Raw genomic sequence first — 139,908 nt, forward strand, 5'->3', positions numbered from 1 at the left:
AATTAATAAATCCAGGGCTATAACAAGGATCTCCATGCTTCAGATTGTTTCATGAAACCTTTTGCAAGAGACTCATTTTTAAATGCTGCAGAGAAAAAAAAGGTCAAAGAAATTTTATACCAATTCCAATGTACCAACACAATTTGCGACGTTATCCCGTTTCTATGTATGGCATATACCATAAGTCCGCATAAAATGATGACAAGAATTGGGTGGGTTGCAAGTACTTGAAAATTGGTTCAAGAAATACCTTGGGATGCAGTAGACCCATCCTTGAAGAGGTACTAACGACTTCCACATGAATTCTGTCATTTGTTGGTGGTTCCTCCAGCATGAACTGAAATTCTTCTTCCCATCTTGGATCTCTGTTCTTCTTTACAGGCTATATAAAATCGAGGAGAAATAATCAGTCCAGATACACTACGAATTGAAATCATGTAAAAAACCAGTGACTTAAGCCCAGCCAGAACCACACGGGCAAGTTTCCCTCCCTAAAAGCTTTATGGCATTTCGACAGAAGCAGCAGTGAAGCATCTCCGTAAGCTAGTGACTAGTTAACAAAAAAAGGTCCCATAACTCCACAAAAACAAATTTCTATTCAAAGAAACAAGGAGGCAGGAAAACAGCTGTACATTTCTGTAACTGCTGACCTATCAACTGTAGGGAAGTTAGGGAACAATTATCACTAACTTGTATCAAGTTTAATTAAGGTTATGAAAACTTTAATGAGTTGTATCAATCCGAACTTTGTACACCTTTTCAACTCCTATTTTTCCTATATAAAATTAACTCCTATGTTTCCCGTCTAGAACTAATAAATGATAATTGATGAGAGCCATATCGTTATACTAATGGGCTGCAACATACCTTGGTTCTTCTCTCCTCTCCTCTGAAAAGTAAGCGCACTTGAGGATTTGTGTGGTGCTTCCCCTCCACATCTTGAGCTTCATGGACAATTACTACAAGCAAACCTCCACCATCAGGAGTTCCATCAGGAGCCTTTTGTACCTCATTCAATTCTTCAGATTGGTTCGGCATCTCATCATCCGTGAAAGGTTTGTACATCAATTCAAGAACAATCTGTCCACGCGACTTTTCATTTTGAACATCATTTGGGTCCATGTTTTTCAGCAGATCAAGAGTCACAACTTTTGGCTCCTCAGGTGCAAGTTCTTTTAATGGTAGTACATTTAAGCCCATCTTGTCATGTTTGCCAACCTAAATGAGAAAAAAGGAGTATACCGTTGAATATGATTAACAAGGATGAATGAAGCTTTTTTATACTGAGTTCTAAGTCCTATGTTACCTTGTTATTTTAGCCAAAGTCCTATGTTACCTAGAATGTAGATAATTAGAGTATGAGAAGACGGAATGGGAATGTGCAAAGCCACATGCCCTCTATTGCAGAGATTACCATAGTAGAATAAAATTCTTTCACCTCCACGCTTCATAGCTCGTATGACTAGCTAGCTTACTGACTTGACTTAAGACTTCCGGTTTAGTTCCCGAAGCTAGACAAATGTGTTTACCAAGCTAGGAAAAACTGATGGTTTTATTAGCAAGCTTGGGATGATTGGTATCTACCCAGCTTTAGGTTCTATTTCCTATCCATCCGATATTTCCAGGAGCGCAACAACCAATGTTTCACATTTTGTCTTGCAAAACCCTAGACTCTCTGAGTTTATAGTACTTAAAGTTCGATTATTGGGAAAAGGCTATGGGGGTTTGCTGTGGACCTCTAAATGTACCGCTTTGGAAAGAGGCTGTACCATGTTTATAGAACGTGCATTCCAAACCAGAGTATGTAATGGTAACAAAGTTTCAACAAGTTGAACCAGAAAGCACACAGAGTCAGATTGATTTGGGATTTCAGAACAAACCTGAAGAAAAAACAAACAGCAGAATATACCTGTTCCCAGTCGTATACATTGATCTCTAAAGCCTGAGATTGCGGGTCTTTCACAACTATGTTAAATTCTTCATTCCATTCAGGGTTCAAGTTTTTGTGCTTCACGGTAGTTTTCTTCGATGGAAGTTTGTCCTCAGTAAGTTTTAACTTGACATAAGGGTCCGATGCCCCCAAAAGGTCTTTCTTTTTAAGCTTCATTGCTTTCAAAACCTTGACATTAAGGATCCCAACTGGTCTCTTCATGGCTCTGCAAATCATTTGAGTTAATCGAAGCAGAGATGTATAAGGAGGATGAATATAGTGTTTCCAAGTGAAAACAAGACAAAATGTGTACTTACTTGGCAGGATCCATGATTGGTACCTCAAGGGTTTTGGGCCAGAGATACATATTAGCAACTTGGTCTTTGATAAGCTCCTAAAGGAAAAAAAGGAAAATTGAGTAGCCAAACCGAAGTCCAACATATCAAATTAACAACAAAATTGAACTTGGGTTCTTAGTAAATGGCCAAGGCTATTGGGGCAATTGGATGTAGAAATACAGTTAGTGATTTGAATTTCCATCCTTGAACGAAACCTTTTCCAAGTATGAAATACAAAGAAGACCCATGAGAAGGGAATAGAGTTAGTCAAACAAAAATCTCGACTTCTTCCACATGGAACATAACTAAGATCCCACTAATTTTATATTTCCAGTAGACCCATGAGAAGGGATAAGTGTTCAAAATATGGGTATAACTGCCCTGAAGGCTGAAGGAATAATGCTGCTCCAACAATCATTTGAGTTAGAAACCATGATTAGTCCAATCTTCTCCCTCCTACAAAGTCTACAACCATTATTGTGCCTTTTACAATCTTAGCTGATATGAATTCAAGTACTTGCAGCCCATGTTTTGCATCCATGCAGAGACAACATCAGAGTTGTCCACGGCGCTTCTTGTTCACTTCAATTAACATTAGCTAAACCACAAATACAATCTATGTTGTGGTTGTTGCCTTCATACAATGAAGACAGGCCTGAGCGGGGTGACCTAGAGGGCAGAATCAAATGAAAGCACAAAGATAATTAGAGGCAGTCGCAAAGGCAACCAATTTTACATACCTGGACAACCCTATACAAGCCAGGAATGGACATAGCGTCTGCTCCGAGCACTTTCAAACCAAAGTCAACATGAGGCTGTGAACTCGGACCAAACAAGAAGAGTGAGCTGAACTTTGGACAATAAAAAAGAAACCGATTCCATAGCTTTTGCTCTCAATATAGATCAAATGCAAATTTCACTGTGGTCTAAAAGGCTGCATATATACTTATATGTGTGTGTGTCATTTGAGACTGACTGTGTATCAGTCCGTCTCCCGTAAGGACCACCTCATTTTAATAAAATGCGGACCTCCCTTTCCCGATTGAATTTCGATGATCCGAGCCACTCAATGTGTTCAGAACGTGATTTTAAGGGTACCCGCGAGAAATCAGCAAAAAAAATGACCGGAAAGGGCTTCATCCGAGCAGTTTTTGTTTGTTTTTTTATCGAACGGTTCAAATAAAAACTGCTCGGATGAAGCCCTTCCTGGTCATTTTTTTTGCCGAGAAACCCTTAAAATCACGTTCTGAACACATTGAGCGGCTCGGATCATCGAAATTCGATCGGAAAATGGGAGAAATGAGGAGGTCCGCATTTTAACTAAAATAAGGGCTCCCTCATTTGAGACTGACTGTGTATATGTATATATGTGTATATATATATATATGTATGTATGTACATGTGTGTATATATACATATGAAGCACTTCTACGAAAGCCCTGATGATAAAGCAAAATATTCTGAATTGAGAAGCTCATCAACCAAAGTTAGCACTGGTTAGTTCCACGTACCTTCTCCATGAGAGACACTAATATTTTGGCAAAACAAGGGAAGCTCGGAACCAACGGCTTCAAGGTAATACGCGGACAAGCAAAAACTTGCAAATCAACCACCTGAAATACTCCAAAGGTATATACAAGTCAACTAATGCATCCAAACAACAGACACTTCCTAATGAACACAAGCAACAAAATGTCCCTCTTCGTACACTAGGCAACTGTATGCGTGCGTGTGTTATACATCTTTCATGTTCCAACACCAAAAAGTTTGGACAGCTACCAGTTTCTTGATATCAACTAGTAGTTGATTTCAGCTACTAGTGATTTCTTCTTCAACTAAAGACGAACACTCCAGTACCTGAACAGTAGCTCTCAACCCAAATGCCTTAGCTGCGATAGTGATGTTAGGATTTCCTGCCCACTTCATGGATGGTTCCATTATCAACTCTTTCTCCTCTGTAGTATACACTTTCATTCCTGGCACGAAATGGGATCAAGCATTGCACAATGCACACTTTAATCTATGTTTTCCATGAAATCAGTATCACCAATTAGCTCACAAATCGATTTCCAAATAACTGCAATATTACAGGGGTTATATAACATGTAATTTCCAAGTGATGCAAGATGTTGATGATGGACAATCTACTCGGCATATGCATTTTGGGAGTTAAGAGAACCATCCTACTAGAAGATAATATAACATTGTACTTAAACTCCAACCAAACTTTCTCAGATCAATGTAACAAAACATATTGACTAAGAAAGGTGTGTGTGTGTGTGAGAGAGAGAGAGAGAGAGAGAGAGAGAACCTTGAAATGTAGGAGGTAAAGAGCCCAGGGTAAGTGCTTCGAATTCAACTGATTCAATTTTGTATTTTGGGATTTGCTCAGCAATGATGGGCTTTGCTATAGTTTTTGCAGTCTTGCAGATTGCCTGTGTAGCTTAAACAATTAATAAACAAAGGAGAACCTTAAAAAATACTAGAACAAGTCCAAGTAAACGTACCTTGTCCAAATAAGGCCACATTGTTTCAATGAATTTGTTGAGCCAATCAATCTGTTCAGAAATAAAACTAAGATTTTTAAGTACGTATGCAGCAAGAAGGTGCATGCAATACTTTAATGATTTCTGCTATATAACAGTTAGGGGGAAAGTTATGCAGAGGCATTAGTAGAACTTTCGGAAGTAAGAGCTTACACGGTCATAGTCCGGATTTTTCACCCAAAATGGTATCTCTGGAAGCAACCGTTGCAAAGTTTCAGAGTCTTGCTCAACCAATGGACGGATATAAGGATCCTAAAAAAATAGCATTCAAAAGAGATGAAAAGTTGCTGTGAAAAATGGGTTCAATTCTATGTTAAACAGCACTGCATGCAACACATCAACTCTCTTTCAGCATCAATTATTTCTCTAATCACATCAATGCTAGTAAAAAAGATAGAGGATATAGCGGTAACAATTGTGACAGAAAATAATAAACAGAAATGAAATTAAGAAAGGTAACATATCTGACACAACTCAAAGTAGAATCATTCAGGGAGATACAGGCCAAACAACAGTTCGCTGTTGTTTCGTGCCAAAGTCATCGTCGAGAGTAGTTTATTCCACTGTATGTTTGAAACTTGAAAGTACTGTTCTACAAACAAATTACAATGGGTAAACAGTCGCTCAAAAAGAAAAAAACGAAGGGAACTAAGAGCATCTCCAGTCTTGACCCATTTTAAGACTCAAATTTAAAAATGGGGCAAAAACCACGAAAATCTCTCTCTAATCTTTGACCCAAACCCTTCCCCATTTTGGGTTTTACCCATTTTTTTGTCCAAATCTGAGACAACTTTTGCCTTGACCCATTTCTCTAACGGCTAGTTAGAGAGAGAGAAAGAGGGAGATGTGTAAAATTTGGGTTTGATGGTTGGAAATGTGTCTACCCAAAATGGGTTTTTATCCAAAATTTGACTCAAATTTGAGGGAAAATATGGGTGAAGGCTGGAGATGCTCTAAGAACTCTGCCCCATTTTTTGAGTGCCTTTATTCATTCTCATTTTTTGGGCAGATATACAATTGTATGTTATAATCCAGCAACTGATCCCTTCAGCTATCTTTAGACACAAAAAAGAATGCACTCTAGTTAACTTAACCAAAGGGAGTATAACATATTTCCTGCTCAATTATCTAAGAATTTTCTCAGTACCAGTCGGACTAGAAAAATCACACAACTATTTCAATCAGTTCTTGGAAAATCATCTCAAGATTGGATGGCATCCACTACAGACCCTATCAGTTCCTATCCACTCCATAAACTAAATCTTCTCCTTAAGATTTCACTGGCTGATTCTTTCCAAGTAAAATTTTGCTCTTGGATCTCAGTGCAATTGTACTCCATAGACATATAAGACAAATGGCTAAGTAAGGGTTCCGTATACAAATGTCATATATGAGAATTACCGGGGAAAAAAAAGCCAAATAACGCACATAAGAAGCAAAAGACGAAGAAAAACAAACAGAACCAAAATTGACAAACGTCTAAAGTGGCATATCAAACCAAACCGAGCCTTATCACCCAATCAATTGGGTCGGCTACTCCTAGTTTTTTCAATCTATGAGAATTATTCAAGAAAAAAGTCAAATACTGCACATAAGAAGCAAAAAAAGGAAGCAAAACAAACACAACCAAAATTGACAAACGTCTGAGTGGCATATATGCGAGTAATTCAACCAAAATTGACAAACGTGAGAGAGAGAGAGAGAGAGAGAGAGAGAGAGAGAGAGAGAGAGAGAGAGAGAGAGAGAGACCTTGACGTCGCTCGGTTGGAAGTAGATGAACAGATAGTACCCAATTACAAGTCCAATTGAGATACCCACTCCAAATCCAAAGAAACCCATTACAGTACTCACAAAACCCATCTCTCTGATCTTCTTCTTTCAGATCAAGAATTCAACAAGAAAGAGAGTGATAGATAGATAGAATGGAAAAAGAACCCTTAACCCGTTATTGCTCTGCACAAATCCGCGCCATTAACCGAACCCAAAACAGAAACCAAATCAGAGCCCCTAAAGTACGTTACGAGATCACCATTTTGGGAGAGAGAGAGAGAGAGAGAAAATTACAACAAATTCAAGAGAAGATAGTATATATCACTACAAAGCTGTATGAGGAGATATATTCATTGTTTAATATCAGAAAGGCCATAAATCAGGAGGGTAATAAAGGTAGCATTTATTTCTTGGCCAATCTTGCGTTTCAGCGACGACCCATTGGATCCCACCGCATCAGTCATCACAACGGTTTCCAAAAGGAGAGAAAAATCAAGGCGCGTAGAATGCGCGTGTAGTGCAGTTGGGGGAATGTGTCGGTAAATGTGTTTTGTTCGTTTGTGGTTATGGGTAAATTCGTCAACTACTACAAAAAGAATCTCTCTAATCATTGATCCAAAAAATCCAAAAAAAAAAAAGAAAAAGGATCAGAGGGTCCCTCCTAGTTGATACAGTAGGAGTAACTTTTTTCATGTTTTTTTCCTATAGATTTTTTAATTTCAACAATTAATATGTAAACATGACTTTTCTCTCTTTGTATTCTCCATTTTTTCTTTCAAAATTCTTTACAAACTCAAGACATCTGAATTAATTTACACGCATCTTGACGAAATTTCACTTTCCAAAAGTGGGGAGCCCACGTCTTTAAGGGCAAATGCCTTTGGTCTTTTTAACCTTTGCTTTGCTTTTTAAATGGTCTTTTTTCAGATAGTTTTTTTATCAATATAAAAGATCTTACTTTCTCTACACAATATTGTATCGTTTAGACTTCTACATCTTTTCTTTGCTTCGAAATGAAATAAGTTATGCATTTAATCAATCACTATTAGTTTCCATGTAAACAGTCTTAATAAACACCAAAAATTGGATTGCGAAGACAAAATTGAAAAAGGCTAATGCTTTCTAAAATAGTATGGCTACCGAACACTTGCTCTGCTTTGTAGCATTTACAAACAACTTTTGCATATTACTAGTTAATTTTGCGAAAAAAGAACAAAACAAAAATGTAAAAGAAGTGAGGAGCAAAAAAGTTAGTATGAATATTGATTATAACCAGAAAGAACAAAAAAGAAGAAGAAGAGAAAAGATGCTATCAACCAATTAGGAGTAGTATTTGTTATAGGATGAAGGCAGGAAGTCTATTTTAGTAGCTTACCCTTTATGCATGCATTAAAGTAGAAGATTGATGATAATCCGATTCTGCAATCAGACAACACCTTTTCATTTGGTTCTCCATTAACAACCAAGTACTATTGATATTGGAGAGATTTTTCAGTGCCGGGTGGGTATCACTTGATGCCCGTTCGGGGCATTCAGGCCATCTATTTTGATTTTGGACGGCTTGAAGGAGAGAGAAAAAGGAGAGAGAAAGAGGAAAGAGAGTGGTGGGGTGAGAGCAGAAAGAAGAGAGATGATTTCAATCTGTCCAACACATTTTTAGATTAAGTATCAAAACCATTGTCATGTCTGAGACAAGATGCGCGCAAACATCATTGTCAGAACATGGAGAAGTCGAGAAATTATTCGTTGCCTTTTGGGCAACGACAGGCGGTGCCTCCCACCTTTCGTTTTTTTGTTTTTTTTTTATCCGCATGTGCCTTCCACCTTAAATATTCACTAACACGCGTTTTCTTCTTCCCTGTCCCACTAGACACAGCCTTTTCTCTAAAATTAAGTGTTTCAAATTTCAATCCGTTTGAATGAGTGAGAAGATTTTATTTTTTTATCATTTAATTCTAAAGGGTCATAATTAAATTTTAACTGTAGGGCTCTCGTTTTCTTTAAAAAATATGGTTAAAAAATTAAATGCTTCAAATTTCAATCCGTTTGAATGGGTGAGAAGATTTTATTTATCTGATCATTTAATTATAAAGGGTCATAATTAAATTTTGACTCTAAGGCTCTCGTTGGTTAGTCCTAAGAGATATTTGATTTTACGACTTTCTTAAGGTTAATCAACGAGAGCCTTATAGTCAAAATATAATTATGACCCTTTATAATTAAATGATCAGATAAATAAAATCTTCTCACGCATTCAAACGGATTGAAATTTGAAGCACTTAATTTTTTAACCATATTTTTTAATATATAAACTGAAGGTTGAAAAATTAAGTGTTCCAAATTTCAATCCGTTTGAATGGATGAGAAGATTTTATTTATCTGATCATTTAATTATAAAGGGTTATACTTAAATTTTGACTCTAGGGCTCTCGTTAGTTAGTCCTAAGAGATATTTGATTCTACGACTTTCTTAGGGTTAACCAACGAGAGCCTTAGAGTCAAAATTTAATTATGACCCTTTATAATTAAATGATCAGATAAATAAAATCTTCTCACCCATTCAAACGGATTGAAATTTGAAGCACTTAATTTTTTAACCATATTTTTTAAAGAAAACGAGAGCCCTATAGTTAAAATTTAATTATGACCCTTTAGAATTAAATGATAAAAAAATAAAATCTTCTCACCCATTCAAACGGATTGAAATTTGAAACACTTAATTTTAGAGAAAAGACTGTGTCTAGTGGGACAGGGGAGAAAAAAACGCGTGTCAGTAGATATTTAAGGTGGGAGGCACCTGCGAATAAAAAAAAAAACAAAAAAACAAAAGGTAGGAGGCACCACCTGTCGTTGCCCTTGGGGCAACGAATAATTTCTCGGAGAAGTCAGACCTACAAGCTTTAACAAAGGGAGTAATAATAAATGTATGCGATGAAGCTTGAACAAAGAGAAAAAATAAAAGAAAAAGATACGAGTATATTTTTTTGAAAAATTATAAAGATTTTGACTATAACTTGTTAAACTAGACATGTATTTTAGACTAACTTAACATAGAAAGATGAACTCATGTTATGAGATGGAAGGAATATAACATTAAAACCGATATTAAAAGCTTCTTTTGTATTTTTTTATACTACGGTTGGACTAAAATTGAGATCTTTTCTTTTTTTCTAGTGTGATCATTATATAATTTAGTAGCTATTTCTATATATTTTCTAGACCAAACAAACTCACCACAATGTTTTCACAAGCATAATATTCTTAAAAGTTAACTTTTGTTTTCTTGGGATCAATCATCTTGTGACATGCACTACAAAATAACGTGATACTCATTATCCACAAAACACAACATTTTTATAGTGGTTCTAGATAAGGAGAAGGGGACACCTTAGAACTACATATCTAAGAGAGAGAGAGAGAGAGAGAGAGAGAGAGAGGGCATGAGGCTGTCTCCCAGTTTTTGTTCATTGTAAAAGGGTGAAGTAGATTGCTTCCATTTAGCCCATCAAAAATAAAAATAAAAATGGGAGATTGCTTTCCATTTAGTGGGTGGCTATTATTGAATAGCGGTAGGCATCGTGTCGTGTCGTGTTCGTATCGTGTCATCTCGTGTTCGTGTCAGAATTCTCTCAACTCTAACCTAACTTGTTTAATTTTTCGTGTTATCGTGTCGTGTCATATTTGTCTTTCGTGTCAGAAACAACCAACCCTAATCTGCTAATTTTATATCTTGCGAAAATTCCCACCCCTGTTATTGAACATGGTGGGGGCAGACTTGCAGTATACTACTACCTGTCTGGGTCAAGTTTGGTCCCCAGTAGTGTTTTAGTATGTCGTGTATTAGCATGCAAGGTTTTTCATTCTTGAGTGTGTCAAATGGGCCCTCTCAGTAATAGAGTAATTACTAGTAGTAGCAGCAGCTATTAGGGCTACTAAATCACTGTAGTATCATAAGTTATGGGGGTGTTCGGATAAATAAGCCAAAATGGCTTATTTTTTGTCTTTATTCAAATTTTTTTCGTATCACTTGGCTTATTGTCATTTTTTTGGGGATTATTGCATCCTCATGACAAGAGGAATCTAAAAAGTAAAAAATTTTGACCGAAATCCAATTTTTTTTGAATAAAGACGAAAGTAGATCAATAAGCCAATTTTTTCGTCTTTATTCAAAAAAAATTAGATTTCGGTCAAAATTTTTTACTTTTTAGATTCCTCTTGTCGTGAGGATGCAATAATCTCCAAAAAAATGACAATAAGCCAAGTGATACGAAAAAAATTTGAATAAGGACAAAAAATAAGCCACTGTGGCTTATTTATCCGAACGGGCTTTTAATGAGGAATCTCACTTTAATTAAGACTGGATTAATAAGATCACTTGCGATTCTTAATGATTGGTGACGGAGGCTATATATATATATATATATATATATATATATAGAGGAATTTTCAAGTGAGGGATCCCTCATTTTGTTAAAATGAGGGACTTTCATTTTCCGATCAAATTTTGAAAATCCGAACCGTTCAATGTGTGCAGAACGTAATTTTAAGGGTCCCAGCGAGAAATCAGCAAAAAAAATGACTGAGAAGGGCGTCATCCGTGCAGTTTTTTTTTGAACCGTTCAATGAAAACTACTCGGATGAAGCCCTTCCCGGTCATTTTTTTTGCTGATTTCACACGGGGACCCTTAAAATCACGTTCTGATCACTTTGAGCGGCTCGGATCATCGAAATTCAATCGGGAAGGGGAGTCCCGCATTTTAATAAAATGAGGGATCCCTCATCGGAACCTAACTCTCTCTCTCTCTCTCTATATATATATATATGGGCCGGTTCCCTCACATAAAAATTGACACAAATTTTAACACAACGCTAATTGGAGCTTCACGCAAATGATCAGAGCCATAAAATAGGTTTTTAAGAGTTCTCATAAAAAAATTAACTCATCCCGATATCGGTAAAGACTTGATCAGTTCATTCAATTTTATCGCATAAAATTTGACAGGAACCAACTGAATGAACCGATCAAGCATTTACTGATATTCAAAATGAGTTGATTTTTTACGAAAATCCTTAAAAATAGTACTCCGTTTTAAACAAATTGAACGGCTTCGAACTTGCGTCAAAATTTGTGTGAGGGAAATCGGCCTATATTGGTTACATCTTTGCACTCGATGGATTCAGTGGTAACAACGATATTTGTCAATTCAAATTTTTTTTTTTAACAAAGTTGATTTTGAAACGTTGAAATTCAAAAGCATCAAAATAATGATTTTTTCAGAAACAGCTTGTGAGGAGTTTGTTTTCCTAAGCTGTTTTTCATTCTATGACAATTACAAATTGCACAGGTTTTTTGAGGCGCGCTGGAGGAAGGTACACCAAAAACTCTAGCAAATGCGGTAAATAGACAAGCCCACTCCATTAAGGTAGAGCGAGTTATATACTTACGCAAGAGATACTTTGTATGTGATTAAATCACCTTTATCAAAATGTTACCGTATGTACCTTTGTTTTCGTACAATTTCAGTCGTATGATTGGGGTTAAAATTTCACGAGAGTAGAGGTAATGAGATACCTATTTTCGATATGAGTCACCTGGTCCGAAGAGATAAAAAGGTCAATTTCGTGGTCATCTTTAGATTATGCATCCTTTTCAAATATGAGAGGAAACCTGGGGAGGAGACAAATGGAGGAGGCCCCTACCATTGGCCAAAGGCCCAAAACAGCTCTCCCTAGATAAATAGCAGTACTATCAGTTTTGCCTGTCGGCGAAAAGTCATTTTATGGATAACAGTTTTGTTTCACATCAAACAATGGAGGATTTTAATGTATATACCTAATCTCGTAATCTGTATGGGGAGAGAGAGAGAGCGCCCCAAAATAATACTACTCCATTCTCCTCCATCTACCACTGAGGTCGTAGTCCAGTTGGCAGAGTTCACTAACCTTCTTGACAGAGACGTGGGTTCGAGTCCCAATAGGTGGCCTGGCCTCACGTCTGTGGATGAATCTTCGGACCATTGGGGGGAGCTTATGCCAATTGTGCACAAGGTGGTGCCATGGCTCGAACTTGACATTTCATCTACGGGTAGAGAGCTCCTATGGTCACGCCCAAGGAGAGTTGCTACGTTGATTGCCCCCTCCTATCCTTTTGCTTATCAAAAAATAAATAAAATTCTCCTCCATATGTTAAGATGGATTATACATGTTTCTTTTAAATATGAAGATGGATAATCCATACTATTTGCATTGAAACCGGCCATTTGATCAAATCAGACATTATGTCATAAAGAATTTCATGGCATCAGTTTTCCCTTCTTGCCCTTGCAATGTTTTATTTGGTGCTTCGTACGTGGGTCCATTTAAAAAAAAGGCCACCACTTTGTTAAATTAAAAAAAAAAAAAAAATTCTATTTAGATCACATGAAGCATTTGAAACTAATTTGGACATCATGATGGAAAAGGAAATAAAAAGCAATCCTGGACATCATGATTCAGAAGGAAATGAAAAAAGGCAAGGGAGCAAAAAGAAAAAGAAAATTGGATGTGGCTGCATGACATAAAAAGGGCAAATCACAACGTTCAAAGAACAATAAAGAAACGAACGCAGGTAGAAAAGACGGAGATTTTTGCATGGTTTTTCAATTGCGTAGTAGATTACCTCGGTTGTTGGGTTATACCAAATATCATAATCTCGGGTTACATAACCAACTAGTAACATAATAACCTTGTCTAAATCAATTCCGAATGGTAAGCGAAGCGCAAACTAAACTGAATTGGCTTCACAAAGCCAAACACAGAGAAAGTAACATGAAACAAAGAATGAAGCAGAATAGCAGAAAAAAAATGGAGAGGGAGAAGCTAACGCAATATAACCTACATGAAAAGGAATTCGGTTGCGGAACACAAAAATGAAAAACCATAAACAAAAATAAACTGACACTGAATTACCAAGTCGAGATCAAAAGGAAAACCATTTTCATATTCTTGCTTTTATGAATTCTCATTAAAACTATGTCCACATTTAGGGCAGTCATAGAAAAGCGTCTGTCCTTCATCAGCTGACCTGATCTGTTGAGAGGAAGGGGGTAAAAGGTATTAGCCTGATCCACCAGAGGCACAAAGAAAGAATGTTATGAAAAATCAAATAACGATTAGGTATGTCAAGGATTACCTGTCTTGGAATGTAATAGAGTCCGACTTGGCCGCATTTAGTACATTTTGCATTGTGGTCCTGTTGATACAAATACAACAGGAAACAATTAACATAGTCTACATACAGAGTATTATGCATGGGGTTTACTGAAACACATGCACTTGCCATTTGTTTCTTTTGTTGCTCTTCCTGAAATTCATCCATTGACACTATGCCCAGTTCCCTTTTAATTTCCTAGAAACAACAGAAATAGACACGCTGTAAGTATATGGTATATAAGCTCATATCAAAGACACTTGAACCAATGTGAGTAGGGTAACTAAAGTACAACATTGACCATGAATTAATCCGATTTCCAAATGCAACATCTATGCTAAGCAATTTCACATAAAGATTATGCATGCATTAGACAGCAACGATGCACCCAACAATATTTACCTCAAAGAGTCTAATAGATTGACACAACTTGTAGAGTTCAAGAGAGAAGGAAACTGAACTCCTCCACATGTTAGAAGTCCATCAAAGATGGAGATGAGACTATCAGCAATATAAAAGCATACGGAAAGAAGTCGGAGCTACAGATGCGCTATAAGATAACTATGAAGTAGAGGAAAGCATTCAAGAATGGGATGTTTTCCTTCAAGTGATATCATAGTTCATTTGTGGAAGTGGATGAGTCAGGTTTCAGTGAGAGGAATTACCCATCCAAAGTCGCTTTTTTGGAAACAGTTACTTCAAATGTAACTCGACTAATGAAAGTTCATTTGTGGAAGTGGATGAGTCAGGTTTCAGTGAGAGGAATTACCCATCCAAAGTTGTTTTTTTGGAAACAGTTACTTCAAATGTAACTCGACTAATGAAAACTTGACGGTGGACATCTTTTAGCAAATATATGCATGCATGTGACGGGGTGTGAATTAGTGGTAGAGGAAAGAATGTTTGTTGCATGACTTCAGGATTGTGTAGCCTTCACTTCACATTGTGAGGAGCTGTCAATAAACAGGTCAGTTTCCATTTTATTCCTTATCATTTACTTTCCACCGTTAAGCTTCACATTTGTTGATCCCATTCCTTTTCATTCAAGTTTTTCCATTCTCATTTGACTTTTGATTTGGTTGTCATCACAGATTGCTAAGCATCAGTTAGAGCTAAAACAGACCACACAAAACTAAATACAGATAATAGAAGTCCTAAACTCAAACTACAAGGACCTTAATTGGTGTTCCCTTTTAGCTCTAATGTTTCTGAATCTCTCAATCACTGTTTTCTTTTCTCACTAGACGCTACTACGGTGGAAAAGGGGTCCAACTAGTTGGCTGCCTAACACTGTTCCCAATACATAGTTCTCTGTATTGATTGGCTTACAATCCCAAATTGTTGAATAATCGTGCAGAATTGTTATGCTTCTACTCCAGTAAAATATTTCCGGTACCTCCAAATCTCATTTCCTACAAGTAATTACATCCAAAAGCATCGACTTCTTTTTAACAAATACTACTCTAATAGCAATGATGTGAATCGATGAGTGACTTTTGATATGATTCGATTAAAATTTCCCCAAAACAATAAACGATTTGTTCAAAAAATCTGCCTTGCACACATGGAGTCCTACCTGCACAAGCTGACACATAGCACTATATGCATTATGCTGTGCACATTATGTTTGCCCCTCACAACAGTATCCCCTGGTTCCACCCTCCCATATCTACCAGTGCATATGGCTTGTACACATTTTCTCAAGTTCCAAAAGCAATTTCACCATGCACATATGAAGATAATTTCCCACATAAGAACTTGCAGAATAGCAATTGAAACCATACCTCAGAAGTGGCAGAATAAGTTATTTCTTTTCCAGCAATATCTGGAAAAAAGTAACAGGTAGTCAATAGACTAATTTCAGAGCTGATGGATAGCCACGAGCCAGAACTTTCCCTTCTTGCAAAATTATGATTTCAACAATACAATGTTATGCTATAAATCAGAATGAGAACAGAAAGGTGAGATCGACAATGCACCTATAGTTCATCATATATTCAAGTTTTCCCAATAGTATACAATTCACAATTCAACTCCAACTATAACTTCACTACAGCACTGCAAAGAGAAACAAGAAACTCTAACGTCGAGACTGCCATAGAAAATTGACAATTGGAGCGAAAACAAGGGAGAATGTCAGCAAATGCTCAAGTTGTGTACATATTTTCACTAAGTCCTGGAAAATTACGAGGGGCCAACAAGTGGAAACGTCACTTTACTTATGAGAAGAAGCATCTAAAAAGTATTGGCCACCAACGGAGGTGTACAAGTGGTTTATATACATCATTCCCATAACCTACTGCCAAGATCTTTCTAGGAATGTTTGACACCCTTATGCATGATTCACTTCAACAGCGACTGACCTGTCATGATTTAAAAATAGACTAGGGATTTTTTTAACAAAAGGATCACAATTCATAAATAATATTTACCCAATGGGGTTTAACTCAAAACACTTCCCAGCCTCTATACTGGGAAACTCAAAACATGGTAATATTTGCCTGCCCATCTAAGAAGTTTTCTTTCCAAATTTGTTTTTTGCTTTTTGTATGTTCTTCAATATGCATAGCTTAGACTATCGTGAGCCAACCATACAACAAGGTTCAATAAGTATGACCGATAACGATTAGCCCACATGTTCAACCAATATTATACACCAAAATATCTAAAAGAAGTATTTTTTAGTTGTAATTCAGAACCGATCCAACCAACCGCAACGGGTTGCCTTACCAAAGTGGAGCCCCCTTGTGCAGCTGTTTCACACACGCTTGCGCTTACGGGACCCCAAGAAATTTAATCTTAGGGGGAGTCCACCCGGAGATTTGTGCTTGTAAGGCACTTACCTCCGCCGTCCTTACCACTTGAGCTAACCTTTGATTTACCTCAAAGAAGATAATAAAACTAAATCTAAGAAAGTTCTTTATGGTCAAAACACATATAATTACTTTACAAAACTGAATAATTAAAAATCCATTCACCCATGACAGCTAGCACAGATGCTAATGCGAAGAACTAAACCACCGCTGGAATACAATTTAATCAGTTCACTGGATAACGAATCGATCAATCTTACAATCTAAAAATAAAAACAAGAAGAAGTGAAAAGGGTGGATGAGTGTGTGTGTATATATATACACACACCTTTATAACTCCGTTTGAATTTGCAGAGAGGGCAGCGGGCATACTTGGTCTTATCAAAAGATAGCATGGTTCCACATAGGTCGCAGAACATGAAATCACGCTGGCGGCAATACGCCATTGGTCACCCCAAATTCACGCTCTTGTGTGTATGTGTGTTTAGGAAGAAGAAGAAGTTGGGAAAGAAAATTGGGGTTTAGGGTTTTGTGTGGAGTTCAAAATTGAGGCACCATAGGCTTTGTTTGGAAATTATTTATAAGGGAAAGTGGTAGAAAAAAAAAGAAGGAAAGTTAAAAAAAATTTCCCTCCTAGTACTTCGTATTTGTTTGGATGGGAGAGAAAGTGGAGAAAAAATAATAAAAATTTAAATTTTGTGAATAAAAAAATTTTCCTTCCATTTTTTCTCACTCACTTTTTATAAGTTCCAAACAAAGCCTAACAGCTCATTCGGATGGTGAGAAAGGAGAAGAAAAGAAAGGGGCAGGGTTTCTGCCCAAATCTCACCAAAAGTGGTGAGAAAGGGTGAGAAAAATAATGGACCGATAAACATTTACTCCGTACTATTTTTGCACCACTCTCACTTTTTTCATTTGTTTTAGCCATCTCATTAAATAATAGTGTTCTCAAATCTTTTATTTTCTCACGATTTCTCTCAATCCAAACGGGCAGTAAAGGTTAGGGTTTTCGTTTCATTGTTCAGGGTAAATTTCAAAATATCCTTTAAACTTTGATCTCAATATCTTCTTTTTTTTTTTTAATCCTGAACTTTAGTAAACTTTAATTTTAGGGAAATTTTAAAAAATGATCCCTCTAGTTTGCACGAGTTCTCATTTTCGTCCCTCTACTATTAATTGTATCAATTTTAACCCTATAGTTTTCATTCTATCTCAATTTCGTCCTTCTTCCTGACGCCGTCCATGAAACAAACGGAATTGAAGGGCAAAATTGTCATTTTCTCTCACAGAGAGACCAAATTGAAATTTTATGCAAATTAGAGGGATTATTTTTAAAATTTTACATTTTACTTTCGTTTTTTGCAAATAAAATAAAAAAGACCATAAGTAATGTACTTGACAACTGAATTATTTTTTATTGGGTAATCAAACTATATTGAAAAATTTATATTTTATTACACATTACAAAAATATTAGAAAATGCACAAATCAACCCTTTAGCTAATGTCTTTGTATCATGTTCTTATAATCTTCTTATTTTTTCACCCAATAAAAAAAATTTAAAATCCGTGTTTATTTGATATATGAATGATCTTATGAGCAAGTCTCAAAATAAATACACTTATACCCATATTTTAATGTATTTGATCTCTTAATATTTAATAGTATTTCATTGCTTAATTAAACACAATTACAAGATTTCTAAATACTACTGAACAACTTTTTCTTTTTAATCATGTGACAAAAAAAATAACGATAGTGAAAATTCAATTGAAAAAAAAAATACAAGACCAAGACAATTAACATAAGGGTTGTTTTTCGAATTTTCTCATATTTTTTGTGATAAATATAATAAAAACTTTATAAAATTTCAACATATTTTTTATTATTCAATAAAAATAAGATGAGAAATATATTATATATGATGTATTTTAAATTTATTTACAAAAACAAAAGTAAAAAACAAAATTATAGAAATAGTCCCTCTAGTTTGCATGAAATCTCAATTTAGTCCTTCTGTGAGGAGAAATGACAATTTTGTCCTCCAATTCCGTTTGTTTCATTAACGCCGTAATCGAGAGGGACGAAATTGAGACAGAATGCAAATTATAAGACTAAAAGTAACGCAATTGATATTAGAGGGATGAAAATAAAAATTCATGTAAACTAGAGGGACCATTTATAAAAATTTCCCTTAATTTTATACCTAAACTATTGTTTCGTTATTCAATTAACCACCTACTGTCCAAATTCATCAAATTGATAACGAATTTTGTTGACGTAGACGGTAAATATAGTTGATTAATTCCCTCCATCTCGCCCCCAATCCCTAACCCTAACCCTAACATTAATTTCCCCAATTCAGAGGAAAATTCAGAAGCTAATACCATGATATGCAAAATTACAAAGACTAGATCGTAATTGGAGAGGAGCTTGTTGTTTATACTTCACATCACCGGAAAATAATTCAAAGTCCTTGGACAAAGCCACGTGGTGCCTTTGGCCCATTCTCCACCAACATATAGTGGGATCCAAGGCCAAATATGTATATCCCACAACAATGTGCGCAGAATAAGGGGCATAGGGCACCACATGGCTGTGCCCAAGGGGCAGTAAATAATTACTCCTCTCGGGTGGTCATTACGATGTCGTCCCTCGAGTGATATCATCACATATGCAACCTTTTTTTCCTTGTCACACAGTAAGGCCTAGCTCCGCTTAACTTTTTCGCGTTTGTTAATTTTGTGCTAATTTTTAGTGAATTGTTTATTCGTTTTGACAAGACGAATCGAAAAAGTTAAAATTTTGTACTTTACCCAAATATTTTAGGATATAACCACTTTTAAGGGAAAAAAAATCAATTTTTAAAAAAAAAAATATTTTTTACTTAAAAGTGATTATTTTCCAAAATATTTGGGTAATTTTTTTTTTTTTACTTTTCCGATTCGTCTCGTCAAGACAAATCAATAATCAACAAAAAATTGGCGCAAAATTAACAAACGCGAAAAAAATCAAATAAGGACAAAACGTTAACTTTAGTAAAAGTTAAGTGGAACTAGGCCTAATATGGTAGTATTAGATAATTAATCATCAGATTACATTAAAAATGCTACGTATAAATATTTGTGGACAGATTTGAATATAAATGTGGCCGAAATCATCAAATACGCATGATTCCACATATTAAACATCAGGCTAAGCGGATCAAAAAAAAAAAAAAACATCAGGCTAATGATATAGGTACCGGCAGTCGGAGAGGGAAATCGTACCGATTGGCCGTGTCGGGCCGTCTCCAGCCACCGGACGGCCGATCCGAGCCGTCCAAAAATTTTAAAATAAAAAACCGAGAAGCCTAGATTGGGAATAAACGGCATCCGAGGTGTTTAGGATGCTTGATCCGAGTATCCCTTTTTCGTGTATATATAAGTGTATATACACGAAAAAGGGGTGCTCGGATCAAGTACTCTACACACCTCGGATGCCGTTGATTCTCACGTCAGGGCCCTCGGTTTTTTATTTTAAAATTTTTGGACGGCTCGGATCGGCCGTCAAATGGCCGGAGACGGCCCAGCACGGCCGGTCGGTACTCATAGCAGTACTCTAAACATCAACCTCACACACAACAAACGATTGTTTACACATTTTCAAACATAGATGTCACATCTATATTCAAATCTGGAGTATATTTTCTGTTTGAACACGTGCACATTAGTATGGATTCGTAGCTAGGAGAAATTTTTCAGTGTCGTGGTATCTGGGTGGGCACATTCAAGCCATCTAAAAGAGTATTGGACGGCTCAGATTAAAATACTCTCTCTCTTCATTCTTTCTCCTTTTTCTTTCTCCAAATCCAAACCGTCCAAAATTAAATTGAAATGGACAGCTCGGATGCTCCGAGCGGACACCACGAGCGGACACCACGTGATACCCACTCGACACTGAAAAATTTCTCGAACGTTAGATTTCCCAGCTCTATAAATACAGGAAGCCCACGACTTTGCCGAAACACACCTCTTAAGTTTATCAGTTCTTAGGTAAAACTGCGGGTAAACAGTAGTATTTTTTTTCATTTTACCTACTCACATATCTTTCAACACTATATTAATACTATCTATTCAACATATTCTCTGTTAAAATATTATTACTTTTATGTTATTTTTTTTATGGGGAGAGAGAGAGGGAGAGAGAAAGAAAATAATTAATAAAATAATATACACATGATGAATAGTACTTAGGTATATTTACCTATTCACTATTCATGGATGGATTTTATCTAGACTTTTACCTAATCTGTTGCAATACTCATTTTGGGGATTTTGCTTAAGTAAAATAGCTTAAAAAAAGCTATTTTACCTCTTTTGATAAACTTACTCTTAGCTTTCTATTGTTTCTTCTTTTCCCTCGTCATCCTCTCCCTCTACGAACATATAGGAGTAGGGTTTCCCTTCCCCAAATTTGCAAACAACAACAAAGCAATGTCCTCGTCGAAGAAGATCATCCTAAAGAGCTCGGACGGTGAGACCTTCGAGGTCGACGAAGCTGTCACTTACCAGTCAAAGGTGATCAAGGACAGGATTGAGAACGATTGTGGTGACCGGGTTGTTCTGCTCCCGAATGTCGCGAGTGGTATACTGCCCAAGGTGATCGAGTACTGCAAGAAGCATGCCGACTCGGCAGCTCCTAATTCTGATGATCTTTCGACCGATGATCAACTCTAGAATTTCGATGCTCAGTTCGTGAATGTTGATTAACCCGTTCTATTTAACATGATTATGGTAAGATAATTATACTGCAGCCTTTTCTTCGTGTGTCCGGATGGCCTAATTTATTTGTTTTTTGTTCAAAAGTTTTTTTTTAATAATTCATCTAGACGAGAGAAATCAGAAGAATAAAAAATATGTACCGAAATTTGAAAATTCTAAGATGACAAATACATAAAGATCAACATGATATGGTTGACCAATAATACAAGTTCAAAAAAAAAAAAAAAACCACTAAAAGGATGTGTCTTCTTGCGGTCTTATTTGAATTTTTTCAACTTTGGTGTATATTTTTAAGAATGAGAGACATATTTTTACTTTTTCGACTTTGAATTTGTTTAATAGAAATTTTTTTCGGACTAGCAAAAAAAATTTCATTAATCTTGAAATTGTTACGAGACAGACTAGTAGGAGTAAGAAAACATCATGTTTACAGAACAATCTTCTGCTCAATTTGAAAACCAAACCTAGGATTGACAAGAAATCAATAAAAGGACATTCAATTAGGACAAAGCCCATCTAAAAAGGCCGAAGCCCATATACCCTAAATGAGTCTAAAACCTAGATCAAAACATTGCAACACAAAAATGGGCCAAGCCCAGCCCAAATGCCACAACCAAACCCTACCCCACCACCAATCTGCCTAAGCGGCCGCCCAAAACCAAAACGCCGGCCACCAAAACCCCAACACAACCACCACTAGCACACCAGAACCGGACAGCAACAAACCACCCGACTCCAAAACGATGAACGCCGCCGTCAGCCACAAAAGCCGCACGCCACCGTCACGTCGTCACCCCCTGAAAGCTTTGCCAAACGCGAGCCCCCTGACGCCGTTTGGGCATACCGGAACATTCAGGAATGAACCGATCGAAGACCGCACGATCCTCGCCCCCCAACCCCACGACCACACCTCGCCGTTGAGCAAAACCGGTCACACCAAGAATTTGTTTAATAGATGCCAATTGGGCATCCTTTCTCTTGTTGCCATTTTCTTACCCTTTTAGGAACGAAAGATTTCAATGCAAAAGCTGAAAACCTACTAGTTTTCTGCTTTATGAAGTGTGCTCTTGAGATATCACCCTCGAGAATTCTCACATTGTGTAAATAACTGTAAATACTTGACCTTGATTCTTTTCCCCCAACCCTCAGGCGGCCAACTTTTTGGACATCAAGGGTTTGTTGGATCTGACCTGCCAAACCGTTGCAGACATGATTAAGGGAAAAACTCCTGAAGAAGTCCGGAAAATTTTCAACATTGCGGGTGAATTTACCCCAGATGAGGAGGAGGAGATCCGCAAGGAGAACGCCTGGGCCTTTGAATGACAGATCCAAGATGAACCATCATTTTTTTCAGTCAGTTTACCTTTTAATTTAGGCTTGAGTACATATGAATGGTTATCTACATTGATCACTTTTTTTTGATTAATTGGGTTAATCTAGCATATGTTTCGTTTCTCGCATCATGGTTTTGTGTCTGTTTTCCTTTTGATGATATTGGTTAGAGAATATCTTTTTAACGGAGCTTCTGTGAATAGTTTGTTTACGGAGATGAATCGCGCGCGTCCGTTTCGACTTTAGACGGTTCGGATTTAAATGAAACTTTTCCAAGAGTTCTCTTCCTTGAAAATATTTCATTTAAATCTAGACCGTCCAAAGCTGAAATGGACGACCGAGATCGCGTGACTCCATGAATAAGGAAATCACAACCCCTCATGAATAAGTCAATCACTATTGGTTAATGCTGGTGACTAAGGGGCTGTTTGATAAAACTGAAAACTGAAACTGAAAGCTGAAAAATTAAGTACTGAAAATTGAATGCTGAAATTTTTAAGCTGAAAAGCTGTTTGATAAATATATTAAGTACTGAATTAAAAAAATGATGAATTAATTTTGTTCCAATTCTATCTTAATTTACTAACGGTCACAATATACTTTTGGTAATGGTGGTGGAGTGGTGGTGGGGGAGTGGTAGAGGTAGTAGGAGTGCTGGTAGTGGTGGTGGTGGAGTGGTGGTGGTGGTGTAATGGTGGTAGTGGTGGTGGAGTGGCGGTGGTGGTGATGGTGGTGGAGTGGCGGAAGGAGCGGTGGTGTGTGGTGGTGTAATGATGGTAGTGGTGGTGGTGGTGGTGGTGGTGGTGGTGGAGTGGGTGAGCTGGTGGTGGTAGTGGAGGAAGTGGTGGTGGTGGTGGAGTGGTGGTGGTGGTGTAGTGATGGTAGTGGTGGGGGAGTGGCGGTGGTGGTGATGGTGGTGGAGTGGTGGAGCGGTGGTGGTGGTGGTAGGAGCGATGGTGGTGGTGGTGTAGTGATGGTGGTTGTGGTGGAGTTGTGGTGGTGGTGGAGTGGTGGAGCTGGTGGTGGTGATGTGGTGGTGGTGGAGCTGCTGGTGGTGGTGGTAGTGGAGGAAGTGGTGGTGGTGGAGTTGGTGGTGGTGATGTGGTGGTGGTGGTGGTAATGGAGGGAGTGGTGGTGGTGGTGATGTGGTGGAGGAGGAGTGGTGGTGGTGAAGTGGTGGAGGTGTTGGTGGAAGTGGTTGTGGTGGTGGTACGATGGTTGAATGTAAGTACACAAAAATTCAATCAGAATTAAGTAGCTCAAAGCTACTTAATTTTTTTTAACTTTTTAGCCTATATTTTAAGTGGTACTTAATTTGTTAAGTAATATGAAATGTGGTTATCAAACCTACTGAATCACTTATTACTTAATTGATTCAGTATTAAGTGCTGAATTTAGGTTATCAAACAAGCCCGGGCTGTTTGATAAAACTGAAAACTGAAACTGAAAGCTGAAAAATTAAGTACTGAAAACTGAATGCTGAAATTTTTAAGCTGAAAAGCTGTTTGATAAATATATTAAGTACTGAATTAAAAAAATGATGAATTAATTTTGTTCCAATTCTATCTTAATTTACTAACGGTCACAATATACTTTTGGTAATGGTGGTGGAGTGGTGGTGGGGGAGTGGTGGAGGTAGTAGAAGTGCTGGTAGTGGTGGTGGTGGAGTGGTGGTGGTGGTGTAATGGTGGTAGTGGTGGTGGAGTGGCGGTGGTGGTGATGGTGGTGGAGTGGTGGAAGGAGCGGTGGTGTGTGGTGGTGTAATGATGGTAGTGGTGGTGGTGATGTGGTGGTGGTGGAGTGGTGGAGCTGGTGGCGGTAGTGGAGGAAGTGGTGGTGGCGGTGGTGGAGTGGTGGTGGTGGTGTAGTGATCGTAGTGGTGGGGGAGTGGTGGTTGTGGTGATGGTGGTGGAGTGGTGGAACGGTGGTGGTGGTGGTAGGAGCGGTGGTGGTGGTGGTGTAGTGATGGTGGTTGTGGTGGAGTTGTGGTGGTGGTGGAGTGGTGCAGCTGGTGGTGGTGATGTGGTGGTGGTGGAGCTGGTGGTGGTGGTGGTAGTGGAGGAAGTGGTGGTGGTGGAGTTCGTGGGCGTGGTGGTGGTAGTGGAGGGAGTGGTGATGTGGTGGAGGAGGAGTGGTGGTGGTGGAGTGGTGGAGGTGTTGGTGGAAGTGGTTGTGGTGGTGGTATGACGGTTGAATGTAAGTACACAAAAATTCAGTCAGAATTAAGTAGCTCAAAGCTACTTAATTTTTTTTAACTTTTTAGCCTATATTTTAAGTGGTACTTAATTTGTTAAGTAATATGAAATGTGGTTATCAAACCTACTGAATCACTTATTACTTAATTGATTCAGTATTAAGTGCTGAATTTAGGTTATCAAACAAGCCCAATTCTAGGAATTGAACAGTGTATTCATCCAGTAGTGACTTTGTAGAGACCCGTATTTATTTTAATAATTTTAATGCGAAATTATACTATGAAATGTGAAATATGTGTGAATATGAGATTTGGGGTCAATGTGGTAAAGTTGTTACTGGAGGGGTGTGAGTGTGATTAGTGTTGGTGCTAGTATAAATAGGTGGGGGTGTGTGTAGAGAAGACAAATCCTTTTTTTTCTTTCTCTCTCTCTCTCTCCACTCTCCCGGCCGGCTCTCTCTCACCTCTCCTCCAAACTTCTCTCTTTGATTTCATCTCCATAGAAAGGGATTTTGAAAAAATCCCTAGTATTAAAGTTGTTCTACGCGACGAGAGCTTCCTATCCATCCAAGAAAATTCATGATCGGAGCACGTCGAAGTTTCCTCCATGTTCGGGCAAGCTTCTAACCTTCGAGGTAGGGATCTCCTACCTTCTTTACATGCTTAAGTGTTGGTTAGATGTACAAGAATCAAGTTTGATCATCTATTTGAGTCTTGAATAAACCCATTGTATGCTGAAAATTTCGTGGGTTCTGGTAATCTGCCTTTTGGGGGCCCTTCTGTTAGGAATCAATTTTTAGTGTCTTCATAACTGTTAAAGAACGTTTCAATACGAAGATTTCGGTACCAAGATCATGCAAAACCGATAATCACACAATTAGTTATGAATTTTTGAATACGGGCTGTTTGCTGGATGTGCGAATCTGTGCGTGGCTGCCTTCTTTTAACTTTCTGGGCATGACGAACATTTTGGGTGGCTTTGGGTCTTTTACAGGAGGTGCATATTTAAGTTAAGAAGAGATTGGCGTTGGAATCAATTAATTTGGTTAAGTGTACAATTTTTGGTGAATTTCTAAAGCTGGGTTGGTTGATAGGTGCGAAAATGGTTGCGAAACTATTTTTCTTTTGATTGTTGGGTTAATCTCCTCTTGTTTCTGAACCTGGTATTTTTACTGAGTGTAGGGCTTGTCGTGGTGCAACTTTTGGCTTTAGTTTCACTATTTTTGGGTTTAAGATGAGAGAGTTATGATTTTTCAATCAATTTTACTTATTTCCGCGTAGAATCTGACAGCACCGGCGGACTTGGTAAAATGGCCATAACTTCTAGCTCGGGACTCGAAATGATGCACCGTTTGTTTTGTTAGAAACTAGATATATAAAGCTTTCCAACGAAACATCCCATGCATCATGGGTATGTCCGAGCGATAACAGATTTGCATCCAAAACTGACCCAAATTCTGCTTTGCACCAGTTTCACTGCTACGCTGAGCTATAATCGCAAGGCCATAGTAAGGTTATCCGAACTCCGTTTTTGATGTATGACCTACGGATCGAAGAAAAAGAAGTATACTTTTCAATGGGTTAAGTGTCGTCCTTGAATTAGCGTTGTTTAATTGGATATAGTCTAATGTAAAGGATTAACCTTGCCAATTTGACATGTGGGGATATAATGGATTGATTTAGATGATTAGGTGTTGGATTAAAGAGAACTTGTGGTGTATAAGAGATGTGCATTGTTGGTGTATTGACATCGATGTTTGATACTTAGAGAAAAATAAACAGTTTTTCTTCTTTATGTGCAGTATCCATGGGGTTGGTTTAGTGTGCGTGTTTTGGTATGTGGGTTCAATTTAAGAGACTTGAAAAGTTGATTTTGTTAAAAGGGCATGTTTTAGTAAATGAATCGGTAAAGAGAAAGTGGTCGTTCAAGAACCTAAGGTATATCCAAGTCTTTAAAAATAGAAACGTGATAACATAAAATGATATTGGTAATGGTAAGCCCAGAATCTAAGTAAAAGGTGTGTGAGAGTATGTGTGTGTGTGAACTTCTTGATGTTTGGCATGATTAAAGTGTCATGTGTATTGATGTGTGGATATGCTAGCGAATGCCTTGGTGTTAATGTTATTTAATTGATGAAGATATGTGGTGGATTTACTACATGAAAGAGTTGGACTTGGGGTGTTCTTATTGTTATAATCGTGAAGATGGTATTATTTATGCATAGTTATTCTTTGAGTTGGTTTGATCGATGTGTTTTGTGGTACATCGAGACTGGGAAAAAGCGTTTGATGTTGATGTTATCTGATTGATGAGATAAATTGATTGTAGTCCAAGGGTTGTACTGGGGAAGTACTACAACGCAAGGGGTGGTAACGCAGAAACCCAACTATTGGGTTGTATTTACTGCTACGCAAGGGGTGGTAATGCAGACGGCAACGCAAGTGGTGGAAATGCCGAAACTTAACCATTGGGTGATGTTTACTGTAACGCAAGGGGTGGAAATACAGAAGGTTGTGAGTATTGGTATGTTGACTTAGAATGTGAAATTTTGGTGGAACGAAGTGCTCATGTGAGAAACTATGAACTTTTAACCCGAGTTGGTGTCCTAGATGGTTTGAAGTGTCGATGCTTGCTTTCTTCCTAAATTTTATTGGCTTGATAAATTGGGATTGGTGTGGTAATTTATTTGGTATGGAAACGTGTTAAGTTTGATGCCTAGATGTGATAGTATCTATTGTGAAAGAGTTACATTGGTATTGTAGTTTAAACTTATAATGGTAAACTCGAGATTTGACTGAACGGTATGCATGTACGGATAGGTGGATAATTTACACTTGTTGATGACGAGAGGAAAACGAAAAGACAGAATAGAAAGTGACACGAGGGAGGACACTATAAAACTTAAGTTTGAAAAGATTAAATTGGGTGGATGTGTGAGTTCTTTGATGACACATTGAGGTTAATGTCTTTGTGCACATTGAATTTCACTTCTTTGTGTGTAGTGTGTCAACTTAGATGCAAATGTGACTAGTGAGGTGGGGTAAGAAAGACAAATTGGTTGGTTTAAGAATCCGGAGTTGTCTCTCAGTCACTGGAATGAAAACGTAGGAGTATGTTTTGAGTTTGGGAATGAACCTGAGTTTATTTAAGATAGAAGTGGGTGCATGTGTAGTTGAGAGTGTCAGTATTTGCAAATTGGCGTTAAATATTCTTTTCTACATGAGTATGGTTTTGTTTGTGTTCCACTTTTTGACAAAACAAATATGCTTTTGGAAAATGTTTTTCCTTGATGTCTGTCTTCACTTTTGCATATAATTTGGGTATGGATATCTCTACGAGCTAGTGTAGCTCACCCTATCCTTTCAGGTACTCGCCATGACACTTAGCTTGGATTGCATGGAGTGCACATTGAGACGTCTCTTGAGAGCTTCATTGGGATCATTAAGGAGTTGTTTTTCATCTAGTCTAATTCACGCTGTGTACTTTACCCGCAATTGAATGTTGTACCTTTTGTTTGAACATATGTAATGCTATGTATAAACTCCTCTCTTTAATTATTGTGAAGCCCTTTAAATGGAATACGTTTGGGAGACTTTATGTTTTAAAAAAAAAAATTTAGAGAGAAGAAGAAGAAGAGACTTCGATTCTTTGTTTGGATTTGGCTTGACATTTAATGGTAAATATAGTTGAGAAAAAGACTTTTGTTGTATAAAATATATTATTATTTTAGTTGAAAATCGAGGGCGTGACAGACTTGTAGATGACTTGCTCTTTTCATGGGAGAAAGAGATGTGAATAGTGCCAACATTTTTGCATCAGTCAAACATTTTTTTCTTTTGATAAGCACATCTTGCGCTTCTCGACTAATTTCAATACTTTGGAGTCGCCGATCAGATGAATTTGAAGCGACTCCAAGATTTACAGCATTTGGCCTTTGTTAGATTCAATTTCCATACTCTGGAGTTACCAACCAAACGAATTTGAAGCGACTCCAAGATTTAGAGCATTTGGCCTTTGCTAAATTCAACCTTGCAATATATCTTGGAGAGCAAATTCTTTAATTGTTGTTTCATGCCCGTTCCATCAGTGATCAGTCTACTTTTCGGGATGCTCATGCAATATCTTGGAGAGCAAATAAAATTTAAAGATACAAAATGAAGTAAAAAATGTAATTTTATACAGTATTAGTATTGGTTTTTGGTCATAAAACTTTACTTTCTAATCATTATTGAGATGAATATTTAGTTCGGAAAATTTTAACTCAAAATTACTGTACATAATTTTGACATCCTTCACCTTGACGACCTTAACGCTTTATCAAATTGATACCTTTCGTTACAATGCCCTTGTGGTGTGTTTGAGATCATGAATGACATTACGACAATACTTATCAGAATTCAATTGTACAATTTGAAGAATCTAACTTATTAAGCAGAATATAATCTTTATACTTTGAGCAAGATTTTGAATATCGTACCAATTGAAGTATCGATTTTGATACTAATACCTAGTACATCATTATAGATTTATCGTTAATAGTGCTATTTTCCTCTATAGAAAAAATTAGAATAAAATATACATACGTACAAATAGTAAAATTAACAGTAGTCTAGAGCGGGAACGGAATTACAGTTTTAGAATATTGAATTACTAAAAAATGGCAGGTACTAGCTGATATTAGTATCAACACCCATTAAAAAAAAATCGATGAAAATTCCGAAATTGTCTCTTTAGGTTGCATTTTGTCTCAATTCCGTCTCTATTGGAGGGAAATGTCAAATTTTCGCACAAGTTCCGTTAATTCTAATAACACCGTGAGTAAGAGGGACACCAAATTAAGACAAATTAAATATATACTACAAGGTAAAAAATGGCATAATTACTACTAGAGAGAAAATTGAAATTGCACACAAACTAGAGGACTATTTTTAAAATAAATGGAGCCTTTGTAGATTTATGATGCTCAATCTCGCGCATTCAAAAGTATTTTGGACATTTCAAATTAAAAAAAATAAATTATTACCAGTCAAAAATATTTATTATCGGTCAAAATTTAAAAACAGATCTCAACTATTGATCCTCGAAACGCTTGACGAAGCTTCCGTGATAAGTCAATACTATATACTCCAGTATGGTTTCCTTTGAATACTTCGCGTACACAAACGAAGCAAAAAAGAAAAAAAATGTCGTCCTCTTCTTCGTCGTCGAAGAATTTTAATCATCCTAAAGAGTTCGGACGGCGAGACCTTCGAGGTCGACGAGGCCGTAGCGATCCAGTCGGAGGTGATCAGGCAGAGGATCGAGAACGATTGTGGCGACGGGGTTTTTCCGCTTGCTAATGTCACGAGCGGTGTTCTGTCCAAGGTGATCGAGTACTGCGAGAAGCACGCCGAGTCGGCGGCTCCTGATTCCGATGATCGTGCCGCTGTCGATCAACTCAAGAGTTTCGATGCTCAATTCGTGAAGGTTGATCAGGCCATTCTGTTTGACTTGATTCTGGTATGATAATTACACCCTTCTGCAGCCTTCTCTTCGTACTTATATATCTACACACACGTAGGGTTCGTAAAATTATTTCGTCATAAAAAGACAGTTGGTACTAATTACATTAAGTGATCTTCTGTTTCGTTTATGCCAATTTTTTGTGGTCAATAATTCATCTTGGTGAAAGAAATCAGAAAAATATAAAAACATGGGCCGAAATTTCAATGTTCTCAGACGACAAAAAATAAAGACATGTTATGGATGGCCAATAGTTTTAGTTCACCAAAAGACGACGTAAAAGACACTGAAAGGCTGCTGTGGCTTTTTGTCGTTGTCTTGTATGAATTTTTTTTTCAACTTTGGTTTATATTTAATGATGTGATATACTAATAGAAATTAAGAGAAAACAATTATATAATAGAAATTAAGAGAAAACAACTAAAAAGACGATGCAAAAAGTCTTACAAAAGTTGTCTCAAAGGAGACCTAAACTGTTGCATGTAAACTTATTTCTCGTTGGGTTTGTATTTCTTTTGTAGATTTCTTGTTTAGGGGTTTATCTGAGTTGCTTGTTTAAGGATGTCGTTTTGGGATGGATTTTTTTTTTGAGATCCGCAAAAATGTCTTAAAGACTTGCAAAGATTCATCCTTACCGGAAATTGAAAAAAGAGACAAAGCGGGAACATCCACCCAATTACGTGGTAGAGAATTTTAAGAGCTAACGCAGCAATTTCATGGGCTGCCTTGTTAGCAGCTCTTCGGAACCACTTGAATAAGATGCTCTCCTTCTCTGCTAAGTAGCGAATATCCAGGACTTCTGCTCTCACTTCCCGTGGGGGGGAACTAACTCTGAGACACTCAGAAGGATTGATTGTTATCAGCTTCAACAACCGCCCCTTTGATGCCCATATTGATCCCCATCTCACAAGCTGCCCTTATAGCCTGAAGTCCTCCGCGAAGACTAGAACTTGCAGAGACGGTTCTAGCGAAGCCATCCAGCACCTTCCCCTTCCAATTCCTTAAAACCACAGCCATTTTGCCTTCTCCACCATTAGAAGGAATGGCAACATCACAATTCACTTTAAAGCTGCCTCTGTCTCCAGGTGGAAACTTCCTCCTGAATTGATGGGTTATCCATGTGGACACTTGGAATCTCTTAACATATTTGAACACTTCAAAAGAGCGTAGTTGATCGAAGCAATGGATGCCAAGGGGTTAACTTTTGAATTGCAAAAGATCAACGCGTTTCTAGATTTCCAAATATACCAAGAGATTAGAGCCATTCTCCCCATAAAGCTGGAGGCCTCCTCATTAGACATAGTGTCCACCATTTCTGCAGTCCATTTCACCACTGAAGCATTGCTACCAAGGTCTCCAAAGACATGGATGTTGAACCCAAACCAGACTGCCTTGGCCCATTCACATGTAAACAGCATATGCTCATTTGTTTCAGGTTCATAATCGCAAACAGGGCAGGTGTTGGTGGGGGCACAACAATTCCTTCTGAAAAGATTTTCCCGGGTGGCTAAGCTATTCTTGCAGACTCTACACCAAAAGCTTCTAATCTTGTTCTGAACTTTCATCTTCCACAAAACCTTCCACATCCTCTCATTTGGTCTTGAAGGATGATTCTGGTTTATGTTGAGATTGGGTCTGGAGAGAATGGACAGCAACATGATATTTAACAGAATATACTCCATTTGTGTTGAAATGCCATACAAACTGGTCATCTCTTTCCACTAATGGAAGAGAAATGGTTCCTGGAGGCATATGACTGTCAGTGTAAGGGGGTGCCTTCTTTTGTGGGTTCGCTCTTGCTCTGCTTTGATGCCTCGTGCTTTGGATCCTTTTAATCTTTGTAATTTGTTTCCGAAGATTAATAAATTTCTTTTTTGCTGTTCAAAAAAAATGGAAGAGAAATGGTGAGAATGGCTTCCAACACTTCATTGTTCACCTCCCCCGCTAGCTTTTGAAAATTCCATGTACCATTTTCTGCGTTGATGACATCTGCCACATATTTGATGCTACTGTTAAGAGGCTTGGGGCAAGACACCTTGAAGTTAGGGAGAGATGGAATCCATGGGCCGTGTTTTGGGATGGATAGATGACACTAAATTACTGAAAACATGGTTTGTTTATGCTGTATTTTCTGGCTGTTTTATTATTGTATTTAGTGAATTGTGGCAAGTTGTATTTTCCAACATAGGATCAATTTTTAGTGGCTTTGACCAACATCTGCAATTTGTGGGATGCTGTTAGACTGTGGCCTATAGTAAACTTCCCTTGTGTATATATTGCCTTCGTCATTTGTTCATAGAGAGCACTCAATGCAAGTCTTTGATGACCTCTTGTTTTAAGTCTTTGATGACCACTTGTTTTATGTCTTTGGATGATATTTCGAATTAAGAATATAGAAAAAGATACAATGAAGAATGGAGATCTGTAATTGTAATACATGGTAATTGGGCATCCTTTCTCTTATTGGCATTTTCTTTCTTTTTTGAGAACGAAAATTCCATTGCAAAAGCTGAAACCTACTTGTTTCAAGTTGTGCATTCTGAATTGTGCTTATCAGTTATCACCCTTGAGAATTCTCACATTACTGTAAATACTTAAACCTTATTTTTTTCCCCCTCAGGCGGCAAACTATCTGGATATCAAGGGCTTGTTGGACCTGACCTGCCAGACCATTGCAGTCATGATTAGGGGAAAAAATCCTGAAGAAATCCGGAAACAATTAAACATTCCAGAATTTATCCCGGAGGAGGATGAGGAGATTCGCAGGGAGAGACACGCCTGGGCCTTTGAATGACAGACTAGCCTATTTCGTTTCTCAAATCATGTTGTTGTGTTTGTTTTCCTTTTGATTACGGATTTATGCCGGTAAATGGATGCAGGGATTGAACAGTATTGGTGTTGTGTTTGTTTTCCTTTTGATGATACGGATTTATGCCTGTAAATGGATACAGGGATTGCACAGTGCTATATTCATCCTGTAGTGACCGGGAGATGATTTGCTCTTTTCAAGGGAGATGTAAATAGTGCCAACATTTTTGAACCAGTCAACTTTTTTTTTTGATAATTGTGTCTTGCCCACATTTTTAATTTTGGTCCCTTCTGAATTTAACGATGGAACAAAGCTCAAGTGGCTCCAAGATTTTGGACCTCCTAATTTTTTGCCCACTCATTCGAACTCCTAATATTTGGACTCTATAATTTTCGGGATGCCCACAAATAGAGTAGAGTACAATTGGTACTTCCTTTATACTCCTATGCATATGTGCATGATTCGATCTCCGTAAGCACCCATTCACTTCTCTAAATCTTTTAAGATAGAGTAGATTAAGATTAACAAATGAAAAATAGTTAAGATTTACAAATGAAAAAGAAAAAAAATTCCGGATGCCCGGATGTAAATTGCTGTCAACTACAATGTCGGTTGCTTTGATTTTTTTTGAGTTGTGCTATATGTACCGACCATGGGGAGAGAAAATGTACCGACGGCCACCGAACGGCCGTCTCCGGCCACCGGACGGCCGATCCGAGCCGTCCAAAAATTTTAAAAAATAAAACCGAGTGGGCTATCGCGAGAATCAATGGCATCCGAGGTGTGTAGGGTACTTGATCCGAGCACCCCTTTTTCGTGTATATACACGTATATACAAATATACACGAAAAAGGGGTGCTCGGATCAAGTACCCTACACACCTCGGATGCCATTGATTCTCGCGATAGCCCACTCGGTTTTATTTTTTAAAATTTTTGGACGGCTTGGATCGGCCGTCCGGTGGCCATCGGTACATTTTCCCTATGGTACCGTCGGTACCAATAGGATTTCTGATTTTTTTTTTTTGGTTTTTTGACCAACCATAATGTCCGTTTGTTTCATAATTGCAAAGTGAAATTTGACTTTAAAAGTGGAACAATAACTCTCTTTTTTTTTTTATTCAAATTTTTTTTTGCATTTGTTATTTTTGTGTCAAATTTTTGTGACTTATTGATTCGTCTGGGCGGGCTTTTTCCTTTTTGGGGGCCGGGCTATGTATCTTAAATTGAAGCCCAAGCCCAGCCCACGGACTAGCCAAATTGCCGAGCTGTTGGGTCAAAAGCCGGACGGGCTAACATTCGGACGGGCTAAAATTTCCTTGCCTTCGTCAAATTGGCGGTTTGTTTGCTGGTAGTTTAAAGTTCAACCTTGGGCTTTGTTTACTGGTGGTTTGTGTGGCTATGTGCATGACTAGAAGTCTAGAAATTATGCAATTAATTACAGTAATTGCTTACCTACAAAACAAATGGAAACTCACAATGACCAAGAAATGTCGTTAATGAATTAATTGCTTACCTACTGGCTATTATTCTACCTAGCAGATTGTTACCATTGGCTATTACTCTAGCTACCAGATTACCAAAGGTCAAAAAAGAAAGGGAAAATGACGGCCAATTACATGTTTTGATAATTAATACCCGCTAAAGATATTTTCAGCATTAACAATTGTTCTTAGCATGTCCTTGACGGGTATTAATTATCAAAATACGTCATGGGCCTTCATTTCCCAAAAATAACTGCATTTGCACAATTGAATTGAATGTTTTATTTATCAAAAGATGAGAAAATATATGTTTTAAGTACTCAAATTAAATATGCATAAATTGTTACACAAAAAAGAAAGAGGCAAGGGATTGCGTCGCTACAAATATGTACATCTGAAATTATAGAGGTTGAGTAGTACACATGAGGACAAGTGTGTGTGTATAAATGTGTGTTTAAGTGTTTGTGGTTGAATAATACTCCCTTCGTTCCAAAAATGAGTGGCCCTTTTGAGATTTCGTGCCATTTTAAAATGCTTATATCTTTCGATTTATGAAGTTTTATGTGATTTTGAAAACATTATTTAATAGAACTAATTAAAATCTATCAAACAAGATCTATAATGCATATTTTTTAACGCTCATATTAAAAAATATAAGCAATTGAAAGTGACACGCTTTTCAAAAAAGGTCACTCATTTTAGAATGGAGGGAGTACTTGATTTTCTCCCTCACCCACTTTGTCATTTTAACAACACACAATTTGGACTTAAAACGATATAAATTTTATTTCTCCTGTTTTTTTAGAATTTAAAGAAATAGAGAAAGAAATAGCAAATAGTAATGGTTGACCAGTGATCAATTTTCTCCATATTTTCTCTTCTAATTATTTTTCTTTAATTTTTCTTACTGTGAGATTCAAATAGAGTGCAAGACAATCCAACGCCGCTCACTTAAAAAAATAAGGATCAAAACTACCCGATTAGTTCATACCAATTCGAGCATCGACCGTCTTAGATGAAATTTCTATCCCTACAAAAAAAAAAAAAAAAAACCTAAAACCCTATGCAACTTCGAGAATGTAGATATTTTTCCTGTTTTCCCGAAAAAATATATTAGGGAATTTGTGTTATTAGATATTCATAACAGGGAATTACCAAAACCCCTATGCAACTTGGAGAAGGTAAATTCTTTGGGAGTGATTTTTACACTATCTTTTTTTATCATTCGCACTTTTTTTTTTGTCTTTATTCATGTAAAATTACATTATTATCCTTTCATGAGTTTATTTTTCCACACATGAACGGGCACCAAAGGGCAATGTACTAGCAAATTCGCATTAAATAAAGACAAAAAAAATGGGTATGTTTGCAAAAAAAAGAGAGTGTTAAAATCAATTTTGAATTCTTTTCCTTTTCTAGGAGTATTTTTTTAGGTTTCTTTATTGCCGTCCCCAGCTCTATAAATTCACGACCCCTCAACATCTTCCCAATACACGCCTCTTGCTTTCTGCTGTTTTCCCTCTGCTAAAAACCTAGGGTTAGGGTTTTCCTCTTTCATCAATCCTTCCCAACCAACAACGAAACAACAATGTCGTCTTCTGCTTCTTCCGCGACGAAGAAGAAGATCGTCCTGAAGAGCTCGGACGGAGAGACCTTCGAGGTCGAGGAGGCCGTCGCCCTCCAGTCGCAGACGATCAAGCACATGATCGAGGACGACTGCGCGGACACCGGCATACCGCTGCCCAACGTCACGAGCGGCGTCCTGTCGAAGGTGATCGAGTACTGCAAGAAGCACGCCGAGTCGCCGGCTCCCGATGACGACGATCGCGCGGGTAATGATGCGCTCAAGACCTTCGATGCTAAGTTCATCGATGTTGATCAGGGCCTCCTGTTTGACTTGATTTTGGTATGATAACAATTCCCTAATATATTTTATTTAGTTTTTGTTGTTTCATGTAAACACGATTAAATATATTGTTGCTTGTGTTGTGTGTACTCAACGATGCTTTTTTTTTAGTATATCTTTTGCTTTCGTCTTTAGTAGTTTATCTGAGTTACTTGCTTTTTTGTTTTTTGATTTTTATCTGAGTTACTTGTTTATTGTTTTGGGATGGGTAGATGACAATGAATTACCTACTTTTGAAAACAGGGTTTCTTTTAATGCTTTATTTTTCTGGCTGGTTTACTCAATTTGCGAATGTTGGTAAGAGTGTTCTGTTTGACATGAGTCTGGTACAACAGTGATGCCCTCTCGAGGCTTCTTGTTTAGCAGTCTATCTGGTGTCGTTTTGGGATGTATAGATGACACTGAATTACTGAAGATGGGGTTTGATTCAATGTTGTATTTTCTTGAAAACCGGGCTTGTGTTTCAGTACTTTATTTTCTGGCTGGTTTATTCGTATTTAGTGAATTGTGGGAATTTGGGGGGAAAGTAGTTGTGTAAGAGATAGTCAGGTTGTTACTTTCTTGGGCATTGTGATGATATTTGCATGAATCGTTGTTGGCAACATACTTAACCATTGATAGGTAAAGGGGGATGTGCCCACTTTTAGGATGTGACAGCAGAACTCCAAACCAATGAGGAAGATTTTTAGTTTACATGCTTATATGCTCCAGGGCTTATATGCCTGTAGTGGTTTCTAAGGATCCTGATGCACAGGAGCGGATAGCAGAATTCTTCTTTTTGCTTGTTTGTTGTTTTGCAAGTAACACACTAATTATCTGACTTTGTCTTTGTTCATCTAATTCGTACATGCTACCACAAAAATTGCCACTTGAAGATGAAATTGTAAGTTTCTTGTTGGACCTTTATCAATCAGGATTACCTGTCTGGTAAGATTATGTTTTTGGCCACTTTATCGTGTAATGGTTTGGAGCGTGGTGTGCCTGTATAAGCTAAAATGGATAATGTTAACATATGTTGCTCCACTAATGTTTCTGTGTAATCATTCTTAACGTTGCCGTTACCTTATTGCTTTTGATATTGGAAAAATTGACAGCATGCTTGAAGATAGGATCTTCTGCGGGAATAATCTTTACTAGAATACTTTGATTTATTATTGGAGTGAAATCATGGTTTTTCCGGCTGTGTATTCACGCCGTGCATTTTGAAGTGTGCTTACCACCCCTTGAGAATTCTCACATTACTGTAAATGCTTAACCTTGACATTTTTTCCTCAGGCGGCAAACTATCTGGATATCAAGAGCTTGTTGGATCTGACCTGCCAGACCGTTGCAGACATGATAAAGGGCAAAACTCCTGAAGAAGTCCGGAGAATTTTCAACATTGTGAATGACTTCACCCCGGAGGAGGAGGACGAGGTCCGTAGGGAGAACGCGTGGGCCTTTGAATGACAGATCCAAGATGAACCATCACTCTTTCAGTCAATTTATCTTTTTAGGCTTAAATACATAGGAATGGTTGTCTATTCTATCTCTTGGTTCAGTTAGCAATAGGTAGTATGTTTTGTGAGAGGATCACTTGGAACATATTTACCTCAAATTAGCTTATCCACATTGGTCTTTCTTTTATTAATTGGATTGGATTATTCTAGTATATTGCATTTCTCCAATCATGGTTTTGTGTTTGTTTTACTTCTGATGATATGAATTAATGCTGGCGATTGAATTTAGGGATTGTACAGGGTTTGATTCTTATAATGAGTCAGTGACTGGAAGATGACTTGCCCTGTACAATGGAGATGTGTACAGTACTACCGTCGCAACATTTTTTTAGCAGTCTAACTTCAGGGATAGCCCCGTTTGTTAATTGAATAGAAATAAGTATCAACCCTCTGATTGATCATTTCTCACAGGCTCAATATCCGCGTCTTCTGTTTTAGTTTTTCATGCTTTTATGTACCCAAGAGAAGATAGCAGTCCGGGTTTTCAGTTTTTGTCCAAGGAGTTCTGAATCTCCTCTATCCCCCAATTTTAGGTATATTGTCCTGTGTTAATTTTGGTGCTGAGGGAACCCCTGAAGACCTTTTTCTGGTTGTCAATTGTCATAGCTCCCAACTATATATTCTGCACAACCATTGATTTATCTTCAATCCGGAGGGCAATTACCTTCTTTTATACTAATGGAATCTCCTGCTAATTCCATTTCCTAAGTTTGGCCATTTTCACATGGGAGTGGATTATTAACAATGAGAGTGAATGGTACTTGGCGACTATCAGTTATCGGGTATATTGGTAGTACAAAGAAATCTTACCTCGAGGTGGAATAGCAATATGTTTGGATTAGTGGGGGACACCGGTATACCACTAAGCCCCAATTGCATTCTTTATTTACAATCACATATTGTAATATGGTATCATCGTTGCACTAAATATTTATTTATTTCACATTGAAATTCGGCAGGGCCTTTGTCAGGCAAATTAGTTAATGGCTTTTAAGAACCACATATTTGATGTATCTATAGCTTATGGCTTCCAATCTAAAAGCATTTTTCGCAGCCTAAAATTTAGGCCTACTAGGCTAAAACAACACAATTCAACAAAAAAATATTACTAGTGTGATACACATAATTTTTTTCGAAAGAGTAAGAACTTCATTGATTTATTTATGTTACCGGTATAATCTTTGTCGCACTAAAATAACACATTTTTTTGGGGAAAAAAACGCCCCATCAGTTTGGTCCTCAAACTGCCCGAAGTAATGAGACTCGTTCAAAAACTTGTGCTTATATAATATTGAAGTAATCAAAAGACACGGTTATTGTTACTAGAAAACTACCCAACGAACTTCCTCTGCATTTTACTAAGGTAATGGAAACTATAACACCACACAACTTGTAAGGAAAGTAATCGCCCGAGTGTTGAGGCGGTCTAGTTAACTGCCAACTGGCTTCTACCTGTAATTTCTCTCTCCTTTCCTCTCTCTCTCTCTCTCTCTTTCTCTCTCTTTCTCTCTCTCATAAGCCTATAAATAAGAATTGGCCCCCCACCCACCTTTGGACTCAAGAAAAAAGGAATCAAAGGATCGATGATGGTGTGGTCAAATTTCAAATCGCATTTCAGAAGGAAAGGTTAGTTTTCTGAGTCTCTACCTCCTTTCTCTTCCTTATAATATTCATGTTCCTAGTATACATATGGTTTGAAGGCTTCCAACCAAATCATCAACCCATTATTTATCAGTGTTTCTGTCTTTCTCTCTGTGGATTGATATCTTTCAATATTTCTGGTCTTGGGTTCTTCATGAATACGCACAATCAGTTCACGGGATTTCTTGTTTTCGAATGATGTGGTATATATGTTAGTATGTTCTTGTTCTCGACTTCAATCTGGATTGTTTTTGTAATCTGGAGACGACCCACGTGAGTTGGCCTGTAGGATTGTTTGTTGCGTCTTCAAGTGCGCGCTGTTTGTATCGACTTTACACAATTTCTGCTTTTATGATTAGGGGCCAAAACAAGTTCAAAAAAAGTTAAAAATTTCAGAAGCTTCATTTTGGTGTTCTTTTGTATCCGTGTCTCAATTACCCATATTTATGTGATGGTCCTGTTTATTCTTTCTCGTTTTTTGATTCAATATCGAGCGAATTGGAAACAATTCATGGGTTTTTTCTTGAGCTTCTCTCCTCCATCTTCGTGTATTATTCATATTGGATTATTGTTGCATACCATGTAATTATTCATATTTAATCGTTCTTGTTTTCAGGTAGACGTGAAGCAGAACGCGTGAATTGTTTGGTTGAACAATTAAGTGTCAATAGAGAGTACATTTCCACGTTTAGGACAAAGTCTTACATAGAAATGTGGAAAAAAGTACACGAATATCATACTGGAACAAAAAGCCTTAGTAGACTTTGTTCGTCTTCGTCTTCGTCGTCTTCTCTTCCTTTGCGCGTCTCTCTCTGTGACTACTTGCTTGAACCGCGACAGGAAACCCTTGCTGACATTATAGAAAGCTCCAATCTTCATCCTCTCGTCGTTAATTTCTTTGAGGCCACCTTTGCAGCATGCAATATGTGTGACCTTGTTCTTTTCAGCGTCGATCAAGCCCGCGCTAATTATTCAAGAATCGATAGGGTAATAAAGCTCACAAGAAACACACACACTTCCCCAGACTATAGAGGATCCTCTGTTTCCAAAATTGTTATCCCCATGTCTCAAGACTGTCCAAGTCAAACGATCGTGCCTGTCGACTTTTGTGATTTGAGGGCAGCACCAAATCATACGGCTGAGAGGGGAATAAGTCGCGAATCGATTAATTGTGAAGACAGAGAATCTCTGGCTAGCACAGACTATACTCATGCTCAATGTGGCGCTCTACTCAAGGAACTTGCTTCATTCACGATGCTCAAGAATCCTTTGCTATCAATTAGCCCATCACAATTCCGGGACATACATGATAGTCATGGCTATTTGCTACAAAAATTGAAAACCAAGTGTAGAAGGGTCAAAAGGAGAGCAAAATTTGCTAAACTTTGCAAGAAGACACTTGGGTTAAGTCTTATGGTTTCCTATAGTGCAATTGCAACCGCAGTGCTATTGCTTGCAATTCATAGCATGGTTGGCATTCTGGTGGCGCCGCCGTTTATAGCCTGCTCTTTGGGTTTGACCCATCATCATTGGAAAAAATTATTTAAGAGACGGCTAAAAACGACCTCACAAGAAAGACTAGGAGCACTGCTTGAGGTCGCGGCAAAAGGGGTTTACATTTTGATGAACGATTTTGACACGACGAGTCGGCTTGTGAGGAGGTTAGAGGATGAGATTGAACACATCAGAGTTGTTGGTGATGTGTGTGTTAGGAATGGGAAGATGGACGCGGTGAAAGAGGTGGTTAGGGAATCTGGGATTGACCAAAATCGCTTTTTGGAGCAGTTAGAAGAGCTTGAGGAGCAGATAATATTGTGTTTTCTCAACATAAACAAGTCAAGAAGGCTAGTCATGCAGGAAATCCTGGTTCTCCAACAAGAAAACAGAAGAAGGCTCCTTTGTTGATTCACCTCTCTTTTTGACAACCTAATTATTGTTATTTTTTCAATTGTATTGAACTCTCCCCCCTCTCTTGGCAATGGAGGGTGAGGATCTAATTGTTAAATTTGTATGCAAAATTTTATGAATAAAGAATTGTATATATTTTTTTCCTTCCAGTCTTGAACTCTTGTTTGTTTGACGGGATTAATAGTGAATGACATATAATCCCATAAGATAGGTAGTCCCATCGGATTAAGAGTGATGTGATTATAGTATTGCAATTAAATTTTATTATGTATTTCACATTTTGCCAATTATATATCCGAGGTGCTTTAATCCAAGCCAAAAACTTTAACCAAATTGTGGATATTTGATCTCCTTGAATATAGAGTCCAATTTGATGCTCATATCCGATCAAACATAAGGCTCTGAAATCTTATTGTATTTTTTGATGGTTTTTCATGGTGCACTCTGTGCTCACCAAATTGCCTTTGGTTTTCCTTGACATTGGGTTATTAAACTCATACATTACCCAATTAGAAAAGGAAGAACTAATTTTGATGGTTCACTCACCCTTGAGACAAAAAAGGGTAATGGCAGATCTGACTATGACTCACTAATTTCCAAAATTGAATCAGACTTGACCACAAATGAGATATTACAAGCACAAATTAATACAAGCCCACACAATTCCATTTATTATTGCTCAAATTCCTACCAATAAAATGGACAAGAAATTAGGCACAAAAACATAGCACAATTGGCAACTCAAGGGGTTTTGTCAAGTGGGTATGAGAAAGCAAGTAAAAAGGACTTCCCCCTTAGAGGTTGCAAGTTTGAATCACACAAAGGCCAAACATTCCAAAAGTTGGGGACACTGGAGGTTTGCCCGGTCGTTAACTTCAGGGGTTCGGAATTAGTCGTGATGCGCACAAGTTGGCCCGGACATCCAGTTATTGAAAAATAAAACAAACAAACACCATTGGCTAAATTCACCTAATTAACCACTCTACAATTGTGCCTAACCTCTACTCCACCAGCTAGACTACTCATCTTGATCATGGACTTGACAAAAGCATCTTCAAACTCTGCTTGTGAGCTAGCAAATTTGGAGACCAAAGCCTCAGTCCTTGGAACAGAGAGCAAAGCTTGGTCCGAGGAGAAAATACTCGTCCCCTGGAGAAGTGACTTGTAGTAAACGTTGTCGAATGTCGTTGTGGTTGAATCCAATGGGGTGCCGGCTGCGTGTACCTTGTTGTGCATCGGACAAACCTTCCTTAGGTTGGCTGCGAACGACGCCTGAAACGAAGGGTCGACATCGGTTTGGGTGTTGAAGTTGTGGATCCTGTTTTGGAAGGATGAGCAATGGGCAAATCCAAGAGTGTGGCCTCCTACACATATGTCACGTGAATAAATGTGAACCATAAGTAGTAGAGTGGTACATCATTGGCAAGGGTATATCCATAGAAAGTTTGACTTGCATTGAAGGTTTGGAATATACTAGTATTAATCAATCTTTCATTCAAGTACTGTTCAGAACTCTGAAGCATTTACACACCAAGGAGGTGTTGGAAAAGTAAACTTGATTTTAGATAAGTATGGATTTTAGGAAACCGAGGAGACACATGATGCATGAATGGTGTGGTTCATGTATGGAGCTAAGATTCATTTGTTAGTTCAAGAGTCATTAGTATTATTCATGTATGGAGTCTAAGGGTTAAGAGTCATCTAGTAGTTTGTAAGATTCATGTATCTAGGAGTCTATAAATACCTATGTAATCTAGTGATTCTAGGTGTGGCCAAGGTGTGTTGAAAGTAGAGAGAGTGATTAGAAAAGTGAGGTTGAGTCGAGTGATGAACTACTAGAAGTAGTCGAGTGTGATAAAGAATGTTGAAGTATTCTATCAAAAATTGTGTGTTATCTCCTCCCTCATGTCTCTCCTACTTGTTTAAGTGTATTTGGCTCATCACGAATTTCCAACAAATTGGTATCAGAGCTACTACGATCCTGGTATTGATCTTGTGGAGTAGCAATAGATCATCGTTTGATGACAATGGAGACCTACATTGGTTTTTGGAGTGAGAAATTAATGTTCTCCAATTACAAAAGAATGAGGATTAGTCTATCAAATTACTTCAAAGCATGTGACTTGTGGGATGTTGTTGGAGAAGGGCCAACAACGTATTTGCCGAGAAGAATCCAAGAGGAGAAAGAAGAGAAAGCACTCGGAATTTTAAAGAAGACAATTCACCAAGAGATATGGAGGGACATCGGGGAGACGAGATCTCCAAGTCAAGCTCGGACGATGCTTGATTGCATCACTTCTAATCGCAGAGAAAAATATTTGCCCACTGAGTATTGGCTTCAATGCTTTGAAGAAGACAAGTATAAACAAGATTAGTGTGGTTTTAAAGATCCACCTTTTGAAGTTGGGGATGAGTGTTATCCCGTTGAAGCCAAAGAGCTTGAGGAGAATAAAGTCGAAGGAAATTTGGCCAAGCAAAACAGGCATGATGATCATCAGATTAATGGTGAACTTGTGGAATTAGTGGAAGAAAAAGAAGTTGAAGGCATGAAAGAAACAATTATTGAAGTTAAGGCTCACAAAGAAGAAGAGACCTTCGTAGGAAAGGAAGAGGATGCAATTGAACAAGAGAATGCCGGTAGAGTTGAATATGATGAAAGGAAAAAGGTGGAAATTTGGAAGGCTAAAGAAAAGATTCAAGAAATTTTTGATGACAAAGTTGAGGTCGGTATATCCAATACAGTCAAGAATTATGGACTTGAGCCATGTGAATTTGTTGGCAAAATCACTCTATTGAAGCCTAAGAATGGAAGTCATGAGGGTAATTTTCCTAGCAATTGGAATTCACACATTGGTTTGGCGAATAGTGCATTGGACACTCGCTGGGTAAATATGGATGAGTTCTTTGAACCGCATGATTGGAGGTATGCAAAAGTCAAGAATGGAAACCGATGGAATGTCCGTCTCAAGAAAAAACTACAAGATGTTCATTTGAAAGCACTACACAAGTGTTTAAGGGAAAAATTTGTAAGTCTGTACAGAAAGTTTAAATTCAAGGTTCTCACATCCATGGAAATGGCTATGAAGATGGCTGCTATTGAAGGTGGCATATTCAAGTTGGTAATGGCGATGCTGCAGTAAATTCCTCAATACAAAATCAAGTTTAAGGGGGATGTTGGAAAAGTAACTTGATTTTAGATAATTATGGATTTTAGGAAACCAAGGAGACACATGATGCATGAATGTGGTGGTTCATGTATGTAGCTAAGATTCATTTGTTAGTTCAAGAGTCATTAGTATTATTCATGTATGGAGTCTAAGGGTTAAGAGTCATCTAGTAGTTTGTAAGATTCATGTATCTAGGAGTCTATAAATACCTATGTAATCTAGTGATTCTAGGTGTGGCCAAGGTGTGTTGAAAGTAGAGAGAGTGATTAGAAAAGTGAGGTTGAGTCGAGTGATGAACTACTAGAAGTAGTCGAGTGTGATAAAGATTGTTGAAGTATTCTATCAAAAATTGTGTGTTATCTCCTCCCTCATGTCTCTCCTACTTGTTTAAGTGTATTTGGCTCATCACGAATTTCCAACAGGAGGTCACCATATACAGGGACACAGACACGCCAAGGACCCGTCAAAATATTAATTGATCAAAATTTTAAAATCTCCTATTATGGGACATACCTGAAACACGGGGGACATGAGAGGTCACACATGCGAACAAGGCAGGGTGAATTATAAGTTATGTAGCACCGACACTTTGCCGGAAGCAGAGTGTCAGTGTCGGACATGGATACGCTCTGGACACATGTCCGACACTTAATCTCATAGTGTCCTAATTTTTTCCTAATGTTTGGCGGTTGGACACTCTCTGATACTCTTAGGACATGCACAGGACACTTTAGGGACAATCATTAAAGTGTCCCTAAAGTGTCCTGCGGGTATCCTTAGAGTGTTGGAGAGGGTAGGGAGAGTGTCCAACCAATAAATATTGGAAAAAAATCAAGACACTATGAGATTAAGTGTTGGATACGTGTCCTTGCTATGCAAGTTCAAAATGTTAATCTTGCAGCACTGTATTCATTCTGAATGAGATCAACACTCTACAATGATAGATACAGTGTTGACACCCTGTATTTTAGACTCTTTTTGTGCAGTTTGTATAACACAAATTTTACCTGAGAGTGCCACCAAATCATCCAAGGAAAGACCTCTCTGGGAAAAGCTTTGCTGCAGTTGTGATAAGTTAAAGGTTGGAGCTGGTAACTGTTTGGTATCATTAGCCTTTGAAATCCTTCCATCTTTTCTTCCCTTCGGCACTTGCCAATTTGGACCACCAGACTAAAGAAATCACAAACCAATGTCAGTTTACTTGTTTATGAATTTATGTTAGAAGTGGAGTAGCATCACTAGCGGTCGGTCATCACCACTATTGAGTATTGCTACGGAAACAGATGTTCAGACATAGATACGTCCGGTGTGTTCAATGCACATAGCACCCACACGCTTCGGACGGCTGTTGATACATTTGTGTCTCGACTTCTATGTCCAAGCATTTATGACTACCATAGTACCATACCTTCATCACCTTCAAATTCACTAACAAATTGATCAAAATGCTGTAAAAATTAACTAACCAGAGCAACTGCATCCCTTGCGGCAAGAGCCAAGATATCGGCACAAGAAACAACACCAGGGCACATGGCCTCAACTTCTTTCTTTGCAACATCAATGACATAAAACGCGTGCAATGAAATGTTTGGGGGTCCATCTTTCTCGGCTTTTTTCTTGCTAGTTGAATTCAACAGCACTGAACCATCACAGCCCTTCAGAACAAAACACAAACGCAACATAAACGAACACATACATGAAAAATCGCATATGTCTGTTCAGAGGTACGTAATACTAGTGTGAAATTGGTTACTCTGATAAAGCAATCATGGAAGTGCATGCGGAGCAGGGCTGCTGGAACTCTTCTGTCATTCATTATCGCTTTCTTCACGACACCGGTGATTTTCGATTCTGCTCCCGGGCAACTTTGGTCATAATAGTTTGGGCTGAGTGAGTTCACAAGTGTGGAAATTGAAAGCAAAAGAAGTGGTAAAGCCAATGCAAGAGGGGTGGTAGCTGCCATTTTAGACACTTAGAAATTAATTTTAGCTCCCTTAATCTCCTTCTCAATGCAAGTATTTAAAGAGGGGAGAGAGTGGTAATTGACATAATTAAAATATGGTGGTTGGTTGTTACTTGTTACTGTAGCAAATTGGGTGAGCTAGACCGTTATGTACATAGTAGAGTTGTTAAAGGAATATTTCAATTTTCTATTGTTTTGGAGGAAGCCATTCCCAATTTGTTCCAAGGGAAATGAAGTTAACCAATTTAATTTGTTGTTTTCACACAGCAATATTTCTAGGCAAGAGTCAAATATATATATATATATATATATATATATATATATATATATTGAGGATATAAGTAATTTCTTGGGGGAAAAGAAAGAGAGCATGTAAATAAAGAATGTCATCTTCAGTCCTTTCTGGATTTTCGATAATTTTATGTCAAACTTTTTAGGTTTGAACAATACTTTTGACGAGCGAAACTTAAAAACTAAAGAGTTATGCAAAAGCTAAAAAAAATTCGGTAAGGACTAGATGATTAAGAGAAAACAATTTCAATTATTATTTAACCACAAACACTTACACACGCTCACATCTTTTGGTGGGGCCCACTGGAGGTATAGTGTGTATGGGCCCCAATGCAAATGTGAGTGGGTTTGTGTAAGTGTTTGTGGTTATAGAATGATTGAAACAATTTATGGGCTTTATGTTTTTTCTTTTCTGAACTTTTCTCAACTTCGGTTTATTTTTTTTTACGTTTTATTGAGTACTAAAAAGAAATTCACTAATTAAAAAAATAAAACAATGGAGCATTTTTTTTAAAAAAAGGGGAGAATAATAGACGAGACATTCGGAGTAATCTGTGTGGATGAAATCTACTTAATTATGTGATTGGGTGAAAAGAAAATGGATTTGGTGGTTAGAGTTGAACGAATAAAGCTAGGCGGAAACTACTTTGCCAGTAGCAAACAATTAAAAAATCCTTCGATTGTTTAAAAAAGCTTGCTACTCCTTTATGACAGTCACTTATTTAATAATCCGGGAGCGCCGCCCAATGGTGCTCTTCCAGGTCACTTGAGTACCGCACATTCTTATGGGATTCACAACTAAAAGTACGGACTCTATGATATATATTTTCCTTCATAAATTTGAGATTCAAACAGAAGATTAGATCCTATTAAGGTACACCAGGTAACTACCTGTTGCTGTAACTGACTTGATCCTCTACGGCTTTATTTGGTATCCTGTAAAAAGTTAGGGCCGACACCGGACATAATCCCAAAGATTTTGTTATAGAGGGTGCCAAAATTTGGGAGTTAAGCATTTATGATGTATTATAACTCTAGAATTTCATAATGAAGCATAAACTTTTTTCTCTCAAAAATTTGCAATGTAAATTTATTAAATACGTAAATGACGATGTAATTGTGTTTAATACATGTAGCTTAATAGTATTTTTTGTAAAAGTAATAAAACCAGTGTTTTTTCAAGAAAATTTCCGTTTCAATACAGCAAGCTAATGCCAAACCAAGACCAACCAATATCTGAAGCGATTCGAGCTTTTTCAGCCTTAACAAATTTTCTATTTGGCCTTGTATATATGTAGCATATTTATTGGTGTTGATCATAGCTCCTTGAGCATCCACAGTGGAATAATTAAAATCATAGGATTGCTAAAATTAGCAATATTTTTTCAAAAAAATGCTTACAGTGGCTTAACCAAACTTAACCACCTCTTAAGTTTTCACGTTAACTCAATTCATACGAAATTTTGGTCCAATTTCAATTCGAACTCCATCACTAAAGAGTGAAATTGATCTTCAGAGTTAAATCATTCTATTAACCTGACATGTACGTGTGGGGGCTGCAACATAATCTGGTAATCACACTAGGAATCGCGCCTCGTGTAAGCACATGATCACGTAGGTACAACATAGCCAAGAGGGTGATTATTTGACCCTCCTCATCACTAGTATGTGACATTTTTATGCAAAATTCAATTTTACGGATAGAACACAAGGACTGCTTTACGTTGCCTTACCTAAAATTGCATAACGTTGCAACAATTTCAGTTATTGGAAGAACAGTTTTGAGAAGGTTGTGACGTAGTTCACTAGTATAGATGCAGTAATTCACATTACCGATATGACATGCCGGCCCGGTCCTATATATATATTCGTCTAATCGTAGTGAAGACATACTACAATTCTACAAAAGTATAGTCCCATGGACCAATACCAAACCCCCACGATACTGTGTCCTACACCATGAGAGAATTATCTATACATATCAGATATTGTATATTTGTTTGACCAGAACAAAATTTAATCAAAGACCTAATTATTTGTGATCCTTACGCTAAACGGACCAATTCAATAATCAAATCCAATCAAACATGGGTATTGAAATGGTCTTTTTTGATCATTTAATTGAGGGAAAATGATCTTTGAGCTAGCCTCCTCCAGTATTGAGAGAATGAAAAATATACATCAACTCCTCATTTTTCAACTGAATTAGGTCCCACTTTATTTGGTGGCTCCATCTGCAGGGGTCTTCACTGAAAGTTAGTAGGAAAAAAAAAATAAAACAAAATATCTCAATTGCAATGTGTCCTACATTAATTTGCTGAATTGAAATGTGTCCTTTAATTTGTTCTATTAGTAGGAAACATCCAAGAAGTGTCTGTCAGTGACTCAGTCATACATATGCTGCTACTGATGGTGTTGGAAATATTCGTTAAAAGTTTCTGTCTGTTTAATTAAAGCTCTCTCGTTAGAGAAGATGCAGATGCGTCCCCTCCTCTTGCACCGAGTTAATCGGTGCTCCACTCCCACGATACAACTCTCATCTAGGAAGCTTTGTCTGTAACTAAAGCTTTTCACATACGTGAACCAAAGAACCGTCCGTATGCTTAGGATACCATAAACATATAACCTATGACAACTTGAGAATTTTGGAAACACGGAGTCATTTAATTGAAATACCTTAATCCGGCAATGATTGATTGAATTGTAGATGATCGAGAGATATGAGCTTCACTTTTGGAGGGAAAAAAAGATAAATAGTTTGTGGGTGAAGTGAAGAAAATATAAAGTAGGCTAAAAAGAGAAGAAGAAAATACCAATTAATTGAAACACTCGTGTATGCAAATTTTGGAACTAGTTAACTTATGTGGTGTGGGGTCTATAAATTTTAATTATTGAAAAAGGTGGTTGCTAGTTTTGGTTATCCAAACTCCAGAATTTGATTATTTCTAAAGATATTGCTAAGTTTGATTATACTATTGTGAGCCATTTTTTTGTACCAACATTGTTAACTTTAAAAATAATTGACTTTTGATTATATCACTGTGGATGGCCTTAGCAACTTATCAAATTTTGGCCATTGAATAATTAAAACTAGCAACCTTTTGCCAATAACCAAAACTTCTCTCTCTCTTTGAAAGAAGTTTTTGTTTTTTTGCAATTTTCAAAAATTGTTATTTTAAAAAAAATGCCCTTTTTTTTCAAAAACTTCTCTCTCTCTCTCTCTCTCTCTCTCTCTCTCTCTCTCTCATATTTTTAAAAGAAGTTTTTGTTTTTTTGCAAATTTCAAAAATTGTTATTTTTAAAAAAGGAAATTTATTTTGCCACTTTCTTTTTTGTTAATGCCACTCATGTTCTCTCACAAAACAAAACATCTTATCAAGACACAAAGAGGAGTGATATTAACAAAAAGGAGAGTGGCAAAATCACTCCCCTAAAAAAATGTCTTTTTTTCAAAAACTTTTTTTAAATTTTTTTTCTATTTCTAATAACCTGTTTTTATTAGTTTGAAAACTATTTAAAAAAATTATTTCATATGGTGACAATTTTTAGATTTTTATAGGTTAAAAATGTGATGCAGCAAGTTTTGATTATTCAATTTTGATTATGCTATTATGGACATGTACATTGCTAACCTTAATAACTTCCTAAATGGATAACCAAAAGATGATGTGACAACTTTTGATTATCCACTTTTGATTATTTCACTGTGGATGCTCTTATTCTCCCTTCTAAGGAAAAGGTTCCGAGTTCAAGTCCTCTGGGAGGAGGTGCTCGACTTCCAATATTATAACCAGACTATCAACTAACCCCTAACATTCTATTGTGTGTGTGTGTGTGTGTGTGTGTGTCTATCTATATATATATATATATATATGTAATAGAGAGAGAGAGAGAGAGAGAGAGAGAGAGAGAGAGAGAGAGAGAGAGTGAGAGAGAGAGAGAGAGAGAGAGAGAGAGAGAGAGAGAGAGGTTTATTAGGTCACAATGTTATGATATAAGAGCATCTGCATCTCTCTCGTTACTTCCTCCATCACACTATAATAAAGAGCAAAACCTCCTAAACTCTCCTGCATCAGCCACACTACTTCCCTCTCTACTTTACAATTGGTGTAGCTTTGTTACAGTACCATGTGGAAACTTTATGTCCATCTCAAAACCAATTGACAATGAGTGAAGAGGTCCCAGATGTTATGATCACCCATTCCACTCCCAAGCATTGTGAGATTCTATTTCCTTAACATCCCCCCTCACGTGCAGCCGCATTTGAGGTCTGTCACGTGTGGCCACTTTTGGGTCCTATCATCGTGTGATCACCCATTCCACTCCCAAGCAATGTGGTATTCTATTTCCTTAACATCCCCCCTCACGTGCAGCCGCATTTGAGATCTGTCACGTGTGGCCACTTTTGGGTCCTATTATCGTGCAGCCTTTTTGCTGGTCTGTCATCGTGGGGTGTAGATTGTTAATTTTTAAAATGTGGGGTGGAACGTGCCCCGCTCTGATACCATGTGAAAACTTTATGTCCATGTCAAAACCAATTGACAATGAGGGAAGAGGTCCCAGATGTTATTAAGTGATCACCCATTTCACTCCCAAGCAATGTGGAATTCTATTTCCTTAACAGTTTCTTCTCACGGGGCACTGTTCATAAGTCATCCTTATTTTATTAATTACCTGCTCGAAGCAAGCTGCTCCCATGGCTGCTCGTGCTCAGAGGCTCCACTTTTTTTGCCGCAGATCCACTGGCTTTGAGCTTGGCCCTCTCACTGTTCACCTGCTCCTGGCTTTTGAGGTCGGCCCATGAAGAGATGAAGATGATGCATGCCGTGGTTGAGATGGGGTTTGGAGGGAGAAGTGGGGTGGTGATCAGAGGGGTTGATCGTTGGTTGCCGCTGTGAGGTGAGGTGGGGGACACGGGGGAGGGGGGTTTGTGCTGTTGCATGATCTTTGGTTGAGACTGATTTGGGGTTTTGTTTGCCGATATTCTGGGATTGGATTTGAGAGAGAGAGAGAGAGAGAGAGAGAGAGAGAGAGAGAGAGAGAGAGAGAGAGAGATTCAATTGCTGTCGCTGTTTTGTTTTGTTTCTCTGTTTTGGTTTTATCTTTTTTTTTTAAGAATAAAGAAAAAATATTTTTAATATGATAATTTTAATATAGAAGGTCTGATGTAGGAGATATTTTAAAAGTAAGTAGCTAAAGTAATAAAGTTAATTTTTAAAAAGTAATTTACTCCAAAATATAGAGAGACTAGTGCGGATACCCTAAGAATAACAACAATTCATGCTATACATGACAAATATATTACAAGATCTAACAACAGGAAACACATTATATGAAGCAGAAACCACGATGCTTATTGTTAATAAATATACAACTTCTTTTATTACCATATACACATAATCCCCACCTCCAAATACAATTGCAGAAATTTGAAGTGTAGAAACTCAAAAGAAAAAGGAAGAATTTGATAGCCCTGAATTTATTGTGTTCGACACGTCTCGACCATCAACTTCATCTTTATCTTTTTCATTCCCACCAAACAATGTAAATTCCAAAAAGAATGGCAGGCTGCTTCTATAAAATAAAAAAGCTCGCCACAGCAACTGATACCACAAACCCTCAACCCTGAACGCCGAAACCTGCAGTTTCAACTTTCAATTTTCTATTGTTTTGGGTGATCTAGACCGTTATGTACATAGTAGAGTTGTTAAAGGAATATTTCAATTTTCTATTGTTTTGGAGGAAGCCATTCCCAATTTGTTCCAAGGGAAATGAAGTTAACCAATTTAATTTTTTGTTTTCACACAGCAATATTTCTAGGCAAGAGTCAAATATATATATATACTGTATATTTTTTTGAGGATATAAGTAATTTCTTGGGGGAAAAGAAAGAGAGCATGTAAATAAAGAATGTCATCATCATCAGCCTTTTCTGGATTTTCGCTAATTTTGTGTCAAACTTTTTAGGTTTGAACAATACTTTTGACGAGCGAAACTTAAAAAATAAAGAATTATGCAAAAGCTAAAAAAAAATTCGGTAACGACTAGATGATTAAGAGAAAACAATTTCAATTATTATTCAACTACAAACACTTACACACACTCCCTCTTTTGGTGGGGCCCACTAGAAGTGTAGTGTGTGTGGGCCCTAATGTAAATGTGAGCGGGTTTGTGTAAATATTGTAAGTTTTATTCTTTATTGTGTTAGATAATTAACACCCTACATTATGCTAGGATCTAGAACTACCATGATTACCACAATACAACCATTAAGCGGAAACTAAATAAACAAGAAAAGCGTACCCGGATCTAGCCTCTTAGTATATCACGTTAATTTGATAGAACCTTAGACGCTCTTTCATAGGCAGAGAGAGAACCGGTTTCCTTATTAAACATTGATACTAACTTCCTATCAAAGTATAGTGTATTTAGGAAACAACTTCTTTATTTGACCAATAGAATAAAATCTTAGGCATAAAGATATGGAGAATCTCATTGGACCCATTATTCGTATGTGTCATACTTAAAACATGTGGGCCATAAAGACTAATTACAAAATTTAGTCTTACAAATATTTGTGTAAGTGTTTGTGGTTGTAGAATGATTGAAACAATTTATGGGCTTAATGTTCTGTCTTTTCTGAACTTTTCTCAACTTCGGTTTATTTTTGTATACATTTTATTGAGGACTAAAAAGAAATTCACTAATTACAAAAATAAATCAATGGATCATTTTTTTTTTTTAAAAAGGGGAGAATAAAAGACGAGACATTCGGAGTAATCTGTGTGGATGAAATCTACTTAATTATGTGATTGGGTGAAAAGAAAATGGATTTGGTGGTTAGGGTTGAACGAATAAAGCTACGTGGAAACAACATGCCAGTAGCAAACAATCAAAAAATCCTCGATTGTTCGAAAAAGCTTGCCACTCCTTTATGGCAGTCTACTTATTTAATAATTTGGGAGCGCCGCCACATGGTGCTTCACCACAGGTCACTCGAGTATCGCACATTCTTGTGGGACCCACAACTAAAAGTACGGACTCTATGATATATATTTTCCTTCACAAGATTCAAATAGAAGATTAGATCCTATTAAGGTACACCAGGTAACTACCTGCTATTGTGACTGACCTGATTTTCTACGGCTTTATTTGGTATCCTGTAAAAGTTAGGGCCGACACCGGACATAACCCCAAAGATTTTGTTATAGAGGGTGCCAAAATTTGGGAGTTAAGCATTTATGATGTATTATAACTCTAGAATTTCATAATGAAGCATAAACTTTTTTCTCTTAAAAATTTGCAATGTCAATTTATTAAATACGTAAATGACGACGTAATTGTGTTTAATACATGTAGCTTAATAGTGTAGTATTTTATAAAAGTAATAAAACCAGTGTTTTTTCAAGAAAATTTCCAAATCAAGACCAACCAATATCTGAAGCGATTCGAGCTTTTTCAGCCTTAACAAATTTTCTATTTGGCCTTGTATATATGTAGCATATTTATTGGTGTTGATGATAGCTCCTTGAGCATTCAGAGTGGAATAACTAAAATTATAGTGTTGCTAAAATTAGTAATATTTTTTCAAAAAAGTGCTCACAGTGGCATAACCAAACTTAATCACCTCTTAAGTTTTCACGTTGAGTCAATTCATACGAAATTTTGGTCCAATTTCAATTCGAACTCCATCACTAAAGAGTGAAATTGATCTTCGGAGTTAACCATTCTATATATTAACCCGACACGTCTGTATGGGGGCTGCAACATAATCTAGTAATCACACTAGGAATCACGCCTCGTGTAAGCACATGATCACATAGGTATAGCATAGCAAAGAGGGTGATTATTTGACCCTCCTCATCACTAGTAGGTGACATTTTTATGAAAAATTCAATTTTACAGATAGAACACAAGGATCGTTTTACGTTGCCTTATCTAAAATCACATAACGCTGCAATAATTTCAGTTATTGGTAGAACAGTTTTGAGAAGGTCGTGACGTAGTTCACTAGTATAGATGCAGTAATTCACACTACCAATATTACATGCCCGGTCCTATATATATTCGTCTAATCGTAGTGAAGATTTACTACAATTCTACAAAAGTATAGTCCCATGGACCAACACCAAACCTCAATGGGATTAGCTGTCCTAAATTCTAGCTACTAGTAGGAAACATCCAATAATTACTGTCGACTGTCAGTCATATATATGCTGCTGCTGATCATGGTGTTGGAAATATTCGTTAAAGTTTCTGTTTAATTAAAGCTCTCTCGTTAGAGAAGATGCAGATGCGTCCGCTCTTGCACCGAGTTAATCGGTGTTCCAATTCTCACGATACAACTCTCATCTAGGAAGCTTTGTCTGTAACTAAAGCTTTCCATGTACGTGAACCAAAGAACCACCCGTATGCTCCGGATACAATAAACATATAACCTATGACAACTCGAGGATTTTGGAAACACGAAGTCATTTAATTGAAATACCTTAATCTGGCAATGATGAGTTGAATTGTAGATGATCCAAAGATATGAGTTTCACTTTTAGAGGGAAAGAAAGAGAAATAGTTTATGAGTGAAGTGAAGAAGATATAGAGTAGGCGAAAAAGAGAAGAAGAAAATACCAATAGAAACACGCATGTATACAAATTTTGGAACTAGTTAACTTATGTGGTGTGGGGTTCATAAATTTTGATTATTGAAAAAGGTTGCTAGTTTTGATTATCCAAAATCCAAAATTTAATTATTTCTAAAAATGTTGTTAAGTTTGATTATACCATTGTAAGCCATTTTTGCACTAACATTGTTAGCTTTAAAAACAATTGACTTTTGATTATATCACTGTGGATGACCTTAGCAACTCATCAAATTTTGGCCATTGAATAAAAAACTAGCAACCTTTTGCCAATAACCAAAACTTCTCTTTCTCTCTCTCTCTCGATCTCTCTCTCTCTCTTTGAAAGAAGTTTTTGTTTTTTTGCAATTTTCAAAAATTGTTATTTTAAAAAAAATGCCTTTTTTTTTTCAAAAACTTCTCTCTCTCTCTCTCTCTCTCTCTCTCTCTCAAAGAAGTTTTTGTTCTTTTGCAATTTTCAAAAATTTGTTATTTTAAAAAAAAATGCCTTTTTTTTTCAAATACTTCTCTCTCTCACATATTTTTAAAAGAAGTTTTTGTTTTTCTACAAATTTCAAAAACTGTTATTTTAAAAAAAGGAAATTGATTTTGCCACTCCTCTTCTCTCACAAAACAAAACATCTTATCAAGACAAAAAGGGGAGTGGCAAAATCACTCCCCTAAAAAAAATGTCTTTTTTTCAAAAACTTTTTTTTAAAAATTTTTCCGAAAAGTATTTGTTTCAAAATAAAAGTTTTCAAAAATTTATTTTCTATTTCTAATAACCTGTTTTTATTAGTTTGAAAACTATTTTAAAAAATTGTTTCATATGGTGACAATTTTTAGATTTTATAGGTTGAAAATGTGATGTGGCAAGTTTTGATTATTCAATTTTGACTATGCCATTATAGACATCTACATTATTAACCTTAGCTACCTCTTAATTGGATAACTAAAAGATGATGTGACAATTTTTTATTTTTTATTTTTGATTATTCCACTATGGATGCTCTTATTCTCTCTTCTAAGGGAAAGGTCTCGAGTTTGAGTCCTCTTGGAGGAGATGCTCGACTCCCAATACTGTAACCAGACTAACTACTAACCCCTAACATTCCATTGTATGAACCACAACCAAATATATATATATACACATACATACATACACACACACACATACATGGAGAGAGAGAGAGAGAGAGAGAGAGAGAGAGAGAGAGAGAGAGAGAGAGAGAGAGAGAGAACAAAGGTTTATTAGGTCACAATGTTATGATATAATAATGACAACAATTCATGCTATACATGACAAATATATTACAAGATCGAACAACCGGAAACACATTATATGAAGCAGAAACCGCGATGCTTATTAATATACAATACAACAACTTTATTACCATATACACATAATCCCCACCTCCAAATACAATTGCAGAAATTTGAATTGTAGAAACTCAAAAGAAAAAAGGAAGAATTTCTTAGCCCTGAGTTTATTATGGGTTCACCACGTCTCGACCATCAACTTCATCTTTATCTTTTTCATTCCCACCAAATAATGTAAATTCCAAAAAGAATGGCGGGCTGCTTCTATAAAACAAAAAAGCTCGCCGCAGCAACTGATACCACAAACCCTCAACCCTGAACACCGAAACCTGCAATTTCAACTTTAGAATTGACAGTATCTGTCAGAGAAGGTCTGCCCAAATCCCCAGTTTGAAGGCGCAATGTTGAGACATTGAACGACTTCTCCATCAGATGCTGTGATCATAAAGGAGAGAACTTGGCCAATGAGATAGGTACTAGATTGCCAGTTTACTCCCCAGTTCAGTGACATGGGAATCCAATCAGTGTTTGAGCCCTTGATTGATATAGCTTGAATAGATCCAGCTGCACCCACATTGCTTATCAATACAAGGTTAAACCAAGGATTTCCATTGATTGTGAATCTCATTCCACCATGTCTCTTGCATGGGACCCTGTATCGACACACAAAGACCAAAGCCATAAGCCACAAAATTGCATACGTATAATATATCCACTATATTCAGCTATCGTTACAATATCTAGTGACCAAGTTTTGTATACCATGTGAATTGCCTATAGTAAATTAACGGAATGACCCCACGTGTCATGTTTCTTAGCATTGCTCGTATGTGTTATATTCTATAGAGAGGCAGATACATAAAATTTGATAAGGAAGGTCGTAGAATCTTTTTTAACTCATGAGGGCCAACTACTAAAAGTGTAATGACTGGAGGGTTTTATGTAGGATTTTTGAGAGTTTAGTAGGGCCAAATCCAATGATACTGCCCGGCCCCTCTTTCGCTTTTATATGGATATATAAAGTTGAAAAATATAATTTGCATACAAAAAGTGAATAACGAACTTTGCCCCCAAAGCCTTGTTGTCCCTTTGTTCCATATGCACTCCAGACAAATGGTATGTGATAATAAGAAAATAAAAGAACCTCAACAGATGATTGTGCGGTTTTAAGTGCACTGGAAATAGCGCAGAGATTTGACAGCCTTTGAATCTTACTCTACTTACTAGTGATTCACTGGGATATGGTACTTGCCTTTTTGAACCTAATAAGTTGTTAGTGTTTCTAACAAAATGTGACACCATTGTATGTGAAACTTCTATATTTTGTAGCATCATTCTCTATGTATATACTGCAAAAAAGAAAGAGAGACAAGAGGTGGGAGATATTAAGACCTTTGGTAAACAACTGGCACGATCCCACCGACGTAAATCCCAATATTTAGCCAAGCAGGTTGAGACATGTCGAAATGCGGGCGGGGAGGATTGCACCACCCTCCATTGTCGCTTGGTTCGGACCAGTTAGGCGGGCAAAAGTCAATGGCGGTGACTGTTATCGCCTTGTCTTTAATACAAAATTGTGTATCCAACCTATAATCACAAACGATCCTGTAGCATTGCCCACATGAAGCCCCATTATTGAACAATGCAGTGCTCAAAGCTGTAGTGGCTACCCCATAGCCAGTCGTATACGTGTTACCAAATCCACATGCTCCAGCTGTTTCCAACAAAAAATCATTTCATGAATGTGAAATATATTACCCCAAAAGCTGAACTCTGCATTACTGCGATTTGTTTCAATTCAAAAAATATATATAAACAAGAACATGAAAATTGGAAATTAGAACTATACAAGCTACATACCCATGGTTCCAGAGGCGTCGCTGCCTCCGTAGAAAGTAGCATGAGCACTATACCAGGGAGAAGCCTTGAACGCGTCCACATGGATTAAAACTTGGCAAATGGAAATTATCACCAGAGCAAGAATGCTGTTTTCCGCCATTTTTCTTGCTCTGCCAATTGTGAAAGCCAAATGAGGAAGAAAATGGTGACTGGATTTTCTTTGAGTGATTTTACAAACACATGGAGTGCGTCTTAAATAAGGGCCAGACCCATCTGAGGCAACAACTTCCCATGTGGTCCCTCATATTTGTATCCCTTTTTTTTATCACAGCCACCCTCCAGAAATTCTCTAAAATTAATTTATAATTCCACGTTCATTCCACTCACATGGTTTTCCCAACAGAAGGGCCGTGTATTGGATCAAACAATATAACCCAAATTGTTCCCTTTTCACACTCATCATTTTATATACATGTATATATAAACGTATATACATAAATGTAGACGGCGCGCGGTTGTTGCTATACGAAGGTAAACGCAACATATTCAATGGCTTCTACTTCTAGGAATATTTTTTGCTTCAAATTACTGATTGAAGATCACATGGCTGGCCTTTTGACCAAAGAGATATGGAGGATTCCAATCATTCCTGACAGGAGATTCTTAGATTTTTCTTTTGTCTGCCTAACGATTTGGTGGCCGGCGCAACAACATTGATAGTGATTGTTTTTGAGAAATGCTGCAATGAACACCCCTAGTTTTGTGAAATATATGCCTATGTTTGGTGAATTTTACGCATCCTTAAGCGAAATTTAATGCTTGTTTCGGTAAATGTTATGTCTTTTTATGGTTAAGGATGCAAATGGTATGCATCTTTATAATTATGCGTCTATTGGGTGAAATGTTAAGTTTCTTTGTGGTAAAATGTCATACATTTATTTTGAAAACAAGAAATTGCCCGGAGGCAACGCCCAAATCTCGAATCCCTCCATTGGGTAAGAAGACCTCAATATTTGGATTATCCATGTGGATTGTATAGGCACTCACCAAGTACATTAAAAGAGGAAGAGGTTCAAGGCAGGGAGAAGGCGCAAATGGAGTTGAAAGTAATTTGACTAGCCTCACCGTCCTCCCCTCCGAGCAACTCAGTGAGGGAACATAAATACCCCAGAGTGTAGAAAAGGTTCCATGCAGGGAACAAAACTCTTTGAAACCGGAGAGGGACAAGAAACAACATAAAACTCCGGTCTCCATCAATGTCGCCGAAAGCGCCGCCACGGATCCAATAACTTATTTGCTGGAGGAAGAGTCGAGTCACCCTAGCTACACCACTACGCCCGATCAGACCCAAACGTAAGCCACAAAGGACGAGGTGGAGAGCGGAGGAGGGTTTTGAGAGGGGAAGGCGGTAGAGGATCTATTTGGAACGGCGGTGGAGGGTGGGGAAGAGGAAGATGGGTTATGAGTAAGGGTGGCGATAGAAAGTGGATCCGAGGCGGAGTGGGAGAGAGGGAGGCAGAGAAAAGGGTTAGAAGAGGCAACATGGTGGAGTAGGGTGGTCGGCTGGAGGTGGAGGTGGCAACTCCACCCCAGCCCCCGGCACAAACCCTAACAATTGAAAAGATAGGGAGAGAAAGTAGAGAGAAGGCAGAGCTCACAGGTCGGTTAATCCCTTCCTACGTAAAAAAACCTTTTTATGTTGAAATGTTATGCCTGTTTTTAATTCAAAATCTTACATCTCTTCGTAGTGAAATATTAGCCTTTTTGTGATGAATGTTATGTTGTTTTTGGTAAATGTTACAGACTGTAGATAATATACCCCAAAAAAATATTCCAAAAGGGAGTGTGTATTGTAGCTTGTAGGGTTCAAAACTTTGAAAATCATAAACTCTGCCAAACGGGACAACCCTTTTAGTGGTATTTATTAATTTTATTTATTTATATATATATATTAGAACATACTTTTATGTTTACTAAGTTTAAATCTTTGTTCTTCCATATAGTTTTGCTACACACACACACACACATATATATATATATATTAAATTCCTTTTTTTTAAAGCTCTTTTATGTCATTGAGAATGCAAAACTTCAGTTTGAATCAACATATTGAAGGTTCAGAGTCAGTTGCGTGTTTTATAGCACCCAAATTTCGCATGATAAAATACATCGTCGCGTGCTTAATTAAAATGTATCTGATTTGTGAGGGTAACCGAACAAGAAATTACTTGATCATCACACAAACGGATCATAATTGTAGAATTGGTTCGGTTTCCATGTTTATGGTGTTTCTGTGAAATTTACGCTTGACTCCGTACATTGAAGGTTTAGCGTCACCTATGTGTCGTACATTAATACACAAAACTCCTATCATACATATAAACCATGCTGAAAAGCTATTGGTTGTGTACTTCTATTTGTTTTTCTTTTGATCGGGTTCTTCATTTTGTTTACAAGTTACATTATAACATAACGTTAAAGATGGGTAAACCAATTTTGATGTTTTTGCAATTTGAGTCGAAGAAAAGCTACATTTCTATTTGAAATTTTGATACAGGTTCATACACGTCTAATGGAGCACGGCAATCAGAGCCTCAACAGTTTCTTTTCATTTAAAAACTCATGGTGTTCGAGGCAGCTTACACGTATTTCGACCGTTGTTCTCGGAGAGCAATTCCACCACCTTTCACTCGCGGGAGCTTAGTAAAATCTGGGGTTGGACTAACCCCGTACAATTGATAGCACTTAGGAGCTAGGTTTCGATCTTGAGACGTAACTACCGGGCCAACCTTTCGATCGGGATTCCGAGGCCTCAACCTTTGTCCTTTGGTTTGTCATATTTTAGTTTTGTTTGAGGTCTTACTGAAAAAGAAAAAAGTTGATGAACAAGCGGGCTTAAGCCTTAAAGGCCAAGGTAAGAGAATAATAGCATTTGATCTTTTATGTTTCAACGGCTTTTTTATATAAATATATGTTGGTGCTTAATTAAGCAAATGTTTTTTTTTTTTTTGTCAAAAGGTTAAATAAGCATTGACTGGTACTAAAAGTTGTCCTTTCCCCGGTGTTTGTGGCGGGAGAATGTGAAATGTCATTCCTGTACGTATTAATTCGTAATTAAATTATGACCAAATTAATTAAGTTATTATTAATTCATAAATTAATCTTCCCATGAAATATTGAAACTTCCATGTGCAAATTAACGCGGATTTCTCCAGAGATGCTTAGTTATAATTATTAAGCGCTTTTTTTCTAATATTTGGAATTAATGCACCGCGCGCTCTTTTTAACGAAAATCTTGTTTATTAGTAGTACTAAAGCCAAAATCAAGAAAAAGAAGGGAAAGAGAGAGAACCGATCATATAGCTAGGTAAGACCACAAAACGATACAAGCAGCTTAACACAAAGACTCTTTAATTAGTATATACAGAACTCCGCTCTCGATCGACTGGTCACAAGGGCGCGCGGTACGAGCTAGTTTAAGAATTTCACTTGTGTTGCGAAAAGTAAAAAATTCAAAATAGATAGCCCATGCGGAGGAGAGAAAGAAAAGGATGAAAAGAGAGACGATTAATTCAGAAGTATCCCTTTATATTATGTACATTTAGACGACCAACATTAGCTATATTAGCAAGGGAAAATCTCCAAAAAGTGAGCTCCTCTAGCCTCTCCATACCTCTTGGAATTTTAAGAACCCTGAATATTTCCGAGTCACTGTTCTAGAAAACTATTTATTTATAAGGATACACCAATTCTATAGTAGGATGATCGATCTGAACCGATCATTTTGTAAGGTTTGTTGAAAAGTTTATTCATGAAAAAAAAACCTATTTTCATTGAACGTTTATTGGTATTTAAACAAAAAATGTATTTTAAAAATATGATGTCATATGATACCTATTGATATATATCCAATCAAGATGATTTTTTTTATGAATGATTTTCTCAACGATACCAACTTTGCTAATTGCTGCAAATACAAATACTTGCACACATATTGACATCCAAGGGGAGGCCTCACACACCATTGAGTATGATAGTGCATTACTATGTGTGGGGCTCTACATGCATGTATGCGAATAGGTGGGTAGAATATGAATAGTTTTAGACCTTTAAGAAATGATATACTGTCATAACACAAACGCTTGATCTTAGGTTGTTTTTAGCTTCTAAGAGCAAGTCCACCCGGACATGCCAAAATAGCATTGCCAAAGTCATTTTTTGGTGGTCTACAGTGTCACCTTGCCAAAAAAGGCAGTTTTGCTCCACCATTGCAATGCCATTTTGGCAGTTTAATCGCGTTATTGGGGTTCTTTTTTTTCTTGAAAAAAGTAATTTGTTCATGTGTTTTTCAATCTAGGCGTGAGATCAATTTTTGGGATTTGGTGTGGAAGTTTCTGTGTGCTGTTTATTGATCTCAATTTGGGAGTTCGGGCGATGACTGATTTTGTCGGGAAGATTGTGTTCTTTGATGGTTGGAGCTGATGTGGTCACATTTGACTACACCAAACTTGCAGCCAAATGTGGTACCTCAAATGGCTTTGCCAAAATTTGGCAGCACATTTAGCGCCCGGTGGAGATGGGTTTTGCCAAAAGCTCAGCTAAAATTTGGCTTTGGCAGTGCATAGAGCTAGGTGTCCGGTACTGGACTTGGTGTAACCAAAAAAAAACCTGCCCTTAGAATGACCAAAAGGGTCATTATGTAGGAATAAAAAGCACCCTTATCCTTGTGTTGCATTCAAGACATTCAGCAAGAAGGACGTTGCTGCCTTTTCAACAGGAGCATTGTTAGGAACAAAATTTTAAAATACAACTATGTCTGTAGCTCTCGAATGCCTATGACCCCACATTTATCGAACAACTTCTAGTACCGCTGTATTCCAAGTTTTTTTTTTTTTTAAAAAATGGTTGTGTTAATAGACTTTTTGTTTCAACATTTCTGCTTCTTTTAACACTCGAATTTCTTATTTTAATTAGGAAAGTACATAATTTTGAACTCTACTTTTATAAATGATTCTAAAATTTGTCTAGAGGTAAAGTTTGAGAATTGTGTTCTATTTAATTAGCTGGAGTACTTAAACACAAGTTTTAGAGTGCATTTATAAAAAAATGATTAGCGAAACTTATTTCGATCCCTGTTATAAAATTTTACTACAAGGTTTAGTTGACAACTCTAAGAGGGGAGAGTAGTGTAATTTCACCAGGCAATGTAACATTTACCAAGACCGACCACTTGTATGATCCGAAAGTTTATTTTTTAAGAGCGAAAAAAATTTATTAATCAAATGTGAAAGGATACAATGATTAATAATGATAGGTGATAACAAGTAAATAATGAAGGACTTTACTAAAGCAGGAAGCTAGCTTTTCCCTTTACAAAGTCGTAGGTTTGTAAGTGCATTTATTAAAGGTTGCACAAGGTCAAGCATTCTGGATCAATTTTACCTTTAAAAATAAAAATGATTCACCCAAGTTAAGAATGGAATTTTGTTCTTTAAAATGGATACGTATGTAACGTATCACATCAAACGATGAGATACTATCACTGAGTGAAGGTGCCAAATTCTTTTATCCAGAAAATATATCCACTCTATTGACACAGAGCTTTGTCTAGCTCAAGAATACCAAGAAAGAATGGCGGCCGGGCTGCTTTGATAAAAAACAAAAAAGCTCGCCGCAGCAATTGAAACCACAAACCCTCAACCTTGAACACTGAAATTTGAAGTTTCGACTTTAGAATTGACAATCTTTGTCTGAGAAGGTCTGGCCGAATCCCCAATTTGAAGGCGCAATGTTGACACATTGAACGACTTCTCCATTGGATGCTGTGATCATAAAGGAGAGAACTTGGCCGATGAGATAGGTACTGGATTGCCAGTTTACTCCCCAGTTACATGACATGGGAATCCAATTAGTGTTTGAGCCTTTGATTGATATAGCTTGAATAGATCCAGCTGCACCCACATTGCTTATCAATACAAGGTTAAACCAAGGATTTCCATTGATTGTGAATCTCATTCCGCCATGTCTCTTGCATGGGACCCTGTATCGACACACAAAGACCAAAGCCATAAGCCACAAGATTGCATAAGTATAACATATTCACTATATTTAGCTATGGTTACAATATCCAGCGACCAAGTTTTGGATACAATGTGAATTACTTGTAATGGAATGACCCCATGCGTCATGTTTCTTAGCATCACTCGTATGTGTATTCTACAGAGAGGCGGATACATAAAATTGGATAAAGAAGGTCGGCGAATTTTTTTTAACTCATGGGGTCAATTACTAAAAGTGTAATGAAAAAAGGGTTAAGGTGGAAAATTCAGGACATTGGAGGGTTTGATGTAAAATTTTGCCTGGCCCCTCTTTCGCTTTTATAAGGATATAAAGTTGGAAAATATAATTTGCATACAAAAAGAGAATAAGGAACTTTGCCCTCAAAGCCTTGTTGTCCCTTTGTTCCATATGCACTCCACAAACATGGTATGTGATAATACAAAAATAAAAGAACCTCAACAGATGATTGTGCGGATTTAAGTGCATTGAGAAATAGCGCAGAAATTTGACAGCCTTTGGATCTTACTCTACTTACTAATGATTCACTGCGATATGGTACTTGCCTTTTTGAAGATCATATTATAAGTCGTGAGTGTTTTTATCCAAACCACGAAATGTCATATCAATTTATATGAAACACTCCATATTATGTAGCATTACTCATTATGTATATATACTACAAGCTACAGAGATAGAGAGACAAGAGGTTGGAGAATATTAAGACCTTTGGTACAATACTGGCACAATCCCACCAACGTAAATCCCAATATTTAACCAAGCAGGTTCACTCATGTCGAAATGCTGGCGGGGAGGATTGCACCACCCTCCATTGTCGCTTGGTTCGGACCAGTTAGGCGGGCAAAAGTCAATTGCGGTGACTGTAACCTCCTTTCCTTTAATACAAAATTGTGGATCATTGGTATTATCACAAATGATCCTGTAGCATTGCCCACATGAAGCCCCTGCATTGAACAATGCAGTGCTCAAAGCTGTCGTGGCTACCCCATAGCCAGTCGTATAAGTGTTACCGTAACCACATGCTCCAGCTGTTTCCAACAAAAAGTCATTTCATAAATACGAAATATATTACCCCAAAAGCTGAACTCTGCATTGTTGCGATTTGTTTCAATTCAAAAAAGTTATAAACAAGAACATGAAGATTGGAAATCAGAACTATACAAGCTGCATACCCATTGTTCCAGAGGCGTCGCTGCCTCCGTAGAAAGTAGCATGAGCATTATACCAAGGAGAAGCCGTGAACGCGTCCACATTGATTAAAATTTGGCAAATGGAAATTATCACAAGAGCAAGAATGCTGTTTTTCGCCATTTTTCTTCCTCTGCCAATTGCGAAAGCCAAATGAGGAAGAAAATGGTGACTGTATTTTCTTTGAGTGATTTTTACAAAAACACGGAGTGCGTCTTAAATAAGGGTCAGACCCATCTAAGGCAACAACTTCCCATGTGATCCCTTATATTTTTATCACAGCCACCCTCCAGAAATTCTCTAAAATTAATTTAGAATTCCACGTTCATTCCACTCACATGGTTTTTCCCAATTGAAGAGCTGTGAAACAATAAGACCCAAATTGTTAATTTTCACACCCATCATTTGGAAATTAATTTTTGTGCTCCACTTTTGTACGCGGGCGCTCCTCTTTATACATAAAGTTACTAGTAACTACACATAAAAGTGAAGCCCAAAAATCAGCATCCCCATCATTTTATATACATGTATATATAAATGTATACACACAAATGAAGATGGCGGTTGTTGCTATACGAAGGTAAACGCAACATATTCAATGGCTTCTACTTCTAGGAATATTTTTGCTTCAAATTACTGATTGAAGATCACATGGCTGGCCTTTTGATCTAAGAGATACGGAGAATTCCAATCATTCTTGACAGCAGATTCTTAGTTTTTTCTTTTGTCTGCCTAACGATTTGGTGGCCTTCGCAACAACATTGATAATGGTTGTTTTTGGGAAATGCTTCAATGAACCCCCTAGTTTTGTGAAATTTATGCCTATGTTTGGTGAACTTTACGCCTCCTTAAGTGAAATTTATTGCTTGTTTGGGTGAATGTTATAGTACTTTTTTATGGTTAAGGATGCAAATGGTATGCACCTTTATAGCTGTACGTCTATTGGGTGAAATGTTACGCTTAGAATTGATAGCGCTTAGGACCTAGGTTTTGCTCGAGACGTAACCACTAGGCCAACTTCTTGAGATTCCGAGGCCTCAACCTTTGTCCTTTGGTTTGTCATATTTTAATTTTTTTTATGAGGTCTTACTGAAAAAGAAAAAGTTGATGAACAAGCGGGCCTAAAGGCCCAGGTAAGAGAATAATAGCATTTGATCTTTTATGTTTCAACGGTTTTTTAAAAATATTTTGGTTCTTAATTAAGCATTGACTGGCACTAAAAGTTCTCGTTTCCCGGTGTTTGTGGTGGGAAAATGTGAAATGCTATTCCTGGATTTTAATTCGTACAAAAACGAACAATTTAAGTTATTAAATATTCATAAATTAATCTTCCCATGAAATATTGAAACTTCCATGTGCATATTAACGCGGGTTTCTCCAGAGATGCTTAGTTATTATTAAGGGCTTTTTCTAATATTTGAAATTGCACCGCACTTATGAAAGAAAATCTTGTTTATTAGTAAAGCCAAAATCAAGAAAAAAAAAGGAAAAGAGAGAGAAACCGGTAGACCAGTAAACGAGAGAAGACGCTGAAGACAAAGACTCTTTAGTATAGAACTCCACTCTTGACTGGTCACAAGGGCGGCACGAGCAAGTTTAGGAATTTCACTTGTGTTGGGAAAAGTGAAAAGTTCAAAACGCACAACCCATGCGGAGGCAAGAAAGAAAATGACGAAAAGAGAGAAGTTTATATATATATTCATAAAAAAAACCTATTTTCATTGAACATTTATTGGTATTTAAACAATAAATGTATTTTAAAAATATGATGTTGTAGGATACCTATTGATATCCAATCAAGATGGTTTTTTTCATGAAATTTTTTCTCAACGACTCCAACGATACCAACTTTGCTAATTGTTGCAATTGCAAATATACACTTGCACGCATATTGACATCCAATTGGAGGCCGCCTCACACACCATTGTGAGTATGATAGTGCAATACTGTGTGTGGGGCTGTACATGTATGTGAGTATGTGGGTAGAATATGTATAGTTTAGACTTTTAAGAAATGATATATACTCTCATAAAACAAAGGCTTGATCTTAGGTTGTTTTTAGCTTCTGAGAGCAAGTCCATCCGGACATGCCAAAATAGCATTGCCAAAGTCATTTTTGGTGGTCTACAGTGTCATCTTGCCAAAAAAAGCCGTTTTGCTCCACCATTGCAATGCCATTTTGGCAGCTCCACCAATTTAATCTGCGTTTTTTGGGGTTTTTTTTTTCTTGAAAAGTAATTTGTTCATGTGTTCTTCAATTCCGGTGTGAGATTAATTTTTGGGATTTGGTGTGGGAAGTTTGTGTGTGCTGTTTATATTGATCTCAATTTGGGAGTTGGGGCGATGACGGAAAGATTGTGTTCCTTGGTGGTTGGAGTTGATGTGGTCACATTTGGCGACACCAAACTCGCTGCCAAATGGGTAGCTCAAATGGCTTTGCCAAAGTTTGGCAGCACATTTAGCGCCCTGTGGAGATGGGTTTTGCCAAAAGCTCAGCTAAAATTTGGCTTTGGCAGTGCATATGGGCGTCAGGTGGACTTGCTCTAACAAAAAAAAAAAAACTGCCGTTAGAATGTCCAAAAAGGTCATTTTGTAGCAATAAAAAGCACCCTACTCTTATCCTTGGCTTGCATTCAAGACATTCAGCAAGAAGGACGTTGCTGCCTTTTCAAGAGGAGCATTGTTAGGAACAAAATTTTAAAATACAACTATGTCTGTAGCTCTCGAACTTGTATCGATGGAAAGACCTCTGGTGCTGTTGTATTCCGTTTTTTTTTTAAAGTTGTGTTAATAGACTTTTTGTTTCAACATTTCTACTTCTTTTAGCACTCGAATTTCCTATTTTAATTAGAAACGTAATATGTAAACTCCACTTTTTATAAATCCATTCTAAAATTTGTCTTGTAGTAAAGTTTGAGAATTGTGTTCTATTTGGCTGGAGTACTTAAACACAAATTTTAGAGTGCATTTATAAAAAAATGATTAGCGAAACTTATTTTGACCCCTAGCCTGTTATAAAATTTTACTACAAAATGTTTAGTTGACAACTCTAAGAGGGGAGAGTAGTATAATTTCACGAGGCAATGTAACATTTACCAAGATCAGCCACATGTATGATCCGAGAAAGTAAATCCGAAAGTTTTTTTTTAATAGCGAAAAAATTTATTAATCAAATGTACATGTAAAAGGATACAATGATTAATAATGATAGGTGATAACAAGTAGTAAATAACAAAGGACTTACTAAAGAAGGAAGCTAGCTTTTCTCTTTACGAAGTCGTAGGTTTGTAAATGCATTTCTTAAGGTTGCACAAGGTCAAGCATTCTGGATCATTTACCTTTAAAAGGAAAAATGATTCACCCAAGTTAAGAAAGGAATTTTGTACATTAAAATGGATACGTATCACATCAATGATCAAACAGTGAGATACTATCACTGAGTGAAGGTGCCAAATTCTTTCATCCAAAAAATATATCCACTCTATTGACACACAGCTTTTGCCTAGCTCAAGAACACCATGAAAGAATGGCGGCTGGGCTGCTTCGATATAAACAAAAAGGCTCGCCGCAGCAACTGAAACCACAAACAACCCTGGAGACCGAAACCACGGTTTCATCTGTGGAACTGACAATCTTTGTCTGAGAAGGTCTGGCCGAATCCCCAGTTTGAAGGCGCAATGTTGAGACATTGAACGACTTCTCCATCAGATGCTGTGATCACAAAGGAGAGAACTTGGCCAATGAGATAGGTACTGGATTCCCAGTTTACTCCCCAATTAATTGACATGGGAATCCAATTAGTGTTTGAGCCTTTGATTGATATAGCTTTAATAGATCCAGCCGCACCCACATGGGTTATCAATACAAGGTTAAACCAAGGATTTCCATTGATTGTGAATCTCATTCCTCCATGTCTCTTGCATGGGACCCTGTATTGACACACAAAAATCATTGCATAAGTATAATATATTTACTAAATTCAGCTATGGTTGCAATATCCAGTGACCAAGTTTTGGATACTATGTGAATTGCCTTTGGTGGATTTATGGAATGACCCACTTGTTTTGTTTCTTATCAAGGAATGACCCACTTGTCATGTTTCTTATCATGGCAGTACCGACAACCCACGTGGTATTCAAATCATAATCACTTAGCATCGCTCGTATGTGTTACATTCTACAGAGATGCGGATACGTAAAAACTTTTTAACTCATGAAGGCCAGCTACTAAAAGTGTTCGAGCTATATCCATAGAACTAAAGGATTTAGGTGGAATATTTAGAACTTTGGAGGGCTTGATGCAAGATTTTTGAGAGTTTAGGGGGATCAAATCCAATAATATTGATTGATCAATAGGCCAGGTCCAAGAGGAATGAGGAACTTTGTCCCCAAAGCCTTGTTGTCCCTCTGTTCCATATGCACTCCAGACACATGGTATGTGATAATACAAAAATAAAAGAACCTCAACAGATAATTGTGCTGTTTTAAGTACACTAGGAAATAACGCAGAGATTTGACAACCATTGGATCTTATATACTCTACTTACTAATGATTCACTACGATATGGTACTTGCCTTTTTGAACCTAATAAGTCGAGTGATTCTATTCAAACCACAAAATGTGACACCATTTTATGTGAAACTTCTATATTTTGTAGCATCATTCTCTATGTTTATTTTTTTTGAAAGGCAAAAGATAACTGCAACAGAGAGAGAGACAAGAGGTTGGAAAATATTAAGACCTTTGGTACAATACCGGCACGATCCCACCAACGTAAATTCCAATATTCAGCCAAGCGGGTTGAGACATGTCGAAATGCGGGCGGGGAGGATTGCACCACCCTCCATTGTCGCTTGGTTCAGCCCAGTTAGGTGGGCAAAAGTCACTTGCAGTGACTGTTATTGACTTTCCTTTAATACAAAATTGTGGATCCAAGGTATTATCACAAACGATCCTGTAGCATTGCCCACATGAAGCCCCATTATTGAACAATGCAGTGCTCAAAGCTGTAGTTGCTACCCCATAGCCAGTCGTATACGTGTTACCGTACCCACATGCTCCAGCTGTTTCCAACAAAGTCATTACATAAGTATGAAAAATATTAACCCAAAAACTGAACTCTGCATCACTTCGATTCGTTTCACTTCAACAAAATTTAAAAACAAGAATGGGAAAAGTGGAAATTGGAACCGTACAAGCTACATACCCATTGTTCCAGAGGCATCACTGCCTCCGTAGAAAGTAGCATGAGCACCATACCAGGGAGAAGCCGTGAACGCATCCACATTGACGAAGATATGGCAAACGGAAACCATCACCAGAGCAAGAATGCCGTTTTTCGCCATTTTTCTTCCTCCGCCAATTGCAAAAGCCAAATGAGGAAGAAAATGGGTATTGTATGTTGGTGTAGTGATTTTACAAACACATGGAGTGCATCATAAATAAGGGTCAGACCTGTCTAAGGCAAATACTTCCCATGTGGACGCTCATATCATTATCCCACTTTTATCGCAGCCACCCACCACAAATTCTCTAAAATTAGTTATAATTCCACGTTCATTCCACTCTCATGGTTTTCCCAACAGAAGAGCCGTGTATTAGATCAAACAATAAGACCCAAACTGTTCCTTTTTCACACCTATCATTTTATATACATGTATGTATAAACGTATATGCACACGGCTCTGACTATCTGATCAGTTTATCATTGGACTCGAATCCTTCATTTGATTTGGGTGTGTTATCTGTCTCCCAGTGTGCAATATGTCTTTGTAACAGTTGCATTAGATGAACACGGTAGGTTGTAATTATCGTATTCAGTCATTAATGAATTTTTAACTAATTTTTTTTTTTTTAAAGAAGAAGGTAAACGCAACATATTCAATGGATTCTACTTCTAGGAATATTTTTTACTTCAAATTTCTGATTGAGGATCACATGGCTGGCCTTTGACCTAAGATATGGAGAATTCCAATCATTCATGACAGGAGATTCTTTTAGTTTTTTTTTTTTCTTTTGTCTGCCTAATGATTTGGTGTTCGTCGCAACAACATTAATAATTGTCGTTTTTGGGAAATGCTTCATTGTGTACACCTCCTAATTTTGCGAAATGTTATGCCTATTGTTGACTTTATAGGGGCCAGCATCCATCTTGTATTCGAAATGTCCCTTGCTGGCGTGGGGCAAATGTATTGGGAGGACTAACCGCCTTAACCTGTTGGTGCTATATGGGCAGCATTGCGAAGCCCCTCATGTCCGCCTGCTGCTAAGTGTAGGGTTCTGCGCTACCCTTTAAAGATTAAATTGCGCCTTCCCCTAATAGCAATTGCTGTTAGGTGAGTTGATAGCACCTAATCCAACTAGTGGTATCAGAGTGAGGTCACGGGTTCGAGTCCCAGGCTGGTGCTGGGGGGAGATTGTTGGCTTTATAGGGGCCAACATCCACCCTATACTCGAGACGTCCCTTGTTGGCGTGGGGCAAGCGTATCGGGAGGACTAACCGCCTTCATCCGTCGGTGCTGTATGGGCAGCATTGCGAAGCCCCTTATGTCCGCCTGCAGCTAAGTGTAGGGTTCTGCATTGCCCTTTAAAGATTAAGTTGCAACTTCCCCTAACAGCAATTGCTTTTAGGTGAGTTGATTAGCACCTGATCCAACACCTATGCTTGGTGGTGAATGTTACGTCTCCTTGAGTAAAATGTACGACTTGTTTTGGTGAATGTGATGGCTTTTTTATGGATATGGGTGCATATCTTATGCACCTTTTTAGCTGTTATGCTTATTGGGGAAAAATGTTACGCCTCTTTATGTTCAAATGTTATGCCTCTTTTTCATTTAAAGTGTTACATCTCTTTATAGTTGAATGGTAACCCTTTTTGTGGTGAATGTCATGCTGTTTTTGGTAAATGTTGTAGATGGCATATCATATATCCCAAACACTTTTTCCGCCACAAAGTGTGTGGAGCCTACCCAAATGTGTTGTGGTAGGTAGGAGTTTGGGCACCGTCGTGTGTTGCCCCCATGGCATGGAATAATTACTCCCAAAAGGGGATGTGTGGGGTGGCTTGTAGGGTTTAAAACTTTCTCCCGACTAATCCAAGTGAAGGTAATTCTTTCATTTTTCATGTACGTTAGTTAAAGGCCAAAAAATTGAGGCTCCCAAACACCCCTAAATCGTTGTTTCTTTTTGCTGTATTCGTTCTCAGATTAGTTAGGACAAAGTTTGAACTCTGCCATTTGAAAAAGAAAAAAAAACATTAAAATTCTCAACGGGACAACAGTGGTTCTTATTACATTCTTTTTCTTTTGTTTGGAAATGTAGATGGATTACAATATTTAAGCTGTTTTGTGTCATTGAGAATGCAAAACTTTCGTTTGAATCAAAACAATTCGGTTAAAGGTTTAGTTTTAGTTTTAGTTTTGTTTCCAATCATTACTTTATTTCTTTCTCCAATCATTACCCTATTTTTTCAATTATTACTTTCTCATCTCTCTCTATCTCTCTCCAATCATTACCCATATATTCAATCATTACTCTATTTCTCTCTTCACCCATTATCAAAACTAAACTAAACTAAACTCACAACCAAACACAGAGTCACTTGCATTTCGCATGATAAAAAAACATTGTTGCGTGCTTAATTAAAATGTATTTGATTTGTTAGAGTAACCTGTTCAGTTTGGATTTTGAGAGAAATCTTTTAGAGTTATGAGTGAAGGGAGATACAAAGATAAAATTTATTGAAAACCGTGCTCAGGGATTTTGAGACCCCAAAACGAAAAAGGCCGCGCACAAGCTGATCATAATTGTAGAATTTGTTCGGTCACCATGTTTATGGTGTTTCTGTGAAATTTACACTTGATTCTGTACATTGAAGGTTTAGAGTCACCCATGTGTCGTACATTAATACACAAAACTCTGAGAAATTTTTTATTGGAAATCGGGTACCACGGGTACCCGTGCGGCAAATCCGAACCGTCCAAACAATGCAACCAATAGCTCGGATTGAAACACTTTTTTTCCTTTTTTTTTTCAATCCATTCAGTACCTTTCAACCAGAGCCGTTGGTTGCATTTTTGGATGGCTCGGATATGCTATACGGGTACCACGTCACCCATACCCTTTTGCACCAAAAAAATTTCTCCAAAACTCCTTTGATACATACAATGCTGAAAAGCTATTGGATGTGCATGTACTGCTATTTGTTTTTTATCTGGCTACGTAATTCATTTTGTTTACAAATTACTCCTACTTTATAACATAACTTTCAAGATAGGTAAACCAATTTAGATATGTTTGCAATTTGAGTCGAAGAAAAGCCACATTTCTATTGAAATTTTGATATAGTTACATTCACGTCTAATGGAGCACCACAATCAGAGCCTCAACCGTTTCTTTTCAGTTGGTAACTTAAAGTGTTCGAGGCAATTTACGTGCGTGTCGATTGGTGTTCTGGGGGCTGGACTGACCCATAGAATTAATAGCACTTAGGAAGTTTCGATCTTGAGACATAAGTGGAAGCAAATTAATTGCTAAGTCCCAAATCTTAACTATTGGGCCAACCTCTCGGGATTCCGAGACCTCAAACCTTTGGTTTGTCATATTTAATTTTGTTTGAGGTCTTACTGAAAAAGAAAAAGTTGATGAACAAGCGGGCTTAAAGGCCAAGGCAAGAGAATAATAATAGCATTTGATCATTTATGTTTCAACGGTTTTTTAAATATTTTGGTTCTTAATTAAGCATTGACCGGTACTTAAAAGTTCTCGTTTCCCGGTGTTTGTGGCGGGAAAAATGTGAAATCAATAATTCTACAACTACACCCTTTTTACACACCCAAATGCATATCCACACACTTGTGTGTGTGGGTGTGTGTTTGGGTGTGGTCCTAGAACTACTCATGTGAAATGTCATTCCTGGATTGATTATTATTTTAATTCACAAAAATAAGACCAAAAGTTATCAATTCATAAATTAATCTTCCCATGAAATATTGAAACTTCCATGTGCATATTAACGTGGGTTTCTCCAGAGATGCTTAGTTATTATTAAGGGCTTTGTCTAATACTACTATTTGGAATTGCACCGCACTTATAAAAGAAAATATTGTTGATTAGTAAAGCCAGAATCAAGAAAATGAAGAAAAATAGAGAGAACCAATCGTATAAGTAGACCGCCAAAAAGAGACAAGCAGCGCCACACAAAGACTCTGCTCTCGATTGGTTACAAGGGCTGCACGAGCAAGTTTGGGAATTTCACTTGTGTTGAGAGAAGTAAAAAGTTCCAAACACATAACCCATGCGGAGGCGAGAAAGAAAAGGACGAAAATAAAGATGATTTCAAAGTATCCCTTAAGGTTATTTACATTTATTAGACTCCAACGACAAAAATTAGCTATATTAGATGGGGGGAAATTTTAAAAGTAAGCTTCTCCGGCCTCTCCACCCCTTTCCGCATTTCAAAAACCCTTAATATTGAATGCTTCTGGCAACCGAACGCAGGTAAATCCGCTCATGTGTGTGCCTTTATGAATTCGTGTGTATCACTTGGATGCACTGTTCTAAATAAGGAGTATGCAGTTACTAGAAAACTGTTAGATAATTTCCATCTTCATGAATGTGCAAGTGTTTACTCCGGATTTTAGTTCACAACAAAGATTGGGGGTCAAATTGATATAACAAAAAAAAAAAGGAGTCCAATGTAATCGTCTGTAAAGGCACGGCAAAGTCAAGGACCAACGGGACAAGACTCTCATTTTCGAGTAATAATTATATACTCTTCCTCCTGTCCCTAAATAAGTGTCCGGTGTGCAAATTTAGGCCTTACAAAAGATGTATGCTTTTCGTTAAAAATCTAATTTTTTTTCCACAATCTAATAGAACTCATTGCCATCTACTCCCTTCGTTCCAAAATGAGTGTCCTTTTTGGGACTCCGTGTCATTTTTAAATGCTTATATCTTTCAATTTATGAAGTTTTATGTGATTTTGAAAACTTTGTTTAATAGAACTAATTATAATCTATCAAACAAGATCTATATTGCATATTTTTTGACATTTATATTGAAAGATATAAGCAATTGAAAATGATACGCTTTCCCAAAAAGGTCACTCATTTTGGAACGGAAAGAGTATTAATTTGTGAAAAAAATTTGATATTTTTTACAAAACAAATGTATTTTTTTAAAGGCCTAAATTTGCGTACCGGACACTTATTTAGAGACGGAAGGAGTATTCAATAGTCCTGGAGTACTGCCACGTGGTACTCTGATCACTTTATAGCCAGACATTCTTGTGACGTTTATACACATAGTGGTAGATCCCACATATAGGTGCTTTGGGCTTGGCCCACTGGTTGCTTTTATCTAATCTTTGGATTGATTTTTGAGAAAATGACGGCTAAGGATGTGTTTTGATAATTAATACCCGCCAAGGATGTCCTCGACTGTCATTTTCTCTTGATTTTTCTCTACTCGATGTATTCTCTGTCAAATTTTTAATAAAATATTATTGCCTTTAAAAAAAAATCTTACTGCCAAATATGGCAACGCAAATGGCTTTGCCAAAATTTAGCAGCGGCTGCCCAGTGGAGATGGGTTTTTGCCAGAATCTTGGCTAAAATTTGGCTTTGGCAGTGCATGTAGGTGCCTGTGGACTTGCTCTAACCAACCAAAACCGGTCTGATGTTAGAATGCCCAAAAGGCACCCTCATCCAGTTCTCCAATTTATAACACAACTGTGTTAGTAACCCTTCGATACTTTTGAGCCCATATTCATCGGATGACTTCGGATACAATTGTATCCGGAGTTGTGTTTTAAAGATGTGTCAATAGACTTTTTGTTTCAACATTTTTGCTTCTTTTAACTCTAATTGAATTTCTTATTCTAAATAAAAAAATAATTTTTGAACTCCACTTTTTAATAAATGAATTATAAAATCTGTCTTTCAGTAAAGCTTGAGAATTATGTTCTATTTATCTGGAGTACTTGATGACAAATTTGAGAGCGCATTTATCGTAAAATGGTTAGCGAAAATTAATTTCCTGTTACATCGCCTGAAGTGTAATTTTCCAAGCGATGTAACATTTACCTAAAACACTTGTATGATCCATAGAAAGTAAATCCGAAAACTTTATACTTATATCAAGTAACTTGACAATCTAGTATCTCATTCAGTAAATAGTCAATCCAAATTCCGTCGTGATCATAAAGCACTCAAACTAAATATCCTACCCCTGTGAAGATGCCAAACTCTTTCATCAAAATATATACCACATTTATCGACACATACTCTTCATTTAGCTAAAGAATGTAGAGAAAAAGAATGGCGAGCTGCTTCTATAAAACAAAAAAGCGCGCTACAGCAACTGATACCACAAACCCTCAACCTGAATGCTGAAGCGACATTTTCAATTTTAGAGCTGAACGAGGCTAGAGAAGGTCTGGCCAAATTCCCAGTTTGAAGGCACAATGTCGGAAAATGTTTGGACTTCTCCATCAGATGCTGTGACCATAAAGGAGATAGTCTGGCCAACGAGAACAGCACTGGTTACCCAGTTTGCGCCCCAGTTCCATGACATGGTCATCCAATTAGTGTTTGAGCCTTGGATTGATACAGATTGAATAGATCCAGCCTGAGCCACATTGGTTATCAAGATGGTGTTCCACCACTCATTGCCATTGATTGTGAATCTAACTCCACCATGTTTCTTGCATGGGACCCTGCATCCACACACAAAGATGAAAGCCATAAGCCACAAGATTACATATGTTATGGTGACAATATCCGTAACAAAGTTTTAAATACCATGTGAATTGCCCGTAATGCATTAATGGAATGACAACACCTGTCATGTTTTTTACCAATGTAATAATGACAACTCACATGGCATTCAAATCATGGTCAAGCATCGCTCGTATGTGTTATATTCTACAGAAAAATTATAAGGGCTGCAAAATTTTTGCAACTCACTGTGGCCAACTACTAAAAGTGTTACTTCCTACATCCAAAGAACAAAAGGATTTAGGTGAAAAATTAAGAACTTTGGAGGGTTTGGTGTAAGATTTTTGAACTTTAGATGGGCTAAATCAAATAATACTGAACAATCAATAGGGTCCAACTACTAATAGTGTACTAGCTAGCTATATACACAAACTAAGGGATTTTGGTTATGAGATTTTTGAGGGGTCAAATGGTCAATAATACTGAACAACCCATGGGGTCCAAGTAAAATTTTAGAAGTTTGGGAAATTAATTGAAAAATATAATTTGCTTACGAAAAGCCAAAAAGGAACTTTGTCCCCAAAGCCTTGTTGTCCCTTTGTTCCCCATGCACTCCAAATACATGATATGTGGTAACGTCAACCTCAACGAATGATTGTGCGATTTTAAGTGCACTGCAAAATACTTCCTCTGTTCTTAAATGTCTGTCCACCATATTTTTACATGCAATTTTCGAACCAAAATATAAGGTACTTTCATGCATATTTTTTAAAATTACTTGACACCAAATTAAATTAATGTCAAGAAATTTAAATTTTTTTGCACAAAAGTACCTTGTATTTTCATTCAAAAATTGCACGTAAAAACATGGTAGACAACTATTTACAACCGGAGGAAGTAGCAAAGAGGTTTTGCAGCTTATATATGGATCTTTCTCCACTTACTAATGATTCACTGCAATATGATACCCACTTAGTAATGATTCACTGCAATATGATACTAGCCTTTTTGAACATAATAAGTCGGGAGTGTTTCTCTTCAAACCTCAAAATGTGACGCCATATATTGTATATCAAACTTCTGTAGATAGCATGGAAGAGAAAGAGAGAAAAGAGGTTGGAGAACTATAATACCTTTGGTACAATACTGGCACGATCCCACCAACGTATATTCCAATATTTAACCAAGCAGGTTCACTCATGTCAAAATGTTCGCGGGGAGGATTGCACCACCCTCCATTGTCGCTTGGTTCGGACCAGTTAGGCGGGCAAAAGTCACTCGCGGTGACAGTAATCTCCGTTCCTTTAATACAAAATTGTGGGTCCAAGGTATAATCACAAACAATCCTATAGCATTGCCCGCATGAAGCCCCTCCGTTGAACAATGCAGTGCTCAAAGCTGTAGTCGCTACCCCATAGCCGGTTGTATATGTGTTACCGTACCCACAAGCTCCAGCTGTTTCCAACCAAGTCATTTTGTAAGTAAAAAAAAATCACTCCAATAACTCAACTATGCATTGCTTCGATTCATTTCACTTCAACCAAAAAATAATGTAATTAAAAACAAACAAGATCATGAATGTGGAAATTAGAGTTATACAAGCTACATACCCATTGTTCCAGAAGCGTCGCTGCCTCCATAGAAAGTAGCATGAGCACTTTGCCAACCAGAAGCCGTGAACCCGTCCACATTGATGAAAATGTGGCAAATGGAAATGATCACCAGAATGCTGTTTTTTGCCATTTTTCTTCCTCTGCCAATTGCAGAAGACAGACGAGCTAGGAAGAAAATGGGAACTTTATTTTCGTTGAGTGATTTTTACAAACACAGGGAATGCGTCTTAAATAAGGGTCAGACCCATCTAAGGCAAATACTTCCCATGTGATCCCTTACATTTGCATCCCATTTTTATCGCAGACACCATCAAGAAATTCTCTGAAAATTAATTTACAATTCCACGTTCACTCCCCTCACATGGTTTTCCCAACAGAAGAGCCGTGAATCGGATGAAACAATAAGACCCAAATTGTTCCTTTTCACATGTATCATTTTATATACAAGTATGGGAAATACTTATTTGCGGAGCAGATTTGCAGCTGCAAATAAGAGCAGCAACCAATCGTGACTGTCCAAAAGTGTTCTGAATGGTCCAGATTTTAATTAGTTTAACTCTTCCTCGGAAAAGTTTTATCAACATCCAGACTGTCCAAAACACTTTTGGGCGGTCGCGATTGAGTGCTGTAAACACTTGTTTACACGTGCCGTAAGTAAGATTTTCTCTACATGTAGTATATATTAACACATATACATAAGTGTATACGGCGGTTATTGCTATATGAAGGTAAACCCTAAATAATCAATGGCTTCGACTTCTAGGAATATAATTGCTTCAAATTAGAATCATCTGATTGAAGCTTCTGATTGAAGTTCACATGGCTGTCCTTTGACCTTAGATATATATGGCGATTTCCAATCATTCTTGACTGTAGATTCTTTAGGTTTTTCTTTCTTGTTTATCTGCCAAATGATTTGATCATGATATATACATGGGTTTGTAGATACTTTAGACCACTATTGATCTAAAAGCATAGGTTTATCCAATGTACATCTTAAGGAGGTCAACCCAATTCATTGAGTTGATTGGTTCTTTGTTTTCTTAAATATCTCTTGTGGTATGCTAAGGCTTGTCTCAGTTCCCCTGGTTGGTTTTCGGGGAATTCCCCTTAGAGTTATGTTTGTGAGTTTCAGCTTTGTAAAAGGAAAGTGCTTATCCCAAAAAAAAAAAAAAAATCTTTGTCCCGAGTAATCCGAGTGAAGCTAATGAAAATATAGAAGGTTTGGAGTACTTGATTGCACGCGTGCTTTATCGCGCTAAGGTTTCGCATGATAAAAAACATTGTTATGTGCTTAGAAGTACAACAAGAAATTACTTCATTAATAAGACATTACTAGATCATAATTAGAGTAGTGTACGTTTCCGTGAAATTTACACTCGAGTGTGTACGTTGAAGGTTTAGAGTCTTCTATGTGTATTGCAATACACAAAACTCCAGCTGGGATCTGAAAACCTTCATACAATGCTGAAAAAACTATTGGATGTGTACTTCGATCTATTTGTTTAGAAATCACTTTATTACTCAACTTAAAAGATAGGTAAACCCATTTAGATAACTTTCCAATCTGAGTTGAAGAAAAACCTCATTTCTAATATTGAAAATTTGATATCAATGCGTGGACGTCAAATTAATGGGCCTTAATAGTTTCTTTTTATTTGATAAGTTGATAACTTATGGTGTCCAGGTCAGTTTACGCAGATCTCAACTAATATTCTCAGAGAGCTATCTCATGTTTCACTGGCGGGAGCCAATAAAATTTCGGATTGGTAATTGATAACACTTGGGAGGTAATTTCAAACCTAAAATGTAAGAGTGAGCAAATCGCTAATCCTAACCTTCGTGTCAACCCCTCAGGATTCCGAGCTGGCCTCAACCATTGGTTTGTCATATCTCATCTTTGTACGAGGTCACTGAAAAAGAAAAAGGTTGATCAACAAGCTGGGTTGAAGGCCAAGGTAAGTGAATAATAGCATTTGAACTTAGGAAAATTTCGTAAACAGCGGCTGGCCGGGGCAAACACTATTTACCATTTAATTGTCTAAAGTTTTTCTTTTGAAAAGCGAAAGCAATTTTATTAATATTAAAGAGAACAGTACAATCCGAGGAAAAGGGGATAAAGGACATCACAACAAGTGAATGATATCCCAACTATGTTGGCACCCTAAACGCTCGACAATCATTTGCCACCCCAAAATCCCAAAAGATCGACATCCATGAATAGTTGGCAAGGTTCCAACCAATTGTCTAAAGTTTTGATATTACAAAAAATAAAAATAAAAATTGGCATTCCTGTAATTACTGATGAGTACTTGGTACCATTACTTGTCTAGACCATTTTGCCCTTATTTTGGAGTTCAAGTCAAAAAAACAAAAGTAAATTAATGAAGGTATGAAACCAAGTCCATCTAATAAAAATGGCAAGTCTAAAAATGGATACTCAAACTAGGCCTACAGAATTATTATTCTCCGAGGCATGTGCGGGTCTTTTGGGGTGCGAGTCTCACAAAATAAAAAGGGCAAGTCCAAAAATGGTGAAGCAAAATGGGCTCATGTAATGATAACGCTCTTAAGCATGTACAGGCCTTTAGTCTCACAAAAATAAGAAACTAGTTGATGAAGTACAACAATATGCATATTCATCTACTATAAAGGGCAAATCATGCCTAGAAACAAGTTCATCACGTTATGGAAGTAAGTCCATCTAATATAAAGGGTAGATCCAAACATGGAGGCACAAAGTGGCCCATGAAATGATAACTTTATAAAGGACAAATCCAAACATGGAGACACGAAGTGGCCCATGAAATGATAACTTTCTCGTTTAAAAGAGTTATGGGAGCAAGTCCGTTTAAAACAAAGGGCAAGTTTAAAAATGGAGTATACCCGAAGTCGTATGAGGGCAAAATGGCCAACCATGTCATTAACACCAAAAAAAAAAGGCCATGTTTTGGTCATTATTAATTGCTCTTTACCATGTTTTCGTGATTTCAAGTACTTGGGACCATGAAACCTGTAATGTTTCAATGGATTTTTCAAAGATTTCGGCGCCTAATTAAGCATTGACTAGGGTCAAATAAAAAATAGTAGGAGTACTTAAAAAAATAAGCATCGACTCGTACTACAACGTCTCCTCTTCCCGATGTTAGTACGTGGCGGGAAAATCTGAAATGTCATTCCTAGATTGATTCATCAAATGAAACTTCCATGTGCATATTAACGTGGGTTTCTCAATAATAGAAAAACTTAATTTTTACGAAGGGTTCCGTAAATAAGTTTTTACGGAGGTCAATTGCGAGCGTCTAAAATACCCAAAAGTATATCCAAAAGTATTTTGGACTATCTAGATTAAAAATTAATTTTTACTGGTAAAAGTTATTTTTTAGTTTTAGTTATTTTTTGGTTAATTTCTCCCGTTGTGGAGTTGTTCCTAGCTGGTTTCCTCAAATCCGGTGGATAGGGGTGGTGGGTAAATAATTTAGTAGTTTTTTGTTGCCATGTGTTTGGTTCCCGGTTGTGTGCACTTCTCGGATTGCATCCTGCCAACCGTGGCTGCGAGGTTTCGCCCCAATGTGGTTGTTTGGCAGCTTGCTTGTGTTTGCTTCTCGCGGCCAAAGCCTATCGTGCTAGTGGGGGTTTGCCTAGCGTACTAGTTTCTGGGTTTCGGTTCATGAACACGCAAGTGTGGCACTTTGGAATAGTTGATCCGTGTTTCAGATTTCATATGTGCATATTTTAGGGTTTGAGCTGGGTGTCCTTGTAGAGTCCTGCATTTGCTTGTAGTAGGTGCCATTGTCTAAGTTGTGGTAGTTTTGGTTCACTTCTTTATCTTGTAATAAATTCTGTAATGCCTTATGGCTTTGATACATGGTATTGACCAGTTTAAAAATTTTAAAAACATATCTCAACCATTAATTGCCGAAATGGACGAATGCAATTGCGCTCATATTTACATCCAAGCGGAGGCCTCACACACCATTGTGAGGATGATAGTATTGTGTGTGGGAGCTCTACATGTACGTGAGTATGTGAGTAAGTTTTAGTCTTTTCAGAAATGATAGACTCTCATTAAAAGAATGCTTGATCTTAGGTCGTTTTAAGCTTCTAAGAGCAAGTCAACGTAGCTATACATGCCAAAATGGTATTGCTAAAGTCAGTTTTTAGTTGTCTACAGAGTCATTTTGCCACAAAAAATAAAAATAAAAATTGGCAGTGTTGCTCCACCATTGCAATGCCATTTAGGTAGCACCACAGCCACAGGTTTAACTCGTGTTTTTGGTTTTTTTTTTTTTTTTAAGTAAATCGTGCTTTCGGTTGAACAATAAAAGAAAATGATGAAATCCTTCATGTGTTCTTCGGTCTTGGCGTGGAATCAATTTTTGGGATTTGGCGTGGGAAGTTTCTGTTGACTGTTTATTGGTCTCATTTGGGGATTGGGGCGAGGACTGGTTTTTGCCCGGCAGATTGTGTTCCTTGGTGGTTGAAGCTAATGTGTCAACATTTGATAACACCAAACTTGATGCCAAATATTGGAGCTCAAATGGCTTTGCCAAAATTGGCAGCACATTTGGCTGCCCGGTGGACTTTCTCACAAAAATAAATAATATATATATATATATATATATATATATATATCTCTCTCTCTCTCTCTCTCTCTCTCTCTCTCTCTCTCTCTCTCTCTCTCTCTCTCTGATTTAGTATGCACAAAAAGGTCATTTAATTTATAGACTAAACAGCAGCCAAGACATTCATCAACTTTCAGCAATAAGGATGTTGCTACCTTTTTGACACGAACATTAACGCTAGGAACAAAATTTTAAAACACAACTGTGTCCCTAGTGCTTTGATGCATATCAACCCACATTCATCGAACGTCTTCGGGTACAATTGTATCAAGAATTGTGTCTTTAAGTTGTGTTCGTAAACTTTTTGTTTCAACATTTGTGCTTCTTTTGACACTTGCATTTCCCTGTTTTAAATGGGAAAACCAAAATTTGAATTCCCCTGTTTTTATAAATGCATTCTACAATCACAATCGAACACTGAAATGCAGCTACTGTGCTCTTGGCGGCGCACAATCTAAAATTTTCAACCGTAAATAAAGATATGTGTTGCAATTACATCTGTTAACAGCACGAACACTTTTCCATGACGAGAGATGCTTCTGACATTGCTCGTTAAAAGAATTGATGCCCTCCGCGCCCTCCCCTTTTCTGTTCATTTGTTTGCCTTTACTGTAGCAAGCAGTAACCATTTCTGCTTGTCCAGCGTGAGACATTTCTTGCTAACAAGTAATACAAAAAGCTCACCAGATTTTCGATTGCAATGACAATTACCTGTGGCGACAGGAGGAGGCCGAAATCTATCAACGATGTTTCTTGCTTTTCCTATTCTCTCGAGTTCTTGCTAATAGCCCAAGGATCTACCATGGCTCTAGTGATGCGCATAGAAAACACAATGGAGCAATGAGCTTTCCATGGAAACATTTCAAATGAAAGAGTACTTGATTATAAATTTGACCACAAGAAGTTTGGTTGTAGCGTTTGTTAAACAAACTGGAATGGAAGATGTGAGTAACTTGACAATCGATCAAGGATCTCATTCAGTATATAGTCATTCCAAATTGCTTATCAAAAATACAAATAGTCTTTCCAAATCCATCATGATGAAGTACTCAAACTCAATGACATACCCCTGTGTCAATTATCACATCCAACTGTGATATACTATCACCGAGTGAAGGTGCCAAATTCTTTCATCTAAATATATACCAGGTCTATCGACACAGGGCCTTTGTTTAGCTCAAGAAAAGAATGGCGAGCTGCTTCTATAAAACAAAAAAGCACGCTACAGCACCAGATACCACAAACCCTCAACCGGAACCCTGAAACGACATTTCCAACTTTAGAACTGAACTAGGCTAGAGAAGGTCTGGCCAAATTCCCAGTTTGAAGGCGCAATGTTGGTAAACGTTTGGACTTCTCCATCAGATGCTGTGACCATAAAGGAGATAGACTGGCCAACGAGAACGGCACTGGATACCCAATTTGCGCCCCAGTTCCATGACATGGTCATCCAATCAGTGTTTGAGCCTTTGATTGATACGGACTGAATAGATCCAGCCTCAGCCACATTGGTTATTAAGACAGTGTTCCACCACTCATTGCCATTGATTGTGAATCTAACTCCACCATGTTTCACGCATGGGACCCTGCAACCACACACAAAGACGAAAGCCGTAAGCCACAAGATTACATATGTTATGGTGACAATATCCAGTGACAAAGTTTTGAATACCATGTGAATTGCCCATAATGCATTAATGGAATGACCCCACCTGTCATGTTTTTTACCAATGTGGTAATGACAACTCACGTGGTATTCAAATCATGGTCAAGTATTATTCATATGTGTTACATTCTACGGAGAGGTGGATACATAAAAAAATTATAAGGGCAGCAAAAAATTTTCAACTCACTGTGGCCAACTACTATAAGTGTACTTCCTACAGCCAAAGAACAAAACGATTCAGATGAAAAATTAAGAACTTTGGAGGGTTTGGTGTAAGATTTTTGAGGGGCCAAATCCAGTAATACTGAACGAACCATGGGGTCCAAGTAAAATTTTATAAGTTTGGTGGGCCATGGCCCCCTCAATCCCCATTTATATGGAAATTAATTGAAAAATATAATTTGCATACAGAAAGCCAAATTCCCCAAAGCCTAGCTTGTTGTCCCTTTGTTCCCTATGCACTCCAAATACATGATATGTGGTAACGTCAACCTCAACGGATGATTGTGCAATTTTAAGTGCACTACAAAATACTTCCTCCGTTTCTGTATGGCTGTCTACCATATTTTTACATGCAATTTTCGAACCAAAAAATATAAGGTACTTTCGTGCATAATTTTTTGAATTTGTTGACACCAAATCATCTTTAATTTGGTGTCAATAAATTTTAAAAATTATGCACAAAAGTACCTTATATTTTGGTTCAAAAATTGCACGTAAAAGTATGGTGGACAACCAGTTAGGACTGGAGGGAGTAGCGAAGAGGTTTTGCAGCCTATGGATCTTTCTCCACTTACTAATGATTCACTGCAATATGATACTAGCCTTTTTGAACCCAACAAGTCGGGATTGTTTCTCTTCAAACCACAAAATGTGACGCCATTGTATATTGAACTTCTATAGATAGCATGTAAGAGAGAAAGCCGTAAAAAAGAAAAAAGAAAAAGAGAAAGAGGTTGGAGAACATTAAGACCTTTGGTACAATACTGGAACGATCCCACCAACATAAATCCCAATATTTAACCAAGCAGGTTCACTCATGTCGAAATGCTGGAGGGGAGGATTGCACCACCCTCCATTGTCACTTGGTTCGGACCAGTTAGGCGGGCAAAAGTCACTCGCAGTGACAGTAATCTCCTTATCTTTAATACAAAATTGTGGGTCCAAGGAATAATCACAAACAATCCTATAGCATTGCCCACATGAAGCCCCTCCGTTGAACAATGCAGTGCTCAAAGCTGTAGTTGCTACCCCATAGCCAGTCGTATATGTGTTACCATACCCACAAGCTCCAGCTGTTTCCAACCAAGTCATTTCGTAAGTACAAAAAAATCACTCCAAAAACTCAACTATGCATTGCTTCGATTCGTTTCACTTCAAAAAAAAAAAAAAAATTTAAAAACAAACAAGATCATGAATGTGGAAATTAGAATTGTACAAGTTACATACCCATTGTTCCAGAGGCGTCGCTGCCCCCATAGAAAGTAGCATGAGCACTATACCAGCTAGAAGCCGTGAACGCGTCCGCATTGATGAAACTGTGGCAAATGGAAATGATCACCAGAGCAAGAATGCTGTTTTTTGCCATTTTTCTTCCTCTTCCAGTTGCAGAAGCCAGACGAGGAAGAAAATGGGAACTTTGTTTTCGTTGAGTGGTTTTTCTAAACACAGAGAGTGTGTCTTAAATAAGGGTCAGATCCTAATCCCTCATATCTTTGTCCCATTTTTTGTCACAGCCACCCTCAAGAAATTCTCTAAAATTCATTTGTAATTCTCACGTTCACTCCACTCACATGGTTTGCTCAACAGAGGAGCCGTGAATTGGATCAAACAATAAGACCCAAACTGTTTCTTTTTCACCCTCACCAGTTAGTAATATTTTTGGCTTCAGATCAGAATCATCTGATTGAAACTCACATGGCTAAACTTTGACCTTAGAAATATATAGCAACTTCCAATCATTCTTCACCGTAGTTTTTTTTTTAAATATGCCTAATGCTGATACCGGCGAGGGGAGTTTGTGCGTGTTTGCAAGAATTTTTTTATTTTTTTTATTTTTTGCAGATTTTTAGATTCTTGCTTTTCAAAATCAATTTAGAGTGTTTGTCAAAAAATTCTAGATAATGGATTCCCGGATTTTGAAAAGCTAAAAAGGGAGTGAAATTCTCAAAAATCCAAAGCTGAATTTGGGTAACAAACATGTTTCTTAACTTTTACTAAAATCTGAATTCTTGAATCTGCAAACTGCAGCAGAATTTGAATCTAAAATTTAAATTCTATTTCAACATTTATCGCAAACACGCTCATGAATACTTTAAACCATTATTGATCTCAAACCAAGGTTTATCCAATGTAGTACATCTTAAGGAGGCCAACCCCATTTATAATTGTTGTGTTTTTTTAGGGTGTGAAACTTTGCCCCGACTAATTAATCCCAGTGAAGGTGATTCTTTCATTTTTCATTTACATTCTTTCTTTGTTATTTGTAAATGTGGATGAGTTACGATATTTATATTTAACCCAAAAGTTTAAGCTATTAGGTGGAGAGGTCTCAACATTATATTAAATGATCACCCACCACTCCCAACCAATGCAGACTATATTTCCTTAACATTCTCCCTTATGTGCAGCCATGCTTGAGGTTTGTCATGTACATCTTATTTTTGGGCTATCATCGTGCAACTTCTTTGCTAGTCTGTCATCGTGGAGTGCGGATTATCTATTTTTAAAATGTGGGGTGGAATAGATGCCACTCTGATACCATATAGAAAACAGATTTGAGAGAAACCCAGGGAATTAGATTGGATTTTACTGAATCGAAGAATGATTGAGAAGAGAGAGAAAGAGGGTATACGTATCTCTGTATTATTATTATTAATTCATGTTGATTACAAAATTGATCTCGAACCTCGACGAAAGAATACTGGCCCTTTTTTAATCACAAGGAAAACCAGATCCACTCATTAACTAACTATAACCGAAAAGATTCCTTTTTTGACTGAACTGAAAACTATAGCAAACCACCATAACTAACTAACTATAGTTTTTTTTTATTTGAGAGATAGCTGAGGGTGTTCGGGTCAGTTTATGCTCATCTTGGTTGATATTCTCGGGGAACAATTTCCCCTTTCTTTATTTTTTTTGAACGGCAAAAGAAAATTTATTAATATTTGAAATTGTTACAAAGACTAAAAGGAACAATGATATGATGGCATCAAATCCCTTAACTAAGCTAAGAACAATCATGTGTCAATCCGAGACCCAAACAAAATATATAATGAAATCTTTCATAAGGTCGATTGAAGTGGTTGGATCTTTAGGGTTGATTTTTTTTGGCTTTGAGTGTGTAGGTTTTGGTTTATTGGCTTTATCTTTTTCGGTCAGGTGTGGTGGTAAGGTTTGTTTTGTTTTGCGTTCTTTAGGTTTGAGCTCTTGTCTCTATAGGTGTTTTGAGCTTGGCTCTTTAGGTGTGCGAGCTCGTTCAAATGGGTGTTTCCTTAGTTGGCATCAAGCAATTTCCTATTTCACTGGTGGGAGCTCAATTAAATGCAGGGTTGAACTGGCCCGTAGAATTGATAGCACTTAGGAGAGGTTTGAACCTGAGATGTAAGAGGAAGCAAATCGCTAAGTCCCAAATCTTAACCACCGAGCCCCAACCTTTGGTTTTTCATATTTTAATTTTTTTTTATGAGGTCTTACTGAAAATGAAAAACTTGATCAACAAGCGGGATTAAAGGCCAAGGTAAGAGAATAATGCATTTGATCTCCATATGTCAACGGATTTTCTAATATTTTGGTACTGAATTAAGCATTGAATGGTTCGAAAGCTTCTCCTTTTCCCGGTGTTTGTGGCAGGAAAATGTGAGATGTCAGTCCTGGAATAATTCATAAAGTATGACAAAAGTTGGTTATTATTACCAGTGCTCGAATCTTTCCCAAAAAATGGAACTTCCATGTGCATATTAACGTGGGTTTCTCCGGAGATTTTTTCATTATTAGATGGCCATTTTGTAACATTTTGGAATTGGTCGAGGTGTGAGCAAGCTGGTCCGGACATCCAGTTATTAGGAAAAAAGAACATTTGGAATTGCACTGCAGCTTTAAAAGAAAATCTTGTTGATTAGTGAAGCCGAAATCAAGAAAAAGAAGAAAGATAGAGAGAACCAATCGTATAAGAAGACTGCAAAACGAGGCAAGCAAGACATTCAACGCATGGACTTTTGGAACTCTGCTCTCCATTGGTTACAGGGGCAGCACGAGCAAGTTTAAGGAGCATTTCACTTGTGTTGAGAGAAGTAGAGAATTTCCAAACACATAGCCACGCGGAGGCGAGAAAGACAAGGATGAAAAAAGAGATGATTTCGAAGTATCAAATATCCCACAGAACAAGTACATCAACCTCCCTAAAGAGCAAACTTAGCTTCTTTTTTTATCGGCAAATGAAAATTTTATTAAACTCGGCAAGGGCATCGAGGAAGAAAAGCGGAGAAAAAAATGCTAGTATCAACGCTAGAGGTAATCCCGGAATGGGATACACTAGCGTATCACCAAATGGAAAAGAGAACACATCCAACAGGCAAGTTGAATGAGGAAGAAATACAGTAAAAAGCTAATGTCCCAACATGCCTTTTCATGGTTTGAGAATGGGTTTGTAGAACCAAATACCCATGTGAGCTACAACTTTAGGTTGACCATATTTTCCATGTAAAAATACAATGTAGCAGCAGATGGTTTGCGGTTTCAGTTGATTCAGAGCGAAAGATACTCAGATCATTCCCACCTTCATTCTAAACAATAATACCCCTTCCAACCGATGCTGATTTAGTTGGTATACCATTCCGTAAAGCTTGCCAAAGTGAAAATTTCCACCTTAGGTGGACACATGTTTCTCCACACTACAGAAATTTGAGGATTCAATTGATGGCTACCTTCCTCCCTTATCTGATATGCTGATTTACAGAGAAATAAAGCTTGGGATCCCAAGCCCATTGTAGCACAATACATCCTCCCTAGCCCTTGAAAGCTGAAACCCATTCAGTCTTTGGTATAAACTTTGCTACTGATCTCTCTTCCAAACAAATAGGTTCCTTGTAATATCAAGTTCCAACCTCCCACCCCATTCTCCTCTGCTATCTCGCTCACCTTTGCCTCCTTTTGTGTTGACAAGACATAGAGTTCTAGGGAATCTTGTTAGCTTACCATCATTCACCTTGATCTTGAAACATTGATGTATCAATTCACCAAAAACAGAGTTGTCATCCAAACATTGGAAATTGTGGTAGTCGTTGTGGTAGCCTGTTGTCGTTCCCCAGATTGTATGTGCCTTGAATGACACCTTTACCCACAAAGCATCCCTTTCTGTACTGTATCTCCACCACCATCTGGCCAACATCGCAGAGTTGTGTTGCACCAGTCTTTTGAAACCCAACCCTCCAAACTTTCTTCTTTTTGCCATGTTTTCCCATTTTACCATATGCAGTTTTTTCCTCTGTATGGTATCTCCCCATAGAAACTGGCTTGGCACCTTTTCAGTTGCTTTTGCCACTGCTCACTGCTGAGGGCATCTTATACAGGGACATGTAGTAAATGGGCAGACTGCTCAAAGTAGATTTCACCAAAGTTAATCTTCCCCCACAGATACATATCTTCTTTTCCAAATGGACAATCTTTTTTGATATTAAGCATTTCATCAATTTTATTATTGCAAAATATCATAGTGTCATCTGCAAATTTGCAGATGAGACATCACCGTTGGCTCCCACCTTAATACCCCCGATGATCAGTCCTTCCTCCTTTTCTGATGCCTCTTTCCATGTACATTAATTGACTTACAACATTTTTAATTTTTTGTACATTAATTGATACGTAAATAAGCAACTCCAGATACCGGTTAAGAACCATTGCCTTTTAACACCACACACCCAGCTATGGAAGACTCCAATGCACCTACGTTGGAAACAAAGCGTGCTATAAGTTCTAAAGAGTAGATATGGCCCGACTAATTGGCTACGAAAACGTGAACACAAGCTTTGATCGAAAAAATTCCAAATAATGAACTCACCACTGGCCACTTGGTGGTGATTGGAGTATCACGCACATGACAGGTTCCAACTCCAGGCTCTAGGGTAAGGTGAGATTAACTTGTCTCACAACTAATTGATCAGGTGGACTTTGATCACAAATACACTCATTTGAGCGAAGGCGGGACCTTGTCTCTCAACTGATTAACCAAGTGGTTCTCACTAGAAAAGCTATCTTAGCAATCTGGCAATTTTATGAGGTAAACCTTTCTGCTTGTCCAGCATTATTTACGTTTCTTGAAGGATCTTGCTAAGAGTCAAATAAAAGCTCGTTAAATGAAAACCGCAATGACAACTACCTATGGCGACAGGAGGAGGTCAAAAGCTATCATTGATGTTTCATGCTTTGCCTATTCCCACAAGTTCTTTCTACTAGCCCAAGGATCTCCCATGGCTATAGTGATGCTCCTAGCTTCACACGGAACATTTCAAATGAAAGACTTGATTATAAATTTCAACACAAGAAGTTTGGCAGAAGTGTTTGTTAAACAAACTGGAATAGAAGATGCGAGTCTACACTAGTTGTTACACAACTCCTTCGAAACTACTTACCAAAAATAAAAAAACTCCTTCGAAACTGGTAATCAAGCTACTTCTATGCTAATCTACACATTTCATGGCACACACAAATGCGGTAGACCTCAAAAAATTCAGTAAGCAAGATACAAATGAAAGAAAGTGCCTCTCACTAAACAAGAACAATTAAGTTGATTGAGCATATCAACCCACCTTTGCAGTTTCAAAATTGCAAATTTGGTCTACACTAACTTCCTCCAAGTAAAATTTTAAAACAAAGACGGACATTCAACCATGATAAAGCGGAAACGCTGCATTATGTCTAAAAGGGCCTTGCTAGTTAAGTGCCTCCAGCAGCTGCATGTATCGGACCATTAGATCTAAAACCATGACCATTCTGCATTTGGAAATCCTATGAGCAGTTTGCAAGCAATTCCAAGAACAGTTCCAGGCACCGGGTGTGGAGTACTTTTTTGTCATCGATAGAAAGGAGTTTTCAATTCTGGCGCATGCAGGCAATTTGGAATAATCAATTTGAAGCAACACCACGGACTTGAAAGGGAGCTTCTTTGTTGTATCCTCCTCTTCCATCCCCACGGAAGTTACAACCTCTTCCACCACCCTTTCCCCTGGCGTAGCCTGGAATCCTTTCCCAACCTCCATCATCGTACTCAGCTGCTAGCTGCAGGGTATCTATTCCCTAACGAGATGCGATTGCCATGTCAGAAGACATCACCACTGTTAATCCTTTTTCCCCATTCTGTATATTCATTTTTTCAATTTGGGGTGTCCAAAACCATTTGTCTACTTTGCAAATTCATGCGTTCAACCAGTCTCAACCATCAACTTTATTCTTTTATCTTCCTTATTCCCAACAAATGGTGTAAATACGTACAAAAAAAAAAAAAAAAATTGGCGGGCTGCTTAAAATTAAAAAAAAGCACGCTCCAGCAACAGAAATCACAAACCCTCCTCAATCCTGAAACCCGAAATGGAAGTTTCAGTAGAACTGAACTAGGCTAGAGAAGGTCTGGCCAATACACCAATTTGAAGGTGCAATGTTTGGAAATATTTGGACTTCTCCATCAGATGTTGTGACCCTAAAAGAGATAGATTGGCCAACGAGATAGGCACTGGATTGCCAGTTTACTCCCCAGTTACATGTCATGGTCATCCAATTAGTATTTGAGCCTTTGATTTGTACAGATTGAATAGATCCAGCCCCACCCACATTGGTTATCAATACGAGAAGAAACCAGTCATTGCCATTGATTGTGAATCTAACTCCACCATGTTTCTTGCATGGGACCCTGCATCCACACACAAAGACCAAAGCCATAAGCCACAAGCACATATATATATAATATTTTCATATATCCAACGATGCGATATTGACAATAAAATATCTGGTGACCAAGTTTTGGATACCATGTGAATTGCTCGCAGTAGACTAATGGAATGACCCAACCAGATATGCAGTAATCACAACTCATATGGTATCCAAAACATGATCCCTAAGAACGACGAAATGTCACACCAGTCTATATGAAACTCTATATTATGTGGCATTACTCTGTATGTATATACTGCAAGAGAGAAAAGAGGTTGGAGAATATTAAGACCTTTGGTACAATACTGGCACGATCCCACCAACGTAAATCCCAATATTTAACCAAGCAGGTTCACTCATGTCGAAATGCTGGCGGGGAGGATTGCACCACCCTCCATTGTCGCTTGGTTCAGACCAATTAGGTGGGCAAAAGTCACTCGCGGTGACTGTAATCGATGTTCCTTTAATACAAAATTGTGTATCCGCGCTATAATCACAAACAATCCTGTAGCATTGCCCACATGATGCCCCTCCATTGAACAATGCAGTGCTCAAAGCTGCAGTCGCTACTCCATAGCCAGTTGTATAGGTGTTACCGTACCCACAAGCTCCAGCTGTTTCCAACCAAGTCATTTCATAAGTACCAAAAGAAATTACCCCAGAAACTCAACTCTACATTACTTCGATTCCTTCTACTTTCAAAATTTTTTTTTTTAAACAGCAAGAACATGAAAAGTGGAAATTATAACTATACAAGCTACATACCCATCGTTCCAGAGGCGTCACTGCCTCCATAGAAAGTAGCATGAGCACTCTGCCAGCCAGAAGCCGTGAACGCGTCCACATTGATGAAAACATTGCAGATGGAAAGGATGATCAACATTGCAAGAATGCCGTTTTTCGACATTTTTCTTACTCGGCCAATATATCAAAACACAATGATGAAGAAGATGAGTACTGTATTTTTCGATTCAGTGCTTAAATAAGGGTGCTCAGACCCATCAAAGGCATCAACTGCCCATGTGATCCCTCATATATTTATCCCAGTTTTATTCACAGCCAACGTGAAAAAATTCTCTGGAATTCGTTCTATAATTCCCACGTTGTCTCCAGACTCACCCCCTCACATGGTTTTCCCAACAAAATAGCCGTGAATTAATGGATCAAACAATAAAAACCCAAATAATATTTTTGCTAATACTAATATATATGGCGGTAATTTAATATATGTGGCGGTTATCTTTTTTGCTAATAAAATATATGGCGGTTGTTGCCATGTTCAGGTAAACGCAACAGATTCAATCGCCTCTTGCTAATAGAGAGAAACTTATTTGCCGTGAACAAGTTCTCTACAGCAGCAATAAATTGTAATAGTCCAAAAGTGTTCCGGACGGTTCAGATTGTAATGTAACTCTTGAAAAGTTTCATTAGCATCCCGACCGTCCAAAACACTTTTGGACGGTCGCGATTGGCTCCGTAAATAACTATTCACAGCTCCGCCGTTAAAAGGATTTTCTCCTTCTAATAATATTTTGGCATCAAATTAGAATCATCTGATTGAAGCTCACATGGCTGCCCTTTGACCTAACTTTTATATGGCAAATACCAATCATTCTTGACAATAAATCCTTAGGTTTGTAGATGCTTTAGACCACTATTGGTCTAAAAGCATAGGTTTATCCAATGTAATGTACATCTTAAGGTGGCCAACCCCATTAATGATAGTTTTTTTTTTTTTTTTTTTTAGGGTTCCAAAATTTATCCCAATTAATACGAGTGAAGGTAATTCTTGTTTTTTTGATAGGCAAGGTAATTCTTGTTGGGGTTGCAAAAGCCAATTTCAAAGTAAAATGTTTTTTGATGTAAAAGTTTTTTCAAGTAAAATAATTTTGCAGAAAACCAAAGTTTCGTTTATATTTTTCGGTGTTTGGTTGATAATTATAAAATAATGCATGCATGTACGTATATATCTGTATGTACGTATGTATTACATACATATCTTGTCATCTTTGATGAGAAAGCACAGAGTTGGGTCATAGGTGGATAAGATTGGAGCTGCGGGGATGCTTAGTAAAGTAACGTAATTATTTGTCAAGCAACGAAGCCAAGTTCGGAAAATGGCTTCCCATCTTTTGAAGAAGAAAACATTTTCAACCAGATGAAGTAAAATGTTTTACCTGATAAAATATTTTCCTGTTTTTTGCAAACACCAAAAAATAAGTATTTTCAAGGAAAATATTTTACGCCTAAACAAACGGAGCCTTGGTTCGGACAGTTTTGAGGATAGTCCAGACCGTTGGGTCCTGAGCAGTTGTTGAGGGTTTGCTGTAAATACGGTTTGGCCCGTGGCCAAAAACGGTGCTGACAGTCGGGTCGCGGAGGAACTTATGTTTAAGCCCTAAATCAAATTTTTAGGATTAATAACATCATATTCTTCAGAGAAAAGCTGATGTTGCTTATAGAGAGAGACCAAGAGGGTTTCCTCCATCGATTCTAGTGAATTGGTGCGGCTTATGAGGATTAAGCAGTTACCGAACCTACCTACCTCTCTCTGTGTGTGTGTGGTGTGTTTTCTGTGATTCATGGCATGCATGTAAGATCTTGAGAGTTTTTTTGTTTGTTGGTGAGATTGATCGCATATTTTTATCTGCAATAATATCCCTATATATATATATATATATATATATATATATATATATATATATATATATATATATATATATATAAAATTCTTTCATTTTATGTGAGTTTGTTGATAATGGCATCTGAGAAGGCGCATTGAATTAAATCCCCACATCATTGGTATCACCTACTAGCTAGCTAGAAGGTTCAAATCCTAAAACCTAGAGAGATCGAGCAAATTCTTATGTCCCAAATTTTAATCACTGGGCCAACAGCCAACCTCTTGGGATTCCAAGCCTCAACCGTTGGTTAATTTGTCATGCATACTTGAACTTTTGTACGTACGAGGGATCTTACAGGAAAAGAAAAAGATGATCAACAAGCCGGCCGGCATCGAGACCGAGGTACGTAAGAGAATACTACTAGGCTACGAGCTAGCTAGCATTTGATCCTTGTATATTCTACAGTATGTTTCTACGGATCTTACGCTAGCTTTGACTGCTAGCTACAAAAAGTACTTCTCCTTCTGCCGCCGGTGTTTGTGGCAGAACAGAAAAAAATTGTGAAATGTCACTAGCTCCTGGAACATGTCATAAAATATGACCAAAGACTTATTATTATTAATAATAATACAATTTCTCGAATAGAGTTAGCTCTTCCCATAAAATGAAACTTGCATGTGCATAATTTCGCGGGCCGGCCGGCCAGGTTTCTCCTGCGATGTTTTCATTTTTAACGCATTTCTGTGCATGATACTTATTTGAAATTGCACCGCGCTTTTTATAATTTGCTTTCTTCTTTTGTTGATCAGTAGTAAAGCCAAAGATCAAGGAAAAGAAGAATAAAACAATGAAGAGTAATTAAGTACCGTATTAGACGCCCACAAATGGAGACAAGCAAACTGAATCATAATAAAGAATTAACTAACACTCTATAGAACTCTGGTCTAGATTAATACTAATAATTAAGGGCGCCACGAGTTAGCTAGTTCAGAGATTTCATTTGTGTTGAGAGAACCAAAAAAACACATAACCCAATGCAAGCAACGAACTCCTGAACAACCCGATTAATTACCTGTCCGGGCGAGAAGGAAAAGGACAACGAGAGTTTATTCCGAAGTTCTGACTTAACCATGAGAAAGCACGTATGTTATGCGTAACTTTGGTGCATGTATATATGTTACGAATGTTTTTGGTTATTTACGAAAGAGGTGTTCTTCGGAAGTATATGTACAGTAGTTTTAGAGAATGGTTCGAGTAGTTTTGGAGAAGGGTACGCGTATTTTTTATGTCTATTACGAGCGTTTTTGGAAAACTTTTGGAGGTGTGTACACCATAGGATTCTCCCAACATTTGATATATATGTGGCGGTTGTTGCTATGTGAAGGTAAACGCAAAATATTCTACATCTATGTATGAGACTATGGCTTCTACTTCTAATAATATTTTTTCATTAAATTTGAATCATCTAATTGAAGCTTTTGATTGAAGCTCACATGGCTGCTCTTTGACCTTATAGTTTTATATGGCGAATTCCAATCATTCTTGACTGTAGATATTCTTAGGTATTTTTTTATCCGCCTAATGATTTGATCATGATATATACATGGGTTTGTAGATACTTTAGACCACAATTGATCTAAAAGCATAGGTTTATTCAATGTACATCTCAAGGAGGCCAACCCCATTAGTAATGTTTCATTTATTTTTTCTTGTTTGAAAATTTTGTCCTGATTAATCAAAGTCAAGATAATTCTTCGCTCTTTTATTTTTATTTTTATCGACGACAGTCAGTATTGTTAGAATAGTTAAATTAACGCTTTGGAGATAGTTGAAAATCATGACCTACTTTCTTCTAACACTTTGCAATCCTGATCCTGTTGGGCCAACCAAAGGCCTTTTGGCTTCTTTCACTTTTGATTATGGTATATACATCGATACACGGATTAGTTGAGTAAAGTTTGAACCCTTTTGTTAAAAGAAAAATATTGAATCTCATAAACTAGCAGAACGGGACAACCCTTTTGGAGTGTGTTCAATTAATTAAAATAAGTACTTATGAATTAAAGGTAATGTATTACATTCTTTCTTTTTTAATTTGTACTATTACTTTCTTTCTTTCTTTCTTTCTTTCTTAATTTGTTGTTTGCAAATTTGGGTAGGTCATTTGAGCATTTTATGCCATCGAGACTGCAAAAACCTCCATTTAAATCAAATTATCGAAGTTGTAGAGTCACTTATATATGTTTTATAGCGCACAAATTTTGTATTATAAAAAAGTTGTGATGCGCTTAAAATTGAAATCTTATAGATTAAGAAAATTACTTTATAACATAACTTAAAAGACAGATAAACGCATTTAGATGTTTTTGCAATTTCAGTCGAAGCTTTGGATTCTGCTGTGCCAAAGGGACCACAGCATGTGCTGAGTCCACAAACGGCACCGTTTTAGGTGTTTTGGGGGCTCCTTCCTTGAGCTTCCTAAAATCCCCGTTTGGCAGAGAAATCAAATTATATTTTTTACATTTTGTGGGACCATTTTTTTCGTTCAAAAATGATTCAAATCAGTCATTATTTTTCAAATATTTTTTATGGGTCCTGCAAAAAAATAGCTCAATTGATCTGATACCCGTAGGGGTTTTTTTAGAATTCATAGGGTGAAACACTTAACCACTAGGCCAACCTCTTAGGATTTCGATGGGCTGAAAAAAGAACCAAACCGTTAGAGTTCAAGCTCGTGTTCGTTCATTAAAAGTTCGTTTGAGATCGGTTTGTTACATAAGCAAACTAATCTTGAATATCTTTTTGAAGTTCCTTAAGCTCGAAGAAATTACTGTTCGGCAAGTTCAGCTTAAAGCTACTCGAGACCTAATTGCGATCAGCTTGACTAAAGCTTGTTTTAGGATACGTTCATCTCATAAAGAAGTCAAGTTCGAACAATTTTTTAAAACTTGTTAAGTTTTCAAACTAAACTTGAGCAAATCATCAACTTTTCGGTTTGTTTATCAGCCCTACAATATTCCGAGCCACAACCGTTGGTTGTTGAGGTTGGTTTGTCATAGTTTAATTTTTGTATGAGATCTTACTGGAAAAGAAGAAGTTGATCAACAAACTAGCTCAAAGGCCAAGGTAAGAGAATAATTAGCATTTAATTTTTTATGTTTCAGCTGATTTTAATATTTTGGGCGCCTAATTAAGCTTTGACTGGTTCTAAATTATTTCTCCTTTTCCCGGTGTTCGTGGCGAAAAAATGTGAAATGTCATTCCTGGAGTATTAATTAATTTACAAATGCTGGAATCTTCCCACTTCCATGTGCATTTTATATGCGGATCTCTAGAATATCTGAAATTGCACCGCCCTTTTTCTTTTTTTTTTCTTTTTTCTTTTTTTGATATCGATAAAGTCAAGATCAAAGAAAAAATGAAAATCAAAGAGAACTGACCAAATCTTTTTTGGTCACTGGAAAAAAGAACTGACCATATCAGAAGGAGTTTTTTTTTTTCCCCTTTTTATCCCCTAAACTATGCCTATTTTCTCTATTTAGTTTTTAAACTATCAATTTGATGATTTCATCCCCTCAACTATCATACCGTTACTTACTTAGTCCAATAAATAACAGAAATTAGAAATTTGGACAGAAAATGTCAAGTAAGGTCCTGTTTGGGACCCTGTAGAATAGATACTTGATTATGAGAGCCTCAGATATAAAAATTAATTATGACCATTTATGATAAAATATCAGAAAAATAAGATCTTCACATCAATTCAAATAGATTGAAAATTGGAACACTTAATTTTTTTCACAAGGTTCATATATTAGAATCTTACGTGGCATTTTATAGAACTAACACATACATATATATTTTTAAAAAAGGCTGAGTTCATATAGAATTTAGGCTATTTATATATTAAAAATATGGTTAAAAATTAAGCTCTCTAATTTTTAATTTGTGTGAACCGGTGCGAAGATCTTATTTTTTAATCATTTAATGCTAAAAGGTTATAATTAATTTTGTTTTTAAAGCTCTCATAATCTAGTATTTGCTCTAAAGAGTCCCAAATAAAAAGCAGATATTTAATTATGATAGCCCTAAAGATAAAAATTAATTATGACTCTTTAGAATAATATGATCAGAAAAATAAGATTTTCGCACCGTTCCAAACGGATTGAAAATTCGAGCATTTAATTTTTTTTAGAAGGTTTATAATATACTAAAATACTAAATAATATGGTTAAAAAATTAAGTGCTCCAATTTTCAATCTATTGAAACCGGTGCAAATGTCTTATTTTTTAAATCATTTTATCCTAAAGGGTCAAAATTAATTTTTATCTCTAAGGCTCTTATAATCAAGTATCTGCTCTACAGGATCCTAAACAGGCCTTACATGACATTTTTCATCCAAATTCCTAACTTCCGTTATCTATTGGACTAAGTAGGTAACGGTATGTTAGTTGAGGGGATGAAATCTTCAAATTGATAGTATAAGAATTAAGTAGATAAAATGGACATAGTTTAGGGGATAAAAGGGAAAAAACTCTATCAGAAGACCACCAAACCAAAGAAACTATGGAACCCTATGAAACAAACAAACAAACTACTCAAAGGGATTGATGTTGGAATGCCCCCGAAAGGTCTTTTTATATATAGGAATAAAAAGCACCCTTGTCCGAGCCAATCGACGACTAATTTTTGGAAGCCAATTCACCGTCTTCTAGTGGAGGCCCAAGTAAAACCAAAGCAACACTATGTATGGACTGACCTCATAAGAGGATTTTTTTGATAAACGGTAAATTTTATAGAGCACAAACAAATAGAATACAATGACGAAAGCCAGCCAGGGGAAAAACAATCCCTACCTATACAAACAAATCAACAAAACTGCAGACCAAAAATCCTAGGAGACACTCTCCATCTAAGCGCAAGCAAACGGTTAGAATCAAACCTCTCCTTCAATCAGACCCCTTACAACTTTGTGATAATGTTGGAAAACACGGAAGTTCGCTTGCTCCAAATCCAATAGCAGGAAGCAGCCAAGGACAGCCTATAAACAACGTGCTCGACAGACTTACCAGCCTTATGAGAACAAGCCCTAGCTCTCTCCTCTGCGAGGCTCAGCACACTCCTGTTAACATTATTCGTGTGTACCCTAGAAATGCCCCTAAACTTAATTGGCAAGAAAAAGGACAAGCAAAGAAGAGAAGCTCTGTGAGACTCCATTGGACCATTGCACAAACAGCAAGACACATCCACTTGGATGGATCCCCCAACTCCCCAATCTATCTTTAGTTGACATGCGACCCGAAAAAATAAGACATTCAATGAAAGACCACCGTGTGCCATGGCAAGGGAACCAAACTATTTTTGCCCAAGGCACGGTGGGAGAACAGGGCCTCAAGGCATGCCAAACTGATTTAGAAGAAAACTGATCATTTCCATTAAGGTTCCGAATTAACCACATAATCTGGACAAATAAGAGTTTGATCCCATAAGAGTTGATAGCCAATAAGTCCAAAACTTTTGGAGTTAGAGAGTAAACCCTTAAGTCTCAAGCCTGACCACAAGGTCAGCTCCTTAGGACTAATAAAAAACATCCTCGTCTTGCATTCAAGACATTTCATCAGCAGTAAAGACATTGCTGCCTTTGCAACATGCCACCTTCTTTTAACACTCCTCAAGGACGCTAGTTAAGAATGGACAACCCTAGTAATACACTCATTTGAGTGAAGACGTGCCTTGTAGTTCAACTGATCAACCAAGTAGTCCTCACTCGGAAAACCATCTCATTTGGAGCTAACTTATTATTTACAGACGCAATTTCACGTGGTAAACCGTTCAGTTTGTCTAGGCATTAGACGTTTCTTGATGAATATTGCTAAGAAGTACTCTAAGAGCTCACTAATGACAACTAACTACAAACGACAGAAGGCGGCCACAAGCTTTCATCGATGTTTCATGCTTGCCTATTCCAACAAATTCAAGCTACTAGCCCAAGGATCTCCATGGTTGTAACGATGCACGCATAAAGCAAAACGGAGCAACAAGCTTCACACAGAAACATTTCAAACTGAAAGACTTAATTATAAATTTCACCACAAGTTTAGCAAAAGCATTTCTAAAACAAACTAGAATGGAAGATGTGAGTCACGTGACAATCAAGGATCTCGTGAAGCCTTTGAAACCTTTGATTTCATATTCGACTCCCACGCAATTGCTATCAATGCCTTTGTTGTAGTTGGCATCTGATGGACCAGAGGTAGTCCGGGATTGAAGCTGGATAAGAGGTCGTAACACTGCATTTCATTTGGCTCAATTGTGGAAGTATAGTACTTAACACGAAAATCTCAGTAAATTGTCATTCCACATAAAGCACTCAAACTCAATGCCCGTGTGTTCAATTATCACTTCTAGCAGTGTTGGTGCAAATTTTCTTTCATCTAAAACCCACAAACATCGAAACACGGCCTTCATTTAGAGTAAGAGAATATCAAGAAACATCTCATACACCACTCGGATCAATAATATGAAATTCACAAATCAGTGACGAAAATTGCTTTAGCGGGAAAACATTACAACCTTTATCATTATCACAACTCCTTATTCAAAACTGGTAATCAAGCTACTTCTACACTAATCTACACATTGACTTCATAAAACACAGAAACGCTGCTCACCGAGCAAGAATAGAAAGGCTGACAAACATGGGCTGCAGTTCCAAAACTGTAAAATTAGTCTACACTAACTTCCTCCAACTAAAATTAGTAAGGAAAGATTTAAAGGTAAACACGGACGAATATGAAGCAGACATCCGAACACATGCTAAAGCAGGAATGCTGCACGGTATCTAAACGAATCTAGTTAAGTGCCTTCAGCAGCTGCATGAATCGGGCCATTAGATCTAAAACCACGACCCCTTCCGCGATATCCCCTTCCACGTCCGCGACCTATAAGTAACAAAAGAAAAGTTACAAAAAAATTAGAAAAAGGTTACATGCACACTAGCAACTCTTATGAGCAGTAAGCAATTCGAAGAACAGTTCCAGGAACAGGAGTTTCTAATTCTGATTTCTGACACATGCAGGTAAGTTGGAGTAATTGATTTGAAACAATACCCCGGCCTTGAAAAGGAGCTTCTTGGTTGTAACCTCCGGCTTCATATTGAGTATCAACAGCAGGACCATTGAACCCTCCTCTTCCACGACCACGAAAGGTACGACTTCTTCCACGACCCCTTCCCCTGGCGTAGCCACGATTCCCTTCCCAACCTCCATCATCATACCCAGCAGCTGCATATCCATTCCCTATAACGAGATGTGATTGCCATGTCAGAAATATCACCAATGTTAATCCCTTCGTCCTATTTTGTTTGTCCATCCTTTCATTTTGGGGTGTCCAAAACAGATTGTCAACATCCAAAATTCAGAAAATAAACATTGCTCCAAATCTATCCTGAACAAATACACTATCCCCAATAATTTTCAAAGTGGGAAACAAAGTGGCAATGCTGACACAATGCATTTAAACTTGGATTCCAATGCATTAAATGCATGTCCCCATGAAAAGCTGGAACTTCTCAGAGAAACAAAATGAGAGGGAGGGACAATAATTTATAATTATTTTCATAAATACATTATTTTATTGGGCTTCAAAGTCTTTATTAGCCATGGTTGCCCTCTCTTTAGTTTCTTAGGTAATTGGGCAAACATGGGGCTGTATATTTGCTGAAGTGTTAGCAAAAGCTTTTGGCTTTTTATTCTATACGATACTCTATGCTGAGGCTTGAATACTTCTATAGTTCTATGTTACAAGGATTCGGGTGCAAGTATCAGGTGCGGGATGCGTGGATATGGATTATGGATCCATTTTAGCATACCAATACGGGGATATGTACTATATTGAATTTTTTTAACGTATTATTTAATATTTTATGAATTGATAAAACAAATAATCATAAAATATCCCTAAAAATAAATTTTTTGTTTTTCCATCGTAGAAAAATAAAATCCTGATTAGTGTTAGCATTAACCTTTTTATGAGCTCTACAACAAAAATAAAATAATATTTAATATTTAATATTTTACAAATTGATAGAACAAATAATCATAAAATATCCCTAAAAGAAAAATAAAATCCTGATTAGTGTCAGCATTAACCTTTTAATGAGATCTACAACAAGAAGAAAATAATTGCACCAAAACACAAAATAAGATCAACAACTATAGGCATGTCCAATCAAACAACTGGCTCAGCAAGTACCTTAGGAAATGTTTCGTCAATCTACTACCAACCATTTGGAAGCAGCTGTAAGTCCGGCCTTTTTGTCATCATTGCCAGTGAAAATTGTCTCAAAATGGTACTCCCTGAACTTTTTCGGAAAGCAACTTTTTAAGGGAACAAAACTATTACTCATGTAAGTTTCAACTTCCCACAAACTACTAGGCCCAAAAGGTGTACTATTCTTAGCTGGAACCCCAACTAAACAAAAGATAGTAGGAAAAAAAAATCATAAGAGAAGCAAGGCCCACAGAAAATTGGGAAAAAGTATGCCCGGTTCACCAAGTTCTACCACGTTCCGTCGACTTTTTAAATTCAAAAAGGGACAAAAAAGGAATTACATAGAATTTCACTCACTCACTAACTTTTCAAATAAACAACCATTTTGGGACAATCAAAAAGTGGACAAACAAATTGGGACGGAGGGATTACTATGTAAACACCTTTAAGATTCAGAAAAGAAAAGGAAAGCAACACCAAAGAACTGTGGGCTGTGAGTTTTCTTTCTTTTCTTTTCTTTTTTATACGGCTATGGACTGTGAGGTAGATTGACCTAGATCAATTCAATTATTACCATAAGGCACAACTACTTTCCATATAAGATGATCCTCAAAGTTTATATCATTTCACCTAGAACTCCGATTATTCCGGTACATGGCAAGGGAATTAAACATGGTGCACCACCTGCTCCAAAACGTGGTACCATTGGAACAAGGCACAATTACCATTGGAATTAAACATGGTGCACCACCTAATCATTTTATTTTATTTTGTGATCGGCCACCTACTCTATCATTGCCACCTGACCAAGGAAATAAGAAAGTAAGGCACAATTGCTCCACCACCAACGTACCTGATGTAATTCCTCCAACAATTTTTGCCAACAGATTGTTCTCCTCCACTACAAGTCAACACTAGAAAAATTCTTAAAATTGAACCATCATCAAATCACTCAACCATAATACAATCTCTACAGTTGATTCCATGCCAACATTACTTAGCTAGAGACCAAGCTCCCTCCTAAATCCCAGAGCCCTCCCCCACCATAGTTTTGAAAGGGGCACCTAGGTGTGAGGCTCATCAAGATGCAGTGCTTGTGTGTGGATAAAGGTGGGCCAAGACAATAATGACAAGGCACACGTCAGATGGAACGGATGTACGCCTATGGTTTTGGGGTTGGGTGTACAAGGTGCGAGCCTCTTCCCAAATTGCAATGAAAATAGAAAAAAAGGCGCACAATACCAAAAGATGACACCTCCAGATTTGTAAATTACTCCACCTCTTTCTCCTCCTCAGATTTTTGTCCAATCATTATTTGATTCTTTCTCTTCTCCTTTGACTTCATGTTTTGGTCTGTAATGCTCACTAGAATTGGGTCTTTGGGCCTAGTTTTCGATCTTCGCTTATGGTTTGGGGCTGATTTGGGTTTTGGTCTAGTTGGTCTATACTGCTCTCATGACACATAGATATTGTTTTTGGGTCTCTCATTCATACAAATTATGATTTATAGGTTTTTATATACTGGAGCTTGACAACTTTGCTAATTGGAGAATGAAACGCTCTACAACAGGTGGACATGGGGAAATGAAAAATGGGAGCATAATCATGATGACTAATTGACTTTTTGAATCTAGACACTTCCTAAGATTTATCGTCTTAGAATTTCAGATATTAATTACAATTTGCTTTCATTCCTGCTTCTATCTACTTTATATAATTTGTCTATGCTAGTTTTGTTATTTTCTCGTTTTCTGACAACACTAGCACTTCATCTTACGTCTTGCACCTAGATCCCAGAAGACCTACGGTGAAGTCGGTGTGACTACTGTCCTCAATAGCTATTTCCCTCACCTCCTACTCCACTCATTGCCATCTACCCGACCTCGCATTGCTACATAAATACAAATCCTTATCTTTTACAACTCATAGAGTCTCAACCCAGCACATAAATACATTGATTAGGCACTAAGAAGCATGTGTACCAGTATGAGTATTGGCACGATCCAGGTACATAGATACAGCAAAACCTAAAAATGTAGGGCATGAGTCTGGCTAGGATAGGGCTCTAACAAATGTATTTTTTGATTTAGAGCAGTGTATTACATGTAATAATTACACTTCAAATAAAGGAAATAGCTAAATGACTTGGGCTATTTGGAATCCCACCTCAAATTAAAGTTTAATGCCAAAACTTAAGGTGAAAATCAGATAAGCAAACGGATCCTATGAAATCATACCATAAGTTGCTCTAGACCTTCCCCTCCCTCTACCACCACGGCCTCTTCCACGACCAGTAGGCGATCCTTCTGTATGACAAAAGATACCAGAATAAGTTCCCATGCGATCAAAAACCAGAGAACCAGAACCTGTGCGCAGATGATAAAGTAACATTACCTCCTTCATAATCAAATTCAGCAAATGCCTTGACCTGGTCAGCTGGTATTGGATGCTGGTACCTGCAACAAGTACCAAATGCATGAGTTTAATGCATCTGCTAATTTCACAATCATATTTGGATTCATGTCATAAAGATCTGACAGGTTTTTTACGTGCTGGCTGTCAGCTACCTAAAGCACAATCCTCCTCCTTTATCCGGGCTTGAGACCGGCTAGGAAATAAAGATAAGGCTCTAAGCATGAACCAGGATTCAACATGGAATCTTTTCGACATCAAATACCAAGAAAAAATAGAAGAAAAAAAGTAACACATGTCCACACATTTTGAGGGAAGCCAAACTGTTGGATACATCTCCTATGGTGCAACTTTTTACCGCCAACTGTTTTGAAGATATACTTATTACCTCCCATTTCAACATTATTGGACGAGGACAATGGGAAGTCACTATCATACACAAGGACTTCAGTGGACAGCTTATTTTCCCCAAAAAAAATTTGATAGTTCGTGATCCTTCTTGTATCTAAGATGTGAAACAATACCAATAGGTGCTATCCTGGACCTAGGATTAATGATGATTACTACTAGAGCCTATTTAAGATGACATGTCAAGGACCTGGAATATCGGCAAGCAAGTAAATCACGGAAAAGAAGAAAAAAATAACCTACCTTGAGATGGAAAAAGCACTAGAAACATACTGTATAAAACAAAGTAGAAGTTGATATAGACTAACTCACCCAACAGAGGATGTATTCAGCTCCTTCTTTGAGAGGGTTATCGTAATCATTGAAACATGCCTGGTGGTTTCCAGACTGCAGACAAAACAAGCATTCGTGTAAGTGCCATACTAAGAGAGGACGAAAAAACATAAACTTGTTATCTTAATGGGGAAATCTACGTGGAGAGACCACTGCCTAATTCAAAAACCGGAAGCAACACTTGCTTATCAAAGATAAGGTTATGAGTACTCTTACGGAAGGAGGCCTTCTTCTAGGGGCTCCCATGTATCCGTGATATCAGTGGATGCAATTGATGTAATTTGATGAAGACCAACAATCCTCCTCTGCATTACATTTAGCATTGAAAGCATATGATTAATCATGGCAAAACCAATCTATTACCACATCAGCATTGCATGGAAGCACTAAATAGAAGGGTAAACAAAGAGATGGAAAAAGCGTGACAAAAGAAACCTTGATTAACTCCACAATTGTAACAGTTTTATTGATAGCTCTGCCCATCGCCTTGAACACAATCTCCGTTGAACCTTTTTCCTAGAAAGGCATATAAACACACAACAAGAAAAACAAAATACATCAGATACACCAAAATTTAGCATCCTACCTTTGCTATCTGTCCTCAAAACAAAAAGGGCAGTAATGAATCTCCCAATTAGATCTATCTTGCGCAGTAATGAAACACTACAAAGCATTTAGGATTGATCCACCATCTTCCTGTCGTGTTTCCAAAAGTAGCACTGACTGATTATATAAGCCAACCCCCAAATCCCATGTATTTGGGCTAGCATATTGATTCCCAGAAAAACTAATACCGGCTATAGTTTGAACACAGGTCCCAATTATTATTCTCCACGAGTCATTAACGCCATTTACCCCAAACTAAATATTACTTTGAAAGATAAACCTAAAACTCCAATGTCAGCATGGTTATTGATATTGATATATTAGTACATAATGGCACAACACAAGCCTATAGCATGAAAAATCACCAAGCACAACGGGTAAACTACAATCACGTAACATTTAATTTGGACAACTCGAACATCGAAGGAAAACTTCATACAAAGATGATGCCACCATACTATTTATCATTCAAAAGTTGCATCCATTTATTCTCCCTTTCTCGGTACATGGGAGGACGTAGCCATAAAAGGGAATCGCCTATGGCAAGAGCCGCAAGACTCAAACCTTTGGCGCTTTAGGTGAGGTGGAACTGAGCTACTAGCCCCAGCTGGTTAAAGTTGCATCCATTCATTTTTTGTCATAGACTTGTTTAAGCTTCTCAGGTGGATAGAATTTAATCTTCTCAACTCTTCTTTAGCCTCAATGACATCCCTAAATAGTACAGTACAAAAAACCCTACACTACCAAACACACAGAAAAGGAATGTCAACGTGCAAGAAGAGTCCACCGTCCTACCCCAACTTTTCAATGAATATCCCCCACATCCTATGCTTTGGTGTGAGACATCTATCTAGACTGGGGGAGAGCACAAAACCGACCAACACGATCCATTTCTGATGGGTTCAAACTGGTATGCAGGTCGGATACAGGTTGCCATTCTCCCAAAAATGGTTCTTGGGTCGGTCTTGAGCCAATACCATTCCAAACTGTTCAAACCGACCCAACCCGACCATATATATGAAAATATATAAACAAACCCTGTGTCTAAAACCGCTTCTCTTCACCAGATGTGCGCTGACATTTTTGGATGTAGACTCTGGGATATTGATATGAAGCTTAGAACCTATTCCGCCTCTCACCACATCGACCCACTGGCCACGGCCACCGCCACCGCCATCGCCATCGCCTGCCCTCTGTCTCTCATTCTCTCTCTCCCATGGAGTTTCTCTATCTTTCATTCTTTGTAGTCACCATATGATTTTAGAGGCAAACCCCTGTAAGTTAATTCATGATCTATAAATTTCAGATATTCTTCTGAGATTGTAGTCCTTAAATCCTTCTTTTCTGCATGATTATTCTACTAGTCAAGTGTTTACACTGGGGGTTCTTGTGCGTTGTAAACCTGCATCCAAACTTGGGGTTTCCGATCTCTTCTTCTCGATCTGATCCACTGAACTTTGATTCATGCACTTAATCTGTTACAAAATCTCTGTTTCTTGATCTGATTCTACCCAGCCAACCTGACCAGCCTGGCCGTAAATTCAAAATGCTTTTGCAGACGGTTTTGCTAGTTCATTCGGTTCCAAAATATTCCAACTGATGAGTTCGAGTGAGGGTCAAACCAACCGAACCCATGCTCACCCCTAGTGTAGACACATCAAACCTTGCAAGTAGCTTCTGAAGCAAGTACTACTCCACTTTGTATCAGAAAATACTGCATAAAGCATCAACTAAGAATCAACCAGTGTTTGGGTTACTTGCGCAAAATAGATTCTACAATTTCCTCCCAAACTCAGAATTCGAAAATAGAAAAACCAAAATGCGAAAATCACCCTCCCAAAAACCCTAAGCCAACGTTGCAATGATACTTTCTAAAACGGGAAAATTGCAAAAGCAAGTACTACTCCACTTTGTATCAGAAAATACTGCATAAAGCATCAACTAAGAATCAACCAGTGTTTGGGTTACTTGCGCAAAATAGATTCTACAATTTCCTCCCAAACTCAGAATTCGAAAATAGAAAAACCAAAATGCGAAAATCACCCTCCCAAAAACCCCTAAGCCAACGTTGCAATGATACTTTCTGAAACGGGAAAATTGCAAACATTCAACTATCAGAAAAGGACAAAAAATTTAGCAGAACGAACAGCAAATAGACATACAGTTAGCAAAACCTCATCAGGCATTCAATAACAAGAGAATTGAAGGAAAACCTGAAGCAGAGTCATGGCATATGTTATATAGCTTCGCATCCGCCCCTGACTCGTAATGCGAACCTCATTCTCGTCTATCGGGGTCTCCACTCTCGGCTTCTCAACCCTCTGGTACCGATCCATCTTCTAACCCTAACCAAACGTAACCAAAAAAAAAAAAAGCAGTTTAACAACACCGACGCCATTACACCATAGGCAACAAAACCTCTATAATATAAACCATAACACCACAACAAAAGCAACAAAACGAGATATTACGAAAACTAGGGCACCTTTTGTTCGATAATAACTAAGGCATGAAAAACAACAACAAACAATGAGAAGAACAATTCAATACAACTAACGCCACATGCTACAATTCAATACAACACCGTAACACAAAAACAAACGTAACAAAAACGAGATAAGGATGAAAGTAGGGCAAAACTAGGGTTTCTGCTGGTGAAGAGAAGAAAATAATGGATCTGGTTAGTGTAGTAAGTTACCTTCTTCGAATAAAGATGGATTTTTTTTGTGCTCTGGGAAGGAAAGCCCTGTTGTATTCGGCTTCGTATCTTCGCTTTACGCCCTAAAGTGTGCACTGTGAAGTGTGGCGGATTTATAGGACCGGGTTTCAAAACTGCCCTAAACAGTTATACCCGTTTTGAGGCGGTTAGAGAACAGTTGGGCCGAGTGGTGGACCGGCTTGCTTCATTTAAGAAGTGTTCGGAACAGTGGGCTCCTTTCAGACCCAAAGAAGAACGGTAGGCTTTCCCATGTGAGTACTAGTATTGTTTTGGAATTTGGAATATGGTGAATTTTACATCCACACATGGTTTATGTAACCTTTTCTTTTGGATAATTCAGGTGTCCGGGTCAACTTACGCGCATTTTAACTAATCTTGGGGGCATAATCTCACCGTCCATTAGCAATGAGCCCAATTAAAGCCGAAGCAACTGCTCCATATGGACTGGTCCCAAAGGAGTCGGTAGCACTGAAGAGGTTTCGAACCTGAAATCTAAGGAAGGAGCAAATTTCTAAGTCTCTGGCCTTGACCACTAGGCCAACAGCTTGGTTTTATGGTTTATATATCGTGGAGACACATAGGAGGTGAAATATGGTTTGGTGAACTGCATCCGGGGATATATTTATTTTTTGGTATTGACGCCTTGTTTTACTAGCACATTTTTTTTTTTTTTAACGGTTTTACTAGCACATGAGGAGGCTTAAATCTCCTACTAAGTTGAAAATGTGCCAAATTAATTTCTTCCTTTTACGGCACTCTCCCTTTTGCATCGTGCATGGAAAGGAAAGTAGAAAATGTGCCAAAAGGGAGGGTGGTGGCTGGTGGGTTCTAGGTCTTATGTGTCTTGGGTGTGGAAAAAATGGTAAATTGCTTTTGGAAAGATATACGATGGTACACCCTTGTATGTTAGGGCAAAACATCAAACCTCTATCAAGTTGGACACAACCTGAACTTGCCTGGCCCAGGAGGACCAAAGAAGCGACAATCGTTTTGACTGCCCTACAGCGTTGTGGTGTGGGGTGCATACCACAACATCCCCGAGTCCTTATGTCAACAGCGCATTAAAACTTTTAGCCAGCCAGAGACTTGGAATGCATGTATGTTAACCATCCTCAGCTCCAACAAAAGGGAACGGATACTTCGTAAGTTTTGCTTTCCCTTTTTCCTCTCTTAATTTCGTTTTTTCCATTTGTGTGGCTAACCGCACCGGCCTTACTTTCAGTTCATTCCCCATACAAATCAGGCCCATTTTCCCATCCTGCAGCGCGCTCCGCCTTCCCTCACTCTGAAACAACAGGCTTCAACACCAAAGTTCCTCATACGAAGATTCATTCTTTTGATACAACTAGCTGCTCGATTCAATAGGAGTTGTTTAAAAAAAAAATGACATCAATTACAGTTCCTTTATTTTGTTCTTAGCGGCTTAGCGCAAATACAACCAGCCGAAAAGAGTTAATAAGAAATGTAGACGCTCCTCCCCCTCATTCCATGGCTTGTTCTTTTAGTAATGGATCAATGATGCTCCTCCATTTAGCATAGTCCATAGTTGAATCACCGTCAGGTAATGCAAATCCATTCACGAAGAAAAAAGGCGCTCCAAACACCCCTCTTGAACAACCATACTGCATGCACAAAACCGCGAAAAACAAATGAACCGTGAATATCTGGGAGACAGTTGCTTAAGGAAAAGGTGATTAAGGCAACCGACAAAAACATTCTGAAAGGAAGATAGAGAGGCAATCCCAACTTGCATCGATCACTATATACATGGACTATAGCAATATTTGAGTCTTACCTTGAACGAGACCCTTGTCATGAGATCAGTTTTCCTGTCAGTAAAGCCGGATGCAACTGCAGATTGGTAGGAGTTACCAACTGCTGTGGTCGCCAAGTTCACGATTTGACTTACAATAGTTGCCTTGGACATGTTGAAGGTTGCTTGGCTGTAGAACACCTCCTATTTAACAATCCAGAGTTTAGCCCGAATACAAATTTGAATGCGAATGAATTGATGGGGAAAACAAGTGGGAAAGGCCTATTACAAACACCAAAAAGGAAAAAACCGAAAACCAAAGAGTACGGCTCACAAAGTCTAGTTGCAGGGTCGAGAGAACTCCTTAAGATCAAGGGGTAATCCGATGACTAATCGCAAAACAATAGCATTGAATTCAAAACACTCTGTCAAATAAAAAGAAAACATAACGATAGAACAGTTCAAAGCCAGGGTTAAACCGCCTTTGTGGCAGCAAACCGGCCCACAACTTAAGCAGGGGAGGAGTTTTCAAATTTACAATCGACCTGAATTGAAGATTTCACTACTATGAATCGAGGGTTATCGTTCTTACCTGGCGCTTAAAGAACAACTCCAGCAAGTCGTATGTGGCAGAAGCATTGAGCTTATTCGCAATATGCAAAGCACGAGAAGAAACAAAAGCATTGTCGTGGTAACTGCAATATCCACAACTTGTCAGTTACCGGTTCACTGTAAAGATACTACGTATAAAAGCAAAACACTCATTCGCTCATTATGTGATGTACTAAACCTACTAAAATTGAAACCTATTTCAGCCATGCATTAGAAGCCAAGCTAGAAAAATCCAAGTTGACTATCAAACTAGGACTAGGAAAAAGTGTAGAATTTTTCCTATCAGAATCAGTCAAGGCACTAATAAGATAAAATGAACTCCTTAGGATACAGGAAGCAACTTGAAGTAACCTGGTTCGTTTATCAGTCCACAGAAGGTTGTTACACAATTGTGAATCCGCATGAAGTAATGGTAACTGGGAAATGTTAAAATACGTATCGTTGGGTGTGTATCGTATGCATCCTCTTGAATCACTTTAAGTTCATAATATTTCAACAGATATTCCCAACATTGGCATAGAAGCTCATCACATGAGGACCAAAAATCATTACATATAAGTGTCATCAATTCAAGGTTGATTTTCCGAAGTTAAGTGCAAATGTAAGTAAAAATTATGGGTTCGAGATTGATGTTATCATGAATTCTACATTTTAAAGGGTGCACACCAAAAATGAGGCGCGTATTGTAGCACTTCTCTAAATGAAGGTATTTTCCTTGTAAAAGGAAATTAAAATGAATAGGGAAACCAAAGAAATCAAATTTAGCTTCTTGACAACATTAGCTTCTTATGTTTCCCCATCCAAACGCTGCCTAAAGGAGCAGGACTCTCCGTCACTCTCACTCTCACTCTCACTCTCACTCTCTTTGGTTGTTCAGCTAATTAAGAATCTTAACTTGTGCATGCATTAAGAGATAGATGACTAGAGATGAAGATGGTCCTTGAAGGAGTGTCATCAGTACTCCAATGATCATATGCTGAAAATATTTAGAAACCCATCAATGAGCCAGAAAAAAAGTCACGAAAATTTACTCCATACGTTCTTTAACATGAGTCCCCTGTTTCATTTTGTCATGTCTAAGTCGGCTTTTCAAAAATTCAAGCAAAAAAATATTCAATTTTCGAAAGACCTCATAAATCCCTAAAAACATTCTTAAAAGTGAGATTTCTAAGAAAACATGCATTTGTTGAACGTCCCATATAAAATTGGAATACCAACAATTTGACGGAAAATGCTTTGGATCACATGTGCATCGGGGATTCGAAGTGAGACCATGTGCTTCGGGACTGTCCGTTTCTGTAGCACTGCTCGGGCAAAGACGTCTGGAGTACAACGAAATAATATGTCAAGCCATCCGATTAGCTTGGTGACTGATATTGTACACACTGAAGTCAATAGAATGGTTCAATCCTATAATTATCTCTCTTACTAAATGAAAAGAGTGAAAATTCCGATTCAAATGAAGGGGATGAAATTACTCACGGCAAAGCGAAGGGGTGAACGACGAGGGAGACACTAGAGCCATAGTAATCTATGGCTCGCTTCAAAGGAGGCCAGGAGTCTCTACTATCAGGACAAACCGGGTCCAAGAAAGCCTCGATGATGATCGAGTCCATGCCGGTGGGAAGGCGGTTTTTGTACACGAACCCATCGATTCTCGCCGGCGGGATCAATGCCTGAGCATTAACGAACCTGCCGGAGTGATCGAGGACGACGAAGGAGAAGAAGATGAAGGTGAGGAGAGTATGTAGCGCTGCCATTAGAGTTGGGTGTCTCGATCGGTTTATACTAATCCAAGTTGTTGGGTTCATTTTATTAACCTACCTACCTCTCTCTGTCCCTCTCATGCTCATAAACATATGAGTGATCAATCAATCTATCTATCTATCTATTTATCTATCTATATCTTATAGAAATGTGTTTAGGCCTACACATCTTCCAAACTTCAATCTCTACTTTTCTAGAGTTTTGATTTCTTTTAATTTGTTTAAATCTATCTATATCTTATAGGAATGTATTTAGCCCTACAAATCCTTCAAACCTCCGTCCTTAATTTTTTAGAGTTTTGATTTTCTTTTAATTTTTTTAAATATATTCTATCTATATCTTATAGGAATATGTTTAGGCCTACAAATCCTCCAAACCTCCGTCTCTAATTTTCTAGAGTTTTGGTTTTCTTTTAACGGTCTTGCTATCGTCAGCCCAATGAGCTGACGATAAACACACCATAAGACAAGAAAAATATGTATTTCTGTGTACTTTTTATACCCTTTAATATACATTTACACATTCATTATTATCAGCCTACTGGGCTGATTTTAAAATTTTTCTTCTTTTAATTTGTTTAAATTGGGAGGGAGAGAGGGGAGGGAGAGGGAGAGAGAGGGGACGTGGGAGGGGAAGGTGGAGAGAGAGAACGTGGGGAGGGGGCGAAACAAATTTTCATTTGTTTTTTCTTAAGGTCTATAGTGGTAGGGAAATCAAAAACAAGTCAATAAAATAAGTCACGTAAATAATTGTTTTGCAAAAAAAAGGAAAGAAGGTTTTTAAAATCTGAACCGTTAGAAATACTTTTAGACGGCTAAGATCACACGGACGACAGTTTGCAATCTAACAACAGACTGCAGAGAAACCAAATTCACGCTGAAAATATTTAAAGGTCAGAAAAAAGTCACTAAAATTTACTTCATATGTCCTTCAACCTGAGTCCCCTGTTTCATTTTGAAATGTCTAATAAGAAGGTTTTCAAAAATTCTAACAAAAAAATATTTAACTTGCGAAAGACCCTCATAAATCACTAAAAACATTCTTGAAAGTGAGATTTCTAAAGCCCCGTTTAGTTGTCAGGAAAGTAAAGTATGGAAAAGGATAGGAAAATCAACTTCCCATAACTTTTCTAGTGTTCAGTTGTCAGAAAAATAGTGGGAAACATATTCTTAAATTTTCCTATAAGATTTACTTTCTTGCAAAAGTGATTCAGCCAAAAGCATAAGATTTTGCGTCACGGGAAAGTTTTCTCCATTGTGGAGCCAAAATAATTGGTGGGAAAGAAAAAAGGCGAATGACACCAATACCAAAAAAATACAAATTAGGTTTTTAGAAATGCACTTTGAGATTTATGTGAGCAACAACAATTTCGACTACTGTGGTGCTTTCTGAGATAATTGTTTTGAAAAAAATTAGTAATTGGTTTTTTTTGAAAGTATTTATTTATCTTGTCATTAGTCTTTAGTTTTGTTTTGTACTTACTAATCATCAGTTTATCAATGAGTTTTTGTATCGACAACTAATCAAGTATCGTTGTTTAACATTTGTTTATTTAGTTATCATCTACTTATTTTTTAAGCTTCATGTTAAGGTTTTGCATTAGATAAAATACATTTTCTAGTATGTGTTAGCTCTCAAAGTTACTTTTAGCCATAAAAAATAAAGAAGTTTCTCACAAGTGTCTTTTCCCGACAAATGAACCACTAAACTTTAGTTTTTCTGCAAAAAAAATTTGTCAAATGAGTTTACTTAGCTTTACTTGACTTTTCCTGAGAATAACTTTCATGTACAACATTTCTGGTAACTGAACGGAGCCTAAGAGAACATGCATTTGATGAACGTCCCGTAAAAAATTGAAATACCAACAATTAGACGGAAAATGCTTTGGACACAGTTGTCCAGAGCTGTTCGATGTAAATGAGATCACATGTGCATTGGGAATTCGGGGCGAGACCATGTGCATCGGGACGGTCTGTTTCCGTAGCACTGCTAAGGCAAAGACGTCTGGAGTACAACGAAATGATGTCAAGACATCCGATTGGCTTGATGACTGATATTGTACACACTGAAGTCCATAAAATGGTTCAATCCTATAATTCTCTCTCTTACCAAATGAAAAATGAAAATTCTGACTCAAACGAAGGGGATGAAATTACTCACGGCAAAGCGAAGGGGTGAACGACGAGGGAGACATGAGAGCCGTAGTAATCTACAGCTCGCTTCAAAGGAGGCCAAGAGTCTCTACTATCAGGACAAACGGGGTCCAAGAATGCCTCGATGATGATCGAGTCCATGTCGGTGGAAAGGCGGTTTTTGTACACGAACCCATCAAATCTCGCGGGCGGGATCAAAGCCTGAGCATTAACGAACCCGCCGGAGTGGTTGAGGACGAGGAAGGAGAAGAAGAGGAGGGCGAGGATAGTATGTAGCGCTGCCATTAGAGTTGGGTGTCTCAGTTTATGCTAATGCAAGTTGTTTGGGTCCATCTTATTAACTCTCTCTCTCTCTCTCTCTCTCTCATTAGCAAGTTGTTGGGTCCATTTTATTAACTCTCTGTCCATTTTATTAACTCTCTCTCTCTCTCTCATTAGCAAGTTGTTGGGTCCATTTTATTAACCAAAAAAGATATTTGCATCGACGGTTTCCGTAGGCATATATACACGAAAAAAGAGTGTTCAGATCAAGCACCCTACACATATCGGATGCCATTGATTTTCGCGCGGGCCCCCTCGGTTTTTTTTAAATTTTTTTTAGACTGCTCGGATCGACCGTCCGGTGGCCGTCGGTATGGTTTCCTACAGAAACCGTCAGTGCAAATAGTAGTACTATTAACTCTCTCTTTCATTCGTCATGCGCATAAACAAATGAGTGATCAATGATGGAGTATGGGCGTGGAAGTGACGCAGAGATCACCAAATCATATTCGGAACATGTTAGTAACAGATTCCACCAATTCGGCAGCTTAGAATTACTTTTGGCTACTTATAAATACTATTGGCCGCGAATGATAACTCATTATTCGCGGCCAATAGTATTTATAAGTGACCAAGAGTAATTTCTTGCGGGTGAGTAAATTCTAACTTATTATATATATAAGTGATAAAGTAAGACTTATATTCATTATAAATAACTCTGGATATATTTATTTCTGAATTTATCCCTAGCATTTTTTCTATCCGTAATAATATGACCAAAATTCGTCGTTTATTGACTCACAGTCAGACACTTAAAACAAAGTTGAATGAAGTGTTATTTGTAACGAAACCCATGTCAAAATTACACATGTAATTGCCCACTCATTTCTTTTGCAAATTACGCACTGTATTTGAAATTCGAGGAAAGTAAAAAAGAAAATACAAAAAAAAAAAGGAAAATGGGAGGGAAATTCTACTTTACACAATAGTTAGGATTTGTAAGTTTCTCCCTTCTTTCTTTCCACATGATCGTATGATTCTCATACTACTAAACTCAATGTAACCTTTTAATGACATTTTGCCTAAAAAAGAATGTTTTAAAACAAGCGTGAACAAACAGCTCCTCTTTCTACGCTTCTCTATTGTGAGCTCTCTTTTATATAACTCAGTCGTTCAAACCAGCTTATGCGCATATCAATTAAAGGAGTTGATCGCATCTAGAAAGTTTCGAACCTGCGACATTAGAATAGAGCAAGATGCACCGAATAATTTTCCATTGAGATTGTTTTAAAAGGTGCTAGTAATCAATTATGAACCTGGGAATATTTTCTACAAAGGTGAATTGACCCACAATGATTAGTTGGGTCGGAGGAGCGAAGAAGCACTACCCGCCACTGGAATTTGTGGCCTAAAATTATATACATGGGCATTAATTCTCTCTCTTCCAAGGGGGCTATATACATGGGCATTAATTCTCTCTCTATAATGTACAAGAACCAAAAGAGGAGAAGGGTCCCGCACCACTCAAACGCCAAAGACCCGTTTGTTTTAGAATTTTGGACTTTGGACTTTCTCTCGACGTATGATTTTTAATAAAAAAAATTAATTATTATTCTTATTTTTTTCTATCTTTCTCCACTCCTTACCTAAAATCTAAAATTCAAATTCTAAAATGAACCGGATCCAAGTGCTTCACCAAACTATGACCTTTGCAGCAAAAGTTTATCCATCCAATCCATTTACTTCCACAAATATCTTGGATTTTATCCTTTTATCCGGTTCATGCTTTATTCACTTGTAATCCAACTTCAATATTCCCACATAATAAAGTTCTTCCTTTTCTTTTCTTTTTTTTACTTTAGTTTTCTTCTTTCTCGCACGGTTGGAAAATATTGAAGTCCACTTTGTTGTGACAAAAACATAATTTCTTTGTGGTCTCATCTTTTGGGTCACGTGCAATAAGTTAGATCGAGGCACTCTCGCCTATTCACACGTTGGATGTCAACAAGTCCAGGCACACCCGCGCTTATACCGCACACCCATTGATTTTTCACTCACGTCTACGCGGCGAAAAAGAGGAACACACCGGGCCAACCCTTGGGGTTTTCGCTATGGTGAGCTATACATCGAAGAGCTATTGGTTCCTTCTGCACCAAGGACAAGAACTGTTCCTAGAACGCCACTTTCCGATGCAAGGTTGATGAAACATGTGGTGACATAGTGGCAGGATTCCAGCTACTTCCCCGAGTTGAAAATCCTACAAGACAATGAAACAAGAAAATTATCAAGAAACCCCCAAAACAAATTTCATTCTTTAAGATTAGTCCTTAATATGATTAGAGAATTGCTTGTTATAGGTAAAAATTATGACATGATATCCTGCACAGCGTATTTGGACTTGTGGAGGGAAAAATGAAAGCAACTCAGAGCCAAAAAGTTGGGCAGGTCCAAAGTTTGTATAGGCTGTTAGACCCAGTCAGTGTCACGCGGATGCAAGGGTGGCACTATGTAATACCCCATATTTAAAAAAAAATAAAAAAAAAAGATGGTGATGTAGTTAATTGGGAGATAAAGATGAGTATTTTATAGTACGTATTTGGACCCTAGTTGGTGAAATGTGTAACCATGGGAAGAATAGCATCCTAGCTGTAACAATTCTGTAAGCTTAGTCATGCATGGGACGTGGCTTTGGCTGGGTCAGGCATAGTATAGTTTTGTATATAAGTATTACTCCTTTAGTTGGTTGCCTTTTTAAGAGTAATCAGTAAGGTTCTTTGAGAGGAAAACCAAGAGAAGGGTTGATGGGTTATGGAATTCAACGTGGTTGTGGGATCCGAATGAGGGTGAGTGTGAGATACGTATTTCTCATACAATATTAATGTTTGGTTCTTGTTGGTTGTGTTATGTGCGGTGACTGTATGTCGTGGAACTGTTTGGCATGTGGCGGGGTGACTAGGCTAATAAGCTATCCCAAAAGACATGTTAGCCAATGGGCTGTGGTGAGGCTAGTGAGGTGGTACGTCACCCATCATATACCGAGGAGGACCGAATATGTGGTTCCTTTTATGTGGAACGTGTTATATTCGTGGTTGGTGTTATACGTGGTGATTGACGTTGTGCAGTTTATTTGATATTGATATTGAATACGTTATTATGTCTCACACACTCCTGAGGTCCTTTGGACTCCAGCTTGCAGGTTGGTTAGCGGGCTCGTCCGAGTTGCTGCGAGAGTGGGTGTTGTTTATTTATTTTAGAGATAGTTATAAATTGTAAAAAAAAATTGGAATAAAAGACAAATTGTGATTTTTTTTTTATATTGTGGTGCTTGAGGATCCGGGTTGTTACACACTACTCGACCACGTGGGGGAGACCAACATGGCACTCCGCAGATGTAATTCATGACCTTTTTAGGGAGTTTCAGGTAGGCCTGTCAATGGACCGGATCCGATCCGGATCCGATCCGAAAAATCCGATCCAGATCCGGATCCGAATCCGATAACATCGATCCGATAATCCGATAATCCGAATCCGGTAATTCAATACGGATCGGATCCGGATCGGATCGGATTAAATCCGTTATCAATCCGAATCCGAATTTTATTTTTTTTTAAAAATTTAATTTTTTTTTAAAAAATAGTAAACTTTTTATTTTGAAAAAAAAAATGTTTAAGAAGTTGTATTTTTATTTTTATTTTCTATTTTAAATTTTTTTTCGGAAAATAATTTTTTTTTGAAAAAAAAAATTATATTTTTTTGAGAAAAATATTTTTTTTTTGCTAAAATTTTTGAAGTAAAAAAAGTTTCCGGATCGGATTCGGATTTTCGGATCGGATCCGGATTTTTCGGATTCGGATCCGGATTACCACTATCGGATTTGAGTCTTATCGGATCCGGATCGGATTGAGTCTTATCGGATCCGGATCCGAATCCGGATCTGTCGGATCCGGATCGAATCCGGCCCATTGACAGGCCTAGTTTCAGATACATTATGTGATGATGCATGTCATGCCACGAGGCCATTATGAGATCGCGACTGAACAGAAGGTGTTTGGAGGCCCAAGCACTCTCCACTTACAAATTTTATGATGAAATCCTAAAGAGGTGCTAGACACTTTACGTCCACCATGGAGTACTTTCTTGGAGAGGAGGTTAACTTAAGCATTGGAGTGTATCTCCGGCCGGTTGGCACTAACATTACTGTTCTTGCCGTCAAAAAAAAGTATTGTTGTTACCTACTTTTGCAATTAGTCAGGTGAAAGGAAGAGGCTGGATCAGAAAGTAATAGTCAACACCACGGTAGACGAAGGAATCAACCCCCATCTCAGGACTCATCAAACTAATTAGAGAAAGGAGGACTATCAGACTGAAGGATTTCTACCTCAAGGCAAATCGGGCATGAGATTCTGTTGCCTGAATCGTCGTATATATTCTGATCCGTGATTTTAGTTTTTGAGAGCCGATCAACTGATCTCCTGGATGATTCTTTGGCTCCTCTGGTACTGATTGATCTCTGGACCTCATTGATTGATTGAACAGTGCCCATCTGATCCTGCACATCCTGTACTTGAAGAATGTTTCAATGCCAGTCTTCCTTTAGCTTTCTTAACTTGTCAAAAACTGCTACATTTTATTGGCTTGGTTAGGGAGTTAATTACCTGATTCCCTACTGAACCAATCAATTCTCCCAAGTAAAGCAGTGCTGGATTTACAAGTCTTGAAATTACCGCAATCTGCAAATATAACATAATTATTTGTGGCCATGAGTAATTCTTCGCGGCCATGAGTAATTGGTTGCGGCAAAGAGTAAATATTTGCAGCCAAGAGTAATTCGTTGTGGCCAAGAGTCATTTAGAGTAATTCATTACGGTCAAGAGTAATTTGTTACGGCCAAGAGTAATACTTCACAATCAAGAGTAATTCCTTGCAGCCAATGAGTATAGAAACTAATAAGAAGTGCTTCTCAAAATTGGGTATTAAGCCTCTATCTCTCTCAAAAAGTGCATGGATTGAAGTCCACCCACACCACATTGATGAACAAAGTGTACACAAAAGAATTCGATCAACTAGTCCCGTTTTGTTTATCCATCTCTTCAGTTTGAGATGTAATTCCAAAAGACTCATTGTGTTTGGTTCATAATTTTGAATTGAAAATTTTGAGTTAAAATGTAAAAATATGTGATTGGATGAGTTATTTCAAAATAAGTGAGACCCTGACTTGACTGTACCAGAAAAGAAAAAAAGAAAAACGGACGGCTAAAGACTGTTGGCAAGTTGGACAAGTCTGTCCCGTTCCCTCTCTCCCTTCAATTACTCCCAACTATCCCCTTCTTGAAACTTCATCTCAACCACTCATCTCTGAGTACGGGGAATTTTTATTAGACTAGATTTTTTTCACAGTTTTCGACTAACAGATGGGAAAGGACAGAGACCATTTTACTGTATACCACATGGTTCAATAGTTAGAATTTAAAGTCAAAGAGGTACAGTTTGCTGGCCTTGGAACTCTCTTTGGCCCCACATCAAAGATGGCATTCAAAAAAACACTTTCTGAAATAAAAATTCCAAATGGCCATCGTAATCTTGAAAAGTTAAAAGCGTATAACATTTTAGTTTCCGCAAACTAACCCTAGAAATGTAGATGAATATGAATTCTTTTAGAAATAGAAGGTTTATTAATTAGGAAATCAATAACTGTTGGATCGTTTGGGTTTGATCGCATGAAATGCATGTACGCATTGAAGGACAAAGAGAGTTCTAATGAAGTAAAGAAGCTAGGCAGCTAGCTAGCATTGTGCAATGGCTAGATGTTGAGAGACTCACCAAGTGAAGGAAGGACAAAGGTCCATCGGCGAAAGACGTCCACAAACCAGCGGAAGCTTTAAAGAACAAAAGGTAGAAATAAGCTCCGGCGGCAGCCCCATGCAACAAGCCCCTCCTGCTTTTTAAGCCAAATACTGCCCCAATCAATACCGTCATCGCTCCTAACGTCGCCCAAACTTTTAAAAAAGAATATATCATCGAAAGGGAAAATTATGAAAGCCATTCATCTGAAGCTAGGCTCTACCTCAATATGATTTCATGGAAAATGCTAATAATAGCCCAACATGCATCAATGAGACAGGAGGATTAAAAAATAAACAGTTTTATATGTGTTAAAGTTCATTGGACAATGTAAAAGGTACGGTATCGAAAACTATTTTTTGTATTTTTTTTCTTAGGTTCCTTTTGTTTGAACGTAAAATATTTTCCAGCAAAATGTTTTACCTATTTTCCGGTGTTTGGTTGTGTAAAAAATGAGAAAAATATTTTACATGTAAAACATTTTCCATCAATTGGATGAAAATGACTTACCCTTAAATCGTCCGTAAGTTATTTTCCGAAATGAACTCGTTACCTTCTACTGCAATTCTCATTGCTCTTAGTTTCCTCGATCGTCAGTTCTGAACCACGTTCAATTCTAATAATCTCATATCTCTCTACCGTTTAAACTCCTCCTTTCTCTCTGCACTATTTTGTTGATTTCTGAAAATATTTTCAAGTGTCAACCAAATACCGAAAATAAAAGTTTGAAATTTATTTTCTGAAAAAATATTTTACACGAAAAATATTTTACATTGAAAACATTTTACATCGAAACAAACGGAGCCTTAATTTCTCTACTCTCTTCTCCACAAACCAGCATACCATGATGCAACAAATTTAAAAGACTGATTGATTGAAACAGAGAAAACCCTTAGGTGTCAAAAAAGACTCGTTGATTGAAAGGACAAGTCCTCCTTCTTCTTAGCATCATCATACTCTTCTTCAAACTTGTCATACGGGATAAATACCAAGTTATTGAAAAATTGATAGCTTCAGACACACTATAAGAGTATAAGGTATGATAAGCACCCAATATTGTAGATATTTAGTGCATCTAGTCCTATGTTATATCGCTTTATTTCGCCTTCTTTTAATTTTTATAGTGATTTTGCATAAAGGTGTTTTCTTAAGTATTTCAAGTTAACCGGTGAAATATGCCGCTTTTTTGTCACCAACATATACCCATGAGTGTGCCCAAGCACTGGAGGCCACGCGAAACGCGGCCGGCAGGGCTTTTGAGGCATTTGGAGGACCGTTGGGTTGCCGGGGGATCGTCGGGTGCCGAGAAGAAGGCCAAAAGCTAGGATTCTGGAGGAATTAAGGCGGTATCGATACATGCGTTTTTGCCGTATCGATACCGGTGCAAGACAGAGGGATTGAAGAAAACGTCAAAAGATTGATGTATCGATACAGTCATTTTGGTTGTAATGATTGTATTGATATAGTGATCTTTTTTGCAGATTTTTGCTGTTTTTTGGACTTTTCACTTTGGAATACTTGCCACTTTTGATAAGTTTTGGGATATTTTATGGAGAAAGAGGGTGAGATGTATATATACCCCTCTCTCTCCCCCTTAGTGATTATCTACTTTTATGCTTTAGGTTAGTTTTCTCTCTAGGTTTTCTCCATAGTTTTTCTCAAGCTTTCTTAGTTTAATTGTTCAAGAACTTCTTAAGGTAATTGTTGTTTGTTAATTTTCCGTTAGTTAATGTTGTAGCTACGGCTTGGATCTTTGTTAATATCAAGTTTATTTCAATTTTTATCGGTTAAGAAGCATGTCTCGTTTTTCCTACTATGCTTAATCTTTCAAGTATGTGTGAGTAGTTTCTTGGCTAAGTTTTGGGTTAATCTTTCCCAAAGACTTAGGTTGATGCTTGGTTCTCGAACCCTCGGGCTTAAAAGCATGGTTTTCGAAATAAGAGCTAATCTTGCATTTTTTGTCTTAACTAGGGGTGTTAACTCCTTGGCATACCGTTTAGTCAAGCGGTCTTGGCATGCGGTATGCCTAGAGATCGAGGCCTCCTACGTGTTCGATTAATGAGTTAAACAAGTTAGTTCGCCTCCGATAAATCACATCTTTTGATAAACGTAGTTTTTAAAGCTAAATTTTTCGAGCATGAGCACGCGGTCGTGACTCTCGCTTGAGTTATAATCGAGAACCGATAACGGGCTTTGTCAAGGGATGGATAATCCCTAGGCTTGCCTCTTTTAAGTTAATTAAACTCTTCTCCAGTCTTTTTGCCTTAGTATTTCCACTTTAAAAGTAAAACCGAAAGTTGGCTTTCTTAAACGCCACAATCCTTACATAAAACCTACAATCCGAGCAAGCTATTACCGATTCCTTATGGTATGATCCCGAACTTACCCGTTTATTATGCTCTCAACGATCTAACCCTAAGTTTGGGGTTTTCAACCTTATTTGAAAGCAAGGTTTTTGGCTAAGCAAGGTGCAATAAGGAGTTATCGATCATTGAGTGTAACATCTAAAGCTATTTTTTACCTCTTGCACCGAAAAACTATTCAGTTTTGTGGCTGTGTGCAACAACTCAATTAGTGATATAACGTACTACTACAATTATTACACAAAAAGAAGGAAAGAAATGGAAAAGAAAGGTAACCTACCAACTCCAAACAAGCAGATGAGAATTGCATAGAAAAGGTTGCTAAGAACAGCAGAAACCACAGAGCTAATATACTCTATCCACCTCTGACGATCACCAGAAACACCACAAGGGAAATCAGAAGAAGACCAAGCTCGCAGAGGGATATTTGGGCATGCACAAACCTCCATTTTCTCTGCTGAGACTAAAATCAAACAGGTTATGCGCATATATATACATACACTGACCTCTCCTGACGTTCTGACATTGACAAACACCTCCCTCAGGTTTCAAAAATAGCAATGATCTCCCTTGAGGTTTAGTTTTCGCCCCTCGTACCATCTTTTTTGTCCTTTATGTCACCTTTCACTAAAAAGACAAAAAGACACAAATTAAAAGCTAAATAATCTATAAACCATAATACTGTAGTAGCTAAATATATAGAGGGACGATAATTACAGTGTAAACGAAGAAAATGGAACAGGGAAATTAAAAATGTCGCAGCCGCCAATCTACATCGTCTATTTTTCAGTAATGTTTCCCACACAGATTTTTTTGCACATATATTTTTGTGGGGCCCATATCAGGTCCCGCAAAATGATCCAGACCGCTCATCTTTTTAAAAATATTTTTTGGAGGGTTCCCGTAAAAAATTAACTCCAACGGATATCGATAAGGGCTTTCTTAGAAATTGTACGGCGAATCATTCTGTTTTGCCCTACGATTTCTGAAAAAGCTTTAATAATATCCGTTGGAGCTAATATTATTGTGTCCCCCTTTGCAATTTTGTCTCCATTCATCCTCTCATCCAATCACCCTCCTAAAGAATTTAAGATATGGGAGTTTTACATAAGCAAAATAGAAAAGGATGCTTAGTCACATAATCCTACATAATGACTCACGCTCTTAATCCTTGCACTGTACTTGCGCTTTCAGTCTCGCTCTCATGGATTTTACTAATTGAAAATGTGATTCAAAGACTACGCTCTCGCACGAATTATGTGACTTAGAAAGGATTTATGTAATTCAAAACTTTTTAGGGCCTGAAGCGCAAGCCTTGCTCGTCTTCCCTCAAGGACAAGCTTGTTTGTAAGGTGGATTCATCTTTTCTTCGTGCAATATTTTCATTGCACCAAAAAAGATCAACAGTGCTACTTGCACATATTTTTTTGTGCACATATCATGCACATATATTTTTGTGGGGCCCATATCAGGGTCCCACAAAATGATCCGAACCGCTCATCTTTTTTAAAATATTTTTTGGAGGGTTATTTATAATGTTTTTTATATGCAATCTGGATCTTGTTTGATAGATCTCAATTAGATCTAAAATATGATGTTTTCGAAATTATGCAAAACATTATAGATTGTGAGATATAGACAATTTTTTAAAAGACATGTATGTCGAAATTGGACAAGCAAACTGGGACGGAGGGAGTAGAATTTTTTTCGTACCTTTTTAAAAAAATATATGATTTATTCTCTTTCATTTTTAATAGATTATTTTTAAAAACTTTGAAAGGTTGTTGATATAATGCAATTAATTATTTTCTGTATTAATATCACTAATAGTAATTTTGTACTCCACGCATAATCTTTAACTTAATTTTTTTTTATATTTTTTGAGTGGATCATTGACTTCATTAAGATAATAAAAAAGTATAGCATTGTAAAAATATTTATCTCCTTTTAAGTTGAATGAATCATTAAGTTTGCTAAGATAATAAAAAAATAAACTCCTATTTTGTTTCATTTAGTTAGATGTTTGAATGTAGATGTGGAGGAAGGCTATCAGGAGGGTAGAGAGGTAAAAGCACAACTCCCCTTAACAAAAGTTAGCCAACACTACACCAACGAGCTCTTAGCTCAGTTAGCATCACCCACCATCTTCCTTAATGGAAGTCAGGGTTCGAGCCCCATGAGGGACAGTTGGGGTTCATGGCTATAGACAGTCTCTGGAATCCCTATAGACTAACTTGCTAACTCTATTTAACCCCCACTGATGTATATCGCGTGACCAAAATGAAATAGTTAGCCGAAACTACTAAGAGGGGAGGTCATTGCTATTTTTGAAATCCAAGAGAAGGTGTTTGTTATTGTCAGAAACCTCAGGGAGGTCAGTCTAATAGCAATGACCTCCCCTCAGATTGTCAAACGGTGGAGACCTCCATATTGTTCTTTCCCGCTGGATTCCGTGGACAAGAGGAGAATAACAAATGGAAGGAGAAAAACGTGTTCTTTTTGGCCCGTTTGGGTGAAAGAAAGTTTCACAGAATTACCAAGTGGGAATCTGGTATCTTCCCCTCGGTCCCCGGCTGGTCCAGCTCTTTCCTCCGTCTCTCTCCTCTCGTCTCCTCTCCTTTCCTCCGTTCGTGACTGCGAGATGGTTGAGACTCTCTCCTTAAAAAAAGAAGACCTTCCACTCTCCCATTTTTTTGGGCTTCGAAGACCCAAATCGGGATATTGGCTCTTGCATGGAGACCCTGGTTTATTTGATTCGGGCGGCGGTTTTTTGAGCTCTCTAACGGCGACGATGAAGGCTGAAGGCAAGATGCAATGGCAAACCTTCATCCACCCGCCTCCGTGATCGGAGTACTGCATACGACATCAACGCTGAGCGCTCTTCATTTCTTGTTGTGTTATTGTGTTTTTGTTGTTGTTATTATTATTATTTTTTTTTTTTTTTGTATTTTAGGACCGATAATATTTTTTGCACGCACGCTTGTATTTTGTTTTAATCAATATATGATATGTTTCACGTTCTTAAAGAAAAACAGCGGGGGCAGCTTGACTCAATTCTCTTTACTTCTGCTCTCTTTTCCCTTGGTGCCTTTTGGGATATTGATTAATTTTGTGGGAAATCCAGTATTTCCTTTTAAAATCCTTCAACTTTCAAAATGAATCATTACGGGTTGGTGATCGTGTTCACTAATTACTAAAATATTTTTAAGATTAAATAGTCATATAAAAATTCAAGTTCGAACATCTCTTTAAAATTACTTCTTACGTCCCAAATAGTGAAAAGAGACCAACAAATCGGGACAGAAAGAGTATTTAACTTCAAAACCAAATCCAAGAAAAAAAACTACCAGTATTAAGATTGTCTGAATTTTTGAGGTATAAAATTTCAAACTACTCAAGACTGACCGGTGGGTTACTTGGATTGAAGATAATCTGAAATCGATTCACGTCATAAATGAGATAGGATAATCTTGTTCGTCAAAAAAGTAGGTAAGTGTGAACTTTAAAAAAAAAAATTCATTAACCATGGGATTAGTTCAGACTAGTTTATCGATTTTTTTTTTTTTATATTCGTTACCGTGATTCAAGGTGACATCTGTCCAATTTACTCACGCCAATTGAATTGTAAAATGTCCTATATCATGGGATGAGATTCACGTGGGAGACTCATTTTTCCCACCCTTTCCTATCTTGCTCCTATTTTGCAAGAGAGCGATGTTAGAGCATCTCCGATCTTTGACTTCAAATTGGAGATATCAATTTTTTTTGAAGGATTATGTGGTATTATGGCATCTCCAATTTGACATCAAAGCCTTATCTTCAACTACCCTTATGTCAAATTCTATTTATTTGACATCAAGCTATCATTCTCCAACCATTAATGCTAACCCTTGTGTCAAACTTTGAAAGGAAAAGAAAATTTCAAATGTTCAAAATTTCAAAATCTAGCCAACTTTTGAAATTTGGCATTTGTGTCCATGCCTATCAAATTGGCATAAGAAGGTTTGCCTTCAAATCCACGTGGATTTGGCATCAAAGAAAGCTGTTAGGTTGGATTGAATTTTGGTGTCAATTTTTACCATTAAAATGTCCACGTAGAAATTGACATCTCCCATTGGAAACAAGCTTCAAAACATAACTCCAGACACAAACTGGATCCGGAGCCATTCGATGCATATGAGTTCACATGCATCAAATGGTTTTGGACATATTTATGTCCGGAATTGTGTTATAAAATTGTGTTTGTAGACTTTTTTGTTTCCAAGAAGCTGCCTTCTTTCCTATTCCACAGCTCTTACATTTCAAACTCCCAATTTGGATTCACATCCGATCATAACAAAGAAGGTTCCAGCACATTTTCTTCCTAAGGCTATGTTTGGATGATCAGAATCTTCAGTAGGAATACGAATATGATTGCTGGGAATTAAATTCCTAGAAATATAATACCCAAAATAATTTCATTCCGATGTTTGAATTGATAAGTAATCTTATGCAAGAATTAAGTATTTTAAAAATTTATCAAAGTCAAACATTTCTTCTTTTTTTTTGTCGATTGAGCTTGGAATCTAAAATTACCATGGGTAAGGGAGAGTGCGGATTCCAACTCAGTCTGGAATGTGATTCCTGATTGGACATGTCATTGAGAATCACATTCATATTCCTATTTCTTCCAAACATGGGAATCGTGGAAGTTAAGCTACCAACTCTCCCCAAAGTTTAAGCTATTAGAGCATCCACATTATGATAAGCAAATGAGTGAAGTTATGTAAACTTAACAATAATGCTAAAAAAACACCACATATTGTAATAAGCAAAGTTACAAGTCTATTAGCAAATAACCAATTCCATCCATTCCATAACCAAACTTGACAACTTTTACCAATAACCAAATTTGGATTTTTTGTAAACGAGTTTCAATCACGCACCTGACCACACCAAATTATTCGTCTCGACAAGACAATTCCAAAATGGAAGGCTTGTCGCTATAAACCTCCTCACGCGCCGCCTAAAGAGGCTACTCGTAAGATCCATTCGCATCACCCGCTGAACGCGCTAAATCAAGTAAATGTGCGTGATTTCATGCGCAGCCGCGTGAAAATGTTTCTTGCGACCAGCTTTTCAATTTTGGAATCATCTCATTGAGACGAATAATTTGGTGTGGTCGAGTGCGTGATTGGAACTCGTTTACGATTGAACAAATGTGCATTGTGTATTGTGAGGTTTTTTTTGTTAAGGATGCAAAAATAATCAATGTGAAGGTAGAGATTGTTAAGTTTGATTATGAACTAAATGGATAATCAAATGCTAACGTGGCACACTTTGATTATTGGTTTTGATTATTACCATGCGGATGCTCATAGAGATGGGTCGAACAATGTATATCAAGCTCCGTCTTACACGTGGAGATGCAAATTTTCATTGACAAAATGAAGAGGAGAAGCATAATGCAACCAGGAAACAAATGCAGACAAAGGGACTTGAACCCAAAACCTCTTGCAACATGAGCTCTGATACCATGCTAAGCTACCAACTCTCTCAAAAGCTTAAGCTGTTAAGAGATGGGCCAAACAATGTATTTCAAGTTATCTAACAGAAATATGGCATCTCATTCCAATTGCTGTCACTTCCAAACGTCGGTATCATGGAAGTATGGCCGCATCACATTCCAATTTCTCTCCTAAAGATTTTCGTTATCCAAACTAAGCCTAACATTAAACATATCCGGCCTGTCCGATGTACCCAAAATAATAATAGTAGTAACAATACGAAGAAAAAAGATCCGGAGGTTGTAAAATTGGAAACAAAGGACAGCAGAGAGTTAACAAATGGAATGCAATTCACTAACTAAATAGCAGTGTTATTCTCAAGCTACAGTCGTATGCCAACTGCTTCCCATTTCCTACGAGTATAACCCAAATGATTCTACATCAAAATGGAAAATATATTCGCTCTTGGCCAAATTAGGCCAGACTGGCCCAGTATTTTTGTCATCGAAGGCTGATGAACGAAGAGGTACAACCATGTGCCGTTCGAAAGCGAAACAAAAGCTCATTGAAAGGGCATTGTTCCGAAGTTAGGAAGTGCTGCAGCGGCATTAGGTAGAGCGCCTGAACTACGTCGGAGTTAAGCTTGGGAGTGGTACCCTAATGCCATTCATCGCAAAAACCACCAAAAATCGGCAATAAACATGCTTAGGGTAACCTGCCAGCGCAGTACATGAAAAAAGTAAATACACAGATTAAGACATCGAAACTCCAGAGAATATATCAGCCAGGTGCAAATTTCACAAAGCACCTCTCATCGGTGTAATCAACAAGTAGGTTGGAAAACTTGCAAAACAAATCATAACTGGAAGAGAGAAGGAAAGGGGAGGGGGTGGGGTGGGTGGTAAAGAGCATCAAAATATTGACTTCACAAAAAAAGAACTCGTGTAACATTAAGAAGCTTACAACGGGAGACGAGGAAGGTACAGATTAGCAAATAATCAATTCATGAGCTTATGATACAACGATAGGATAAGCGAGTGACTCCAGGAAGTAAAATCATGATAGCAGGCAATGTATCTCATCTCACTCATCCAAAACAGAGAGGGAAGCAACAGCATCAACTACCAAGAAATTGGACTTGCAACAGCAACAACCACCGCACGTCATAGAAGCCTAGAATGACAAATTCATGGGCAACACATACAGCCAAAAACTTTTTACAGCTACCTGGAAAAATATGGCTTAGACCTTGTGTTCCACGACATGCATCCACTTAGTAGACGACCACTTCACAGGGCAACTACCTAATGAACAGTACTACTACAAAGCAAACAGAAGTCAGAGATTTTATTTGCCTACACGAGTGAGATAAAACTGCAGCAAAATGAAGTAGGGAATGGTCAACAGTGGTAAGCAAGTCCAAATCCGACAATTCAGATTTAACCATTCTGCAATATCATACGTAAACCTCTGTTTATAGTTGTTGACTAATTGTAGGGTACTGGGGATTCGAAATGCTTACCATGCAAACTGGATGGGCATAGTGTGGCATCAGATTCAGGCCTCATCCTCCAAAAGAGCAATGCATCCCCCATTCTTGGCTTCACTGAAAGGCCCTTGTTACTGCATTCAACAACTCATTCCTCCATAGTTCAGAAAGGGGAAGAAGATGGGTATTTAGGAATGTGAAATTTAAAGTTACCCCTCTTTTCTTCCAACTTATTGGTAAGTAAGTTATTCTTGTTTGAAAAATATAACCTAGCTTGCTGGTTTAATAGAACCAAGACAAAAAAAAAAATTTCTTGAAAGAATCTAATATAGATAAATCTGACGCTTCTAAAACTTTTTGGCAAATTTTCAACTGAATCGTACACGAGAATCTTCTTCATTTTTTCCCTCTTAAGTTTCAGTCGAAGAATTCTTTGCTTCTTAATCAAAGTGACTCATGGATTCCACATGATACACTTGGGACATACACATATTAGAGAGCTCCGGATACATTCATTCCGGATTTGTCCCTAGCACTTTTCTATCCATAATAACTAGCATAAACGGGTGCTGCACATGGGTTACAAAAATTTGACGATCAGAGAAATTAATTTAGTTGAACCAATTAGAATTTATATCAATAACTTCATCTTAAATCCGTCATTTATTGACTCCTAATCTGTAACTTGAACTAAAGTTGTACGGATCGATTCACTTACGAAATCCATGTCAAAATACTACATGCCCACTCGTTCCCATTGAAAGTTAATCTCATTGAAGTCAGAGCCCAGCACTTCAATAGGGGATCAACATTTCGAATCTCTCTACTTGCATGTGGTCTTTTTCTCAATGTTTTTCTTGAAAATTTTGTTCTCTCACTTTGAGAACCTCATTGTGATGGCGATTTAATGGGCTAAATTACAACATACTGCAATGCAAATATTTACAAAAGAATCAACTCAATTGATCACAAGATTCAAATGATGGTATACAAAACTCAACGTAGAACTACTATACATTTGAAGGAACATTGAACATTTTGAATGAATGAACTTCTTACATTTGGCCTAACAAATACTCCTAATATTTTGAAAGAGGCACCGTTCTAGACAATTGCGCTTCTCTGCTGTGAGCCACATCAAAAGGGTTATTGGTTCCTTCTGCATAACGGGCAAGAACTGTGCCTAGAACGCCACTTTGCGATGCAAGATCGATGAAACATGTGGTGACACAGTGGCAAGATTCCAGCCACTTCCCCAAGTTGAAAATCCTACACACGATGAAACAAGAAAGTCAAGAAACTCAAACACAAAACTAAGTTCGTGTTAAACCAATGTCCAAAAAAAAAAAGTTTGTGTTACAGCTAAGTCCTTATACGATTAGAGATTTGCTTGTTATGAGTCAATTAAGACATGATATCCTGGACAAAGTATTTGGACTTTGGAGGGCAAAACAATTGGAATACTGGGCTGAAAAAATGAGCAGGCCCAAGTTTGTACAGGCTATTGGGCCAAACAAAAGTTAGGGGCATGAGCCGGCCACTTAGGCTTTGACAGGCTTGGCTAAGGGATCTGAGCTCACCTGTAGAATGGTGGACATTCAGTCATTGGGCTGACGTGGCTACAAGGGTAGCACTGCTCGACCACATAGCAAAAATCGATGTGGTGCTCCGAAGACAGCATGTGGTCTTGGAGAGATTCAGAGGCGGTTACTGGAATATGATGTCAAGCCACGAGACCGTTATGAGGGCATGAGCTGAGCACGAGGTGTTTGGAGGCCAACTCACACTTCATTTATAGAACAAGCGATGAAACTCTAAAGCGGTACACTAGACACTTTACATCTACTATTGAGTACTTCCTTCCCGAGGAGGCCGACATAAGCATCAGAGTGTCATCCAACCAATCTCCTGCCGGTTGGCACTAGCATTGCCTTTACTTGTGTAGTTAGTCAAATCAAAGGAAGAGGCTGGATCAGAAAGCAGTTGTCTACACATTGGTAGATGGAGGAATCAATCCCACCACAGCGCTCATAAATTAGGACTACATATCAAACTTAGAGAAAGGAGGACTATCAGATTGAAAGATTTATACCTCAAGGCAAATTGGGCAAGAGATTCTGCTGCCTGAATTGTCGTATATGTTCTTGTGTGTCATTCTAGTCTTTGGGAGCAAATCAACTGAGCTTCTGGATGATACATTGGCTCCTCTGGCATCGATTAATCTCTGGACTTCATTGATTGTTCGAACAGTGTCCATGTGATCCTCTACATCCTAAAGTTGATGCATGTTTTTCAATACCAATTCTTAACTTTTCAAAGGCTTTTTCATTTTAAATGATTTGGGAATAGAGTTACCTGATTCCCTACTGGACCAAACAGTTCTCCCACATAAAGCATAGTTGGATTTAGAAGTGTTGAAATTACCACAATCTGCAAATATTGCATTTAGTGCAAAAATGAATTAGGAGTCGATGCATAATTCTGAGCATCTAATCTCTTTATCTGTAAGGATTATTCTAACCACCACTCAAAGGATATAGGATAATAGGTAAAAAGTCCATTGATATCCAAAAAAATGTGTATTGATATTTGTGAAAGTGTATTACTATCTGTGAAATATGCATTGATATCCAAAATTGTTTGTAATTATGTGCATATTATCCTCCGCCTAGTGGGTACTAGGCGGAGGTTAGCAAAACCAATTTAAATCATCCCATTTGTTCGTCCAGCTTTTTAGTTTAACATTTTCCAAAATACACGTCCACTTTGAAAAGTTAAAGCGTAAAATGTTTTTGGTTTCCACTTTCCACACAAGAAATGTCTGCTACTACTGGCAACAACAGGAGTAAAAGGTCAGAAATCAATACATATTCATTTGAATTTGAGCACATTGAATGCACGTCCTTTAAAACACTTGAACATGGCAGGATGAAGAGAGTTATAATGAACTAAGAAGATAGTATTGCAGCAATGATTAGGTATTGAGAGACTCACTATGTGAAGGAAGGACACAGGTCCATTGGCAAAAGAATTCCACAGACCAACTGAAGCTTTAAAGAACTCAAGGTAGAAATAAGCTCCGGCGATTGCTCCGGCAGCAGCCCCATGCAGGAGGCCCCTATTGCTTTTTAAGCCAAATAGTGCCCCCATCAATGCTGTAATTGCTCCTAATGTCGCCCCAACTACAAACATATGATCAAAAGAAAAATGTCTGAAACAGAATCCAATCCTCGCAATAAAGGTGTCATACATCTGAAGCAAGCTCTACCTCTATATGATTCATTAAGGCACTCAATGATTTCTTCTTTGCAAATATGGATGAGGCATGGCTAGGACATGATTTCCCAAGTCCTAATCAAATATTAGGCTAAGCCAAATGAAATGAAAACCTTCCAAAGTTATTATTACACTCATCAACGCTTACGCCAAGCATCTGAAATTTAGCAACTGAGTCCTTTATAACCAATGTTTTCTTTAGTTTTCCATTACCCTTTCGGCATTGGTCTTTCCAAGTTTTATTTGCTACAAAATTGGCCTTTTTTATTTATGTCAAACCAAACGCCTCTCTCAGTCCTATATTTTCTTTCTCTGCTCTCTTCTCTTCTCTTAGTCCAAGGCCCTCAGGAAGCCTTTGGTATGAGATTCTACTCTCACCTGCATGCTATCGACTTCTGTGTTATGACAGTCTAAAGGTTTTAATTGGGTCCCCGCTAGTAGTAGGACTGGTCTGCTGAATGAGTCTGTAGATTCGGCTAGATACCAAGTTACCAAAAAATTGATAGCTTCAGACACACAATAAGAGTATAAGGTGCAATAAGGAGTTGTCGATCATTGAGTTCAATAGTATTTTCAAGCTATTTTTGCCCTCTTGCATCGTAAAAAGATTCAGTTTTTTTCCGGTGTGCAACAACTCAATTAGTGACTACGTACTCCTCCTCCGATTATCACTCAATAAGAACGAAAGAAATGGAAAAGAAAGGTACTTACCAACTCCAAATAAGAACGTGAGAATTGCATAGAAAAGATTGCTAAGAACAGCAGAAACCACAGAGCTAATATACTCTATCCTCCTTTGATGATCAGCAGAAACAACACAACGGAAATCAGAAGAAGACCAAGCTCGCAGGGGCGAATTTGGGCATGCACAAACCTCCATTTTCTCACCTGAGACTAAAATCAAACGGATTATGTGCAGATAATACATATGGGTTTTGAATGAATCAATTTCTATCTACATGTGGTTTTGAAACGAAGGAGACGTACCATAATGTCTTGTCTTGCCCGCTGGATTCCGGTTCCGTGGACGAAAGGAGAAGAAATCAAAGGAGAAACGTGTTCTCTTTGGTCCGTTTTGGGTCAAAGTTTAAGTTTTAACAGAATTACAAGTGGGGACAACTTGACTCATTCTTCTCTCTTGCCCCGTGGTGCCTTTTTGATATTGACTTCTTTTTTTTTCTTTTTCTTTTTCTTTTTTTATCAGCTTTTTGATATTGACTTTGAGGGAAATCCAGTATTTCCTCTCTCATTCTAACGGGAATCATCCTTCAACTTTCGACACGAATCATTACGCATAAAAGCTTGAGCTCGTGTTTACTCGTTAAAAGATTATTTATGATTTACTTGTTATGTAAAAAATCAAGCTTGAACATCTCTTTGAAATTGCTAAACTTCCAAACCAAATCCAAACAAACCACTCAGATTGTTTGATTTATGAGGTATATATAAAATTTCAAACTATTTTTTGATATAAAATTTCAAACTATTTGAGATTGGACAGTGGGTTGGTTCGATTAAAAATTGTTTGAAATGGATTCGCGTCATAAATGTACACGAGGCTCCGAGAATAAGCTAAGCTTAAACACAAATAGCTAAGTTCGAACATTAAGAAAAAATGAATAATTAACCATTTGATTCGTTCAACTAATTTATTAATCTTAAGGCCCCATTCCAGACTCCCAATAAGTACTTATTTTTTAAAAAGACAATTTCAAGCCCAAAAATCACGTATTTATGCAAATAATTTTTCTATCAATACGGATCTTGTTTGATAGATCTCATCGAGATTTTTTATACGGTGTAAAAAATAATAAAATATTTTTTTATTTAAATCATTTTTTTATTTAAAAATGTAAAATAAGTTGCTTACTTTTTAAGAAGATTTCTAAAATGGGCCTTAAATCCATCGTAGTGACGCAAGGTTAGTAGATGCCTTAAATTAGGTGGGGCCTGCTTTGTTGGAATTTTAAGGTGACATCTCTCCAATTAGCCAAAGCTAAATTAGAAAAGTGGGCTTCCCAAACGTGAAAGTCTGGATGTCTGCGACTAATATTGAATTGTTTTTTGGTCAATAGGAGAAATAAATAAATTCGAAATACTAGTAGAGTACATGAGTCTAAGGTATATAACCTCTGGGCATCCGTCTTTAATTGAAAAGAAATATAACTAAGCATATTATCTAATGGTACATGTAACCTGACATCCATTTGTAATCCCAAATTTGCCAGCCAGTCCGCACATGCGTTGCCTTCCCGAAAGAAGCCATGTATGAATTGTAAATGTCCTATTCTAGTCAGTCATGAGATGTTTGTTTTAAGGGATAAAAAGGGCACATAGCTTTTGACCTGACATGAGTGAGATTCACGTGAGACTCATTTCTACCACCCTGTAGCATCTCCTATACTGGACTGGATCCAACATTGCTCCTATTTTCCAAGAAGCTGTTATTCTTTCCTTTTCGGCAGCTCTTACATTTCAAACCCCCAATTTGGATTCAAATCCTATCATGACAAAGAAGGTTCCTCCACATTTCTTCCGAACATAACACATATCTGATCTTTCCGATATACCCAAAAAGTTGACAATAAAAAAATAAAAAATAAATAAAAACACAGATCTGGCGGAGGTTGCAAAATTGGATACAAAGGACAGCAGAGAGTTAACAAATGGAATGCAATTCACTAACTAAATAGCAGTGTTAGTCTCAAGTTACAGTTATATACCAATCTATCAACTGCTTCTGATTTCCTATTATTCTACATTAAGATGAATAATATATTCACTCTTGGCCAAACCAGGCCAGTATTATTGTCATCAAAGGCCAAAGAACGAGGTACAACCATATGCCATTACAAAGCTAAACAAAAGCTCATCGAACATTGTTCCATAGTTAGGAAGTGTTACAGCAGCATTAGGGAGAGCGCCTGAAATTACGTCGGAATTTAGCTGGTAGTGGTATCCCAATGCCATTCATCGCAAAAACCACCAAAAATTGGCCATAAACATGTCCAGGTAACCTGCCAGCAGTACATGACAAAAGTAAATATGCAGATTAAGACGACGAAACTCCAGAAAATATATCAGCCAGGTGCAAATTTCACAAAGCATCTCTCATCGGTGCATTCAACAAGTAGGTTGGAAAACTTGCAAATGGAATCATGTCCAATGAGATTGCATACTGGAAGAAAGAAAGACGAGGAAGGTACAGTATGGCAAATAATCAATTCCTGAGCTTATGATACAACAATAGGATAAAGCGAGTTACTTCATGATCACAGACAATGTATCTCATCTTACTCATCCAATACCAGAGAGCAAAGTAACAGCATCAACTACCAAGAAATTGGGTTTGAACAGCAATAACTATACTTAATTAGCCAAGAATGATAAATTCATTGACAACACATAAAGCCAAGAGCTTTTACAGCTACCTGGATAGTTATGGGTTAGGCCTTGTATTCCTCGACATGCATCCACTTAGTAGACGACCACTTGTTTCCACTAATAACGGGACAACCACCTGATGAACAGTACAAAACAAATTATGTGCCTATAAACTGAGACAAAACAGCAGCAAAATGAAGTACGTAATGGTCAACAGTGGTAAACAAGACCAGTGTTCTAAATGGCGGCCGCTAGGCGCTTGGCGCCACCCTCCCGCCACGCCTATACCCCTTGGCGTTTGATTTGGCATCCTAGGAGGCTTGGCGGTGTTTGGCGGCGGTGTTGGAGGCCTAAAATGTATTGTATTAAACTAAAAGGGCTTAATATGTAATTATATATATATATATCTCCTCCACCTCCAGTCGATCGAAGAACTGAAGCCCTAGCCCCAACCCAGTGACCGAGATCCCATTGTCCATCGGCGTCGGTCAGTCGCCGACTCGCTGGTATGTCTCTC

At 37.6% G+C, this 139,908-nt stretch overlaps 16 protein-coding genes, 1 long non-coding RNA gene, 1 other non-coding gene and 2 pseudogenes across 20 annotated transcripts in view; 5 read left to right on the top strand and 15 right to left on the bottom strand.

Annotated features, from left to right (window-relative positions):
* LOC131334475 (synaptotagmin-2) overlaps positions 1–7,040 on the bottom strand; it is a 7,693-nt gene extending 653 nt beyond the window's left edge. The window contains exons 1-11 of the mRNA XM_058369509.1: positions 6,564–7,040; positions 4,968–5,066; positions 4,776–4,826; positions 4,580–4,703; positions 4,126–4,244; positions 3,780–3,881; positions 3,009–3,083; positions 2,248–2,324; positions 1,910–2,156; positions 868–1,218; positions 251–382 (exon numbers count right to left, since the gene is read on the bottom strand). Coding sequence (XP_058225492.1) covers positions 251–382; positions 868–1,218; positions 1,910–2,156; positions 2,248–2,324; positions 3,009–3,083; positions 3,780–3,881; positions 4,126–4,244; positions 4,580–4,703; positions 4,776–4,826; positions 4,968–5,066; positions 6,564–6,674 — 1,488 coding nt within the window. The 5' untranslated portion in view covers positions 6,675–7,040. The remainder of the gene's footprint in view (positions 1–250; positions 383–867; positions 1,219–1,909; positions 2,157–2,247; positions 2,325–3,008; positions 3,084–3,779; positions 3,882–4,125; positions 4,245–4,579; positions 4,704–4,775; positions 4,827–4,967; positions 5,067–6,563) is intronic.
* Positions 7,041–13,430: 6,390 nt separating this feature from the next.
* LOC131334476 (uncharacterized) lies at positions 13,431–17,178 on the bottom strand. The gene is made up of 5 exons (XM_058369510.1): positions 16,915–17,178; positions 15,558–15,598; positions 13,903–13,971; positions 13,756–13,815; positions 13,431–13,652 (listed from the first exon to the last, which is right to left on the bottom strand). The coding sequence occupies exons 1-5, from the start codon at positions 17,030–17,032 to the stop codon at positions 13,575–13,577; spliced, it is 366 nt and encodes a 121-aa protein (XP_058225493.1). The 5' UTR covers positions 17,033–17,178; the 3' UTR covers positions 13,431–13,574.
* Positions 17,179–21,058: 3,880 nt separating this feature from the next.
* On the top strand, positions 21,059–22,672 carry LOC131334479 (SKP1-like protein 1B; annotated as a pseudogene).
* A 2,558-nt stretch (positions 22,673–25,230) lies between these two features.
* LOC131334480 (uncharacterized) lies at positions 25,231–28,512 on the top strand. Its single transcript, XR_009202168.1, has 2 exons — positions 25,231–25,510; positions 28,243–28,512. It is a non-coding gene; the product is annotated as an uncharacterized LOC131334480 (long non-coding RNA).
* A 1,547-nt stretch (positions 28,513–30,059) lies between these two features.
* On the top strand, positions 30,060–33,432 carry LOC131333017 (SKP1-like protein 1; annotated as a pseudogene).
* A 2,688-nt stretch (positions 33,433–36,120) lies between these two features.
* LOC131334478 (SKP1-like protein 1A) lies at positions 36,121–38,243 on the top strand. The gene is made up of 2 exons (XM_058369511.1): positions 36,121–36,576; positions 37,852–38,243. Exons 1-2 carry the CDS (start codon positions 36,259–36,261, stop codon positions 38,023–38,025), a joined length of 492 nt encoding a protein of 163 aa, XP_058225494.1. The 5' UTR covers positions 36,121–36,258; the 3' UTR covers positions 38,026–38,243.
* Positions 38,244–39,636: 1,393 nt separating this feature from the next.
* LOC131334481 (UPF0496 protein At1g20180-like) lies at positions 39,637–41,772 on the top strand. Its single transcript, XM_058369513.1, has 2 exons — positions 39,637–39,701; positions 40,333–41,772. Exons 1-2 carry the CDS (start codon positions 39,659–39,661, stop codon positions 41,619–41,621), a joined length of 1,332 nt encoding a protein of 443 aa, XP_058225496.1. The 5' UTR covers positions 39,637–39,658; the 3' UTR covers positions 41,622–41,772.
* A 493-nt stretch (positions 41,773–42,265) lies between these two features.
* LOC131334482 (peroxidase 64-like) lies at positions 42,266–46,806 on the bottom strand. Its single transcript, XM_058369514.1, has 4 exons — positions 46,545–46,806; positions 46,258–46,446; positions 45,799–45,961; positions 42,266–42,988 (listed from the first exon to the last, which is right to left on the bottom strand). Exons 1-4 carry the CDS (start codon positions 46,752–46,754, stop codon positions 42,594–42,596), a joined length of 957 nt encoding a protein of 318 aa, XP_058225497.1. The 5' UTR covers positions 46,755–46,806; the 3' UTR covers positions 42,266–42,593.
* Positions 46,807–56,891: 10,085 nt separating this feature from the next.
* Positions 56,892–59,579, bottom strand: LOC131334483 (expansin-A1-like). Its single transcript, XM_058369515.1, has 3 exons — positions 58,841–59,579; positions 58,373–58,694; positions 56,892–57,633 (listed from the first exon to the last, which is right to left on the bottom strand). The coding sequence occupies exons 1-3, from the start codon at positions 58,977–58,979 to the stop codon at positions 57,324–57,326; spliced, it is 771 nt and encodes a 256-aa protein (XP_058225498.1). The 5' UTR covers positions 58,980–59,579; the 3' UTR covers positions 56,892–57,323.
* Positions 59,580–64,065: 4,486 nt separating this feature from the next.
* Positions 64,066–66,392, bottom strand: LOC131334484 (expansin-A1-like). The gene is made up of 3 exons (XM_058369516.1): positions 66,070–66,392; positions 65,604–65,925; positions 64,066–64,859 (listed from the first exon to the last, which is right to left on the bottom strand). Exons 1-3 carry the CDS (start codon positions 66,206–66,208, stop codon positions 64,550–64,552), a joined length of 771 nt encoding a protein of 256 aa, XP_058225499.1. The 5' UTR covers positions 66,209–66,392; the 3' UTR covers positions 64,066–64,549.
* Positions 66,393–69,378: 2,986 nt separating this feature from the next.
* On the bottom strand, positions 69,379–71,670 carry LOC131334485 (expansin-A1-like). The gene is made up of 3 exons (XM_058369517.1): positions 71,292–71,670; positions 70,827–71,148; positions 69,379–70,014 (listed from the first exon to the last, which is right to left on the bottom strand). The coding sequence occupies exons 1-3, from the start codon at positions 71,428–71,430 to the stop codon at positions 69,699–69,701; spliced, it is 777 nt and encodes a 258-aa protein (XP_058225500.1). The 5' UTR covers positions 71,431–71,670; the 3' UTR covers positions 69,379–69,698.
* A 5,550-nt stretch (positions 71,671–77,220) lies between these two features.
* LOC131334486 (expansin-A1-like) lies at positions 77,221–79,723 on the bottom strand. The gene is made up of 3 exons (XM_058369518.1): positions 79,413–79,723; positions 78,936–79,257; positions 77,221–77,801 (listed from the first exon to the last, which is right to left on the bottom strand). The coding sequence occupies exons 1-3, from the start codon at positions 79,543–79,545 to the stop codon at positions 77,495–77,497; spliced, it is 762 nt and encodes a 253-aa protein (XP_058225501.1). The 5' UTR covers positions 79,546–79,723; the 3' UTR covers positions 77,221–77,494.
* A 5,348-nt stretch (positions 79,724–85,071) lies between these two features.
* On the bottom strand, positions 85,072–87,551 carry LOC131334487 (expansin-A1-like). The gene is made up of 3 exons (XM_058369519.1): positions 87,156–87,551; positions 86,680–87,001; positions 85,072–85,626 (listed from the first exon to the last, which is right to left on the bottom strand). Exons 1-3 carry the CDS (start codon positions 87,292–87,294, stop codon positions 85,320–85,322), a joined length of 768 nt encoding a protein of 255 aa, XP_058225502.1. The 5' UTR covers positions 87,295–87,551; the 3' UTR covers positions 85,072–85,319.
* Positions 87,552–92,493: 4,942 nt separating this feature from the next.
* LOC131334488 (expansin-A1-like) lies at positions 92,494–94,677 on the bottom strand. The gene is made up of 3 exons (XM_058369521.1): positions 94,398–94,677; positions 93,925–94,246; positions 92,494–93,612 (listed from the first exon to the last, which is right to left on the bottom strand). The coding sequence occupies exons 1-3, from the start codon at positions 94,537–94,539 to the stop codon at positions 93,303–93,305; spliced, it is 774 nt and encodes a 257-aa protein (XP_058225504.1). The 5' UTR covers positions 94,540–94,677; the 3' UTR covers positions 92,494–93,302.
* Positions 94,678–102,808: 8,131 nt separating this feature from the next.
* On the bottom strand, positions 102,809–111,133 carry LOC131334489 (uncharacterized). The gene is made up of 9 exons (XM_058369522.1): positions 110,986–111,133; positions 110,501–110,632; positions 108,117–108,197; positions 107,898–107,986; positions 107,661–107,735; positions 106,923–106,984; positions 106,766–106,834; positions 103,367–103,555; positions 102,809–103,198 (listed from the first exon to the last, which is right to left on the bottom strand). The coding sequence occupies exons 2-9, from the start codon at positions 110,621–110,623 to the stop codon at positions 103,113–103,115; spliced, it is 774 nt and encodes a 257-aa protein (XP_058225505.1). The 5' UTR covers positions 110,624–110,632; positions 110,986–111,133; the 3' UTR covers positions 102,809–103,112.
* LOC131334974 (small nucleolar RNA snoR113) lies at positions 104,495–104,587 on the bottom strand. The gene has a single exon (XR_009202370.1). It is a non-coding gene; the product is annotated as a small nucleolar RNA snoR113 (small nucleolar RNA).
* Positions 111,134–112,318: 1,185 nt separating the features above from the next.
* On the bottom strand, positions 112,319–117,707 carry LOC131334490 (uncharacterized). Of its 2 annotated transcripts, none has more exons than XM_058369524.1 (4): positions 117,299–117,707; positions 113,352–113,454; positions 112,802–112,963; positions 112,319–112,628 (listed from the first exon to the last, which is right to left on the bottom strand). In XM_058369524.1, exons 1-4 carry the CDS (start codon positions 117,574–117,576, stop codon positions 112,488–112,490), a joined length of 684 nt encoding a protein of 227 aa, XP_058225507.1. In that variant the 5' UTR covers positions 117,577–117,707; the 3' UTR covers positions 112,319–112,487. The 2 variants fall into 2 exon arrangements, with proteins under 2 accessions (XP_058225507.1, XP_058225506.1); XM_058369523.1 differs by lacking the exon at positions 117,299–117,707 and adding an exon at positions 114,854–115,244.
* Positions 117,708–119,394: 1,687 nt separating this feature from the next.
* Positions 119,395–126,291, bottom strand: LOC131334491 (NEP1-interacting protein 1-like). Its single transcript, XM_058369525.1, has 5 exons — positions 126,037–126,291; positions 123,373–123,548; positions 122,208–122,282; positions 121,931–122,110; positions 119,395–119,809 (listed from the first exon to the last, which is right to left on the bottom strand). Exons 1-5 carry the CDS (start codon positions 126,242–126,244, stop codon positions 119,687–119,689), a joined length of 762 nt encoding a protein of 253 aa, XP_058225508.1. The 5' UTR covers positions 126,245–126,291; the 3' UTR covers positions 119,395–119,686.
* Positions 126,292–133,672: 7,381 nt separating this feature from the next.
* LOC131334492 (NEP1-interacting protein-like 1) lies at positions 133,673–137,133 on the bottom strand. Of its 2 annotated transcripts, XM_058369527.1 has the most exons (6): positions 136,995–137,133; positions 136,719–136,901; positions 135,726–135,913; positions 135,087–135,161; positions 134,824–135,003; positions 133,673–134,000 (listed from the first exon to the last, which is right to left on the bottom strand). In XM_058369527.1, exons 2-6 carry the CDS (start codon positions 136,885–136,887, stop codon positions 133,878–133,880), a joined length of 735 nt encoding a protein of 244 aa, XP_058225510.1. In that variant the 5' UTR covers positions 136,888–136,901; positions 136,995–137,133; the 3' UTR covers positions 133,673–133,877. The 2 variants fall into 2 exon arrangements, with proteins under 2 accessions (XP_058225510.1, XP_058225509.1); XM_058369526.1 differs by lacking the exon at positions 136,995–137,133 and having other exon boundaries at positions 136,719–136,967.
* Positions 137,134–138,666: 1,533 nt separating this feature from the next.
* LOC131334493 (probable prolyl 4-hydroxylase 3) overlaps positions 138,667–139,908 on the bottom strand; it is a 5,702-nt gene continuing 4,460 nt past the window's right edge. Inside the window, exons 7-8 of the mRNA XM_058369529.1 lie at positions 139,439–139,527; positions 138,667–139,024 (exon numbers count right to left, since the gene is read on the bottom strand). Coding sequence (XP_058225512.1) covers positions 139,454–139,527 — 74 coding nt within the window. The 3' untranslated portion in view covers positions 138,667–139,024; positions 139,439–139,453. The remainder of the gene's footprint in view (positions 139,025–139,438; positions 139,528–139,908) is intronic.

This window comes from Rhododendron vialii, chromosome 7a (genome assembly GCF_030253575.1).
Source record: "Rhododendron vialii isolate Sample 1 chromosome 7a, ASM3025357v1".
Lineage (NCBI taxonomy): Eukaryota > Viridiplantae > Streptophyta > Magnoliopsida > Ericales > Ericaceae > Rhododendron > Rhododendron vialii.

Excerpts from the sequence above, each read along its gene's own strand:
- LOC131334492 (XM_058369526.1), bottom strand. The coding sequence starts at position 136,935 with ATGTATTATCTGCACATAATCCGTTTGATTTTAGTCTCAGGTGAGAAA. Across the intron at positions 135,004-135,086 it reads TTGGTCCAGTAGGGAATCAG|GATGTAGAGGATCACATGGA; the intron begins GTAACTCTATTC and ends CATCAACTTTAG. Across the intron at positions 134,001-134,823 it reads CTTGCCCAATTTGCCTTGAG|GATTTTCAACTTGGGGAAGT; the intron begins GTATAAATCTTT and ends CATCGTGTGTAG.
- LOC131334491 (XM_058369525.1), bottom strand. The coding sequence starts at position 126,244 with ATGCGCATAACCTGTTTGATTTTAGTCTCAGCAGAGAAAATGGAGGTT. Across the intron at positions 122,283-123,372 it reads CTTTGTCCTTCCTTCACTTG|ATTGCGGTAATTTCAAGACT; the intron begins GTGAGTCTCTCA and ends TTATATTTGCAG. Across the intron at positions 122,111-122,207 it reads TTGGTTCAGTAGGGAATCAG|GATGTGCAGGATCAGATGGG; the intron begins GTAATTAACTCC and ends CTTCAAGTACAG.
- LOC131334483 (XM_058369515.1), bottom strand. The coding sequence starts at position 58,979 with ATGGCGGAAAACAGCATTCTTGCTCTGGTGATAATTTCCATTTGCCAA. Across the intron at positions 58,695-58,840 it reads CGACGCCTCTGGAACCATGG|CTGGAGCATGTGGATTTGGT; the intron begins GTATGTAGCTTG and ends TGTTGGAAACAG. Across the intron at positions 57,634-58,372 it reads GTGCCAGTTGTTTACCAAAG|GGTCCCATGCAAGAGACATG; the intron begins GTCTTAATATCT and ends GTGTCGATACAG.
- LOC131334476 (XM_058369510.1), bottom strand. The coding sequence starts at position 17,032 with ATGGCGTATTGCCGCCAGCGTGATTTCATGTTCTGCGACCTATGTGGA. Across the intron at positions 15,599-16,914 it reads ATTCAAACGGAGTTATAAAG|ATATTGCTGGAAAAGAAATA; the intron begins GTGTGTGTATAT and ends ACTTTTTTCCAG. Across the intron at positions 13,816-13,902 it reads AGCAACAAAAGAAACAAATG|GACCACAATGCAAAATGTAC; the intron begins GCAAGTGCATGT and ends TTGTATCAACAG.
- LOC131334482 (XM_058369514.1), bottom strand. The coding sequence starts at position 46,754 with ATGGCAGCTACCACCCCTCTTGCATTGGCTTTACCACTTCTTTTGCTT. Across the intron at positions 46,447-46,544 it reads TCCATGATTGCTTTATCAGA|GGCTGTGATGGTTCAGTGCT; the intron begins GTAACCAATTTC and ends TTTGTTCTGAAG. Across the intron at positions 42,989-45,798 it reads TGATTTGGTGGCACTCTCAG|GAGGCCACACTCTTGGATTT; the intron begins GTAAAATTTGTG and ends ACATATGTGTAG.
- LOC131334486 (XM_058369518.1), bottom strand. The coding sequence starts at position 79,545 with ATGGCAAAAAACAGCATTCTGGTGATCATTTCCATTTGCCACATTTTC. Across the intron at positions 79,258-79,412 it reads CGACGCTTCTGGAACAATGG|CTGGAGCTTGTGGGTACGGT; the intron begins GTATGTAGCTTG and ends GGTTGGAAACAG. Across the intron at positions 77,802-78,935 it reads GTGCCAGTATTGTACCAAAG|GGTCCCATGCAAGAAACATG; the intron begins GTATTATAGTTC and ends GTGTGGATGCAG.
- LOC131334484 (XM_058369516.1), bottom strand. The coding sequence starts at position 66,208 with ATGGCGAAAAACAGCATTCTTGCTCTTGTGATAATTTCCATTTGCCAA. Across the intron at positions 65,926-66,069 it reads CGACGCCTCTGGAACAATGG|CTGGAGCATGTGGTTACGGT; the intron begins GTATGCAGCTTG and ends TGTTGGAAACAG. Across the intron at positions 64,860-65,603 it reads GTGCCAGTATTGTACCAAAG|GGTCCCATGCAAGAGACATG; the intron begins GTCTTAATATTC and ends GTGTCGATACAG.
- LOC131334481 (XM_058369513.1), top strand. The coding sequence starts at position 39,659 with ATGATGGTGTGGTCAAATTTCAAATCGCATTTCAGAAGGAAAG. Across the intron at positions 39,702-40,332 it reads ATCGCATTTCAGAAGGAAAG|GTAGACGTGAAGCAGAACGC; the intron begins GTTAGTTTTCTG and ends TCTTGTTTTCAG.
- LOC131334488 (XM_058369521.1), bottom strand. The coding sequence starts at position 94,539 with ATGTCGAAAAACGGCATTCTTGCAATGTTGATCATCCTTTCCATCTGC. Across the intron at positions 94,247-94,397 it reads TGACGCCTCTGGAACGATGG|CTGGAGCTTGTGGGTACGGT; the intron begins GTATGTAGCTTG and ends GGTTGGAAACAG. Across the intron at positions 93,613-93,924 it reads GTGCCAGTATTGTACCAAAG|GGTCCCATGCAAGAAACATG; the intron begins GTCTTAATATTC and ends GTGTGGATGCAG.
- LOC131334489 (XM_058369522.1), bottom strand. The coding sequence starts at position 110,623 with ATGGATCGGTACCAGAGGGTTGAGAAGCCGAGAGTGGAGACCCCGATA. Across the intron at positions 106,985-107,660 it reads CTGAATACATCCTCTGTTGG|GTACCAGCATCCAATACCAG; the intron begins GTGAGTTAGTCT and ends TACTTGTTGCAG. Across the intron at positions 103,556-106,765 it reads AAGGTCTAGAGCAACTTATG|GGAATGGATATGCAGCTGCT; the intron begins GTATGATTTCAT and ends ATCTCGTTATAG.
- LOC131334487 (XM_058369519.1), bottom strand. The coding sequence starts at position 87,294 with ATGGCAAAAAACAGCATTCTTGCTCTGGTGATCATTTCCATTTGCCAC. Across the intron at positions 87,002-87,155 it reads CGACGCCTCTGGAACAATGG|CTGGAGCTTGTGGGTATGGT; the intron begins GTATGTAACTTG and ends GGTTGGAAACAG. Across the intron at positions 85,627-86,679 it reads GTTCCAGTATTGTACCAAAG|GGTCCCATGCGTGAAACATG; the intron begins GTCTTAATGTTC and ends GTGTGGTTGCAG.
- LOC131334485 (XM_058369517.1), bottom strand. The coding sequence starts at position 71,430 with ATGGCGAAAAACGGCATTCTTGCTCTGGTGATGGTTTCCGTTTGCCAT. Across the intron at positions 71,149-71,291 it reads TGATGCCTCTGGAACAATGG|CTGGAGCATGTGGGTACGGT; the intron begins GTATGTAGCTTG and ends TGTTGGAAACAG. Across the intron at positions 70,015-70,826 it reads GTGCCGGTATTGTACCAAAG|GGTCCCATGCAAGAGACATG; the intron begins GTCTTAATATTT and ends GTGTCAATACAG.
- LOC131334478 (XM_058369511.1), top strand. The coding sequence starts at position 36,259 with ATGTCGTCTTCTGCTTCTTCCGCGACGAAGAAGAAGATCGTCCTGAAG. Across the intron at positions 36,577-37,851 it reads TCCTGTTTGACTTGATTTTG|GCGGCAAACTATCTGGATAT; the intron begins GTATGATAACAA and ends TTTTTTCCTCAG.
- LOC131334490 (XM_058369523.1), bottom strand. The coding sequence starts at position 115,182 with ATGAACCCAACAACTTGGATTAGTATAAACCGATCGAGACACCCAACT. Across the intron at positions 113,455-114,853 it reads GTTCACCCCTTCGCTTTGCC|TTACCACGACAATGCTTTTG; the intron begins GTGAGTAATTTC and ends TGGATATTGCAG. Across the intron at positions 112,629-112,801 it reads TGACAAGGGTCTCGTTCAAG|TATGGTTGTTCAAGAGGGGT; the intron begins GTAAGACTCAAA and ends TTGTGCATGCAG.